General features: G+C 43.6%; 2 protein-coding genes across 5 annotated transcripts; both read right to left on the bottom strand.

Moving 5' to 3' along the window:
- Nucleotides 1-5,280: 5,280 nt before the first annotated feature.
- Nucleotides 5,281-57,796, bottom strand: LOC307127347 (uncharacterized protein). 3 transcript variants are annotated; one of them, XM_079818501.1, is made up of 8 exons: nucleotides 57,732-57,796; nucleotides 8,236-8,259; nucleotides 7,837-8,154; nucleotides 7,270-7,587; nucleotides 6,859-7,146; nucleotides 6,392-6,709; nucleotides 6,165-6,302; nucleotides 5,281-6,064 (listed from the first exon to the last, which is right to left on the bottom strand). In XM_079818501.1, exons 1-8 carry the CDS (start codon nucleotides 57,763-57,765, stop codon nucleotides 5,811-5,813), a joined length of 1,692 nt encoding a protein of 563 aa, XP_079674627.1. In that variant the 5' UTR covers nucleotides 57,766-57,796; the 3' UTR covers nucleotides 5,281-5,810. The 3 variants fall into 3 exon arrangements, with proteins under 3 accessions (XP_079674627.1, XP_079674629.1, XP_079674628.1); XM_079818502.1 differs by having other exon boundaries at nucleotides 5,282-6,058; XM_079818503.1 differs by lacking the exon at nucleotides 7,837-8,154 and having other exon boundaries at nucleotides 57,732-57,778.
- A 17,502-nt stretch (nucleotides 57,797-75,298) lies between these two features.
- LOC307127627 (uncharacterized protein) lies at nucleotides 75,299-96,181 on the bottom strand. Of its 2 annotated transcripts, none has more exons than XM_079819004.1 (7): nucleotides 96,091-96,181; nucleotides 78,022-78,045; nucleotides 77,269-77,586; nucleotides 76,852-77,139; nucleotides 76,308-76,628; nucleotides 76,081-76,218; nucleotides 75,299-75,981 (listed from the first exon to the last, which is right to left on the bottom strand). In XM_079819004.1, exons 1-7 carry the CDS (start codon nucleotides 96,164-96,166, stop codon nucleotides 75,725-75,727), a joined length of 1,422 nt encoding a protein of 473 aa, XP_079675130.1. In that variant the 5' UTR covers nucleotides 96,167-96,181; the 3' UTR covers nucleotides 75,299-75,724. The 2 variants fall into 2 exon arrangements, with proteins under 2 accessions (XP_079675130.1, XP_079675131.1); XM_079819005.1 differs by lacking the exon at nucleotides 96,091-96,181 and adding an exon at nucleotides 94,701-94,888.
- Between the last annotated feature and the right edge of the window lie 39,402 nt (nucleotides 96,182-135,583).

The following is a 135,583-nucleotide window of genomic DNA, read 5'->3' on the forward strand; positions in this document are numbered from 1 at the left end:
GTCACAACATACAGCGACATGTTCCGCGACTCAATGTCACTGTCAGTGTTTCTCAACAGTGTCAGTGACACATGCCACTATTCACTGACATATGCCAACGAGAACTGGAAGTGTCACTAAGCATAGCGACATGTAACATTGGCTTCTGTGCGTCAGATGCCATGTCCCTTAATGTTAATACCGCCTCTCAACATTTTGGTGAGTATTGTAGCCTTTTTTGTGCCCTATATAACTGTTGGGTTTTGATAGAGGCCTGCTAGTGCTAGGTATGTTTGCGTACTCGTGCGTGGCTTGATTTACCCTTCACTGCTGTGTGCAGTCTGTGGGATTGAGTGTGGCCTTACCAGTGCTGCGTTCCACTCCAGTTTTAGACACACACTTGCGAACTTCCCTAAGCACTTCCACTCGGGGGAATCCCGCGCCAATTTAAAGTGCATTCCACTTCGTGAAGTGGACAAGGAAAGTTTATACAGACCCTCGCCCCCTCGATCTTGACCAAGGGAGCGAGTCAACTTCATATGTACACTTCAGGCAGCTTCATATACCACAATGCAACACGAATGTGATGTCACCGCATATCACGTTAAATTGACCCCACCACAAACCCGCCTCTCCATTCATTCGATTGGACAATAGAAAAAAAACCTGATTACGTCGGTTTTGAGAGGCGGTTAAAGCGCAAGGCGCCCGGGGCGCATAAGCAGCGCGTAACGCTCTCTGCCAACAGAAATCTAGTTTACAGGCAATTTGTTTGTTTATGTGTAAATTCATAATGGTGCTCAACGATTGTCTTAAGGGAGAAGTTGTGCACCTCTGACATCGAAATTTTGTCCGTGTCTTTGCGCCCTTTTGATCTGCCCAGGGAATTTCCACAGCTTTTTTTAAATTTTGGTTTATATTCATCCAAGAGCAAATGCGACCATAGCCATAGAGCATTTTAAGAACACCATGGACAGACTGGGATTAATATCTCCAGATTTTTCCGAAATTCATTCTGGGCGACTGTTTCGCAGAAAAATAATTGAAAGGTTTTCAGGTCACATGTGCTACCCGTCTGGAGAAAACATTGGATAAATGCTATGGCTCAATCCCAGGTGCATATAGATCTATCGCTCTCCCACCACTTGGTTCTGCTGATCACCATACTGTATTGCTTGCACCAGCATATTTACTGGTTATAAGGAGGACAAAGTAAAGGTTGTTAAACAATGGACTAATGACAGCATTGATAGGATACAGGGATGCTTTGAAACAACTGACTGGAATACGCTCATAGCGCCATCCATCGATATTAATGAGCAAGTAGATACAGTAACATCGTATATCTCCTTTTGTGTGGACAACATCATTCCTACCAAAAATATTACCATCTTTCCTAACAACAAGCCCTGGGTGACCAAGGAACTCAAAGACGTTTTAAATAAGAAAAAGAGAGTTCCCTTTCAGTCGGTCACGTTCGATGTACGTCACAGACGAATTGGGATCACTTCAGAGAGCCCCTATCAGCTTCGAGATGTAGAGAACAGGCCAATGGGCCATTGGCGTGCGAGATTTGCATCTCACGCTCCGCCCCGCACCACGGGTATAAACAGGAAGCGAGAGCAGCGCACTATTGTCATTCACTTCGGAGCCGAACAGGCGTTTGTACAGAGAGCAACACAAATTATATATATACCTTTTCCAGCAAGAGAGAGAGACTCACTCAAAGAGTGACCGCGTGCTCACCGCTGCAAGCAGCAAAAACTGCTGTTCTCACAGCACAGAATTTCTGTTTGTTATTTTCTGTTGGTTCGGTGAGAGCATTCCGTGAACACAGTGAGTACAGATACAGGCTGCACTTCCCCCTGTATTCTGTCACGGTCATCCTCTGTGTGCTTCAGCACAAAAAGAGCGTTTCGTCACAAAAAGAGCAACACGGGTGTGACACTGCGTCTTTTTCAAGATGTCATTCCTCCGTATGTTTCTGGATGCGGTCGTTCCCTGTCGCCTGCTGACGGTCACAATCGCTGCATCATGTGTCTGGGCATCCTGTACGCTGAGGCAGCGTTTGGGGATAGTTTGTGTTCCCACTGCGGGAACATGACTATCTCGGCGCTTAGATCTAGACTCACCACCTTCAGGAAGACGGAGTCCCCCTCCCCATACCTCGAGCTAGTGCTATTCCTGCCCCACAGAATAGACCTACTTCGACGGATGGCCGGGGTGACCTGAGGATTACGTTCAGGGCAAACCCGCCGAGCCAGTCTCCACGAGCCCCTGATCCCTCACAAGCGCCGCAACCGGTAGAGCTTCCGGAGGACTTTTGGGTCTCCAGCGGACGACCAGATGTCGATCGCTGCATCTGAGGGGGAGTTCGAGTCCTCTGGGGATGAAGGTTCGGCTGTACTGCCTCCCACTGGGAGAGTGGCAACGGTCGAATCGGACCTGGAGTTGACGGCTATGCTTTCCCGGGTCGCTGAAAGGTCAGGCTTGAGTGGTACAGCTGTGTCCGGCGACCGCTTCCAACTGGCGTGGTGACCCGCGTCTCCCGTCCAAGGCCTGTAAGTTCTCTTCCGGTCTGACCACGAAGGCCTACAGGTCCTGTGGACAGGCCGTGTCTGCCTTGCATGCCATGTCACTGCTTCATGAGTGCTTGGGCTTGGTGCACCTGGACATGCACGAGGGTAGGCCTGACCCAGAGCTCCTCCGGGAGCTCCGGACGGCGACGGACCTCGCCCTACGGGAGACGAAAGTCACCGCCCGTTCCCTCGGTCAGGCGATGTCCAATCTGGTGGTCCAGGAGCGTCATCTCTGGCTCAACCTGGCCGACATGAGGGAGACCGATAAATATCAGTTCCTGGACTCCCCATCTCCACAGCTGGGTTGTTCGGCGACGTGGTCAAGAGCTTTGCCCAGCAGTTCTCGGCCACCCAGAAGCAGACGGAGGTGATCAAACACATCCTGCCCCGGCAGCCCGCTGCTGCCTCCGGCTGCTCATCGCCAAGGATGTCCGCCTGCCGCCGCCTCCACTCCCGCCAAAGCCCAGCAGCAGCCTCCACCCGGGCGTCGGCGTGGAGTCGGCCGTGGGAAGGACGTCCAGCCCGCTCAGGCCACTGCCAAGCCAGGTGGCAAGAGCCATCGCAAGCGACCCTGAGACGGGCCGCCCAGAGATGGAGGAAACTGCTCTTCAGGAGATGGCTGCAGCTCCACTTCTTGACCCGGAGGAGGGCCGGGGGAAAATCCTTGTTTAACCTTTGATTTCTTTTCCGAAAACCCCCCAAATTTTCAATAAAAGAGCAGTTTCCAATATCTCTGGGCCGCAAGAGAGCGTGCTTGGCGGTGTTCGACGCTCTCATGCCTGGTCACCCTCAAGCACCTCTCCGATCGCCAGCAGGGGGTGCCGGCTGTGGGGACGCACGCAAGCGGCCTTCCCACACTCGCACACCCCCTCAGCTGAAGCAGGTAAGTGTTGCACAGCACACTCAGACCCCACTTCGGGCCGCTCCCATGCCGTCCGAGTCGGGTCCCTGCATGCCACTACGCTGCCCCGCCCCGGGTACGTCGGCTTGCGCGGTTGCTGGGGGCCTGGCTAGCGCTCCCCAGCCCGCCTCGCTGGCTCATCCGCACCATCAGACTCGGCTATGCGATTCAGTTTGCCCGGCGTCCCCCAAGTTCAGGGGTATTCACTTCCCCTCCGGGGTGAAGGCGGACGCCCCTGAAAGGGGACGCCCCTTTCACGAAAGTCGCGGAGGCGGCCATTGCTCCCATGAGAGAGCGTGGTGTTCGCATCCTCAACTATCTCGACGACTGGCTGATCCTTGCCCAGTCGCAAGAGCAGTTGTGCGAACGCAGGGACATGGTGCTCAGACACCTCGGCCAGTTGCAGAGCAAACTCTGTACTTATGGTGAGAGCAGAGTCACCAGATTTTAAAGTATAAAAAGAATTGAGGTAATTTGTGCTAAGGACATTGTTTCAGAACTCTCTGGCCAGTGGTGTTGTCCCTCAGCTGTGGAAAGATTCCACTGTCATTCCGATACCAAAAAAGAGTTCCATCAACGCCTTAAATGACCTGAGGCCCATTGCTCTCACATCTCTTGTGATGAAGGCAACGGAGAGGATTATTAAAAACTACATCATTAAGTAACTGAGTTGCAGTTGGACCCACTTCAGTTTGCCTATTGCACAGGCAGAAGGGTTGAATTATGCAAAAGTGTTTATCACAGATATTGTCCATAAGCATCTTGAGTCTCCTAAAACTTCAGCTAGATTTTTGTTCGCTGATTTGATTTTTGTTCGGCATTCAATACGCTACAGCCACATATTCTTGCTGAGAAGCTTATCATTCGTTTTCATCTGGAGGACCAGCTGATTCTCTGGATAATGGACTTTCTGACCAAAAGGTCTCAGAGAGTGCTGGTCAACAGCATCTTTTCTGACCTCCTTTATACTTCAACTGGCTCTCCACAGGGCTGTGTCCTTTCTCCGCTGCTCTTCATTCAGTATACTGATGATTGTAGGCCCACCCAATCTAATTGTAGTCTAATCAAGTTTGCTGATGACACCGTCTTACTGTCTCTGCTATCAGGCCCTCAACAGCATCACGCCTCAGCTCTTCAGGAATTTGTGGAGTGGTGTGACAACTCTTGTTTGGAACTTAACGTAAATAAAACTAAAGAGATGGTGGTAACCTTTTCTAACAAGCAGAGGCAGATGGCTATGGCAGTCACCACTGTTATTCACAGAAAGCCCATAGAGATTGTCGAAGAATACAAGTACCTGGGCACAATTTTTGACAATATGCTGAAATTCACCTCTAACCAGAGGAGATATTGAGAAAATGCCATCATTGGCAATATCTTTTAAGTTAGCTCAATTCCTTTGGGGTTCGTAAGAACATCCTTGCTATGTTCTTCTACTCATACATCGAAAGTGTCATTACATTTTCTATCGTCTGCTGGTTTCATTCCATCAGCCTTCAAAATAGAAATCGTCTGGAGCGCGCAGTTAAAGTCTGTTCAAAAATTATCGGACTTCCTATTAGGGCTCTTTCCATCATAAGTGACCAGCAAATGCTGAGGTTGTCTGGCAGGATTCTACAAGATCCATCACATGTCCTTTTTTCTGTTTTTGAGTGGCTCCCTCGGGGCGATGTCTTCGTTGTCCGGGCTGTATTTGTTTACTGTATGATGCTTGTATGCATAGCTATTTTTAGTTACTCTACGTGGCCTTGTTAATTGCCCCTCTGGGACAAATAAAGTGTTGAATGAATGAATGAATGAACTTTCAGGACACAAGATTTTTAAAAAGCAGTTTTATTCACTTTCTTTAACAGTAGCCATATCACAATCTTTATATTTCAACATTAAATATAAACTTGACAATAATTTTAAATACCTCCATGACTCACAATACTGTATCTCCTTATTTCTTCTTATATTAAAATGTATCTTAATCTTACCATTAAAAGAGCTGTGAGTTTTTGCTAATATTTTAATTTCAAAACAATCCTTATTAATAAAAATACATTGATACAGTGAGACTAAATATGTTCTGTTAAGCTCCCTTTCACCTGTTTTTAGATGTGATCATAAGACAGCCTGATATCACTGGGAAATCACTTGCATCATTGGATACAATAAACAAAATATTGTCCTATCAGTTGGAACATGTGCAGTAGACTGTGATGAACACTAAAGCCCCAGAATGGATGGACTGTATTAGCATCACTCATATTTAGCACAAAAGCTTTGCAAGATTGTAGTCCTCTGTTGTCTTGCTGTTCAATCATCTGTTTGGAGCCTCATTAATTATAGTATTTTGGGTTCACTCATTATTCATCACTTTCATAAATGTTATCATTAGATTTGCCTACCACACTTTTATTCTCCATAACATTCACATTGACATAGTCCTCTTCAGAGTCATCCGTGTCCACATTGACATGGTCAGAGTCTATATTAATATAGTCCTGCTCAGAATCATCATGATCCATGTTTTCATCAAATTGTACATTTTCATAATCAGCCCCATCATCATCTTCATTTTTGTTGTCATGAGATCCACCTGCATATGTATTAGCTGCACCTAGAGACATTTCCGAGATGAAGGGACAAACATTAATAATTAAAGGAATTGATAATAAAGATGGTGGGGGTGGGGCTGTTTTTATGAAATGCTACAATACCTTTTTTAAAAGAGCACTTAAGATGAGTTTCCTTATTCCTTTGCTTTTGTCTTCTCTTGACCAGGAGGATGATTACGAGGACAGACGATAAGAGCAGCACAGCTGACACCGAAGCACCAATGACAGGAAGAAGGGAGGCTGAGACAGACACATGTTTTTGAGTTAAACTTTCATTACCAACAGTCCAGCTTGTTTTTAGACTCATTAGATTCATTACACGTGAATACCTGTGATAGTAATGACCAGCAATTCAGAGGCAGATGAACGGAAGGTGCGTGAGGACAAACTGACTTCATAAACACAGCTGTAGTTTCCCTCGTGTGAATGATCTGCCTCAGGAAAGGAGAAGGAGGCAGAGAGATCAACAGCTGGTTGACTCTTGCTATTTGATTCCCTAAACAGGTAGAAGGATCCTCCAGCATACTGAGATTCAGTGGAACAGATGATAGTGAAACTGTGGCCCCTGGTGATCAATGGCCCCTGAGGCCCCACGTCAAACCCTCCATCAGGAGCAATGCGGGGAATGTTGGGCTGCTGCAAGTGCACTAGAAAACAAAAATAATACATGAAGCATTAAATTCAAGCAGCTTTAAACAAATAAAAATGGCTTCAAAAACTGAATTCGGAACGGAATTCACTTTCATGCAATGCATTTATATGATGTAGGCAATGAGACCAGATTAAACACACTCACCCACAGTGACTTTAACAGTATTACTCGAAGGCGACTTTATAGTGCCGGTTTGGTAGGAGTAATCACAGCTGTAGATGCCCTGATGAGAGACGTCTACTTTAACAAGGTTGAAAGTCACACTAGATACATGTGTCTGGGAGGATATAGATGGTCCGTTTATGAAGAGGTGGAATTCAGCATTTGCATTGCATCTTGGTTTAGGTGTTGTGCATCTGAACTGAATGTTTTCTCCAGGAGAAACGACTGCATGTGTGGAGATCAGGGAAAGAGTGGGCTTCTGCAGGTCACCTGCAAAATACACATTAATCTATTTATAATGGCATAAGATGTGATGAAATACATAAAGCTTCATGTCATTCCTATTGCTCACTTCTCCCAAAATAATGTCAAGATTCAAAAGATTTGACTTACCTGAACAAACAACACCAGCATCTTCACCATGATTACAGTTGTTAGTTCCCAGTCCACTGTGTGAACATTGTGTGAGGGCTCCTTCACCTCCTGAACATCCAACATCATCCAGCCAGATCGATCCACTGCCTTGACCAAAGGAGGCACTTTGAGGTGCACTGATGGCTGAGCCACACTGTAACTGTCTGCACACCACAGCAGCATCATTCATGTCCCAGTTATCATCACACACGGTTCCCCACGTGCCATTATGACGGATCTCCACTCTTCCACAGCATGAATCAGACCCACTGACCAATCTTATGTCTGGTAGCTTGTCTAAAAAATGTAAGTACAATGTAATTAAAAACTATGTAAATATTTGTATATATTCCATGTGTTTGACATTGTTATGAGCGAAGAAACAAACTTGCATAGAACGTTTGCTTTATCTATTTTTTTTAATAATTATTTGGGGCCAAACACCGTTTAAGTTGTTTTTAATCACTTTGGTATTCTTTTCATCACAAGCAAAACAGCAGATATATAATGCCATCTTGGATCTGGGGAAACCATATATACTTTTACCCTTTAAACAGACGACACCTGCATCTTCTGAATGACTACAGTCATGTTTTCCAAAACCACGGTGTGAGCACTTTGTGAGGGATGATTCACTTCCTGAACATTTCACATCATCCAACCAGATCCGATCACTTCCCTGGCCAAACTTAGCCCCTGAGTTTGCACTATCAGCTCCTCCACATCCCAACTGTCTGCACACCACAGCAGCATCTTTAATGTCCCAGGAATCATCACACACTGTTCCCCACGTGCCATTATAAAGGATCTCAACTCTCCCAGAGCAGTCATTATTACCATTCACCAGCCTGATACTATATCCACCTAAAAAAAAAATAGGATCAATTCACATCTTACAACATGCTAAACTTGCAAACTAGCAAAAACGTACAGTTTGTTACTTACCAGTTCCAGAAGTTAGAGCACTGGCTGTTGAGATGAAAAACAGCAACATTTAAAAACATTGTAGACTTACAATATTATGATTTACATTAACATCACCATCACTAAACTTCCAACAGTTCTTTCAATCTTTATGTAAAAAACATTTTAGTTTGCAAGAGCGTGATTATAAACACACAAGGCTGTGAAAATAATGACATGAACCTAATGACATGAGATTTTCTGTTTGGCTGATGACACAATTAAAAAAATCTATTGACTTCAGAACGATGGAACCAGAAATGCTAAAATGCTAATGCAATTTCTGAGGTTTGGCCCACAAAAATACATCATCTTGCCATAGATATGTATACGTAGATGCAACATATGACTGCTCCAGACATGTCGATGCATTCGCCAGCTGTGCTGAGGAGTTTTATCCAAGTATTGCGCAGCCTCTGGTTGTAAAAGCACCGAAATTTCAATTCCCAAAAAATGGGATAACCTTTCACACGTTTTGGTTTGTTTTTATAGGTATTAACTCAATATTACAGGTTTTTAAACTATGGTAACTTTTTAATGTAGTGTTAGCTAACACCTTCGTCTTACCTAACATTAATGATAAGCTAAATCCTATGAAAATCATCTGCTGAAGTCTATTGCAAACATAGATATGCATAACTACGTATGCAGATGCAAAGTGTTTACGGACCAGCTTTACCCGCTCCAGTATGGCGGATGGCTTATATGCTAATGCAGAATCTATGAATATATTCTATGATCCCTGCCTCATTCTATATTGTAACACCAGAAAAGGTGACGTGCAATGTCAGACTTAACAAACGTATTGGTTTGAGGTGTTCGGACGCTTTTCACATTTCCAGGGTTCTCAGAAGCTAAAGTCGTCTAGGGGCCATTTTAATGCAAATATATAGTGCTCTGACACTATATATAAAGGGCACCTGGGTAATGAGCAGGGTTGCCAGGTTTTCACAACAAAACCTGCCCAATTGCTACTCAAAACTAGCCCAAAACAAGCCCAATCGCGTTTTGCGGGATGTGTCTTTTTTGCAGGGTTGCCTGCTAAAGTTCGCATTCCTGGTGCTAAATATCACATAATTGGGGTCGCTTCAACCCGCGGACACAGTGTTGAAGTAGCCCAATTGCGCGGGAATCCACAGACTTGGCAACATTGGTAATGAGACAAGAGGTGTGTATTGGTAATGGGGAAGCACACTGTTTTTGAACATGCAAGACTGTATAGGATCGTGCTAATATGTGTTAATTATACTTCACTGGTAAAGAGTAATGTTCAAGGACAATGTTCGTGCTATATATGAGTCTGCTACAGCTGCAAGAGACTTGTGCTTCCCCTGTATGTGTTATGTTCTGGTTAGTTGTTGCTGTGTTCTTATTGGCTCATGGGTTGAATGTTCACAGGTGTTCCTTGTTTAGTGATTAGTCCTTGTGTATAAATAGCCCTAATGTTAACATTGTATCTGGTCAAGCTTTGTTCCCTGTTACTGCTGTTGGTGAGGTGTTCTGTTTTATGTTCATAGTTAAAGGGGTGGTAAACCACAATTTCACTATTCTAACTTTAGCTAGCGTGTAATGTTGCTGCTTGAGCATAAACAACATCTGCAAAGTTACAACATTCAAAGTTTAAAGCAAAGGGAGATATCTGCTTTTAAAGAAATACATTTCTAAAGCCCCGTTCACACCGCCAGCGATGATGTCGCTGCATGTCGCCAGTGCCAGAGATTCATGTCGCTAGTGGGCGTTCCCACTACGAGTTGCCTATAAACTTCATTAGCAGATCACCCTCGTCCTTCCATGCATCATTTTTTTTTAAATGTGTCTCTGTATGTACACAGAGACATATAGTAAAGAACAGGGAAATTGCTAACATCTAAAATCAACATCTCCATCTTAACACGACACCGCAGTAGCAGTACAACAGACGGATCACGTGCACTCCACTGACTTCACTCCTATAGGTTGTCGCTCGCGAAAATCGCTTCTCATTTGCATAAAGTTGAAATTTCTTAACTTTTGTCGCTTGTCGCGTGTCGCTGGACACGCCCACATTCTGTCGCCAACGGTCACTGTCGCTCGTGTCGCCGGAAGTCGCCAGCACTCCATTGAAATGAATGGGATCGTGTCGCTTTGTCACTGCGTGTCGCTGGCGGTGTGAACGGGGCTGAAGGACTACAGAAAACGGCCGGTAGGCGACTACAGACATTCCTCCAGGGTTGGTGACATCACCAGCCCCAATATTTACATAAACCCCTCCTCCGAGAATATTAAATAAGGGGGGGCGAGGCCATTTTGTTTCGCTGCGTTGTTGTGTTTAGTAGGCTGGAGTGGTGTTGCTGCAATGCCGACGAAACGCTGTTATTTTCACCCGGATTGCAGGTCTGGGGTACTTGCTTTGTTCAGCCTTGCTAGGGACAGGGGTGCGTTGCAGTGCGTTTTAACAAACAGCATGTTATATGCATGTGTGTATGAGACAGAGGGGAACAGGTCGCAGATATATGCTGCCCATCATAAATCAAAGCAGGAGACAGACAGGAATCGGAGGAGAAGACTGGAAAATGTGACAATGGACAATATTCGTCTGTATTTGCAAGTCATGAGCCGCGGTTCAGCTGCACGAGACAAACACTGCCAGTGTGAATCATTCACGACGGGCACGCGCGGCTCCCGCTGCACATTTCACGGAGGAAAGCTACCACAATCTCCGAGTTCAATGGTGGATTTGCACAATTTTTTAAATATATTTATTTATTATTTTTTATTTTTTATATATATATATATATATTATATATACAATAAAAAAAATATATATATAAATAATAATAAAAAAAATAAATAAAAATAAATAAATATATATATTATTTTTTATATATATATATATATATATATATATATAATTTTTTATATATATATATATATATATTTTTTTTTTTTTTTTTTTATATATATATATATTTTTTTTTATATATATTTATTTATTTATGTTTATATATATATATTTTTTTTATTTAAAAAATGTATATATAAAAATAATAAATAAATATAATAAATATATATATATATAATATATATATATTTTTTCTTATTTATTTTTATTTATATATATATATATATTTATTTATTTTTATATATATATATATTTATTTATTTATACATTTATTTATATGTAAAAGTTGAAAATAATGATTTAATGATAGAACTTCAGTAATTTGAGTTGATAAGATAATAATACCACAAATTCTTCTACTAATAAAAATAAACTGCACTTAGGAATAATGAGCTTCTGGGTTCATGAATATTAATCACGTTGTCAGCGCTCATTCAAACTGATTTGCTGGTGCACGCCAGCCAATGAGATTCCCGTTTGTGCATTCGTTTCTTCCTGTTCATGAAAGGCTGAATAATTCCAAATAAACGCCATTATTTTGCAGGAAAATACAACAAAGGATATTGTTTAACGTTACATGTAGCACGTCAATTCTGTGTGGTATAAGACTCTCTTGCTTTCTCTTTGAGTGTGTGTGAAACACTGAGCGCTCTCAGTAGCGCGCCTCACACTAGTGTTTACTGTGCGTCAAATACATTGTTTACAAATACATTGTTTACTGTGCGTCAAATACAAATACAGCAGTTTATATTTTTTACACAAAGTCTGGTTTTACACGGTGAATCTGGTATGCAGTTCCTGACTCTGATGTTTTCGCTTGCAAATCGATTTTCACAGTCGTGCAATGATTTTGGCCGTATCTTGGCGAAAGAAACATGTCAAAAGTCTTAGCACTGAAAAATGGAAGTCAGAAGAATACAGAGCATGTTTATTTTGCGTTAACATGAAGCTGCAGTTTCACAATACATGAATTACACTTACGAATAACAGTAAAATGCTGCAAATATTTTTTTCTTACAATTGAAAGGCAATTTACACCTTTACAAAACTTATCTTGCGCATACAAATTTAATTTACGCTTGCAATCTTATGTACACTTTCACAAATCTTACCCTGCACTTGCCATTCTTTAAGGCATCAATTTACCTTCATAATCGAGTGCTGCGGGGGGCACCACAAGAAAATTATCTCTCCAACCCCCGTTCAGCTATACAAATTGATGAACGCGGCCATCATAAAGTATAACGCTTAGGGCATCAAGAGACCGCCAGAGGCGGCACTGTGCGGATTGGTCGCGCCATCAACTAGGCTTTATCGTTATTATCGCGGGAAGACACATTTTTACCGGTATATCGCAAACGATAAGATATCGCCCATCCCTATTATGAATATGATTTATGACGTTCCAGTAAATTGAAAAAATCATCCAGCTAAGTTAAAAAAAACAAATTATATTATTAATTATAATAAATTTAGACATTCAGATTTCATCATGGAGTTCATACAATCAAAACAATTATCACAGAATAATGGTTTCTATAGGCCTACTGTAATAAAGGATATGGCAATTAACACTGTTTTATGTGTGTTTTTCAAGCCATCTTGGGGTATTTCCATATTTATATGAATAATGCAATCACATCATGTGTTAGTTGTCCTCATGTTTCATAAGTCAAAAGATTTCTGCTTTTTATTGAACTTAGCTGGATGATTTTTTTCCATTTTGCCTACTGAAACGTCATAAATCTACTTCTACGAGCACGTTTTTGGCGTTGTGTGTGAGCGTGCCCAGCGGCTTCAACCCTCGAAGTTACACTATAAATAAGGCTCACATGATCATCTCATTTTGGATAGTAATAATCCAAATCCGTCAGGTCACGCGCTGTTCTCTCTGAATTTAAATCTAGATTTATCCATATTGACATTGACCCATAGAAATCTTTACGTGAACACACGTTAATTAGATTTTGCTCTCAGAGCAGATATTAATGTAGCCTATAAGATAATAGTGATAAAAGGGTTTATTTAATTATATTCACAATCACAGTTTTGGCCTAAACCAATCATTCTTCTTGAGCAGGCGCTCACAGTAAAACTCCTGTTGGCATTTCTGTTTCGTGAACGTTAAGATAACCTGAACACAACGTTTTATATTTCTATTTTATCTCTTGTTTAGTGATATTTACTGTACGTTAAGGGCAATTAGGCTACCTGATGGATGTTGAAAGTTTTCAGCCCCTTGTTCAAATACACCAGCGGCTGCAGCGCTATATGTGTGTGTGTGTGTTCCGTCAATTAGGCTGCATTTGTAATTTTGACTATAATATCGAAATATTTCGACTTTACTCTCGAAATTCTAGGGCTGCGTCCGAAATCGCGTACTTCCATACTATATAGTATGCGAAAAACAGTACGCGAGCAGAGTAGTATGTCCGAATTCATAGAATTCGAAAAACAGTACGCGAAAAGTACCCGGATGGCCTACTACTTCCGGCGAGATTCTGAAGTGCGCATACGATGGACACTTTACTATCCCATGATGCCACGGGAGAGCGGAGTTTTCGTCATATTTGAAAATGGCTGAAAACGGAGATGCGGCTGTTTTCAAGTGTAAGTTCTTTAGAAACAATTTTTTGTTTATTTGTTGTTAAATTGTATTTGTTTAACATCATATAAGTAAACTATTGATTGTTAAAAGTTTAAATAATGTAAATTGAGGGTGTCCTTTTCCAGAAAAATGATAGTTTTATCATTATTAGACCGAGCTAATAATGTTATAGTTATATAACAATAACTATAACGTCCTTCCCTAATCAGAAACCGTGGGTGGACAGTTCAATTCGCACTGCAGTAAACTCGCGCACTACCGCTTACAATGCCGGTCTCCTAACGGGGGATATGAGGGAGTACAAAGCTTCATGTTACGCCCTCCGGCGCGCCGTTAAAGCCGCAAAACTCCGCTATAAAGACCGAGTGGAATCTCATTTCCAACTCAACGACTCCCGGCGGATGTGGCAGGGACTGAGGACCATCTGTGCTTTTGGAACTAAATCCTCTGCAGAGGTGAGAGCTGATCCGTTGCTGGTGAACGAGTTAAACTCTTTCTACGCTCGCTTTGATGGTAATCGCGGCAGCGCGACTCCGGCGAGTGACGCGTCAGAGAGAGTCCCTCAGAGCAGCAACGGTCACGTGATCTCTGTCTCGGAGGACGAGGTTCGGAGGGCACTCAAACGTGTGGATGTCAGGAAAGCTGCTGGGCCGGATGGTATTTCAGGTCGTGTTCTGCGGTCCTGTGCTGATCAGCTCGCAGGGCTCTTTACATCCATATTTAACGAGTCCCTTGCTACATCTGTTGTCCCCACCTCCTTCAAACGATCCTCCATCATCCCTGTACCTAAGATCAGTAAACCCTCTTGCTTAAATGACTATCGTCCAGTGGCTCTCACATCTTTAGTCATGAAGGTCTTTGAGAGACTCATTAAAAACAACATTTGCTCCTCCATTCCTGACACTTTGGACCCTCTTCAGTTTGCCTATCGTCCCAATAGATCGACTGAAGATGCCATTTCTCACGTCCTTCACTCCTGCCTCACTCACATCGACAGCAAAAGTGGGAACTATGTCAGGCTGCTATTTATTGACTATAGCTCAGCCTTTAACACCATAGTTTCCATTAAGCTAACACACAAACTCCTGGATCTAGGCCTGAATTCTTCTCTCTGCCTCTGGATTGAAGATTTCCTCACTGGCAGACCCCAGGCGGTGAGAGTAGGCCAGTTCACCTCCACCTCCATCACCCTGAGTGTTGGAGCTCCACAGGGCTGTGTGCTGAGTCCCCTGCTCTACTCTCTCTACACCCATGACTGTTTGTCCACACACAGCTCCACCTCGATCATCAAGTTTGCTGATGATACTGTTGTCCTGGGTCTCATCTCCAACAACAATGAGACGGCATACTTGGACGAAGTGGAGCAACTGACATCATGGTGCCAGGACAACTGTCTCTCTCTGAATGTTAACAAGACCAAAGAACTGATTGTGGACTTCAGGAAGAGACAGCATCGGTCATACTCCCCTCTCATGATCAGCGGGTCACCGGTAGAGAGAGTGAGCAGCTTCAAATACCTGGGTGTGAACATCTCCGAGGATCTGACCTGGACTACACACATCCAGACACAGGTGAAAAAAGCCAGGCAAAGACTGTACCACCTGCGCCAGCTGAGGAAATTCAGGGTTTCACCAGCCATCCTGAAAACTTTCTATCGAGGGGCGATAGAAAGTGTCCTGACTCAGTGCATCACAGCGTGGTACGGGAACAGCACCAGTCACGATTGCAAAGCCCTGCAAAGAGTGGTGCGCTTATCCGGGCGCATCTCAGGCTCAGCTCTCCCGTCTCTGCAGGACATCTACACCAAACGCTGCAGAGGTAGAGCTACCAAAATCATCAGAGACATAAATCACCCTGCAAACTCTCACTTCACCCTGCTGCCATCTGGTAAGCGCTTCCGTAGCCTGATGGCAAAGACTGAAAGACTCAGGAGGAGTTTCTTCCCCCAGGCCATCAGACTCCTGAACTCAGTCACGTGACTTCACTTCACCCCGCACACGCATAAACATCCAGTTTAAACATTAACATTCACATACTGCCATTGCACTGCACTTTACGTTCCTATTGTTACTGTGTAACAACCTGTAATAAACCTGTTTGCACATCATACTCCTGTTTGCACATTATACTCCGATTTGCAATTATACCTATTGCATGCACATCATACTTCTCTATATATAAATATATATATATATTTTATGTTAACCACTTATTTTTAAGTCTACAGTTTATCTCACTTATCATATCCACTTACTTTATATTTTATATTTTTATTTTATTTTATTTTTTTATTTTTATCTTATTTCCTATTTTTATCTTACTTGATTTATTTATAACTCTACTTATGTTAATACTTTTTATTCTAATTTTATTCTATTTCTATTTTAATTTCCCTTGTGTTCTTGTAACTGTTATTTGCACTGTCCATGGAGCGGACCTGTTTACATTTCACTGCCAGTTGTATATTGTGTATATAACTGTGTATGTGACAAATAAAACTCTTGAATCTTGAATCTTGAAGCTAATGTAAATCAGCTAGCTAATACTGTTTTCATTAAACAACGACGTTCGTTGTTTAGCAGTTTAATGAGATAGTTACACAACTTCAGTAAATTAAAACGATTTTATTTCTCCTTTAACAGTGTTGATATTATCAAATATTTGTTGGCTACATAGCAAACTACTGTTAACAAGTGTAAGTTACCTCAGCTTGTCCATGTAACATTAATAGATTGACCATGGTTGTTCATCACATGTTAAAATCTGTGTTGGTTTTGCTGGGGAGAAGTGAGAGAGAGAGAGAAAGGGAGACAAAAGAGAGAGGAAAGATTCCTTCAGCTACTAGAAATAATTGCTAAAAAATAACGTTAATAAAGAAATCAAATGATACACTCTCTTTCCATTTATTTGTTTGTAAGTTCAGTGTCATGCTGTTTTAGCAAGTTATATTACAAAACACTTAATTCCCAGGGATTTACAGTATCTAGATTGTCAGTTTTAAAGTGCTTAATATGTGGCATTGAGTAATTCATAATTTTTAAAGTGTTTTGTGTATGTCCTTATTTTGTTGCAGATTCCAGATGGTTTTATAACTGAAAAATATGCTGTCTGACTCTGAATATGAGCGCTGCACTGTAGAGAAAAATCCAGACACCATTCAAATCTATTTGCTTTATTTTTGTGTATTTAAATTTCAAATGGATGCAGGATACAAAGCTTAAAACAAAATCACATAACTTTGGCATAAAGTAGTATAATCGAGCTTACAACACCACCAAAAGAAAAAGTATTAAAACTTTTTATTATAGTGTCATCATGAGGAAAGAAAATGAACTTCAACAGTTTCAGTAAGGTAACTTTCACAGAATGCTGCATGGGCCAGCCAGTTAAGAAACACCAGCACCTCGATGTCCTTTTCCCTGCCGTGGTCACAATCAGGGACTGGATGGACTGCCGTGAAAGTCGGAGGTTGGGGCGGAGGTCAGCTCCATCTTCAAAATACAGCCAAAGAATTGGCACAGCAGCATTCAGGTGGCAGTCGGTTGTAGGGCCCACAATCTGTAAATGTGTATATACTTTTATTTAAGAATACAGTTTTAATACACTTGAAGACACTTGTTTCCTGTGTTGGTTTATTTATAAATATAATTTATATGTATATGATACAATTTCTTATGTATATTTGTGTATTATATATATATATATATGTGTGTGTGTGTGTGTGTGTGTGTGTGTGTATATGTGTATATATGTATATGTGTATGTATATATATATATATATATATATATATATATATATATATATATATATATATATATATATATATATGTATGTATATCTGTATATAAAAAAATGAAGACTTTAGATGTCTTCCGAAGTGCCATCTGAAATTCTCATAGAATTATCATTTTTATTGAGCTTGTATATTTCCGTTCAGTTATTTCACTGTAATGACAAATATATATTTCTAACTTCATCCTCTAAATAAAAACAGTTATATAATAAAAGAGTTATGAGGATTCGCTTTACCTGAAGATATCATGTTCATATCATGTAATGACAGTGAAAAGGACATATTGCCATTAAAATTAAATTACTGAACCTAAACATACGTGCTTGATAAAATTGTCATTTTAGAAGGAAATTTCAGACGGCATTTAGAGGCTTTTACATCTGAAGTCTTCATATGTACACATTTATACATGTGTATTGTACCTGACAGGCTGAATGAATCAATAGAGACACGCACACATATATTTATCTCTATTGATTAATTCATGTTTATTCATTGATGATAATATCACAAGCAAATAAAGTACGTTTTACTTGCCAAAAATCAACATCTGTCATTGTTCACATGTTTGTGTGTGTGTGTGTGTGTGTGTGTTTTCTGAGGTAAAATTTGATAGCTAAATAAATTATAATACTTACGTTATTTGAGAAATTCCTCAAAAGCTCTCGATGTAGGCATGATCTGCGAGTAGCTGACCGACGCTTCCTCTGGATTGTAAGCTCGAACGACGTAAAAAAAGGTTAATGAAAGCGGAAAGCAGAACTAAAAACATCGCTCGAAGTTGATTCAGTCAGTGGAATAGATGACAGCGTCTGTCACGTGACATGCGCTGTTATGACACGTGACCATTCCATCATGGCGCATGTAGTACGTCCGGAATCCATTCATACTACCCGTATTCATACTATATAGAACGTACTTTTTTAACGGTCGTGAAGTACGTTCTAATTCAAATGCAGTACATACTCACATAGTACGCGATTTCGGACGCACCCTCGATTTATTTGTTTTACAGAATTTTTATTTTTACTTTGTGGTTCAGGGCTTCCGTACGCGTGGAACAGGGCTCAGTGGAAATGTTTCCAACCTTGGAGAATGTTTTGGAGAATGCAGGACTGGCCGTTGCCACTGCGCATTTGAAGGGGTTGCACGAGCAGTGTCGGGATTATTTTGGAGAGGACACCATGGCGAATCAATGGGTTATAAATCCATTCAGTTTCTCGGCAGTTTTCAGTTTCCCTACTTGACCTGAGCTCTAATATGGAGTTGCAGAAGATGCGTGAAGTGTCGCTTGCACACTTTTGGCTGTCTGTGGAGACATAGTTCCCGTCCCTCTCCATAAGGGCTATAAAGTACTTATCCCATTCACGTCCACTTACTTGTGTGAGTGTGGGTTCCCTTTCGTTCAGTCACTACGACGTACGTTAGTGACTAACGAATGGGGGTTTCGCTTAGAAGCCAATCATCTTCATCGTATTCAACAGCGCCCAATGGCAGTGCCAATGCCATGGGCATGCGGAATTTGCATGCGTAACTCCGCCCCACCTCGTGGGTATATAAGGAAGTACGCTGCGAACATCGCATTATGTTTCTGCTTTGGAGCCAAGAGGATCTCTTCACTCCTACAAGCCTGATCTGAGTCATCGACAGCTTTCGAGACGAGCAGCTTTCCAGAGGCGTTGGTGTTACGGCGCGTTCCAGTGATCATCATACTGCCTGCCTGCTGATCTGCGCAGTGGTCCGCTAGACAGCTGGTGTGTGGTCCCTGGGCGCTTCGGCGTTCTCTGCGAGGCTTCCTCTCATAAAAGAGCTTACACGTGACGCGTCCTTTTCAGGATGTCTCGTCCGTGTACTTCTGGGTGTGGTCGGTTGCTTTCCTCTTCTGATGGGCACGAACACTGTCTGATATGTTTGGGCTTTCAGCATGCTCAGACAGCGTTCGCGGATGAGTCATGTTCTCACTGCGGGAACATGACCATCGCAATGTTGCGGTCAAGACTCCATGACCTTCGTACTGAAGTGAGAGTCCCCTCTACCACACCCCGATCTACTGAGTCCCAGAGGCCCAGTACTTCGGCTGGTGGTCAGGGTGACTTGACGGTTACGGTGTGGAACAAAGCCCCGACGCTCATGCCTCGGGCGTCACGCGGTCCTGGAAGTCCCCGTTGTCTTCCCGTGACCGTTCGGTGACTTCCTCCGCCTTCTCCGTCCTCGATGGGGCGGCAGCTAAAGGGTACACTGGGGTCCCTCCAGTTGAACGTTCTGTTGCGATGCAACTGTGTCCTCAGAGCGCTTCAACCTGGCGTGGTGATCCTAAGCACCCCTCCAAAGCCTGTCGATTCACATCAACCTTGGTGTCGAAATCGCACAGAGCCGCGGGGCAGGCTGCCGCTTCGCTGCATGCCATGGCGATCCTCCAGGTCTACCAGGCCAGGATCCTCAAGGACATGCACGAGGGTGGAGTTGATCCGGGGCTCTTAAATGAGCTGCGTGCCGCCACCGACCTCGCTCTCCGGGCGACGAAGGTGACCGCACGCTCCCTGGGTCAAGTGATGTCCACAAATGTGGTCCAGGAGCGTCACCTGTGGCTGAACCTGGCCGATATGCGGGACACCGAGCGAACCCGGTTCCTCGATGCCCCCATATCCCAGGCCGGCCTCTTCGGCGGGGCGGTTGAGGACTTCGCCCAACAGTTCTCAATCGCCCAGAAGCAGACTGAGGCTATTAAGCACGTACTGCCCCGGCGGCCAGCTGCTGCCTCCACCCCGCCGCCGGCGCAGTCAACTCAGTCTGCTCCACGCCGAGGACGCCCTCCTAAGGCTCCCGCCCCTCCCACCCGGTCCAAGCAGCAGCCTTCACCCGGGCCGGGTCGCGGAGGAAGCCGTAGGAAGGCGTCCAAGTCCCCTCAGGCCGCCCCGCGCCCCGCTAAACGCCAGGCCAAGCGGCGCTCCTGAGACGGACGGCTCAGGGATGGGAAATTCTTTCGAGGAGATGGTAGCAGGACCACTCCTTCCCCCGGTGGAGGGCCGGGGAGAATCCTTTGTTCAGCTGCTGGCCCCCGGGTCAGCAGCACCCTATGTTGGTCAAAGAAAGAATTAACACTCCCATCCCTGAGCCCACAGAGTCCGGTGATGACGGTGCGCGCCACCCACGGGTCCCGCCACTCGCATCCCACTCTGTCGCCAGCCTCCTGGCAGAGCAGACCCCAGTGGAACGCTGGTCCTTCCCTGGTCTCCTCTGTCAGGACGCAGCTGTCAACCGTGCCCCCGCACCGGGACGCCCCACAGCCTCCCATGTCCGGGCCGGTGACGCTGCATCGCTGCAAGCCCACACCGGGTACGTCTGTACACCGTATGACCCCGCTGGTGCAGTTTCTGGATGTCTGGCTTCAGCTTCCAGGGCTGTCCCGCTGGGTCGAGCGGACCGTCAGGCGCGGCTATGCGATTCAGTTCGCACGGGTTCCTCCCTGCTTCCAGGGAGTCCGTTCCACCATGATCGGGGCCAACGCCCCCGTCATGCGAGCGGAGATTGCCACCCTACTGGCGAAGGGTGCGATCGAACCTGTCCCTCCAGCCGAGATGAATTGCGGGTTTTACAGCCCGTACTTCATTGTACCCAAAAAGACCGGTGGGCTACGGCCAATCCTGGACCTGCGCATCCTGAACCGTTACCTTCACCGGTTTCCGTTCAAGATGTTGACAGCGAAACGCCTTTTCGAATGCGTTCGTCCACACGATTGGTTTGCAGCGATCGACCTGAAGGACGCCTACTTCCATGTCTCCATTTTGCCTCGACACAGACCGTTCCTACGGTTTGCTTTCGAGGGGCGGGCATATCAGTACGCAGTTCTACCATTCGGGCTATCTCTGTCCCCTCGCGTCTTTACGAAGATTGCCGAGGCAGCCCTTGCGCCCCTTCGGCAGCACGGGGTCCGCATCCTGAACTACCTCGACGACTGGCTCATACTGGGTCCCTCTCGAGAGCAGGTTTGCGGACACAGAGATCTGGTGCTCCATCACCTAGCCCGTCTGGGCCTTCGGGTCAACTGGGAGAAGAGCAAACTTTGCCCCGCGCAGAGGATCTCTTTTCTCGGTATGGATATCGACTCGGTCGCCATGTGCGCGCAGCTTTCGAGCGAGCGCGCGCAGTCTCTGCTGACTGCCCTTCGACAAGTCGAGGGCCAGAGTGCGGTTCCACTGAAACATTTTCAGAGGCTCCTGGGGCATATGGCATCTGCAGCCGCGGTAACGCCGCTCGGATTGCTTCATATGAGACCGCTTCAGCACTGGCTACGCGATCGAGTCCCGAGATGGGCATGGCGGTCTGGCACGCTCCGGGTACTAGTGACTCGGGCCTGCTTACAGACACTCACCCCGTGGTCGAACCTCAAGTTTCTACGGACCGGAGTGTCCTTAGAACGAGCTTCCAGGCATGTTGTTGTGACAACAGATGCATCATCAACGGGCTGGGGTGCCATGTGCAATGGACAAGCAGCCGCGGGCTCCTGGACAGGACCCCAGCGCCTTCTGCATGTCAATTGCCTCGAGTTACTGGCTGTACGGTTCGCCCTGCACCGCTTCCGAGCGTTGCTGAAGGGTCAACATGTGCTAGTCAGGACAGACAACACGGCCGTAGTAGCGTACATCAACCACCAGGGCGGTCTACGCTCCCACCGTATGTCTCAACTCGCCCGCCATCTCGTTTTGTGGAGTCAGAAGCGCCTGAGGTCCCTTCGTGCTGTCCACATCCCTGGAGACCTGAACTGTGCAGCCGACGAGCTGTCACGGTTTCAGCCTCTCCCCGGAGAGTGGAGACTCCACCCCCAGACGATCCAGCTGATATGGGAACGGTTCGGCGACGCACAGGTAGATCTGTTTGCCTCCCAGGACTCTTCCCATTGCTCCCTGTATTATTCCCTGACCGAGGGCACCCTCGGCACGGATGCACTGGCGCACAGCTGGCCGTCCGGGCTACGCAAGTATGCGTTTCCCCCAGTGAGCCTTCTTGCACGGGTACTGTGCAAGATCAGGGAGGACAAGGAGCAGGTCGTCTTGGTCGCCCCGCTTTGGCACGGCCAGACCTGGTTCCCAGAACTCTTACTCCTTGCGACAGCCCCTCCCTGGCCTATCCCTCTGAGACCAGACCTTCTGACTCAGAGACGGGGCACCTTTTGGCACCCGCGTCCAGCGTTCTGGAAGCTCCACGTGTGGCTTCTGGACGGGACACGGCAGGTTTGAGTAGCCTTCCACCTGCGGTGGTCGCTACCATCACTTCCGCTAGAGCTGAGTCTACACGACGTCTCTACGCGTTGAAGTGGAACCTCTTCGTCACATGGTGCTCTTCCCGCCAAGAAGACCCCTGGAAATGCCCGATCGGGTCCGTGCTATCGTTTCTCCAGGAGGGGGTGGAGCGAAGGCTGTCTCCCTCCACCCTGAAAGTGTACGTGGCCGCAATATCTGCCTACCACGATCTCCTGGGAGACAAAAAGGTAAGTCAGCACGACCTGGTCATCAGGTTCCTGAGGGGAGCGAGGAGACTGAATCCTCCTCGCTCTCCTCTCGTTCCCTCTTGGGACCTCTCAGTAGTCTTAAGTGCTCTGCAGAGGCCTCCCTTTGAGCCTTTGCGGTCGGCCGAGATTAAGTTCTTGTCTATGAAGACGGCTCTGCTGACCGCATTGGCCTCGCTTAAGAGGGTCGGGGACCTGCAAGCATTTTCGGTTGACGAAGCGTGCCTTGAGTTCGGGCCGGCTAACTCTCACGTGATCCTGAGACCCCGGCCCGGATATGTGCCCAAGGTTCCTACCACTCCGTTCCGAGATCAGGTGGTGAACCTGCAAGCGCTGCCTTTGGAGGAGGCAGACCCAGCCTTGGCATTGCTCTGTCCAGTACGCGCTCTCCGCGCCTACGTAGACATGACGCAGTGTTTCAGGACCTCAGACCAGCTCTTTGTCTGTTATGGTGGAGAGCGGAAGGGAAGTGCTCTCTCAAAGCAGAGGTTGTCTCACTGGGTGGTGGACACCATTGTTTTGGCTTACCAGCAGCAAGGTCGACCATGTCCCCTTGGTGTGAGGGCACACTCCACCCGGAGTGTGGCCTCCTCTTGGGCTCTAGCGCATGGCGCCTCGCTAACAGACATCTGCAGAGCTGCAGGCTGGGCGACACCCAACACATTCGCCAGATTCTACAATCTCCGAGTGGAGCCAGTGTCCGACTTTGTACTCGCCCCCCCGAGGGGCCGGTAATGGACCACGCTCAGGTGTCTTCGCTTGCTCGCCATTCCACTCCCATGACTGGATACGTGCGATATTTCCTCAGGTGAGCTCCCCGAGAGCCCTGAGCTCCTCCAGCACTGTCGACGCCGACATCAGTTCAGTCTGCCCTTTCGAGCCCAGACCCTCATGTCCGGCCAGGTGCTCCGTGTGCATGGTTCCCCTCTGGCGACCCCCACACGAGTATTCCCACCGTAAGCCTCCTCAGTGAGCAGGTGTCTTTCCCTTGGCAAGTCCCTGCCACCCCTAGGGTTAAAAATCCACCTTCGGCTGGTACCCTAGAGATCTTCCATATGCAACCCTCAGCGGGTCATATGTGTATTCTCTAAGTCCTCCCTACGGTAGGCACCTTGGCATTCCCTCACTGGGATATGCTTCCCAGTGTACCTTGGTAATCCTGTGATAAGTGGGAGTCCTAGGGCCTTAAGTGGCGGGATCTCACACTTACGCAGGGCACTGGATGACAGCTGAGTGGCGCTGTTTTACAGGTTCCCCCATTCGTTAGTCACTAACGTACGTCGTAGTGACTGAACGAAAGGGAACGTCCGGTTACGTATGTAACCCTCGTTCCCTGAGGAGGGAACGGAGACGTACGTTTCCTTAGCCACGTCAGCTGTGCTGCCTGGAACGCGAGGAGTTCAGTCTTGGCTCCTGCAGCAGTAACATAATGCGATGTTCGCAGCGTACTTCCTTATATACCCACGAGGTGGGGCGGAGTTACGCATGCAAATTCCGCATGCCCATGGCATTGGCACTGCCATTGGGCGCTGTTGAATACGATGAAGATGATTGGCTTCTAAGCGAAACCCCCATTCGTTAGTCACTAACGTACGTCTCCGTTCCCTCCTCAGGGAACGAGGGTTACATACGTAACCGGACGTTTTCTGCCTTGACCCTGATTAAAAGCAAGTAGCCTACCGTTACAAATTAACTATCAACCATATTTTTTATTAAAATGAGAGAGATCGAATTAGGACTGGTTCAAAATGCATTTATTTTAAACTTCTCCTTGTTATTATTGTTGTTATTATTATTAATGATATTAATATTGTGTCTTTTATTCAAATGGAGAGGCCCTGGTGAATTGATGTTCTCTGAAGGGAGGCTCACAAGCTGTTTCTATTATCCCTTCAAATTGCACAAATTGAAAATACGCACAATAGAAACACGTCAATTTCGCAAAAAGTCTCTATCGCAAAAAAGTTTTTGCATGAGGTGGTTTTTCAGGCAATTCGAAAAGGAATATTTAGCAAAACTGCAATGGAGACAGTTTTTGCGCATTTACAGTCTGACTTAGAAGATGCGGTGTGTTTGGGGTCCGTGTACGCAAATAATAATAATAATTAGCTATCATCATTATTAACTATAACATTTATTAGGCTACATATTTAGAAGATGCTTTTATACCAAAAAAGGAACAAATCAATTCGTCAAATGTCATTCATAATACATGTTAGACAATAATAATATAGGGATTATTACAAATAAACAAAAGATTTTGACGAATATCCAAGCGTTTGTGCAGTGTGGAGTGCGCACTGCATGGCAGGGAGGCGCGGGCGCGAACACTTGCATTTTCCTATCAACAGTGGAAACATCTTAAAATACTCATAATGCCTGGTCATACAGAAAATACTAATACACTATTCGCAACTAATTTTATTTGTGTAAACTCACAATAACAAAACGTGCTTTTGTAAATTAAAATAAAACAATCAGGCGCAGCGCAGTTTCATGATCTAGTGAACTGGAGCGCGAACTGAAACAAAATATAGCCTTAAAGCTTCAAATGTCCACTTTAAAACAAACAAATTCGAATCGAAAGCTAACTTCTGATGTAATCCGTATTAGGGATGGGCATTTTTGTCAATTTCTCATTTCGATCATCAATAGGTCTCAAAAACGAGTACTCGAGTACTCGGGGGCGGGGCATGTGCAGGGGGCGGGGCATGTCCGTCATTGAGATAATGAAAATACTGTTATGAAAATGGTTGTTGACAAATACAAACGTGACATGAAAACGGGTATATGAAAACATGAACATATAAAGCAAAAAATAACTAGATTATTTTAGATTATTAGATTAGATTATTGCTAGATTATGATGCATAAATGTAATTGAAAAAGAAACATCTTTATAAAATGACCGTCTCAAATAACCAAGTCAATAATATCGAGCATTGCCTTTGAGCTGAAACTGTGAAATAACACCACCCTGCAGAGCTTGCTAGCTGGTTAATAAACTCAAAACGCACCCTATATCAATATTAATATGAAGATTAATAGGAACCTATTACAACTTAAATCAACACAAAAGGACGTGAATGCGCACGTGAACTTCAGCGTGCTAGATTTTACAGGCTGGTTTGAAACATTTTGAATGCGCTCTTCCCTTAACAACGCTGATACACGGACAACGAAAGCACACAGAAACAGCATTTTATTAAAATTGTGTTCTCATTATAATGCTTTGACAGATGGACTCTGCACATCATGCACTTCATTTTATTATTCATGATCGAAGCGTTTACAGACATCACTGCACGTTTTCAAACTCATAACGAAAAACAACTTTAAATAAACTAGGTCTACTGTTAAAAAATATGAGAACAGTATAGCACTGCTGCATTACTAATATCAATGATTCTGAGAAATAAATAGCCTATATCTAAAAAGAATATGACCATCTCTAAACCATAATGTCGAGCATTAATGCATTTGAGCTGAAACTGAAGAGAATGAACAACAGCCGGTATAAAGGCAGCGCTTTGCTAGCTTATTAAGCTCAACCAAACGCGTTTTAGCCTATATTAGATTAATCAGATATAGACAACATAAAAGTAATCTTACAACGTGCATCTGCAGAAAAGGATGCGAATGCGCACATGAACGCACTAGTCTGAGTGTTCTCGCTATAGTTTCTCTGTGGATCAGCTGATACACGGGGAACTAAGCACAGAGAATTTACAGCATTCTATTTCCATCGTGTTCTCATTATAATGCTATGTAGGCTATGACAGATTGGCATCTTGCACTAAACATTTAATGATCAGTGATTCCAGACATCACTGCAGTGCGCGCCGCAGTTTCACTTTATTTCGCCGCGGTCTGGAGGCGTGCTGTATAATGCTAACCAATCAGACCTCCGGTACCGCGCAAAATGACGCAATAACCAATAAAAAAGAGACAAATAAAAAAATGTAAAGTCAGGGCGATCATCGTTCTCATGATCGATGAACGCTGTCACGTTTGAGTACTCGATTACTTGACCACTGTTGCCCATCGCTAATCCGTATGAAAGGTGCATTTCTCTCTAAAGTTTTTAGCCAACACTGATTTAGAAAACAATAGTTTATTAATAAACAATTACATTAAAATGCCTCGTTATTTTAGGTCGATGCGCCCCATCAGAATTGGATGCGAGTTATTTTATTCAATCTGATTGGTTCTCGTCACCTGTCATTCAACTTTACACTCTTGGCCACTAAAGCGAAATTGCGCAACACAGTCACTCCGACTCCGCCAAAACCTTATTAGGATGATCACTTTTGTAGAAATGACAGCAGTTAAACCAAATTCTTTCACAAGGCGTTCGTTGGAAGAAAAAAAAATGATAAAGGATCCCGAACCAGACCAACGTGATTTACAAATCCAGCAGCAGGCCAGTGACAGGACGCAGCTGCACTCGGAGCTTCACGCGCTTGTTATGAGAAATGTAGGTGGCTGGCTGGATGTGTTGTTAGCAATGCCCTTTATTGCTTTCCCTGTCTTTTATTTCTAAGTGTCGGTACTGAAGTTTTGTGGACAACAACGGGGGTAAGAGACCTCAAATATCTAACTGAAAAATGCAAACGTCATGACACTACTGAGATGACTGACTTTAATCAGAGAGTCATTGAGAAACTTGCTGGCCAGAAAGAAAGGAGAGCAAAATGTATGTTCAAGTAGTCAACATGCTTTTTTATTCTTTTGTTTTTCCTTCCCTCGTTCAATTATATGTGGGAAATGAATGTGTAAAAAGATAAAAGTGAAGACACTGTTTTCTCTTTAATGCTTGAATTTAGTCAACATGCATCTTGATACTACCCCCCCCCCCACTCCTTTTTTTCCCGCAGCATTTGGTGTAGCCTACAGTTCAAATTAAAATGTTGGTGTTGAACTTTACGTTTTAACAATAGGCTACAACAACCGGTCATTTTTTGTTTCGCAATTACGGGTTAAAAAAGTAAAAACGAATGGACACAAAAGTACACTAACCGTTTGGACAGAATACGAGACAGAGTTCTTTATTAAATTCATAAAAGAAACAATAATTACAGGAATACTGGATTCTAAACCTCAAAGAAATGCCATCAAGACCTTGAAGCAGAAATTAGTGAGTAGGCTAGCCTACCCAGAAACTCCTTAGGCTATATATATGCTAGTATAAGGGTCTATAAATTATAATATGTTGTGTAAATCCACATGCCATGTCTAAACAGACTGTGTAAATCCAAAAATTTATTTTATTGATACCGACTTCCTTTTATTTGGTCATAATAGCCATACACCGTGTCTGGCTATTAGAGGACAGATAGCTATGACAATGATTTTAAAAATGCAGTTTTATGGCTTTATTATTAGAGTTTTGATCTTCTCTCAACCGAGTGACCACATCCTGCATTATATTGTATTATAATGACGATGTAATATTAGCCTACCACCAAACTTTGACTAAAGGCATGTTGCATATTACTTGTTCTAGGAAACTGAAAGCATATTAAAATGTGTAAATTGTGCTACTCCATCATGATGTTTGTAGCGCAAGTAGGGCCCAAACATAAACTCAAGCCTTTATATTATATTAATTTAATAAAAAAATATATTATTCATAATAATTTAAGTTAATAAAAACATCTAAAACAAAGAATAAATGTATTATTTACATTTGTATGATGACAACTGTCAATGCGTGTACATGTTTAGGCAATTTCAATAGTTTTTTTCAGTCAGCGAAGCCAAATAATTGGGAGACAAATAGCATGCATATAGACTATTAATTTTACAGGCTAACAAATACAGTGTTGGGAAAACTCTTATTTTGAAAAACAATGAATGCATATCCTGCCAATCAGATTTCCGTGCAAGAACGGAAAACCAATGCTGCGTCCCAATTCGCATACTATCCGTACTAAATAGTATTCGAAAAAAGAATTAGTATGTCCCAAATCGTAGTATGTTGAAAAAAGTATTCCAAAGATTCCCGGATGGTTTACTATTTCCGGTCAGAATCCGAAGTGCAGATCGATGCGCACTCTAACGGCTGATATTGCCCACAACCCATTGCGAGATGGACGAGGATTCGATTAGAACTACAAACGCGGATAAAAAGTGTTTAAAAAACTACAAACATGAAGGTTACGCGAGTCTGACGGTTAAGTGGAGTGGTGATAAAGTGGTTTGAGTGAGCAATTATCAGTATTTAACCTGACGAAAAGATATTTATTCAATATTATCAACATTATATTTCACCTGCAGCAGCATTGAGAACTTTTGTAATGATACGTTTGGCCATTAACTTTGCAAACACATGAGAGGAGTCTAAAGACCCACGAAAGGCAGATCAACGAGCGACTACATTTCTCTCCGATACGGTAGGAAATTAAATTTAAAGTGGGGGATTTGAACTGTGGGGCAGTTTAAACGGTGACGGGACTCACGTAAGAGTGACGAAGTAGTATGTCCCAAAGCTTGCATACTCTTCTGCTACACACTCAAAAGTATGTACTTTTTCTTCACAAAAAGAGTACATACTTTTAGGACGTAGTATAAGTAGGCGAATTGGGACGCAGCCCAAAAATCTAGCCATAGACAAGTACAGTTCAAATCCCCGGATGTGTCCTTGATCCGCCCCTTTTATCGAGGATGCATAGAGTGCCGAAGTAATGACGTCACTTTGTAGGCCAAAACGCGGAAGTGAGTTAGCATTTTAGCCCTATGGGTTCCCTCGCCCGAAAGTCTATGGGTTTTTTGAATGGGTTTTTGCTAAATCGCCTGAAATAAGGTCTGTGGTTAACAAAGCCTCTATATATTTTCACGTTTTAATCTATGACATAAAACACACTAGTTATAACTTGCTTGTGATTTTTTAAGACTTTATTGTGTCTTAAAAACGATGGTTGCTAACAAGTTGCTAAAAGGGACTACATCCTTTGGCGGGGACTTTAGACGTCATCGTGACAAACAGGCAATCTCTCACTAGCCCGCGTTTCAGATGAAGAACTTATCTGGCGTGAATAAATCGCGCTATTCGTGCAAAGTTGGATGCTTGAACATTTGGAGTTTACTCTCTTCACATGTTGGTCTCGTTGAGAAATGGCTGACATGGGCTGTGTTTACACGTCTTTTTGTGTTAAAATCTACTGTTAATGTGTGACAACTTAGTTTTAAGACTTTTTCAGTCGATAATGTAGTTGTTTAAAGCTCAAATCTGTTGTTTATTTATAAGAAGAGTGCCTATTTAAACATTTTATCTGGTGTTATCGGAGTTGTGAGCTCCAGTGAGTCAGCGGCGGTCAGCGCTTGTTTAGCCGGCGAGAGTTGACTTTCCTCGGCTAGTCCTTCTGCCGTCTGCCGCTGGCTCTGATGTCTCTGTGGCGTCTCCAGCTATAATTAGTCTTGTGGAGATTTAACGGCCCATATTTGCTCTCATGGATCTACAATTTGTTCCCTGGCAAATCGTTTAGGCTGAGTGCAAAGATAAGTTTCATTACTTGTTTATTTTTAGGCTATAACTGTACCGTTGTAAGTTAGCCGACTAGAACTGACTTTGAATGTTTGACTGAATTGTTTGCTTTATTTCATGTGTAGCTTATTATACGTTTTGTATTATTGATCATACATAAACTTGCATTTAACAAAAAGAGACTGGGTTGTTTCATGTCATTTAATGTTATCACAGTGATAATCAAATTGTCTGAAAAAACATTAACAAAAGATAAATCTCAGAGAGGCACGCATAAACAAAATTAGTTTCTAACATTTTTGGAAAAAACGAATGGGCAATATTTCTCATGAAAAAGTGGATAAGTGTTCATACACAGCGCAGATCATAATGAGCGAGCGTGCTTTTAAATAAAGTTTGAGGAAGCTTGATGATGACGTTGATCCGCGACCATGGTGTGCTGTAGTCCGTTTATAGCCTACCGTTAGCATTTTATATCTGACGGCTTTATTTGGGCTTCAAAATGTATACATTTTGGATTAACTTGTAAAGATTATCTTAGTAGACAAAACGTGTAAGGGTCGTTACTCTTTGTTGAACACAGATCTTATTTTTTGCGATTTTCCAAAAGTCTATGGGGAAAATGAATGGCTTTTTGATCGAGGGAACCCATGCGGCGCTAACTTCCGGTTTTGGCCTACAAAGTGACGTCATTACTTCGGCACTCTGTTGAGAGGAGACTTCAGACAGACCGGTATCCCAGAATGCATCTCGCACCAACGGACGGAACGATCAGTAATGCCCCCCAACACCCCCGCGTGATAAGCTGAACTTGGTTGTGCGCGAGCCTCTACTCTTGAACGAACCGAGAGCAGAGTGACATTATCATCAATTAAATTAATACTGCTTGCATGTGCTTTATAACAGTCTCAATGGGGAACGGCATTGTTTTGTCACTTGCAACACATCCAGAATACACATCATTTCTGCTTAAAATAAGCCTAAAATGCAAAACAAGACCAATTTAGGATAGTTATTTTTAAGCACAAGCCTAATAAAACATTTGAAGTAAAAAAAAATCTTTTTTTATTTATTACTTATATAGTAGTATAAACTTGTGAAAATTAAAATATTAAATACAATTATAAAATGTTAAAATATTTATTATTAGTTTTGTTTATCATATTTATGTTTTATTTTTGTAATGTGTTTTTGTTAAGTCATGTTATAATATTGTTTTGAACTGCTTGTTATTTACAATGGCAACTATTAACTGTTTAAATTTTTTTTTTTTTACAGGTGCGTTGAATTGTATTAAATCCACATAAAAATCCTAATAATCAAACTAAATCATAATAATTATTCATGTTAATAATATAGAGAGCCCACAACAACAACAAATAAACAAACAAAAACATTTAAAAATATATTGTCCCGTTTTTTAATTAAAAGATCATAAATTAGATTTTAGTGATATTTTTACCACTCAAATAGGAAATGTCCCCGATTTTTCTAAAAAAAAAAACGAAAAAAGGAGTTGTTTTTTCATTTTTATATGTGAAAGCAAAAACAACCTAATTCCTCATAGTTCACAGTTAGTTAATCCGTCTTCACCTCGTTGTTTGTGAGAGGAGAGAGATTTTGTGATAGCAGTCATTTCCCTCTTTTGTATGCAAGTTACTTGCTAAAACTTGCATTTGTGCATGCCAGCAACAAGTGTCACTTGTGAGAGGATTTTTTCAAAGACTGGAGAAATTATATGTAAACAAAAAAAAAAAGGACGGCCAAGTCCTTCAACAGCAAATAATATTTTTGAATAAAAAGTTATGTAACAAATCATTAATCATTTTTCATGACCAAAAAAACCTATAGTTATTCACAATGAGCAGGCTACAGGTTAAAAAACCAAGATCATGTAGTTGTCAGACAGATGTTAAAAGCTTTTTTTTTTACATGGATCGTCAAGGTTATTTCAGAGCAACACATGTAATTGACCGCTAGATGTCGCCGTAGAGGCAGATGTCAAATTGGCACATTTGCTTCAACTGCTTCAACCTTGGTCTGCCCATCACTAAGTTTCAGTTGAACACGTGCAGTTTATTAAACAAAATACGTTAACAACACAAAAAAGGACTTGGCTTGGCTTAACTTAAAGGGGTGGTAAAACACATTCTTTCGAAGGCTTGATTGTGTTTGTGGGGTGCACTGTAACGTGTTCATGCTTTGTTTTTAAAAAATTGCATTATTTTTCATATATGTGACCTTTATTCTACACTGCTCTGTCCCTCGTAAAAACGTACAACGTAAAAACGGTCTGATGGTTTCCGGGTTGTATGAAGCCAGTCCCTCAAAAATACGCAATGGGCTCAGATTGGTTGGCTGGCCCAGTGTGTTGTGATTCGCTAACCGCCTAGTGCACGTTTGTCGGAAACGCCACGCCCCTTACCTGGAGGCTGTGCTTTGGTCAGTAGAAACAACGGCGTCAATAAAACCATACGAATCTGAGCCCGATTCAGACCCAGAACATTTTAGTGAAGATGATCGAGCAGAACCTGTTTAGTCCTCAGAAGTAAAGACTGCGGATCTATAGTGATCGCTACTGAATGGCACTGTTACTTTTGTATTTTTAGAATGATTATAGCCAAATATCTGTCGCAAGAACTATTAACCCAAAACGAACAATAAACATTGGCTTTACTAGTAGCCAAATCAAACACAGAACCATGTTTAGCATGCCTGTAGATAAACAATACATAAAAGCTCTAATCAAAGAATCATTTACACTAATGCCAAGTTCGCTGTTGAGATTTTAACGTTCGTGTTTGTAACGTTAGGTGTTCGTCGGATAACGTTAAGTATGAATGAGCATTTAACAGACTGGTGTTATGGGAAAATTTAATCATAGCTATACATTAAACATTGCGCATGAAATGTTTATTGATTTGCATATTTTCATACAGAACCAGCTTACTAGGTAAAAGGTCATGTATAGATTTGAGCAAGTGCTGCTTTTCTTGTCATGTGTGGAAATTTACAGGAGGAGTGACTTTGTTTGAGGAACTGATAAAAAGCTGAGTGCTGTTATGTCTAGTTAGTGTGCACTCTGCAGACATTGAAGATGGCTGTATGACTGTGACTCATTTCTTGCAAGAAATTAAATCTTTATAAAGACAATTGGGCAGGTTTTGTCTCTTATTCAGTAATGCGGTGATAGTTTGAAATTTTGCCACGACAGTTGGTGTCAGAAGCGGAGATTCCATGGATGTGCCTTCTGGACCCCGGGAGCGGATGGTGACTGATCATCCTGGACTTTAGAGTCACAGCTCTACCCCGACATATTGAGGGAGAGAGGCCAACCGCTCAGGGGGTCCGGAGGGTCCGACCACTGGAACAAACGAACCCGAGGTGGCAACAGGACGCTTCGGGTAAGAGACAAACTTAAAATTCGGGGAAGAATTTTTGAAATTGAAAATTGAGTAAATTGAAAATTGAAATTGGGGTGGATAAACCATAGTGGGGTCTGACTCTGTGGCAAATGCAACGTGGTTGATTCGTTTATGGGATAGAAACTGAAACCATGTGGGCGAATGCAACGTGATTAAAATTGAGAGAATTTTGAGATATCACGTGGGCGAGGAGACCGTGCTGTGAGCCGGTTTTGGGCTATTGGGAGCCAATAAGAGAGGACACCATTGGGAGTGTCCGCCCGCCCGCATCATGGGTTTAACACCCTTGTATAAATTCAACAGAGGGTCGGAGTTTAAATAATGTCAATTGATTAAGAATGGCAAATGTAAATTTTATAGACTGGACGGCAGAGACAAGGAGACAAATGAACTAAAGTCACACTATCTAATTATCCAGAGACTCCCTAATATTTATGAAAGGCCAGAGGGCGAACAAAGGGAGAACTTATAAAAAGAAAGAGTTTTATTTTATGTTTCCTCTGAACGGAGGCATGACATTAGATGTCTAAGAGAGCTTCTATTTGTGTATTAAGGGCTGAAGGAGCAGGCAGAGAAGTCTTTCTGTGTGACTGGAATTGAGATAAGAGGAATATAATATTTTGGTTTCTGCAGAGCAGTAGAGATAAGAAACAATAATGATCACATGGTGCATCTGCAGACGAGCTCTTTGATAGAGGAATAATGTGACAAGTTAAAACAGAAGAGAAATAGCCCAAAAAGATTGATTTTTTGGTGGAAAATTGATTTTCGGACAGAATTATGAAAAATTGATGAACACCTGTAAAGTTAAATAGATTTAATATACATATATGGAGTTGAAAAATCATTTTGAAACGGCTTTAAAGAAATTGATGGTACTTGTAGTACAAATTTGAATACTTTATACAGTGATATGGGAGATTATGAAAATTTGCAAGTTCTTGGTAAAGTTATAACAATTTTGGGTTTAAGTGGCAAGGTGAGGATTCGATGATAAGGTTAAGATTTTGGGCCAATTGGAGCATATGTCTAAAGAGTTTTAATGTACAGGGCATGGAGAAAAGGGTACTTTAAAAGAAAGCCCTGATGAATGGATTTTGGATGGTTTACTGATAACAGGAACTGTAAAGACTATAATAAAATAAATAAAAATTGGATATTGATTATGATTAAGTATGATGTCACAAGATAAAGATAAGTGAACAAGCTGATTGAATGTAATACGAATTGATAACTATGGCATTTTGATGAAGTGTATTTAAAATTAGCAAATTTAGATTTATGTTCATTAGTGGTTAAATATGGTGTGGGCTATGGTGAGTTAGAATGGGTCTGCTGGAAATAGTATGTTTAACAAAAACATGGTGGTTTGTGAAGAATGGTGTTGAAACAACTGACTAGAGGAAGGTTGATTGTGAAGCACAGTAAGAAACTGTAGGCATTTAGATAAGAATGTAGCATGAAATTGAAGTAGAGGGCGAAGTGACCCCATTGACAGACACACAAAAGAGAATCGGTGCATGACAGACATTTGTGCTTTGAACATACGCCCTGCATGGGCAGAGGTGTCCTCTGAACTGTGAGCAAAGCACAAAATGTAAACTGAAGGATGTTTTATGTAGAGACTTAAAGTGCTAAGATGGATTATTATCTATCTTACTTATTTTTATCGTTAGTTTGAGTTGGACCACTATTATGTTTTGGACCCCAAAAAGGTCTGTTATGATTTTGATTAATTAAGAGAGCAACTGATTGTTTGTTTCTTCATATGTGTTTTCTAAAGTGTGTATTGGGTCTCTGAGGAGTGACTGAGGGTCTGGCCTAGGGATGTGTGATGTGTCACTAAACGCTTGATAGCAATAAGGTGTCGTGTGTTTGGATTTTGTAGGTATCACACACCCCTAACATGCCGGAAGTGCAGTAACAGTGCTTGCTCACTTAGCCCGGCTTCCAGAGATGAAATATGGATTTGTCTTTCGTTTTATAGAATATTTTCAGTATGTTTTGGGGAAAACCTTCTGGTCAAGACTGCAGTTCGTAGCTTGGCAGAAGCATGCAAGCTGATGGAGGGTAAGAGTGTAACAAAGTACACAGACTAGCGTTATGCGTTCGGAGTTGAGCACGATTTTGGGGCGCTGTGGAAACGCAAGAAAATGTTAAAGTCTGATGGGCGCACAATTATGAATGCTGCTTTTGTGTCTAATCTGCTAGACACAATTTTCTTGCCTGGCTAGGTTGCTATCTGTAGAATGCGCAGCGAAACTAACAACAAAGAGTTTATTTCAACAGGAAACTGTGAGAGCAGACGCAGATGCGAAGGCCGTGGAGGTGCAACAGACGACACAGCCAGAATGTTTTTATTATCTGAAATAACCACAAATGTTTTGCCTTCCTTATAGACTATGCAGTCTTTCAACTCAGGGCCAGAGAAAAGCAGCGATGGGAACAGTGCGACCGCACTGTGCAAAATGGCGTCTGGACGAGTAGTGATGGCAAGCCTTGTTTACCCCAAAAATATTTTCGATGATTATGATTAATGGCTGCATGGGTGATCACGCAGCCAAAGGGGGAATGATACTGAAATGATGGAGGTTTATGAGGGGGTTTTAATATTTGCTGAAAATTTTCGCATCTTGATGCATATTGATATACACGAAAACGAGAAAAGGCCTTGAGTAAATCAGAGCCCGTTTGAGACCACCATTCATGGGAATGGAAGGGGGTAAACAATAGCTTACATCAATAGAATTGTGAATTATTGCAAAGAGATGTCTTTTCTGTTGTCTAAGGTCTGTGTGCAGGTAAAATTTGGGGAAACCAGCTGGGACTCCTTTACATGACATCAAACCAGGTGATTTCGGGTTGATAGAGGGCAACGGGAGGAGGAGCTGGAAGGCGAAAAGGTGGCGGGGGCCTTACCAAATCCTCCTAACAACGCATACTGCCGTAAAAGTGGCTGAGAGGGTCACGTGGGTACACGCAAGCCACTGCAGAAAGTTTTCCACCAGCAGGAAGGGGAGGAGCGAAACCGGAAGTGATGAAAGCCATGACGAGGTGCCAGGGGAACAAAGCCTGTACTTTGGCACGGCTGCAGAAACAACAGCTAGAGATAAAGACGAGCTGCTGGCTTTGTCTGCAAATGTCCCATGACTGCAAAGCAGTACCACTGACTGTTGTAACACTGAATGAAACTGACTGTTTGATCCCGCAGCAAATGACTGAGATAGTGAGAGCTGCGAAGGACATTGAGCATGGGAAAATCCCAACAAAACATCCAACATCTGACTGCGAGAGGACTGAAGTCTGAGTCAGAATTGACACGAATAATGAAACAACCGAGAATTGTACAGTGGTAGTGACTAATTTTACCTGCCCGTTTAGAAGACCAAATTACAATTCACCTGCAACAGTTTGGGTTTATGGTTAAGCTCATCATTTTATGTCGAGTGTTGGCAGGTTGCTGTTACCCAGCTTTGATGAACGTGGGGACATCTGTGTATTTACCGGGTAATGAAAACAAGAAAAAGGATAGACAGAGGATAAAGTTAATTCTGTGATAGGGACTTTACCAGATAGAGCAAATGTGGGTTGGTCTATTTTCCTGGGGGTGGGTACAGCAGAATCGATAAACAAGAAAAATGGGTTAGCATGGACTGTACTAGCTATAGCTAATAGCACGGAGCACACTTTAACAATGGTAGATGAGGAAATGAAGCAAATCCGAGATGCAGATATCCAAAACAGACTAGTTTTAGACATGATAACAGCTGAGGAGGAGAGAGTTTGGAAAATGCTTAGGGTATCATTTTGATTTCATATTCCAGATTATAGTGACAATGTAACCAATATAATTGAGTACCCTACATGAGACAGGCTGTAAGAAAACTGGAGAGGAAAAAAGCTGATGACTGATGATTTGGTTGGATGACAAATCTGAAGGGATGGGAATACTAGTTATGTTTTACTGTATTGCAGGTTTTTTTTTTTTATTATTGTGCTGATTTGTATGTGTTCACAATGTATTTTCAATGCATTTCCAGGATGGTTCAACGAGTAGTGAAGTCCAGTGTATCACAACAGATGGTCAAATTAGACATTTATGACGAGTACGACGAATGGATGAACAAATTTAGTGATAGGAGATAGTGACTAGCAAAGAGAAGAATGAAACAAATTAGGGGATTATGTTTTCGTTGATTTAAATCTGGGCGGCCTTTGGAGGCCTCAGATATCTAAATATTATAACCATGTTTTTATTTGCAGTGAAAGGGGGGCTTTAACCACAAAAATCAGCCTATGCATATTTTCTTTCTTCACAAATTCAAGAGTGTGATGAGAATAGATTATTGAATTGGATTATTACTATAATTTTTCATTCAGTTTAGATTTTCGTTTTAATCATTTAAAACTTTACTATTACATTTATTCATTTTTCATATTTAGCCTTTTTAACCTTACTATTATGTTTACTTATTTTTTGAGTTTTCAGTCATAAATATATATATATATATACAATGATAAAATTTTTCATTATGGTTTATCAATGATGTGATAAAAAGAGGGGATTGTTATGGGAAAATTTAATCATAGCTATACATTAAACATTGCGCATGAAATGTTTATTGATTTGCATATTTTCATACAGAACCAGCTTACTAGGTAAAAGGTCATGTATAGATTTGAGCAAGTGCTGCTTTTCTTGTCATGTGTGGAAATTTACAGGAGGAGTGACTTTGTTTGAGGAACTGATAAAAAGCTGAGTGCTGTTATGTCTAGTTAGTGTGCACTCTGCAGACATTGAAGATGGCTGTATGACTGTGACTCATTTCTTGCAAGAAATTAAATCTTTATAAAGACAATTGGGCAGGTTTTGTCTCTTATTCAGTAATTCGGTGATAGTTTGAAATTTTGCCACGACACTGGTTTGCAGAACAGCGTTGTCATCTGTGTACTTCCTTGCTACAACGTACAATTAACCTATTACAGGAAAACGCATCGACGAAAAATAAATCATACTTACAGGTTGTGGCCCGTGAACAGCTTCTGTTTTTAAATCCATCTTTCAGGACAATTTTTTTATATTTATTTATTATTATTATTATTTATTTTTTTATGTAAAATTCCACACCAGCCTTTTCAGAAATGGAAAAGTTGCAGATATATAAATATGCATGCAGCTCTCACTTGTATCCAAAAACATGGGGAATGATACTACATTTATCGTCATTGATATCGTTATCGCAATAAATACTAGAAAATATCGGGATACATTTTTAAGTCCATATCGCCCATCCCTAATTCATAATCATAAAGCAGATATTAATGTATAAGATGATAGCGATAAAAGGGTTGATTTAATTATATTCACAATCAGAGCAGTTTTGGCCTTAACCAATCATTCTTCTTGAGCAGGCGCTCGCTAGTTTGAAAACTCCTGTAGGCCTATCTGTTTCATGAACGTTAAGATAACCAGAACACTACGTTTTATATTTCAATTTTATCTCTTGTTTATTGATATTTACTGTACAGGGCAAATTAGGTTACCTGATGGATGAGGAAAGTTTGCAGCCCCCTGTTCAAATCAGCGGCTGCAGCGCTATATGTGTGTGTGCGTGTTCCGTCAATGAGGCTGCGTTTGTAATTTTGACTTTAATCTCAAAATATTTCGACTTTATTCACTAAATATTTCGAATTTAATCTTTTTTACAGATTTTTTTGTTTTACTTTGCGGTTCAGGGCTTCCGTACACGCGAGACCAACACAGGTCCAACTTTTTCCTGAATGCCGATGTACCAAAAATACATTTTAATTTTGTATATGTTTTTGCTTTTTTTTCACGCCTACGCAAACATTTTCTTCGAGTCTCTCACTTTTTCCAAAGTGACAGATAAAATCTCTCACTTTTGACCCAAACAGTTATTTATGTGAATGTAAACATTTTTAAATGGTTTCTAAACAAATGTCCTTGGTAAATTTGGCCCAAAGTAATCTGTGATAAACAGTAGGCTATTGGCTACTATGTTTCTGTAACAAGGTATCCACTGGAGGCAAGTTGCTGAACCCATGTGCAGTTCTTTATTTATCCAAACATAAATCTTAACATAAATCAAAACTTGGCAAAACAACAAACAAAACTTGGCTGTGACAAGCTAGACTAAACAAAACAGACTTGACAAGAAACCTCACCACCAACGGGTTACAACGTTAATAACAGACAAAGACACATGGCAAACATGAGGGCTTAAATACACACAGACTAATGACAAGACAAGTGACACCTGTGAACAGTGATGAGACAATTAACCAATGACATGACACAATACATGAGGGCATGGGAATCACATGACAAGACCAGGAAGTGCATGACAAGACTGTGAACATGACAAACTCAAACATAACCATGAACATGATAAACTAAAAACAGAACCAAGAACAATGAACATGAACCAACACCAAACACCCTGTGACAGTTTCATCTGCTTATTTACAATAGTCAAAATAATCCAGCAATGATGTTTTTTAGTAGCCATCTCGATCGAATTCAAGATAAGCTCAGATCAATGAGGATAACTTGTATGCCCGATATCCAGGAATTATTAGCCGTATTTCCACTGGCCATGTGCGAGCGAGGGCTATAATCAGCCCAAAGTATAGTGACTTGAGCGCTTATTAAGGCCTTTGCACACTGAGTCCAAAATTTTCGCATGCGTTTTTCCGTATTCGTGATCCGAAAAATTTGTCACGCACAGAGACCTTGCACACTGAGTCCGATGCGTAATGCGTAATAAATGCGTTACGAAAAAAAAAAAAGTAAAACAATAAAAAAATGCCGTCTTCAAGTAGTGAGGATGATTTTTTTGTCCTCTCTCTTCTTAAAAAGAGAAAAAGGAAGAGGAAATAATGGGTCCATCCACATACTTTTGAGTGTGTAGCAGAAGAGTATGCAAGCTTTGGGACATACTACTTCGTCATCTTTAACGGACTCTGTTGCTTATTTACGTGCGTCCCGTCACCGTTTAAACTGCCCTGTCAATCGTCACAGTTCAAATCCTCCACATTACATTTAATTTCCTACCGTATCGGAGAGAAATGTAGTAGCACGTTGCTCTGCCATTCGTGGGTCTTTAATGCAGAGGCTCCTCTCATGTGTTTGCAAAGTTAATGGCCAAATGTATCATTACAAAAGTTCACAATGCTGCTGCAGGTGAAATATAATGTTGCTAACATTGAATAAATATATTTTTGTCAGGTTAAATACTGATAATTGCTCACTCAAACCCCTTTATCTTATCCTCTCTACTTAACCAACAGACTCGCGTAACCGTCATGTTTGTAGTTTTTTAACACTTTTTATACGCGTTTGTAGTTCTAATCGAATCCTCGTCCATCTCGCAATGGGTTGTGGGCAATATCAGCCGTTAGAGTGCGCATCGATCTGCCAAGGGGGTAATCCAGCCCCCGGAAAGCGTACCCTCCATAGGCGCGGCCATTGCTAACCAAGCCATCACCTGCTATTAGCATCCCATTGACTCCCATTCATTTTGGCCTCACTTTGACAGTGAATATCTTTATATCTGAGGCGTTTAAAGACTCTATTCGTCCATTGTTTATTTCTAAACAAACACGACAATGTATAAAAGGCTCCATTACCTTGTATCTTACACTATCGCCCCGTTGAAGCTGTTTTTGTAAAATATAGGCTAACGATTGCGTCATAACCACACGACTGTCGCGCTGTTGAGCAAATTACCGTATAGACCTGAAGAGAAGCTCAATCTTTTACTGTCTATGAGGCAACCGGGGGGACATGGAGGCATAAACACAGATAGAGATGTTGCAGATCCTGCTTCATTCATCAAAAGTTGCTCCTGCCCACTCTCTCTGTCTCTGCAAGATTCGGTGATTCAGATTTTACGTTGCACAACTACTAGAAGACTTGCCACTGTCCGACAGGCGGATCACGTCACATCTACGTCGTCAAGCTCAGTCTGAGGCTGCGCAGTACGCTCAGCCATCAGGAAGTGAGTGCTTCTAGTGTGACTTCAATTCTCTCCGTGGAAGTCTTCAGGGTCCCATTTCTTTTACTGTCTATGCGATCTGCACTTTGGATTCTGACCGGATATAGTAAACCATCCGGGAATCTTTGGAATACTCTTTTCAACTGAAGGGTCAAGGGTCAAGCCAAACATCACTTGTCTCTTCATCAGACACATATCCTTCAAGAATGATTTTATGTTCAATATTAAAATAAGAATGAATGATAATCAAGTTATAACCATTTCCAACATTTGATAAATCAGTTCTCTATATTCAAGGAGTGATTTTGGATATTGTAGTGTTTTAGTTGCTCTGTGCTTTTGAATCCAGATTATTCAGGAGCTGCTCTGATGTCTGTGTCAAGACGTGCTGACAGGCAACTGTCCTTGGTGTTGTAATACACTCCAGGGAGTAAAACGAGATCAGCATGTGTTAACTATATGTCTTACTGAGGTGACCCCTGGGGTCATCCATGTAACAGCTATGTGACTCTTTTGGGGAGAAATTTACCTCTCTGATACTTTTCTTTCTTAATAGAATAAAGTCACTTCTGTACTAAATGTAGTATCAGCATGTTTTGGAGAAGTGCTTTGTTGATAGTTAGTTAAGATGTCCCGACCTTGATGAAAACTGGTATTCTCTGGAGTATTGTGTGTGTGCGTTGTATGATTTGTGCAGATTCAGTATTGGATATGGGCCTTCCTGCAGGCGATGCCAGACCTATAGACGCTTTTCTGTGACCTCCGAGGTCACTGGAGACTAATCTGGGCCTGGGCGACATCAAGTCTACGCATTTTTAGAGATATATGCTCCTATCTGTCTATGTGTGGAAAGTTGCTTACGTTGCATGTTGTTAGAACCAATCAGAATCATTCCACATGGCAGTAATGACGTGTCTAGACCTTGAAAACAGTATAACTGTTCAGAAAATTGTATGTACGTTAGACGGAGGCGGGGAGACTGTTAGAGGGAGCGCGGCCTACGAACTCCTCTTGAGCTGGCTTCTGCTGATGAAACTGCAAACTATTCTTCAGTAAAATTTTTCTTTAATTAATCTGACTCCTGACTCCTGGTCTTCATTTTTCACTACTGGTCCTGGGTCCTAAGCTGTTACCCCAACACAACATACTACGATTTGGTATTGGTACATACTAATTCTTTTTTCGAATGTTATTTAGTACGGATAGTATGCGAATTGGGACGCAGCGAAAGACAATTTAACGGTCATCATAGGAGAAGTCACACAGGACTGTGCGCCACATCTTTGACTGACAGAATTTTCAAGGTCAAATTTGATCGCAATGGTCATTAATCGTCAACATGTCAAGACCAAAGACTACAGATTTAAACATACAGCCAAAAACATACAGTGTGAACCCGGGTGAAGGAGTGATACAACAGCCTTGTGGTGTGTGTGTGTGTGTGTGTGTGTGTGTGTGTGTGTGTGTGTGTGTGTGTGTGTGTGTGTGTGTGTGTGTGTGTGTGTGTGTGTGTGTGTGTGTGTGTGTGTGTGTGTGTGTGTGTGTGTGTGTGTGTGTGGGAAGTTTGTAATCAGGCACATCTTTCAGGGTTGCTCATCGCAAGCCAATTGTGGACGAGAAGGGACAAAGGAATAGTGTCAGCACAAACTTGTGGATATACAGGGAGTGGTAATGAAAAATGCCTACTGTCAATCATTCCAGTGCAAGTAAAATCAGCCAAAGGAGACAAACTAATTTAAAACATGCTTTTCTGTATCCTGGTAGTTCAGCTATATTTTGCTCAGAGCAGCTGATGAATGAACTGAATATTATATTTATATATTATATAATATTAAATGAATAATATATTTCTGTGCACTATGGGACAAGAGCAGTCAGTGTCTTGTAATGTCGTTACTGGTTTTGGCATAAGAGGAATCAACAACAACTGTTTCTTCCCCTTCCTGAAGTATAGATCAGAAGAATGGAATGATACTGGCACACCTTCTGTTACTGTCAACAGGATCTTTATTGGACAGCTCAAGCAATAGCTCCAAAATGAGCATGATCAGGTCTTCACTGAAACCTCTGTGGATAAAAAGATGTCCAGAGACGGTGTGGATTTTCTTCGGTTACTATGGTGGTCTGATGTAAATCTGAATCAGGAAGTTGTGTCTTCTACGAGTGTCACTTGCTATGTGTCAAGGAAAACTTCAGAAGACAATCTTTTTCCATTGAAAATTAATAGTTCATCAATTCAAGACCACATTGGAGCACTAATGGAAGAGGTTTAGACACAAGGGGAATTGGCTGAAGATGAATACATGCTGGTAAAAAGTCAAATTTGGTTGTTCAAAAGGTCAAGGAAAAAGACAAGCAGAAGGAAGATAAAGGAAAATCATTTGATTCTGATGAAATGGACTTTGAAGCATCATTAGATGCTCTTTTTAGAAACTTTTTAGATCAAGCAAATGAGAACTTTGCTGTTTTAAAGGAAAATACACAAGAATCAAGTGAGGAATATCAAAGTAACGTCAAGGCTAAAGATCAGGCACAAGAGGGTGTGCATCTGGAAAATGCAGATCAGGAAAGGAACGAAAGTTTCAAAAGGAAGGAACTACTAGCGTTGGAAAGAATTGCAAAGCTTTATCCACCACAGACACACAAAGCTGTTTAAAGTAATTCAGGGTAGGCCCGGAATGATTTTATCATTTCTTTGAAGCTGAAATTACTATTTGATCAAGTAGTAAAGAAACTTTGCTAGATAATAAAGTTTAGTACGTACAGTAAAGATTAAAACCAAAAGTGGTGTTCTAATGATTGAGGTGAAAGTGATTACAAGTGTAACACTATCATGAATTTATGATCAAATGTCTGTATATGTTGCTTTAATTGTTATGGCTCCTTAATGTAGATTCTGTGTCATTTGTTTATGTCCTTCTGCCATAAGCAATTGAGGGGCCGGTGTGTAGCCATTGTAATGCAATGATATATTTGTCCATTGGGTGGCGCTCTGACATTATATATTAAGGGCACCTGGGTAATGAGACAAGTAGTGATGGGAGAAATTAAGCTTTTCAAAACTGAATCAATTGAACCAATTGATTCGCAAAATGATTCACTGTTTCGAAGTGTTTGAAACGCCACACACTGGTGACCCCTGCTGGTCAGTGGAACATGGAACAGTGGAAATGCAACAAGACTAAATCGTCTGGCTTTTAGCAATGCTTATTTATAATAAGCTTATAATAAGCACTGTTCCACAGCATGTGATTGGCTGTTCTCTACTACTGTCACATATAAACTCCTTCACTCAAGAAGCCTGAGTTCACAGAGAAAGTTGATGATCAGTGTCATGGTATTAACATGGGTTCAGACCAGTGGCGTAACTTTGCTTTGAAAAGTGGTGGGGACACCGGGACACCGCACAACTCGTTTTGCTATGTGTTTATTTAAAACACACACACGTGTTTATTTAATACGGAGACGCATTTCTGCCACATACATATTATTTTTCCACTCAATTATGTAGTAATAACGAAATCTTATGTCATAAAAACGACATAATTTTCTCGTAATAACGAGATTGTATGTTGTTAAAACGACATATTTTTCTCCTAATAAGGACATGTGTTGAATAGTGATGTGTGTATATATAGCTATGTCTGTATCCATATTAGAGAATTTATTTAGCCCATGCCTTTGTCACACTTGTTTGAAAAGCAGAAGCTCAGCGTAAAATATCTCATCCGCTGCCTGTATCGGTGGCAGTGGCCATAGCATGAAATTGTTAGCCTAATTTATTGATGTAGCCTATAGTTCTTAACAGAGCAGGTGGCCATGGACCGCTCATGTGGCGTAACTTTAACCTTGTAATGACGGACCCCGGTGCAGCCACAAATATCATAACTATCTATAAGGCCTACTGTAATTAAGACATTCTAGAAATGTATTAAAATGAAAGACGCTTTCAGCTTTAGCCTACTCAACGGCCGCGGAAACAGGCCAGTGGGTTCAATGCATTCCCGCCGTTCTTATTTTGCTTCCGATGTATTAAATATAGGCTACAGGCAATTAGTTTATGAAACCTTAAAATACAATTCACTTTTCATCATCAACATATAAAAATTAAATAATAATATAATAGGCTAATATTTAAACATAACTATAAATCTATATAGGCTACGTTTTGCATGTAGCCTACTCTCCAAACGCTTAAAAAATGTATTTTGTTTATTAAACAAAAAGTTTTTAATTTCAAATGTAATTTCTAAATTCAGTTCATATTTCCAGCAAACGAAATTCCGAGCCAAAATAACAAAGTGGTAAAAAAAACTGCAACAATGAAAAATATTAAAGAATTCGCGGGTGCTTTCGTCGGCATGGAGTGGGGTCAGACATGATTTCTATTGAGTGTTGTTTTGCAGAAATAATTTCTTTAAAGTGAATTTCGTTTTCTATAAATTGTATTTTAATTTTGATCAAGGATTCATAAATGAATGGCCTGTATAGGCTATTTAATACATAAGAAGCAAAATAAGAACGGGATTGACGTGCGTAACAAACCCACTGGCCTGTTTCCGCGGCCTTTGAGTAAGGCTGAAAGCGTCTTTCTTTTTAATACATTTCTAGAATATATGTAGCTATTACAGTATAGCATACAATATATTACTGTAGGCCTATTATAGAGTTATGATATATGTGCACCGGTTATGCCACTGATGCTAACATGAGCGGTCCATGGCACCTGTTACCCGTAACGAAGTGTAAAACTTTGAGTTATCATCATGCAATTTCAAACATTGCTCGTCTCTGTATGTGGCAGCAATGCGTCACAATAACCTGGCGTAAAAGTCTATCATTCTTTACAGATTGCGCGGTATGTTTGGAAAGAAGACGAGTTCTTTATTAAACTCATAAAAAAACAATAGAATATAAAATACCACAATTTATCAAGACCTTGAAGCAGATAAGAGAGAGAAACACCTCGTATGTGCCGCTCAAGTATAAGGAGCTTTCCTTGCCATCAGTGCTTGAATAACACACGCGTCTCCTTCCAGTAAAGATAATGGTGTGCGGTGGATGGGATATACATAAACCTAAAAACATACGTGGCATAATTTTTGGAATGACTTATCACGTGAGAAAAAAAAATGTTTTAGTCGCATAACATCAGTTAATGGAAACGCTGTCATTTCGCAATATTTTTTTTATCGACTATTAGGAAATATGGCAAAAGTTTTGCAAAAATCTGTAATGGAAAAAAAAGCTTCTGACCGGCGGAAAAATCTGTTAAATGAATGTATTACGATTTGTAGATTGTGCTTTTGTTTTAATACACACCTTCCGCAATATATTGTTCAATTACTTTTAAAAAGTGGTGGGGACATGTCCCACCCGTCCCACCCGTAAATTACGCCTATGGTTCAGACCTATGGTTTACACAGATCGCCGTCCAGTGGCGAACCATTAAAATTTTGAAAGTTTCAAAAGAGTTATGACGTAACGAAGCCTAGTTTACTGAAATCACATGACTTTGAAACTAAAGGTTTTTCAAAACCCCCTGCATTATGCATGCCAGGCCAGTAGTTAGAATTTGATGAATGTAAATATGTCTCCACTGGATATAGTAGTGGTGCAGTAAATCTACACTTTGCTGAAAAAAAGATAAATTCAGTGTCTTGAGCAGCACAAACAGTCCCATAGTCTAAACACGTAATACGCATGATCATGACGTCAGTTTTCATAAATTCCCGTTTTTTGTAGTTTACGCAGAGACAATAACGGTATTGATTTCTATCAAAGTATAGTGTTATAAATCTGTATTAATAAAAAAAAAAAAATAATAATAATATATATATCACAGTCCACGGTCCAAAAAGTGAAACACGTCTTTATAACACTTTATTACTCGCAGAATAATAATAAAATAACTGTGTTTGCCTAAGCTGGTAACCTTAAAGCTGGGGACACACTTAACGACTATCTGAAACATTCTAAGATTGAACTCAACACACTTGAAGATTGTTTCCATCGACTGGAGCAGATTTTAGTCAATGACAGTCAGAGATGAGCACAAACCTAATGACTCAGTCCACGATAAGTGAGTCACGACGGGACATTCTGCCGAACTCAACTGAGCGAGATTTTGTACCGAAACAAACATGGATGTCAACAGACAGCCACCGCTACTTATTTGTGCTACTTATAACGGTGTACTAAAACCGGGAAAGTTTTTTCTTTGTTTTTCGCATAGGCTACAAACGACAACATTGTCAAAAGGATCCCGTTCACACGGATCCGCGAAAACGTCTAAAAACACTATTCTGCTGCCATGCTATAGGCTAGATGACATCAATATGTAAAGAAACACTACGAACATGTAAAAGCTACGCTTGCGCATGACCTCCCGATTTTGCGCTTTTATAGTTTACACTGAGACAATTATGGTATGTTTTCAAAAACTTGTGGTATGTTTAGCCTACACACTGTTTTCAACTGAAAACTTTTCAATGCATTTTGACTGTTCATTTACACAACAACTGCGTTTTGGGGGTCTTAAAACCCAAGCTTTTGAAAATGGGTTTCAAAGTGCAAGGTTTTAAAAAACGATGCCTCCATCTCCATGTAAGCAACACAGACAGACCAAAAATAGATGTGTGCGAACTGCATGGGCGTAGCCAGCTTTTCAAAAGTGCGGGGGGTGGATGTGGTTTGTTTGTTAACAATAAAAACGATGAATACAATGACAGAAGGGTACGAAAGGTATAACATAGCCTACAAGATATTGAAAAGCTTCCCATTTAAATGAGTGATAGCCTACTAGAAAAGTATAAACACACTCGGAACACACAGAAAATAAGTCAAAACTCTGTTGTGAAAATACACAACAGTAGACTTGCTAAATAATCAGAAATACTTGAATAATCCCAGGGGGAAATTATTTTTGTTACAAACTCCAGATATACAAACAACATTATAAATATAAATATAAATATATAAATATAAATATAAATCAACTAAATGCATATAAATTATTAGGGCTGGGCAGGGCTGGACTGGTAATCTGGCATACCGGGCATTTTCCCGGTGGGCCGACGCACTTTGGGGCCGATACAAGGTTATTTATTTATTTAATTTTTTTGCCACGGACTGGCCCATCATGCAGGGACAGCGGCCCATTGGTTTGTCTTCTGAATTTACAGGCCAAAGCGAGAGAGACCTTCCCTCCTCCATAGACTGTGTCCATATTAGGCGCTGTTTAAAAATTTGGGCGCATGAAACTGCAAAAGGCGAATATCCGCGCAACAGCGCTGCCGCCGACGAACGTGCGCTGCGTTTGTGCTGCTCTATGAAGTGATGAACCAGCACGTCGTGTGATATGGGAACATTAAAGGTTCTGTGGTGAATCAGCTGAAAACAGCCGCGATGTAAATACATCACGAGGTAAATTGGAAAACAGCAATACACTACAAACTTGTCACTCTAGCACAACCAAATTCAATAGTTTATTATTATTTATTTATTTATTTATTTTCGAAACCATATACCTATGGTAATGAGGAGCATGATTTTACCTGTGACTACCATGCCCATACAGTTAAATGAAACTGACCTACAGTTAAACTCAGTTAAAATGTCATTACACTCTAAAAAAAAGGTTCTATATGGCACCAAAAATGGTTCTTGGCTCGTAATCATAGGGGAACCTTTTTTAGTGCTATATAGCACCAATTTTGGTGCTTCAGTGGTTCTTCAGAAGTTCTTCATCGGTTCTTTGACTAAGGTGCTATATAGCACTAAAAAAGGTTCCCCTATCATTACGAGCCAAGAACCATTTTTGGTGCCATATAGAACCCTTTTTTTTTTTTAGAGTGTAGGGTAATTAAATTATAATTCAACAAAACAGCTTAAAAGCCTGGATCCAATGCATTAATAATAATAATTAATTACATTTATATAGCGCTTTTCGAGGCACTCACTCAAAGCGCTTTTTACATAGAAGGGGGGAATCTCCAAGCAGATAGAGCAACTATTGACTACCATAGTAGGAAAAAAAATACTATGGTAGTCAATAGTTGCTTTATCTGCTTTGTTACAAACATTCTTCAAAATATCTTCTTTTGTGTTCAGCAGAACAAAGAAACTCATACAGGTTTGGAACAACTTGAGGGTGAGTAAATGATGACACAATTTTCATTTTTGGGTGAACTATCCTTCATTTTTGGATGGTTGGAACTCAACTGGCCTAATTATTCGGCTAGAAAGAACTGCAGCTAATCCAGAGTGAACTTTGATGATAGTAATGTTTATTCAGTCATCCAATTGCAAGGCATAAACAGGTTTGCGTGGATATGTACATAAATGTGGTTTCTGTGAGATAACAAATAAGGATGGTAAATATACATACACAGTTAAGAACTGTATAACTACTTATAAGTTACATTTGTATAATGTAACCGTAAACCAGAGCTTATTGTACCATATATAGGCGCTAAATGCAGCTGCATTAAAAGGAGCGGAGCTGCCGCTGCTAACAAGCGGTGTCGGGTTACAAAAGTGTGTGCGCCACTTTAACGTTAGCACTGCAGTGCGCTCTGTATAACAATTGTTACTATGCCGATCAGACCTGATACATATTTCCATCAACATACATTACAAGCAAATATTTTCTATAAACGAATAAACATTGTTGATAACAAAATAACTGAATGATTATTCAAATAGGTGAGCATTACGCTATTGTATGTTGACACAAAAATACTTCTGAGGTGACATCAACTGAATTACGCGATGACACACTCTGAAACACATCTACAATGACAATAACTATTATTACTTACGGAGTTATTAACGCACAGAAATACCACACAAGGAAAAACAGACTTTTGAAGAATAAACAAGCCAGGAAAACGCCGTATAACTCTGTTACTGGACGCTGCTGAGATGAAAACTATCTGCACATGCACCAGACAAGTCTGAACAAGTTGACGCGCACATGCGGCAGAGAATTTTGTACAGTGCCATCAGTATTAAAACAACGCGAAAGGCGAAGCTTGAATTTACGGGTATGTCCCTCTTTGGCTAATGTACTTTCAAGATGGAGGGGCAACATGGCGACCACCGTTAGATCCCATTACCTTATGTATTTTCAATGGCATATTATAAACTTACGAGAATACTTTATTACTTGAAAGAAGTAAATATACATTAATGAGCACATATATTTTTGAAAGAACTAAGTGTTTTTAGCTAAGAACAGACAAAAAAAGTTACACAGTGTAGCTTTAAGGACAAAGCTTTTTTCTCTGTAAATGTTTTATGAACTTTTTAATAGATCTAATGAAATTTAACAAAATGTTATTTCAATGAGAACCTCATGAAAGATAGATATCATATCAGTGTGTTACATAAATTAGGTGTTAACTCTCGAACATTTTTTATTGTTTTTAAAGGGGTAGTTCAACCAAAACATGTGAACGTTTACTCACGCTAATGTCATTCCAAACCTCAATGAATTTCTGTCTGTGTAACATAAAAGAAAATCATTTGAGTCTTTTTTTGTCCATACAATAGGCTATTCAATGGTATAGCCTATGGTTTGGTTGCCAAAATTCTTCAAAATATCTTCTTTTATGTTTCACGGAAGAGAGAAAGTCATACAGGTTTGGAACGACATGAGTGAGTAAACGATGACAGATTTTAAAAGCAGTAAATTCACTTTAATGTATCCTAGCTCAAAATCAGTGGGTTACTGTCAAGTGCATTTCTGTGTGTCAAAAGTGCAATATTACGTTTGTTATCTGCATTTGCAGTAAATTCGATAATATCCATCATTAGTTGTCCCTGTCCTAGATTTATTTATTTACTCCAATTTAAGGCCCTAACCCCAGTTAAAACATTCAAGAGGAACTCATGGGCCGGATGGACTGGATTTGCCTGGGCTGAATTTTAGCCCCAGTCCAGCCCTGGGGCTGGGTATCGATCCAGATGTTCGAATCGATTTCGATTCACAAGCTCTCAAATCGATTCGATTTCAATTCTCGATTCAACTCAATGAATATAGATTTAATACAAACACTATAGGTATTTATAAAAAAGAAGGGTGAACATAAGTTTACAAGTGGGTAATTAAAAAGAAATGAAGAGCCACACATTTAATATTATTTATTTTAGGTACACTCAGGGTAGGCTACATTAAAACAGAACCCATCTCTATATTTCAAATGCATACAATTATGTTAAATACAACACAATTTTTATTTAAAAAAATGTGTCTGAGAAGTATTTTATAAAAAAAATTGTATGTATATTTTGATTATATATATATATATATATATATATATATATATATATATATATATATATATATATATATATATATATATATATATATATATATATATATATATATATATTCTAAAACATAAAAAGGATATGTCAGCCAATCATCAGCCGATCACACTCAAAGCTGGTGTCATGTTTGAGAGGGAGGGGAGAGGAGGCAGCCGCAGCGAGTAAGGCGTTTGTGCAAAACTGCAGAAAAAGTGTGGGTGTTGAACCCTCTCACCGGGAAAAGTGCCCACGAGTGCGACGCCCCTGTTAATTCTGGAGCACGTGTGCGAAATAAATAAAAAAATCAGTTTTCTTAAATGTAAGATCATAAGTCTTGAATATCTTAAATGGTATAACAAAGATCGTAATGATCATTTTAAGGCATCTTATATTTTCGGGGTGGAAAAACATAAATCGCGATACTGCCTAATACGATTATTAAAGGGTAACTTCAGTAATTTAGCAGCTTTGTGTCAGTAGAAACCCCGTAGTATATTTGAATTAAGGTACTTTCCCCCCTCATGTCCCCCTGAGACGAGAGAATTATGCATTTTATTTCTGGAAAAAAACATCATTTTGCGTCATCTGAGGATTTTTTGGCCAGAGGCTAAAGACTACAGCCACTAGATGGAGCTGTTCTGCATGTTTTCAACCCACCCACAGGGGAGAGATCTCACGCACAGAATGTAAATGCGCTTGGCTCGGCTTGGCCTCTGGCATTCATAACGGAGCAATGCAGAGCAAAGTGAGCGTCTCAACTTTTCAATTAATTCCTATGAAAGTTTAGCTTCCATTATGCAATCAGAAAACGCACCAGACTGGACACGCGCTGAGAATAGGCTCGTTTGAGATGAGCAAAATCTGCGCAGAACCGATCACCGGTGATCACTGCGAGATGCGTCCGACTTGCTCTGATGTCATGTTGACATGTACCGGCGGCAAGGCGGCTGTTTCATATTGCGCAGTCGAGCGCAGCTGCTCTCCACCGACTGCTCTGATCAAAAGCATGATGGGAAACGACTTGCTGACTACACAGCTTATTGGTTTAAACATCCATGATGTATGGTTCTTTTTTTAAATGTTTGATTTTAAAACTCTGATATAATGTTTTTATGTGTGAATATTCTCCATTGTCTACATTGACTTTGCACTGCGTGAGGCTGCATCCTTGTCAGTTCGGACTTATAACAAAAAACAGAACAATGTCTAAAAGCTGATATGTGACAAAGTGTACAGCAAACAAGCTAAAAAACACAGAAATAAGTTTTTATAAGCTGTCGACCCAAAAAAACGACCATTTAAGGAGACAAAAGTGGATAAAGGCAGTAAAACGTGACGCTTCAGCAGGAAGAATGGGTACATTTTGGGATCCTGACACTCAGTATGCGTATGTGTGCAGTAAACATTTGGTCACTGTTAAGTCAAATATCCAAATGTCAGTTTTATATATTATAGGCTATTTCCTGTCGCTGATTACGTTCCCCTGTAGTGGGTGTAATTCTCAGTGTAATATAACTTGTCGCGCTCTGTCTATCCACTTTTTTGTCCATAAATGCTCGTTTTTTTGGGTCAACAGTTTATAAAAACTTCTGGGTTTTTGGTTGTGGGTTTTGTTTAGCTTGTTTGCTGTACACTTTGTCACATATCCACTTTTAGATATTGTTCTGTTTTTTGTTACAAGTCCTAAATGACAAGGAGGCCGCTTCACGCAATGCAAAGTAAAGGAGAGCGTTCGATTGCCCCCCCCCCCCCTTCCCCTCTTTTTGAAAGTTTTGAAATCACTACTGTGGCGTTTTTCTTTTGCTATGTGAGCAAATGGGCACACGAAAAATATTTAATGTATTCTCTCATTCACAGCTATAATATTTAACCCAACTATGACGACTTCCGCTCTGAGACCCGGAAATGTGAAAAGGGTCTATTGTAATATGTTGTATACAGTTGTAAGCATAGATATCCATAATAAAGGCCAGATGTCTTACGGCGGAGTCTCTAGCATCATCACCGGTGGCCATCTTGTCACAGGCAGGGCTCTGTGGTACCTCATGTAAGGCGAGTGATCTGCATGAACACAAATACTCTTATCTCGCTGAAATCCTGACGGATTTACAAATGGTTTGGTTTCTTACAAACGTTATTAACGTGGCTATAATTATGGATGCTTGAACCAATTATGAATAATTTTTCATAAGTATGTAGTGTCATAACTACATCTCTGACGTTTATAACAAACCAAGCAGTTTGAAAATCGGTAGAAAATTTAGCAAGTTATGGTTATTTAAAAAGTGCAAGCACCCATGAAAACAATATATGTGTTGTGTCTGTGTCTCATTTCGCAAGGTTGCGTCCTCCAGAGGTCGCATTTGAAGGCTGCATGCGTCATCAAGGCTGTCTCATTTCAGAAAAGTAAGTAGGACACAATCTGAATGCGACCTTCAAATGCGCCCTTCTTTTCAGGAATTCGGAGTGTGCATGAGGTGTATCCTTCGCTGCTGCAGATAACCCACAATTCTTTGCGTCGCCATTAACAACCGTCATGTTTTTTTTAAATATTATTTTAAAAAATTGTGCCGCCGGCAGATATACATGCAAGTGAAGATGTGGTGTTTAAATGTAAGTAGTTTCAAGCTTGTTTTTGTTTTTTAAGCTGTATCACCTCAAATAGATAGTTGTGGAACAGTAGCCTACTTTGCTGTCAAGGCAAGAAACATTTCATAGTCATTTTCAAGTTATAAATAATTTTCATTCATAACTGGTGTGAGCGCAATGCCACTGTGAACGTGTTGGCATAGCAACGTGATACTTCCTGCCTGTGTCCTACGAAGGACATCTCATTTAATTCTGACTAAGGACACTCTGTAAACCGCAACCTTCACAGGACGTGTCCTCCAGAGGACGCAGCCTTCAAAATGAAATGAGACACAGCTATAGTTACGAGTGAGCGAGCTGCCTGTGACAAGATGGCCGCCAGGTGCGGACATCAACCTCCATTGGCCAGCAGCGCACACGAGACATCTAGCCTTTATTATGGATATCTATGGTTGTAAGAATCTCCCTCATCTGAATTTGAATGAGCATCCTGCAATTATAAAGCATATACATTTCAAAATAAGAGTCCCGGTGTATTTTAAATGGACTGCATTTAAATGGACTGCATTTACATAGCGCTTTTAACAGACCTACGGCCCTCCAAAGCGCTTTACATTTGCCTCACATTCACCCATTCACACACCGACGGCGGTGTCAGCCATGCAAGGCGCCATCCAGCTCATCGGGAGCAGCTGGGGTTAGGTGTCTTGCTCATGGACACCTCGACACTTGGTCAGGTGGAACCGGGGATCGAACCACCAACCTTCCAGTTTGTAGACAACCTACATGAACCACTGAGCCCCGTTTTGCACTTGTTTATTAAATAAAAGTCACACAGTGTGTCCAATTTCCACTCTGGTTATTATTTGGTTACACAAACCGTATGTAATTTAATTAATTTCCATTTAATTTAATGTAAACTATTTTAGCTTCTGTCTGGGATGCCCCGCCACTGGAAGGAAAGACTAAGAACATTATTTGACACATATTATTAAATATATGGCATATGTTACTATTGTCAGTGTTATTATAGTTAACAAAAACAAAAACTATTAAAAATGTCTTTACTTGAAATAAATAAATGTTAACTGACATAAATTATAATAATAAACTTAAACGTTCTTGTTTTCATTTACTTGAAATTAACCTGTTATTTAGATTCATTTATTGAACTATTTAGATTGTTTGTTATTTAGATGCTCCTTGGAGGAAAAAATATGCGTCAAGCCCTGCAACAAAAACGTGAAAACGCATGTTCTGGAATTGCGGATTTTTGATATCTCAAACGATTTGGCTGTGGTGAGTTCTGGAAACAGGGAGTGTGTTATAACTGTGCAAACATTGACTGATTCTGATAACTTCAGCTGTGTGTTTGGTGTAGGAGGCCGATCACATGGGTGTCACTATCATCGATATACATAATAAAGGCTAGATATCTCGTCCGCGCTGCTGGCCAATGGAGGTCGACGTCCGCACCTTGCGGCCATCTTGTCAAAGGTAGCTCGCTCACTCGTAACATTGTTTTCATGGTGCTTGCACTTTTTAAATAACCATAACTTGCTCAATTTTCTACCGATTTTCAAACTGTTTGGTTTGTTATAAACGTCAGAGATGTAGTTATGACACTGCATACTTATGAAAAATTATTCATAATTGGTTCAAGCATCCATAATTATAGCCACGTTAATAACGTTTGTAAGAAACCAAACCATTTGTAAATCCGTCAAGATTTCAGCGAGATAAGAGTATTTGTGTTCATGCAGATCACTCGCCTTACATCAGGTACCACAGAGCCCTGCCTGTGACAAGATGGCCGCCGGTGATGACGTTAGAGACTCTGCCGTAAGACATCTAGCCTTTATTATGGATATCTATGGTCACTATTGTGAGTCAAAGTTATAGCGCCACTAAATGGCAACAGGAAGTGTGTAACTTTTCAAAATGCTTTGAAATCACACTCTTATTTTTACACGATTTGCTTCAAACTTCATCAGTACAATGTAAAAACATGGCAGATGTAGGCCTGTGAAAGCATTCTTGATATCTAAAACACAGTTTTCATGGTAACACGTCGTCAAACTTTAATAATATTCTTGGGTGTTTTTGAAGCTCAAGCTTCAAATTGCATGACACTCTACAAACACATTAGAGTAGACATGGGCAAAGCCTTAGAAACGGGCGTGGAGGATGTATATATATACAATTTTATCAGGCTCTGAATTTACTACTACTCCTAGCGAGTTTATATTCACACCAACCATTTTTTTAACATTATGACAATATATTAAAGATGCTAAATTGTGAATGGATATTGGATATACATTATTATGTTTTAATCTGGACTACATCATGCCCCAGATATTGACTGAATGTGTTCTGATTCTTTATTATTCAGTCACATGTTAAATAATGGATCCTTATTGTAAAGTAAGTTAATTCATTAGCTTACATAAACTGACAATGAAAAATACTTCTAAAGCATTTATTAATCTTAGTTCATGTTCATGTGAACAGATAATTTTCATGAAGCATTTACAAGTTATTTAGAGCAGTTAAGTTGTTGATGAATGTCTTTTCAAAATCAATCATGTCAACTCAAATGTAACTATAATCAGCTGTTTTCAAGTAACTTTCTGGTATTAGCCACGAGCTTCAGTTCAGTTAAAAACAAGTGAAAAGTTCAGAAAAATATGAGTTGGCTATTGAGTAATAACCTATTGCAAGACTTATAATCTTTAAGTAGACCGATTTATTAAGGATGAAATATTACATTGTGACATGCAGTAAGCCTACTATAAGAAGAATATTTAAATTTATAATAAAAAAAGTAAAAATTGTAATTTTAAATTGTATTTACCCAATATCAAAATGAGAAGATAAGGTCTTGGCATTGCAGTCCTTGTGTTGTTTCAAAGTGCCTATGAATTTAAGAGGTTATTTCCTGGCTTATGAGAAGCGCTGATGGTACTATGATAAGAACTGAAACTAACATTCTGTGTGTATTATGGTGCATTCACACCATAATTCCACAGAACATTCAAGTTCTGTGAACACCACATTAGGAAGTGATTTGTCTGTAACGCCTCTCTAGCGTGCTTGACTATAATGAGAGGTGGCTATCCTGAGTTCTTTAAATACTTATATAATCAAATAAGTGAGGTTTCACATCTGTGTTTTACTTGTGTGTGTGACAGTAACTAACTTATTATATGAAATGCTTTTTTTCCCTTTAAAATCACTAATTAAGCAGTAATATTTACACTTTCACAGGAAATGAAATGTCTTGGAATTACTTTTATTCAAGAAACACTTTCCCATTTAAAATCACAATTTTACTCTTTTTCTTAAAGGTCCCATGGCATTGCATTTTTCTATTATTTTATAATGTTTCCTGAGGTGTACTTATATTGTTAGTATGATTTTTACATCATAAAATGTTATAATATAGAAATAAAAGGCATTTTTTCAATACTGATGTTTGCCCTGTGGCTGAATGCCCTGTTTCAAGAGGCGTGTCTGCTGTGAGACTTCAGTAAAAACGCCCACTGTTGTGATTGGCTGACATCTTTGCATTTGAAATGAGCGGAGGGGGCGTGGTTTAACGAGGTCTACGAGGCACGAGCTGCTGCCAGAGAGACGGATGGACCGGAGTTCACTTCACATCAGTTCTGTCAGTCTCAGTTCAGTGAACTGTTGTAGTTACAGCATATACTTCAGGTTATTAGTCTATTTTTAGTCGGAGGGACTGTCACTCATGTCAGAAAGTTAGTAACTTTAGTAAATTATGGATCAGCGCTGACTCGAGACGCGAACCGTTTAGAACGATTCAGTCCGATTTGTTGAACTGATTCGGTTCACTAAAAAGAACCGGTTCAAAAGAAAGATCGTTCGCGAACCGGACATCACTAATGTACCAGAGACGGAGCTCAGTGATTGCTAACAAAGTTATTTATAGTAACTACTGAGTTATGAGAGCGCTGTCTGTCAGCGCGAGTTTATTGTGTTTGTATCTGAAAGTTCTGAATAAACACGAAGTCCCAGTCACACCGAGTCCGTCTTCATCATTATTACCAACTTTGTAACACATGCAAAGTACCATTACAGCTGTCGAGATGAACGAGTTACGAGTAAGTGTTGATAATAGCATTATTTTTAGATATGTTCCTATCATATGAAAAGCGTCAGTGACGCGCATTGAGTACACAGCGCAAACAAAGACACAACAGCAGTAATCGAATGTAATCCAGTTTATTGTGGGGAAAGCTGGCTAGCCCGGATATGCTCACGCTTACCCCCCTTCTGCTTAATCTCACGCCGCGTTTGGTGCCTCCGCTGTGGGCCAGATGCAGTTCTGGGGGTCGGGATGTTGAAGGCCACCGGCCAGTGCAGCCCGAGCTTCGGCGTGCGTGAGGTTTAATTCTAAATATGTTACTCTGCTGATGTTGAGCAGAAACGACTGTATGCACATTGTAGAACAGATAGACGCGACAAAGACGTACAAAAACACTGTCTCACAAGATATAAAACACAAAAACACCATTCTGTTGGGAGAGAGAGAAGCTGCAGCGTGTGCACGAATAATAAATAATTAGCTACACATCAGAAATCACTGATCACAGATCAGAAGGAACTGAAAAAAGACTTCTGTTTTCATTTGTACATCCAAACACTGAGAAACTGCCAGCGTTCACTCGTTCACAAGCAATGATCTCTATTCTCTCGAGCGTTTGCATGGGCGTGCCAGATTCTCTGGGTGGAGGAAAGGGAGGTAACCGTTCCTGTGTGGACGTCATAACAGGAGACTTCAGGATTGGCTAGTCTGGCCTGTCATTTTCTCAAAGGCAGAGAAAGACAGCCAGAACTCGGGTTTACACCGATCAACATTTCTATCCACTTGGGGATAATATTCAGGCTAGGGGAACTCATATTAATGTTGAAAAACCTCATAAAATGAAAATTTCATGCCATGGGACCTTTAATTAACTTCAAATATCAAAAGAGTCAGTAACCACAACTGTTTTATAAAAAAGTATACCAGATTTACTCAGAAAAAGGTCAGAAATTAAATATATCTGGTTAAACTCACTTTTCAAATCACAAATGTATTCCAATTCACATATCAAACATAAGGGCCCAAGAAAATAAAATAGCCGTCAAAAAACCCTAGCTTAATATGAAATACCCTTTAAATATTCAGCTGATACAGTCCTGAATGTAGCCCGGGTGCGTTGTAGCCTTAAACCAAATGGCTGCTTCACCACACAGGCCAAACAAAAAATGGTACCTTTACTCAATGTGAATGTAACCTCACGTGCACAAGATCAAAGGCGTCATCAGCAGAAGACAGGAGGAGAGGATTCGCATTGAAGAAAAGACAGGAAGAGAACCAGTGGCGTAACTTAGTAATGATGGGCCCCAGTGCAGGTTATTTCGACGGGCCCCCTGGTCTGCACATTTATGAAGCACATACAAACACACATACACACACACACACACTGCGTTCTAGAAGGGAATATATGCAAATTTGTGTGCCTAACGTACTTCATTTAGACCAACACTTATCAGTTTCTTATATTTAGTTGAACAGTTCTCTTTGCGTACACCTCTCTCCAACACACGCTACAGTGGCTGTGCTGTTTGCGCCTGGCCAGATGTCAGAAGCCAGATGTACCAAATCAGCACTATGGTTTTGAAATTACCGCAACCTTTTTGGTATTTTTAACACAGTAACCCCAGGAAACGCAGCAACTGCATTCCTCTACGAGAGGCAAGAGACTAAATGAGACAAAAGAGGTCAGAAAAACGTATTAACACCAAATAAGTCCCAAATGATGTCCCAAAATCTGGCTAGCTTTATAAGTAACTTTATTGTGTCATCCCTGACAGGAAATTTGTACAGCTGTGTATTACTTTATGTGTTAAATAAACTTAAACACACACACACAATTTAAAATCATACACACATATATACACAATGAAACAGCCCTAAAACAAGAACAGCCTTTTAAATGGGGGCATGGCAGCTAATAAGATACGCCAAATCCTTTAAAAAAGCATCTGTACTGTAGGCTACTGTACTGTCACCTATTTGAGTTGCGTCCGACGAGCCTTTCGCTGAGCAAAATCATCAACAAAATCAGATTTCAAAGGAAGCAAAGGTGAAGTCCGTATAATTTATATAGGTAGCTTACCTACTGTGTTATTTATTTTATCAGTCAATCGTGAAAAATCTGGTGGTCTAAAGTTTCTGGCAACATTAAATCCAGGATAGAAGAAAATTCTAGAGAAAGAGCAATAGATTCACGAGTGCACAGAACACAGTTTGAGCACGCACACGTAATATGCGAGCAAGAGCAGAGCCATGAGACATTTGAGAGCGCACGTCGATTTTCTGCTAGAGAGCGGAGAGATTCGTAATATGGATGCGCGTTAATGCCCTCGCATTTGTCATTAAAATAACGCAATAGAAACGGCCTCAAATTAACTATACAAGGAGATGAAAGTCGTGTCTGAAAGCTGCAATCGTTTTCATTATTGGTTAAAATGAATGGAGAATATTTAGCCTTTTTTCCCGAGGGTGCTCGAGCCCCCGCGAACCCAATGTATTGGCGCATCCTGTCACACTGACACTTCATCGCCAGGGCCCCGCTTGCGATGTGGGCCCGCGTTCGTCACGGGCCCCACCAGCCGCACGGGCCCCAGTGCGGCTGCACTGCCTGCACTGTCTGTAGTTACGCCCCTGGCTGCATCGGAGAGAGGGCTGTTATGTGTTGAAAATGAAGATGATGCTGAGATTCCCACTATAATAGTGGGCGCTCGTGCTGAATCTGATTCATACTCGACAGCCATGCTTTCCCGGGTGGCTGAGGCATAGTGCAACGCATAAATCGCCTTGCCTGCCCCTTGCCTTTCCCGGATGTGCGTTGGAAGGCTTTTGCATTATGGAACTATTGGTGCCAAAATATGGAACACCAATAGGGCCATAATCTGTATAAAGTTTTCCTCTCTCTCACTACCCTCATCGGTGGGGTGGCAGTGCCACTGGCAGGCCACCTCCGCCCTGCTTAGGGCATGAGGGTAGTTCTCAGCCGAGGTTGAGCTGCGCACAGCGCTGGCCCTTGGCTAGACGATGTCCAGAAACACCATTGACCCGGATTTGGTTCGGGACTGTTCTTCCCCCAGAGGGCCGGGTAAAAACCATTAGTAATTCTGTTCCGCCACTGGGGTTAAAAACAACCAGTGGTACCCAAAAAAAAAAAAAAAAAAAAAAAAAAAAAAAATATATATATATATATATATATATATATATATATATATATATATATATATATATATATATATATATATATATAAAAAAAAAAGAAGAACAGTTCCAATATCTCTGGGTCTCGGGAGTTCAGGAATGGCAGCGTGTGACGCTACAAGCCTCGCCGCCCTCATTCCCCTCCCCACAAGAGGGCGAGAATGGCAGTGTGTGATGCTACAAGCCTCGCCACTCTCATTCCCCTCTTCTCAGCGGTGTGTGGACGACAGTGCGCGACGCTATACCTCGCCGCTCTTGTTCCCCGCTGAGGAAGGAGGTTAGGCAGACCGTGTGCAACGCCACAAAGCCTTGCCACGCTCAGCCCCTCCTTCATTTGGAGAGCGCGCTGGGCGGTGTACAACGCTCCCATGCCTTGTCAGCCTCTGGTGCCTCTCCAAATCGCCAGCAGGGGGTGCCGGCTGTGGGAACGCACTCAAGCGGCCTTCCCACACTCGCGCACCCCCTCAGCTGATGCAAGTCGTGTGTCAGACCCAGACCCCTACACGGACCACTCCCATGTCGTCCTGGGGTCCCTGCATTCCGCCTCGCTGCCCTGCTGCGGGTACGTCTGTGGTACCGATGACCCTGCTTGTTCGGTCTCTGGGGGCCTGGCTAGCGCTCCCCAGCCCGTCTCGCTGGGTCATCTGTACCATCAGACTCGGCTTGCGATTCAGTTCGCCCGGCGTCCGCCCAAGTTCGGGGGCGTTCACTTCACGTCTATTGCGTGGGTGGATGCCCCCGTGCTTCAGGCGGAGATCGCTGTCCTACTGGCGAAGGACGCGATAAAGCCGGTCCCTCCAGCCGATATGAAGTCCGGGTTCTACAGCCCGTACTTCATTGTACCCAAGAAAGGCGGCGGGTTACGGCCAATCTTGGACCTGCCTTACTTGAACCGTTCCCTCCATAGGATGCCGTTCAGAATGTTAACGCAGAAACGCATCTTCATGTGCGTCCGTCCCCAGGATTGGTTTGCAGCGATCGACCTGAAGGACGCGTACTTTCATGTCTCGATTCTCCCTCGACACAGACCGTTTTCTACGCTTTGCTTTCGACGGACGGGCATGTCAGTACAAAATCCTGCCATTCGGGCTGTCCCTGTCGCCCCGTGACTTCACGAAAGTCGCGGAGGCGGCCATTGCTCCCATGAGAGAGCGTGGTGTTCGTCTTCTCAACTATCTCGACGACTGGCTGATTCTTGCCCAGTCGCGGGAACAGTTGTGCGAACACAGGGACATGGTGCTTCGGCACCTCAGCCGGTTGAGTCTTCGGGTCAACTGGGAGAAGAGCAAACTCTGTCCCGTACAGAGGATCTCTTTTCTCGGGATGGAGATCGACTCGGTCGCCATGACAGCACGCCTCACCGAGGAGCGCGTCCAGTCGGTGTTGAGCTGCTTGAATACGTTCAAACGCAGTACAGCGGTTCCATTGAAATAATTTCAGAGGCTCCTGGGGCATATGGCAGCAGCAGCCGCAGTAACGCCACTAGGGCTGCTCCATATGAGACCGCTTCAACACTGGCTACACGACCGAGTCCCGAGATGGGCGTGGCACAGCGGGTCCCTCCGTGTCCAAGTGATGCCGAGATGCCGCCAAACCTTCAGCCCGTGGTTGGACCCTTCATTTCTACGGGCAGGAGTGCCTCTAGAACAAGTGTCCAGGCATTCTGTTGTCTCCACGGATGCCTCATCCACGGGCTGGGGTGCCACGTACAACGGGCTTGCAGTATCTGGTCTGTGGACGGGGCCCCAACTGCAATGGCATATCAATTGCCTGGAGTTGCTGGCGGTTCGTCTTGCTCTCAGCCACCTCAAAGGGTCGCTCAAAGACAAGCACGTTCTGATCCGGACGGACAGCACTGCGGCCGTTGCGTACATCATCAAACAGGGTGGTCTAGGCTCCCGCCGCATGTCCCAACTCGCCCGCCATCTCCTTCTGTGGAGTCCGAAGCATCTGAGGTCCCTTCGTGCCATCCACATTCCGGGCCCGCTCAATCGTGCGGCCGACGAGCTGTCACGGTTGCCCGTGCTGCCCGGGGAGTGGAGACTCCACCCAACAGGACTTGGTTTCCGGAACTAGTGCTCCTCGCGACAGCACCTCCTTGGCCCATTCCTCTGAGGAAGGACCTCCTGACTCAGAGACGCGGCACCCTGTGGCACCCGCGTCCGGACCTCTGGAAACTCCATGTCTGGTCCCTGGACGGGATGCGGAGGTTCTAGGTGACCTACCACAAGCGGTAGTTGACACCATCACTTCTGCCAGAGCCCCCTCTACGAGACGGCTATATGCGTTGAAGTGGAACCTGTTCGTCGACTGGTGCTCTTCTCACCAAGAAGACCCCCGAAAGTGTTCGGTCAGATCTGTGCTCTCTTTTCTTCAAAACGGGTTGGAGCGAAAGCTGTCTCCCTCCACCCTCAAGGTGTATGTTGCCGCTATAGCGCAATCATGACCTGGTTAATGGTTAATTCATTAGGCAAGCACGATCTGATCGTCAGGTTCCTGGGGGGGGTGAGGAGATTAAATCCGCCTCGTCCTCCCTTTATACCCTCTTGGGACTTGACTCTGGTGCTGACGCACTTCAGAGGGCGCCCTTTGAGCCTTTACAGTCAGCGGAGCTTAAGATCTTGTCTCTAAAGACAATACTCCTGATTGCATTGGCCTCAGTTAAGAGGGTAGGGGACCTGCAGGCATTTTCGGTCGACGAATCGTGCCTGGGATTCGGGCCAGGTGACTCTCAGGTAACCCTGAGACCCCGGCCTGGATATGTGCCAAGGTTCCCACTACTCCCTTCCGGGACCAAGTGGTGAGCCTGCAAGCGCTGCCTTCGGAGGAGGCAGACCCAGCCCTTGCTTTTCTCTTTCCAGTTCGCGCCCTATGTTCACAGAACGCAAAGCTTAGGACCTCAGAGCAGCTCTTCATCTGTTACGGAGGACAGCAGAAGGGAAAGGCTGTCTCCAAGCTGAGGATGGCCCACTGGATAGTGGTCGCCATCGTCTTGGCTTATGAAGCCCAAGACGTGCCCTGCCCGCTCGGGTTAAGAGCCCACTCCACTAGGGGTGTTGCTTCTTCCTGGGCGCTGGCTCGTGGCGCCTCGCTGACAGATATTTGTAGAGCTGCGGGCTGGGCGACACCTAACACGTTCGCTAGGTTTTATAGCCTACGTGTAGAACTGGTGGCTTCTCGTGTGCTCGCTTCCCATAGTCAGCAGCTGAAGTGCCCGTTCTAAGTGTCGGCTTGCTGCGCCATTCCCTTCCCCATGGAACTGATACGTGCGCTTATTTTCTCCAGTCGAGTTCCCCAGGATTGGCGAACCCTGTTGAGTCCTCCGCACCCCTCGGCAGTCGGATGTGGCGGAGCGTCTGACGCCAGGTCTGGCACTTGTATGCATTGGTGGAACTTGTGTCGGTCTGGGGTCCGTATGTCGTGACCCCTACAGCGGTCCCATACGTGTATTCTCCACGGTACAGCTCCCTACAGTGAGCTCGTGTCTTTCCCTTGGCAGAGTTCCTCTGCTGTCTCAGTTCGGTGTCGTCCCCCGCCTGTATAGGCCGGGGCCACCTCTGGGACTTCCGTATGTTGTGCTGCCCACGGCCAGCCCATACGTGTTCTCTCCACATGGTAACTCCCTCCGGGCATGATGTGGCTCCCGCAGCGTCCTTCGGGCACGCTTTCCCAGCGTTATCCAATAAGTCTGCTGAATGGGTCTCGCGGAACAGCAGTGTGACTCTCCCTGCGTGAATTTCCCCGCCCGCATCAGAACGGGGTCTGAGGGGCTCTCGCTGGGCGCTGGAAGTGGTAGAAACTGTGGCGTTTTCCATAGGGATCCCAATTCGTCGGTAATACCGACGTACGTCGTAGTGACCGAATGAAAGGGATTGTCTCGGTTACGTATGGTTACCCTCGTTCCCTGAAGGAGGGAACGGAGACGTACGTCCCGTCGCCACAGTTCCTTACCATCACTGCATGCATCGGCTCCTCAGTGAAAAACGTCAGTGCGATGCTCTCACTTCCTGTTTATACCTGCGGCGCGGGGCGGAGCGCGAGATGCAAATCTCGCACGCCAATGGCCCATTGGCCTGTTCTCTAAATCTCGAAGCTGATAGGGGCTCTCAAAAGTGATCCCAATTCGTCGGTAATACCGACGTACGTCTCCGTTCCCTCCTTCAGGGAACGAGGGTTACCATACGTAACCGAGACGTTTACTATTCATATAGGCTATTACATAGCCTAAATACTGCAGTGTTTAATGCGTTTGAGATGTGGTGTTTTCCTCAGTGTATAACTTACATTTTACAGGTATATTCTCGATCTGTAAATGTTAGAAAGTCATGCAAATATACATATTGCTGTCCGGAGGACGAGCCTTCTGCAAGTGAATCTCCGCTAAAATTCAGGCTTCCGTGAATGAGCACCGCAACGTGCATTCGCGCCAGGGTTTGTTTGGAATTATGGAAGGTGTGTGACTATTTGTGCCAGAAGACTCCAGGATTGTTCAGATGAGAAGATTCATTCTGGATTTATGGCTGATCTGAAATCAACATTTGACAGAACAGAGCATTTCAAATAATTGTTTTATTTCTCCACAACATTCAGATAACAGGACTCTGTTTTGTACTGATTTTACATTTGCTTTTAAATAAATAATGTATTTTCTGTATCACAAAATATGCTCATGTCTTTGAACTCCGTTTCCAACACTTTATCTTTAATAAACATTCTCAGCTCATGACTCCTGGGGCCTGTACCATGATTGTAGTTTAACATACTCAGGGTTACAGGATTAGTTTCGAGTTGACAAAACCAAACAAATCTTTTCAGGCTTTTTTGGTCCCATGATGCTGATCATCAGCTTTCTCTGTCAACTCAGGCTTTGATCCTGAGTTTAGGAGTTTAGCTGTGACATCAGAATCAGAATCAGAATCAGAATCAGAATCAGAATGAGCTTTATTGCCAGGTGTGCTTACACACACGAGGAATTTGTTTTGGTTACAGAAGCTTCCAGTACACAATGTAAATTGACAAGACAAGAGACAAGTAACATAAATTTTTTTTTTTAAATATGTAAGTTAAACACACAATGGTGGAAATGCAATGTGACAGAAGCGCTTCGGATGGAATAGAATATGTACAGATGTTTTATAAATATAGGTACTATATATAAGTTATAAGGTGCTATATGTGAAATGTCTGAGGTAAAGTATTGCACACATTTATTGCACAGTAGGGTGTATAATATGTATATACGGGTGCTCTAGGATCTACAGGTGTTTTAAATATACAAATTTACACATTTTTAAGGTGCTATATACGCAGAGTCTGACGGAAGTTGTTTATTGCACACATTTATTGCTCAAGGTGAACATTTAACTGTTCATGAGGTAGATGGCCTGAGGAAAGAAGCTTTTTCTATGTCTGGATGTTTTTGTTCTCGGTGCTCTGTAGCGCCGACCAGACGGTAACAGTTCAAACATAGAGTGTCCTGGGTGTGAGGGGTCCAGAGTGATTTTGCGTGCCCTTTTACTCACTCTGGATGAGTACAGTTCTAGAAGTGTGGGAAGAGTAGTGCAAGTGATTCGCTCAGCAGTCCGGACTATTCGCTGTAGTCTTCGGAGGTCAGTTTTGGAGGCTGAGCCAAACCAGACGGTGATGGAAGTGCAGAGGATGGATTCTATGACAGCGGAGTAGAACTGTACGAGCAGCTCCTGTGGCAGGTTGAACATCCTCAGCTGTCGGAGGAAGTAAAGTCTCTGCTGGGCTTTTTTCACAATAGAGTCAATGTGCGCGTCCCACTTCAGATCCTGAGAGATGGTGGTGCCCAGGAACCTGAATGACTCTACTGCAGCCACAGTGCTGTTCATGATGGTGAGTGGGGGGAGTACAGGGGGGTTTCTCCTAAAGTCCACTATCATCTCCACTGTTTTGAGCATGTTCAGCTCCAGGTTGTTGTACCTGCACCATAGAACCAGCTGCTCCACCTCCTGTCTGTACGCAGACTCATCACCATTCCGGATGAGGCCGATAACAGTAGTGTCGTCTGCAAACTTCAGGAGCTTGGTGGAGGGGTCTTTAGAGGTGCAGTCGTTAGTGTACAGGGAGAATAGCAGTGGGGAGAGAACACATCCTTGTGGGGCACCAGTGCTGATGATGCGGCTGTCGGACATGATTTTGCCCATTCTGACTAGCTGTTGTCTGTCTGTCAGAAAGCTGGTGATCCATTGACAGACAGAGCTAGGGACAGAGAGCTCGGTCAGTTTGGTCTGAAGCAGTGATGGGATGATGGTGTTGAAGGCAGAGCTGAAGTCCACGAACAGAATCCTCGCATAGTTCCCTGGTTTGTCCAGATGTTGTAGGGTATAATGCAGTCCCATGTTGACTGCATCATCCACAGACCGGTTTGCTCTGTAGGCAAACTGCAGGGGGTCAAGCAAGGGGTCAGTGATGTCCTTCAAATATGCCAACACCAGTCTTTCGAATGACTTCATGGCTACAGATGTTAAAGCCACAGGTCTGTAGTCATTGAGTCCTGTGATCTTTGTTTTTTTGGGGATTGGGATGATGGTGGAGCGTTTAAAGCATGATGGGACTTTGCACAGCTCCAGTGATCTGTTGAAGATCAGTGAGAAGATAGAAGCCAGCTGGTCAGCGCAGGTTTTCAGACAGGCTGGTGAAACACCGTCTGGGCCTGGTGCTTTCCTTCTCTTTTGTTTTCTAAAGATCTGGCGCACATTATCCTCACTGATCTGAAGTGCAGGGTGGGAGGAGAGGGGGATGGCTGGAGGTGTTGATGGCTGTGAATAGAGATGTTCAGGGCGGGTGTGAAGTGTCATATCTTGGGTCTCAAATCTACAATAGAATTGATTTAGGTCTTCAACAAGCTGTTTATTGCTCTCGATGCTGGGGGGTGGTGTCTTGTAGTTGGTAATGTCTTTCAGGCCTTTCCACACTGATGCAGGGTCGTTGGCAGAAAACTGGTTTTCCAGCTTTTTGGCGTAGCTCTTCTTAGCCACTCCAATCTCCTTTGTCAGTGTGTTCCTGGCCTGATTAAACAAGATCCTGTCCCCGCTCCTGTAGGCATCCTCTTTGGCCTGACGCAGCTGTCTGAGTTTTGGTGTGAACCACGGTTTATCGTTGTTAAATGATAAATAAGTCCTGGTAGGGATGCATAAATCCTCACAGAAACTGATGTATGATGTTACAGTTTCTGTGAGCTCGTCCAGATCGGTGGCAGCAGCTTCAAAAACACTCCAGTCAGTGCTTTCAAAACAGGCTTGTAAGACCTGCTCTGTGTCATTGGTCCATCTCTTTACAGTCCTTATTTCTGGCTTAGCAGTTTTAAGTTTTTGTCTGTAAGTTGGTAAAAGATGGACCAGGCAGTGATCAGAGAGTCCTAGAGCTGCTCGGGCGACAGAGCGATATGCATCTTTTATTGTAGTGTAGCAATGGTCCAAAATATTATTGTCTCTGGTGGGGCATGTGACGTGTTGTTTGAATTTAGGCAGCTCACGTGTGAGTTGTGCCTGATTAAAGTCTCCTAGAATAATAAAAACAGAATCCGGGTGTTGTTGTTCTGTGTCTGTTATCAGATCAGCCAGCAGTTGCAGTGCAGTAGTCACGTGTGCTTGTGGTGGAATGTAAACACTTCCGAGTATGAATGAGGAAAACTCCCGCGGTGAGTAAAACGGCTTACAGTTAATGAACATCACTTCCACATCGGGACAGCACATCTTCTTTAACACAGTTACATCCGTACACCACCTTCTGTTGATGTAAAAGCATGTCCCACCGCCGCGCGTTTTCCCTGTTAACTCCGTATCGCGATCCGCTCTGAACAGCTGAAAGTCCGGTAGATGTAACGCGCTGTCCGGAATGGCTTCGTTCAGCCAGGTTTCCGTGAAACACAGAGCAGTAGAGTTTGTAAAGTCCTTGTTTTTGCTTGAAAGCAGGAGAAGTTCGTCCATTTTGTTTGGTAGAGAGCGGAGATTCGCCAGATGAATGCTTGGTAACGGCGCTCTGAAGCCGCGCTGTCTAAGCTTAACGAGCGCACCGGCTCGCTTCCCACGCTTGCGTTTCTTACAGTACCCAAACAACGCTGCTGCTCCGCTGACTACAATATCCAGCAAAACGTCAGAAAAATCAAAAACAGGTTGCAAATTAGGTGGTGTGCACTGCCGAATGTTCAGCAGTTCGTCTCTTGTGAAACTTACAGTTTCTGACAGACATAAAACAGGACAAACTAACAAAAACAGCAAAACAACTGGAGAGCTCCACACCGAGGCAGCCATCCGCGGCGCCATCTTGGATTCGCCATCAGTAGTGAACAGCCAATCACATGCTGTGGATCAGTGAAACTGAGATTCACTTCTCGCGAGATAAGCAGCGAGATTCATTTCTCTCTACTGCAGAATATTACATGATTGAAAAATATTAAGAATTTAAACAAATTTACACAGCAAGAAGAAAAGTGCTGTGAAAGAGGACAACTTAAAGAAAAATCTTACTACGTCAATGCAAGTAAAAGTTACGAAGTTAGTTTAGTTGATATAGAGAGAATTGAACATTTAAGCTCTCATGTAGTAATTCAGAGCTTTATTTATTGATTTTAAAGCTTATTTGTTTAACCTGTATATAGTCTATTTATATTCATTTTAACTAAGTGCCTAGGCTATTAATGATTGATTAACTAAAATTATACATGTGTAATTTATTATGGGTATAATAATTACAGAAATTATATCAAAATCATTCAAAATTATTATTATTATAAATAAGTGCTGTTAAAAGCCAGACACTTTAGTCTTTAAAAAACATTTGCTCTGTAGTGACCTTTAATTTGGAGTAGAAACAGGGGGAGTGACCTTATTGCATCAGAAGTGTGTCACTTTGCTCTCAGCTGATTGGTCTAATTTCAGTTTGAGATCTCTTATCCAGAACATAACCTGCTCTGGAGCAGGTTAGCCGTGGAGCGTGAGTTACTATGGAGATGAAGACTGCTAAAAGCCAAACTACTTTAATGGTACCTAAAACCCAGGATTGGCACAAAATAAGCTTAAACATCTGGTTGGCCAGCTAAACCGGCTTCATGGGCCCCTTGTGTTCTTTGCCATAATACCATATCGTCGCTGCCCGATGAAACTCACGTATGTCCAAAACGATTACTTTTCAGGAAGTGAAAAAAACACTGTATTTCAAAAGCAGTTGAATGTAGCGTTGTCATACTTGGTACGGCAGTACGGCTTGACACTTGCCAGTGTAATGATATAATCCAAATTTGACCAAAATTGAGTTTAAATGGACATACGTTTTTTTACAGTTTATATTTTACAGTAACGGTGGTCGATACGCGTTCTTCCGATCATTAATTAGAATGGCCAAGTCGCGTTTCATATTGACAGAGGAATACGTGCTGGACATTCTCAACCTCTGGCAAGCGGTGATAGCAGTATGAGTGAGGCATGTTCTAGTGACAATCATGACAGTAGCATTACAGGCTATAATTTGATCAGTTTGGCTAAGAAAAAAAAGTTTGAATCTTATCAATGAGACCGAGTTTATTTACATACTAGCAAGCAAACTAATCTGTGAAGAACTAGATTAGAACTAAACTGTGGAGAGCTTCAATATCGTGCTTTCGGCTATCCAGTGCTGAGCTTTGATGAAACTTCACGAGACCGGCGAGACCGGCGAGACCGGCGAGATGCTTCCACAGGGCGGGGAGATACGCGGCGTGATTGACAGCTTTGACACCAAATGGATATACGTGAAAATCAGATGTCATGATTTCACAACTTTTCATTGGCTATTTAGATATGTGAAGCATACTGTATACGGAAATTAACCTGGACATTCAATCCGTCGAAAAATCTCAAAATCGGCAAAATGGACATACGTGGTTTTCATCGGACAGCGACGATATGCTGATCTCTCTTCAAATTAGCTGTGTTTCCAACAGTAGAAAATGTGATGGGTAATCCAGGATTCAAAGAGAAGTTGTGCACCTCTGACATCAAACTTTTGGCCGTGTCTTTGCACCCTTTTTATCTGCCCAGGGAATTTCCACAGCTTTTTTAAAATTTTGGTTTATATTCATCCGAGTGCAAATGCGACCATAGCCATTGAGCATATTAAGAACACCATAGACAGACTGGGATTAATATCTCCAGATTCTCCTAAATTAATTCTGGAAAATCAATTGAAAGATTTTCAGCAGTATGTCACATGTGCTACCCGTCTGGGGAAAACATTGGATAAATGCTATGGCTCAATCCCAGGTGCATATAGATCTATCGCTCTCCCACCACTTGGTTCTGCTGATCACCATTCTGTATTGCTTGCATCAGCATATTTACTGGTTATAAGGAGGACAAAGTAAAGGTTGTTAAACAATGGACTAACGACAGCTTTGATAGGCTACAGGGATGCTTTGAAACAAAAATATTAATATCTTTCCTAACTACTGGGTGACCAAGGAACTCAAAGACATTTTAAATAAGAAAAAGAGAGTTTTCTACACCGGCTCTGAGTATGAAAAAAAAGGAGGTTAATAAAGAGGTTAAGCGTGCTATTAAACATGCTAAACTGAAATATAGTATAAGAACAAGATTGAGCAAACATTTCCTCAGGGGAAACTCCATCGTCCCAGCGTGGCAGGGTCTTAAGAACATGGCAGCAGTCAATATTGCTCCCACTGCTCGCAAGCACATTCAGGTCGCAGGTAGCAGTTCAACATCTCTTCCAAATGACCTCAATTCTTTTTACACCAGATTTGAGACAGATAATAGCATTCAAGGAGGAACAATACTTTCTACTTTAAAATCTGGTGAGGTTGTGCAAGCTCTCAAGAAGACCAAAGTTAAATCTGCTCCTGGGCCGGTTACTGTCTGTGGCCAAACCTTAAAACACTGTGCGGAGCAGTTAGCGGGTGTTTCAGAACTCTCTGGCCAGTGGTGTTGTCCCTCAGCTATGGAAAGATTCCACTGTCATTCCGATACCAAAAAAGAGTTCCATCAATGCCTTAAATGACCTAAGGCTCATTACTCTCACCTCTCTTGTGATGAAGGCAACGAAGAGGATTATTAAAAGCTACATCACTAAAGTAACTGAGTTGAAGTTGGACCCACTTCAGTTTGCCTATCGCACAGGCAGAGGGGTGGATGATGCAAAAGTGTTTATCACAGATATTATTATTATATTATATTATATATTATTGTCCATAAGCATCTTGAGTCTCCTAATGTGTGCGGCAGTCGTCCGTGAGGGGCTGCCGCTTTTACTTTCACTTTGTTTGTATTATTTAATTAAAAGTATGTTTATTGTTCGCCGGTTCCCGCCTCCTTCTTCCCACACGAACAAACATCGTTACATTGGTGCCGAAGCCCGGGAGGAAGGAGAGACATGCTGTCGAAGAGCCCTCGCTGCTGAGGGGGATCGCGGTGCTGAGGAGGTCGGGCAGCGCGGATGGGTGAAGACCGCGAGGAGCTGCCCGAGGCGATGGTGCTGGAGCGAATGAAGATCCGGTGGGACGGAGAGCTCGCTGCCGTGCCCCTGGGTCGAGGTGGGGTGGCTGCCGTCCTAGAGGGAGCGGAGGAGTTGCCGGCGCTCGCCGTGGGCCGGAGCCTGCGTCCATTCGCCATGTTGGGGAGGAGCAGGGAGCGCGCGGGACTCGCTGCCGGCTGCCCTCGACAGGAGGAGCCACCGCCGGCCGCCAGGGGGCGGAGGAGGATCGAGCCGTCCACCGAGCGTCCAGTGCCATCGCATGGCACCGCGAGGAAGAGCCTCTCGGCGGGCTGAGGACCGAGCAGCAGTGTGTCAGGGAACCGGACTCATTTTTTTTTTTTTTTTTTCCTCTCTTCACTCTCTCGTCCGGTCGCTCTGGGGGTCTCCGTCTCCCGTTCTCTCGGCTCGCCGGCCCATATCCCCGGACGCCGAGATTGGGCTCCCCGGGGGGGGAGTAGGCGTAGACGCAGGGTAGTCCCCGGCCTACGAGGGGTGTTGGGGGTATGTGGCGAGGTGGACGAGCGAGAGACATGGGAGGAGCGAGCGAGATCGGTGTGCGTGATTGAGAATGAACGTCACCTGCGAGGCACACCAGTCTCGAGTCCTCTCATGAGGGAGCACGGAGACATAAAAGGATGAGCGACTCAAATGATGGATGAGAGAGGACCAGGCCTGGATTTTAATTTGTGTTTTATTTATGTTTTGTTATGTGTGTGCGGCAGTCGTCCGTGAGGGGCTGCCGCTTTTACTTTCACTTTGTTTGTATTATTTAATTAAAAGTATGTTTATTGTTCGCCGGTTCCCGCCTCCTTCTTCCCACACGAACAAACATCATTACAACTATATAAAGAGAAAGAAATCAGGAGGGAACAGGTGAGAGAAATCAAACACTAATCAGATAACAAGGGGGAGGGATCAGACAGAGACACGAGCACATTGCCCAAAACAACAATGTTCAGGCGGCACGGGCAGAGCAGGGCACCAGGGTGGCGCGGGCAGAGCAGGGACCACCAGAACAGTCACGGAGGAAGCATTCCTTCTCCTCCTCCGCTTCGAGAATACCGGAACAGGGTCCACCAGAACAGGGACCACCGGAACAGGGACCACCGGAACAGGGACCACCGGAACAGGGACCACCGGAACAGTCACGGATGGCCCCTTCCTTCTCCTCCTCCGCTTAGAGACCACCGGAGTTGGGTCCACCAGAACTGGGACCATCGGAACTGGGACCACCTCCCTGGCAGCTCGCTCCTGCTGGCGAGCGAGACCCTCCACCATCGCCTCAAAGGTACCCCCATCATATATACTCCTGAGCAGCCAGTCCATGGGCTCATCGGGTGCATAATTAAAAAGGTCCATAAGAGGCCCTTCCTTGAGCTTTAGGCCCTCCGCCGCTCTAATGAATTTAGCCGCAAACCTCCTCAAATCAGCCCCTTGTTGACGGAGGGAAACTAAGGCCTAAAAATGAAAAATTATCTCATAGTGGGGGCAGGAGACAGTGGAGGCTGGCGGGTGAGGCGAAATCTTCTGCTGAGTCCTCGGCATGGTTAATGTAGGCGTCTCTCATCAGGGCAGCTACAGCTGTGATTACTCCTACCAAACCGGGACTATAAAGTCGCCTTCAAGTAATACTGTTAAAGTCACTGTGGGTGAGTGTGTTTAATCTGGTCTCATTGCCTACATCATATAAATGCATTGCATGAAAGTGCATTGTTTTTTCAAAACAATCCTTATTAATAAAAATACATTGTTACAGTAAGACTAAATATGTTCTATTAAGTTCCCTTTCACCTTTTATTATACAGTATGTGATCATAAGACAGCCTGATATCACTGGGAAATCACTTGCACCACTGGGTACAATAAACAAAATATAGTCCTATCAGTTGGAACATGTGCAGCAGGCTGTGATGAACACTAAAGCCCCAGAATGGATGGACTGTATTAGCATCACTCATATTTAGCACAAAAGCTTTGCAAGATTGTAGTCCTCTGTTGTCTCGCTGTTCAATCATCTGTTTGGAGCCTCATTAATTATAGTATTTTGGGTTCACTCATTATTCATCACTTTCATAAATGTTATCATCAAATTTGTCTACCACAGTTTTATTCTCCATAACATTCATATTGACATAGTCCTCTTCATCCGTGTCCACAATGACATGTTCAGAATGGTCAGAGTCTATATTAATATAGTCCTGCTCAGAATCATCATGATCCATGTTTTCATCAAATTGTGCATTTTCATAATCAGCCTCATCATCATCTTCATTTTTGTTGTCATGAGATCCACCTGCATACGCATTAGCTGCACCTAGAGACATTGCCGAGATGAAGGGACATACATTAATAATTAAAGGAATTGATAATAAAGATGGGTAACTATAACTATTTTTATGAAATGCTTCAATACCTTTTTTAAAAGAGCACTTAAAATGAGTTTCCTTATTCCTTTGCTTTTGTCTTCTCTTGACCAGGAGGATGATTAGGAGGACAGACGATAAGAGCAGCACAGCTGACACCAAAGCACCAATGACAGGAAGCAGGGAGGCTGAGACAGACACATGTTTTTGAGTTAAACTTACATTACCAGAAGTCCAGCTTGTTTTTAGACTCACTAGATTCATTACACATGAATACCTGTGATAGTAATGACCAGCAATTCAGAGGCAGATGAACGGAAGGTGCGTGAGGACAAACTGACTTCATAAACACAGCTGTAGTTTCCCTCGTGTGAATAATCTGCCTCAGGAAAAGAGAAGGAGGCAGAGAGATTGTCAGCTGACTGAATGCGGGTAATATTTGATTCCCTAAACAGGTAGAAGGATCCTCCAGGATACTGAGATTCAGTGGAACAGATGATAGTGAAACTGTGGCCCCTGGTGATCAATGGCCCTTGAGGCCCCAAGTCAAACCCTCCATCAGGAGCAATGCGGGGAATGTTGGGCTGCTGCAAGTGCACTAGAAAACAAAAATAATACACAAAGCATTAAATTCAAGCAGTTTTAAACAAATAAAAAAGTCTTCAAAAACTGCATCTTCTCAGGATAAAAATTTAATTCACAGTTGATTTACAAATCAACAGCAAAAAAACAAAACAAAAAAAAATCAATGCAGATGGAATTCACTTTCATGCAATGCATTTATATGATGTAGGCAATGAGACCAGATTAAACACACTCACCCACAGTGACTTTAACAGTATTACTTGAAGGCGACTTTATAGTGCCGGTTTGGTAGGAGTAATCACAGCTGTAGATGCCCTGATGAGAGACGCCTACATTATCAAGGTTGAAAGTCACACTTGATCCATGTGTCTGGGAGGATATAGCTGGTCTGTTTATGAAGAGGTGGAATTCAGCATTAGCATTGCATCTTGATTTAGGTGTTGTGCATCTGAACTGAATGTTTTCTCCAGGAGAAACGACTGCATGTGTGGAGATCAGGGAAAGAGTGGGCTTCTGCAGGTCACCTGCAAAATACACATTAATCTATTTAAAATGGCATAAGATGTGATGAAAATCATGAAATACATGAATCTTGTAATTTCTATTGCTCACTTCTCCCAAAATAATGTCAAGATTCAAAAGATTTGACTTACCTGAACAAACAACACCAGCATCTTTACCATGATTACAGTTGTTAGTTCCCAGTCCACTGTGTGAACATTGTGTGAGGGCTCCTTCACCTCCTGAACATCCAACATCATCCAGCCAGATCGATCCACTGCCTCGACCAAAGGAGGCACTTTGAGGTCCACTGATGGCTGAGCCACACTGTAACTGTCTGCACACCACAGCAGCATCCTTCATGTCCCAGTCATCATCACACACGGTTCCCCACGTGCCATTATGACGGATCTCCACTCTTCCACAGCATGAATCAGACCCACTGACCAATCTTATGTCTGGTAGCTTGTCTTAAAAATGTAAGTACAATGTAATTAAAAACAAATTTGTATTTGTATATATTCCATGTGTTTGACATTGTTATGAGCGAAGCAACCAACTTTGACCAATCTTATGCCTGATAAAATATAAAAATGTAAGTATGTGATTAAATATATGTTGTAAGTATTTGTATATTGGATGTGTTTGACATTGTTATGAGCCAAGAACCAAATGTGCATAGCCCCTTTGCTTTCTCTCGTTTTTTGAAAAATATAATTATCATGTGGGGCCAAACACCATAGGTTTACATTGTTTTTAATCACTTTGGTATTCTTTTCATCACAAGCAAAACTGCAAATACAATGCCATTTTGGATCTGGGGAAATATATATATTATGGATCAATTCACATCTTACAACATGCTAAACTTGCAAACTTGCAAAAACTTACAGCCTGTTACTTACCAGTTCCAGAAGTTAGAGCACTGGCTGTTGAGATGAAAAACAGCAACTTTTAAAAACATTGTAGACTTACAATATTATGATTTACATTAACATCACCATCACTAAACTTCCGACAGTTCTTTCAATCTTTATGTAAAAAACATTTTAGTTTGTAAGAGCGTGATTATATACACAACAAGGCTGTGAAAATAATGACATGACACTGATAACATGAGTTTTTCTTCGTGTTTGGGGGTTAAAATATGTCTTTTTTGCAGGGTTGCCTGCTAAAATTTGCATTCCCGGTGCTAAATATCACATAATTGGGGTTGCTTCAACCCGGAGTGTGCATGAGGTGTATCCTTCGCTGCTGCAGATAACCCACAATTCTTTGTGTCGCCATTAACAACCGTCATGTTTTTTAAATATTATTTGAAAAAATGGCGCCGCCGGCAGATATACTTGCAAGCGAAGATGTGGTGTTTAAACTTAAGTAGTTTCAAGCTTGTTTTTGTTTTTAAGCTGTATTACCTCAAATAGATAGTTGTGGTAAACAGGATTATAAGTTTAGTGATTTTTAAACGTTCAGAACAGTAGCCTACTTTGCTGTCAAGGCAAGAAACATTTCATAGTCATTTTCAAGTTATAAATAATTTCATTCATATAACTGGTGTGAGAGCGCAACTCCACTGTGAACGTGTTGGCATAGCAATGTGATACTTTACCTGCCTGTGTGTCTCGTTTAATTCTGATTAAGGACACTCCGTATACCCCATCCTTCACAGGATGTGTCCTCCAGAGGATGCAGTCTTCAAAATTAAATGAAATGAGACACAGCTAATGTGTGTGCTATATATGAGTCTGCTACAGCTGCAAGAGACTTGTGCTTCCCCTGTATGTGTTATGCTCTGGTTAGTTGTTGCGTGTTCTTATTGGCTCATGGTTTGATTGTTCACAGGTGTTCCTTGTTTAGTGATTAGTCCTTGTGTATAAATAGCAGAGATGTATAAAGTACTAGAGACACATACTTGAGTAAAAGAAAAAGTTCCTTATCAAAAAAGTGACTTGAGTAGAAGTTGAAGTGCTCTTTAAAGGTGGGGTAGGTAAGTCTGATGTAAAACACTTTTGTCCAAATTTCTTTATATTATGTCTTTATATGTCAATACATAATTAAAATTTAAGTACTCTGAAAAAGAGAGTATAAAAATCGAGTGACTCTAGACTTTTTACTCTGCAATAAACACCGCTCATTATTTTCGTTCGGGCCGAATCAAGTGATTGGCTTGGGCGACTGTCACTCTCTCTCGCTACCATGGCTACCGCCGCTTTTGCTCCAGGATCTGCCCACATGCGTGCGCCCCACTGTTGCCAAGTCGGGCTACTTCAAACACTGTTGCCGCGGGCTGTTTTTCATGTCCGCGGGTTGAAGCGACCCCAATTATGTGATGTTTTGCCCCGGGATTTGCGAATTTTAGCAGGCATCCCTACCAAAAAAAACACATATTTACCCCCCAAATTCGATTTTTACCGGAGAAACACGATCGGGCTTGTTTTGGGCTAGTTTTGAGTAGCAATTGGGCGGATTTTGTTGTGAAAACCTGGCAACCCTGGCGCACCCGTTTGAGTTCAAGAGGCTGTATTTCAGCTGGACAGGTAATCTTTCATTTTGATTATACATTTTTTTGGTTTATGTTTTCATGAAGCATGTCTCACTAGCACACGTAGCTGCCTAATATAGCTAACATAACATTACTTAGCATAAAGTTACAATGTTATACACTTAGCGAGCCATTAGTAGAGATGATAAATACTCAGTATGCTTAGCTCAAGTTGATCGCTGTCGTGTTGAATTTCGCAAAATGTAACTTTAGATAACAAAATGCATGTGTAAAAGCTAGTACACCGCATCCAGGAACTTTTTTTAGAACTAAGTTAGCTTTAGCTACTACCCTCTGTCTAAACTCTTTTACCATGTTCACCGGGAACTTTACCTGCACGTTTATTTCGGCCCTTGGTTTGTTTTTATATACTCTACCAATGTTTTTATCTTGTATCTGTGTGTGTCATAGACAGTGTTGTGTGTGTGTATTTTAAACTTTGCCAGTATCGTTATTCTAGCTTGAGAGTGAGTACTAAAATACATCTTATTTGTTTATATTCATAATGATAAAGTTAGATTTTTTTATTACATGTGATTCTGACATGATGTCACTACATGCACTTCTATGGAAGGATATCGCGGACAATTTTCAAAAGGAATTGCAAATGGTATTTGCAATTGCGTTTTCAATTTGTGGACGCATAATATGTGACACAATCCAAACGCAATTGCAAATCGCGCATTACCATTTGCATTTTCGTTTAGGCAAACGCACAACGACTGCCAAATTTCAAATGGAAAAGCAAAGTCTGTTTGCAATTGCATTTCCAATGTCTTGCAAGTTATGACCCTGCCATTTTGGAATAGCAATAGAAAATCACCTATTTGCTCTTTCATTTCCTTCGTGTCCTGCCACAACCTGCACAAAATTCAAATGGAATCGCAATCCCCTTTGCGTTTGCATTTCCGATGCCTAACACAGTCAACTGTCAATCAGGCTTGAGGGCGGGGTTTATTGATGTAGTCGGAAAGTAGGCCACGCCCTCAAGTGGTAGAAAACCAAGGACTTTTTCATCATTATTCATTCCTAAGAACATGGGGAGAAATATCCAATGTGTCTATTTAGCAAAAACAACAAAAAAGTCATAAAACTACTGTGTAGTTTTTTGCACTTCAAACAAAGCCAAATACCTGGAAATAGACTATTTATCACCTGCCAACCAAACAAAAAGAAACCAAAAGAAGACTGCTCTGGTTGCAAGCAAATTGTCAAGAAGCAATTAAGATAGGGATGCTTTAACCGTTGACCAAAAGTAAGAATTTTGACAGATTAATATACAGTTAAACGGTTTAAAATGTGTATATATATTTATTTATTTATTTTTTTAAGGTTTTTATTTTTATTTAATTTTTTTGCTGCATGGTTAAAGCAAAATATGCAAAATTCGGTTTAAAAATCAGTTCAATATATAATATAGGCCTATAATCTTTTAAAATAGGCCTATCCTTTTATTGAACCTGGGGCAAAAAGAAATTTTGAAAGATTTCACCAGCTGGTACTTTCGGTTTTGCCGCGGAGATCCTTGTGATAAATAAATGTGTTGTATTTATGATAATCCGTGTAGATTTCAGTTGACGAAAATAAATAATAAAAGCGTGATAAGTCACGAAAGACAACTGAATTACTGACAGGATTCTGTGCGCGTGTTCCGAGCGCAACACGGACAAGCGTGCCCAAACGGCCAAATAAACACAGAAATAGGCTATATCAAAATGCCAAGTCGAGTATTCACATAAACACAGTAGATGTGCACTGTGTGCGTGCACTGCACACACACAAATTTATAACCGGACCTCAAAGTGAAAAATTTTAAATTAATCTGATGAGAAAAAAATGCCGGTTCTTTAGATTCAATCTGATTTAGTAGTTTTTCGTTTTGTCATCTTAATGTATTAATTATTTAGAATAAGTGAGAAATAGGCTATTTAGTATTTATTTATTTTATGCTTTTTATTTATATTACTTTATTATATATTATTTCAGTTTTTCTCTGTTGTCAGAAACGCTGCAGGTGCGTGAAAATTTGTGTGAATCCAGGTTCTGTTGTTGAGCTGTTCTGTCAAATCTGTTAAATGTCAAAATAAAGATACAAATATAGTTCAATGAATAGGAATAGGCTACATATGATGAAAATAATAATGTTGAATAAAATGAAATGAAGAAGAAAATCAGATCATCAGAGGAGGTAGGCTACGAAACGAACATGAACTGCGATTGAATGTCACTAATGTAGTTTTCTTTTCTTTTTTGATCGCTTGGCTCTTGAGCACAGAATCGTATGGACAACACACAACTCACATCATGTCAAGTTTCTATAGATTTTCTGATTTTAACTCATCATGATAATTTACTGTGTCGGGTGCAATATGATGATATTCGTCTGATATAGGCTATAGCCTACCGAATGCATTTCTGGTTGCAGGTGAACATACAATCAGTTCTGCATTTTGACTTTGTTTGAACTAAAGAGTTTAAACTTGTTTTTTATTACAAAAATAGCCAAATCCCCCGTTTTCCACCACTTGAGGGCGTGGCCTACTTTCTGACTACATCAATACCCCAAAACCCCGCCCTCAAGCCTGATTGACAGTTGACTGTGTTAGGCATCGGAAATGCAAACGCAAAGGGGATTGCGATTCCATTTGAATTTTGTGCAGGTTGTGGCAGGACACGAAGGAAATGAAAGAGCAAATAGGTGATTTTCTATTGCTATTCCAAAATGGCAGGGTCATAACTTGCAAGACATTGGAAATGCAATTGCAAACAGACTTTGCTTTTCCATTTGAAATTTGGCAGTCGTTGTGCGTTTGCCTAAACGAAAATGCAAATGGTAATGCGCGATTTGCAATTGCGTTTGGATTGTGTCACATATTATGCGTCCACAAATTGAAAACGCAATTGCAAATACCATTTGCAATTCCTTTTGAAAATTGTCCGCGATATCCTTCCATACACTTCTTCTCCGCTCGTCTCAGGAAAATAATGCGTCTTTCAGCTGAGCTGATCGTGGTCGGCGTGGCGCGTTCATGTGTTTTGGGGGCGTGGCTTTGGAAAGAGCCCAGAAGGGAGAAGGTGGAGTGAATGGAAATATTTTTTAAACAAATTTGGATTTTTTTTTTTTAACCAAATCCTACCTACCCTACCTTTAAGCACCACACTTAAGTAGAAATACTAAAGTATTCAACATTTTTTGTACTTAAGTATTGCAAGTAGTTTATTTTAAAATGTACTACTCAAGTACTGAAAGTAAAAGTACAAGTATTGTTATGTAGTTATTAAAGAAAGTAGTCAAAAGTTTGAACATCATATTGTTTTTATTATTTCAAATGATTAAGCTAAAGGACAATCACAATGTTGGTAGGTAATTTTTCTACATATTGTCATATAAATAACCTGAAAATACTGTAGTTCATTAAGATTAAATCTTACTATAACCACTCTTACTAAAAAAAAAATGGGGTAAGCACACTTATATTCTCATTTCAAGAGGTGTTCTGAGTAAATGATTTGTTTGTAACACTTTACAATATGGTTTGATTTGTTAACATTACATTAGTTAATGTATTAGACTAATAACTAACATGAACTAACCATGATCAATACATTTGTTACTGTATTTGTTAATCTTAGTTAATAAAAATACAGCTGTTCATTGTTTGTATATGTTACTTCACAGTGCACATTAACTATGTAAACAAATAGAGAGCAATTTGAGCGCAAGACGCTCGTGTTGTTTTAGAGACAGTGAATGCGCGCTCTGTCTCTCTCTCGCACTCTTGCGCGCGCTCTCTCTCTCTCTCTCTCTCTCATGCGCGGTAATGTGGGTTTGGAATGGAATGATTCGTAACATTTTTATAATTGTAACGAGTAACGATGCAGCACATACAAAAAATGTCGGAGTAAAAGTATTAAACTCATCGAAAATAGGTACTGAAGTAAAAGTGGAAGTAGGAGAAAAAAATAATACTCTAGTAAAGTACAGATACTGCCTTTTAGTACTTAAGTACAGTAGTGAAGTAGTTCTACTTCGTTACTATACATCTCTGATAAATAGCCCTCATGTTAACATTGTATCTTGTCTAGCTGTGTTCCCTGTTACTGCTGTTCTGTTTTATGGTCATAGTCAAGTCAAGTTAAGTTAAGCTTAGCCAAGTCTAGGGCTGCAGCTATCGATTCTTTTTGTAATCGATTAATCTAGCACTTAATCGATCGATTAATCGGATAAAAAAAAATCTGTGTTTTTAAACAACCAAAACAAATAATGCATAACGAAAATGAAGAGGAAAAGCAATTTAATTTATTAATATGCACAACAGGTTTCATGCTGTAATCTAGCCCTGACATCAAAGTAAATATATTTTATGTAGATTTCTACACCTGCAGCATTTACCATTAGGCTACTAACAAATAATATATTATTTCTGGGTTGAGCCTATTTGCTATGGTAACATAGCAACCTGTGTGTGTGTGTGTGTGCGCGTGAGGCTTCATTGCAGTTTGGTACGGCATACATACATTAATTTTCAATAGAACGCTGCATTTGGCTTGCATCACTTGCATAGCGGTGCATTTTAGGTGAAGCATCCGTTCGAAAAATCGCGTCACAAAATCCCGGTGTATACAGTGAATGCTGAAATTATTGTTGCGTGGCAACATAAAAGTTTAAGCATATGTGATGCATTGCCACGATTGGTCTGACTGACGCGAGAGGAGGGTGCATGCGTGTGTGTGTGTGTTACTGATTTTCTACTATTACAGTTGGAATTTTTCATTTCTTTGTGATTTTAAAATACTTGAAGGAAACGGTTCACTTTCAGCAGTTATTGTCTATGGGGCAGATTTATGTTTGTTGTACATCAGATATAGATCATAGACCGTAAAAAAATATGGACGACGCGACTTCATTGACTTCCGTTGACCATAGTTGAAGCTTTCATAGGCCCGCTCACGGCGCTGACATCTTGGGACCGAGTCTGCGCAGTAGCGATCTCGGGACCGGAGTTGCGCAGTAGAGAACAGGAAGTAGAGGCGCGATTATCAAAAGCCCGCCCACACTCTCGCAGATGCAGAATAATTAATTGTGTTGGTGTGAAATAAAAAGTTATGGGAATGTAGAAATTAAAGCTTAAGCTCCAATCTCCTCCCAAAAATCCCGAAAAAAGTCCGTTAGTGCCTCAGTGACAACTTCACTCAAAGCCGTCAATCTCAGCTGTCAATCATGACGTCACACCCCCCGTTTTTATAGCATCAAATAACTCTCTAAAACTAAACTTATTTAAAAAACGAACACTTGAAACGAAATTATCGTATTATAAAAACTGCCTAAAATGACAGAAACCATCTTTAGGAAACAATTATTTGAAGTGTAATTTAATTGTTTAGTGTGTCTCGCTCTCCATTCAAATACATGGAGAGGCGGGGTTTAGGAGCTATACTGGGACCGGCCACCGGGGGGCGATCGAGGCGCGGAAGCTTCAATTTCTGACAGGAGCACTACAGGCTTGATACAGATACATTAACACAGTAGTAGACCTACATTACATTTATTTGGATGCATTAATGAGAGAGTGATTGTGTGTGTGGATTACTCATTCCGTCTCTATTCATTATGAAGCTGTCGTTTGTAATTACTTCAAAGGTATTCAAATATATGCCTATAACGGTTGAGTTGAGTTTCTAAGCTACTTTAGTGACTTTACTTTAGTCACAGGACGGTTGACACTGCGTTTCTGCGCTGCTCTCCGCGCGCGATCTTCACGCGAAAAGAGGTCTGCCTTCAGGGCGCGCGCTCGTTGTCAAAGACCCGACACGGCTCAACTCTCCGTGTCACAGAAAAAAGCTGAGCACTGAACGGATAAGTTTTCCGTATTGTTGTTTTTGAATAGTGCACAATCGCTTCAATGTTCAAACTGGCAAGGCTTTAAAAGCATTTACTTGACAAATTTTATGAGGACGAAAGTGAAAGCGATCTGGCTTCGGGGCTTGCGCGCGCCGTGTGTGTGTGTGTGTGTGGCAGCTATAAGAACGGTAATCAACTTACAGAAACTGTGTAAAACATGCAGTTACTATAGTGATTCTGGGCATCTAGAATCTAAACTAAATTCAAAATGTATCACGTGCTATGGTGTGCTTCCTGAACATTGAACAGCGGTCCCTGTGAATCAGATCCCTGCGCATATGGTGCGCGTCATAGGAATTTAACGAGGCTTCGAGGCAGAATTTTTGCCTCAAGGAATTTTTGTAATCGAGTTAATCGAGTAACAGCCAAGTCCTTTTTTGTTTTGTTAACATATTTTGTTTAATAAACTGCACATGGGTTCAACTGAAACTCGCCTTCAATAGACTTCATGACAGGTGACTGTGAGCTGCATTACACGCAGGACTAAAATGGTTGCTAACAAAGATATCTCTTGCGTTCATTTTGTTTTGTCTTGAAAAACAAAGACAATTTAATGGTCGTCATAGGAGAAGTCACACAGAACTGTGCGCCACATCTTTGACTGACAGAGTTTTGTCTGAGGTCAAATTTTATTGCAAGAGGTCATTAATCATCAACATGTCAAACGACCAAAGACTACAGATTTTAGGATCAGAATCTTTTAGGATTTTCAAATTTAGTCTCTAAACATACAGCCAAAAACATACAGTGTGAACCCGGGTTATGGAGTGAGACAACTGCCTTGTGTTGTGTGTGTGAAGTTTGTAGTCAGGAGGCACATCTTTCAGGGTTGCTCATCGCATGCCAATAGTGGACGAGAAGGGACAAAGGAATAGTGTCTGCACAAACTTGTGGACATACAGGGGGTGGTAATGAAAAATGCCTACTGTCAATCATTCCAGTGCAAGTAAAATCAGCCAAAGGAGACAAACTAATTTAAAACATGCTTTTCTGGATCCTGGTAGTTCAGCTATATTTTGCTCAGAGCAGCTGATGAATGAACTGAATATTAGAGGGAAACATATTTTTTTTTTCTTTCTGCGCGCTATGGGACAAGAGCAGTCTGTGTCGTGTAATGTTGTTACTGGTTTAGGCCAATGCTATCTCACGACCAATTCGTACCTATTTTACGAGGTGGCTAATTCGTACAAATTTGTACGTTTTGTCTAAACCGCAGTGACGGGTAGGTTTAGGGGCGGGGTTTGAGGTAGGTCATTCGTACGAATTCATACGAATTCAACATTATGAAGCTGCAGACTCGGACCCTGCTGCATCTACAGTCCCGCACCCAGAGTCCCGCATTTTCGAGACAGCGCCTCCTGCTGTTCGGAAGATAGTATAACACCTGCACACAGAGTCCTGCATTCTCAGACTCCGGATGCAATATAACGGTCTCGCTTCTTTTAAAGTTTTCCAAATAAATTCACACAAAATAATAACAAAATAACATTTGCGTTCCCTGCTCAGTGCATGTGCCAAAAAACACACTGTGTTCTCTGACTAACAAATTACCCAGTAGTTATTTTTTGAGTGTGGGTGGTAGGGTAGCCTAATTGAAAGAAAATTACTGATGGAAGAGATACAATTACAGATTGAACTATCTTATTATTAATATTAATATTGTGTGATTATTATATTGCCTCAATGTTTTTTTAATTCAAATTCCAATGTTTCTTTCAATTCAACCTATGCTAATGGTCTAATTAACATACTATGCTAACATTACAAACGTCTCGGTTACGTATGGTAACCCTCGTTCCCTGAAGGAGGGAACGGAGATGTACGTCGGTAATACCGACGAATTGGGATCACTTCAGAGAGCCCCTATCAGCTTCGAGAACTTAAGAACAGGCCAATGAACAATTGGCGTGCGAGATTTGCATCTCGCGCTCCGCCCCGCGCCGCGGGTATAAACAGGAAGCGAGAGCACCGCACTGACGTCATTCACTTCGGAGCCGAACCGGCGTTTGAAGTTTACAGACTGCTTCCTGTTTATTCAGCGAAGAGAATTCTACAAGAACAAAAGAGAGAAGAGGATCGTGTGCTGGTGTGACGGCGCTTTCCAGCGGGACCGCGAACTCAAAGCTGCGAGGAACAACTGCTGTTATCACAGCAAGAGAGCTTGTTGGTATCGGTGGGCGTTCCTTCTGAGTGCAAACACAGGCTGCACTATCCCCTGTGTGTTGCCGTGGTTTCCCTGGGTGCTTCAGCACTCTCTTAAAAGAGCGTTTCCTCACAAAAAGAGCAACACGGGTGTGACACTGCGTCTTTTTCAAGATGTCATTCCACCCGTGCGTTTCTGGATGCGGTCGTTCCCTCTCGCCCGCTGACGGCCACACTCACTGCATCACGTGCCTGGGCTTCCAGCACGCTGAGGCAGCGTTTGTGAATAGCTCGTGTTCTCACTGCGGGAACATGACTATTGCGGTGCTTAGGTCGAGACTCACCTACCTCCGGGAAGGCGGAGTCCCCCTCCCCATACCTCGATCTAGAGCTATCCCTAACCAGGATAGACCTACTTCGACGGATGGCCGGGGTGACCTGAGGATAACGTTCAGGACAAACCCGCCTAGTGTCCCTACGCAGGTCCCTGAACCCTCTCAAGCACCGCTGCCGGTGGCGCCACCGGAAGAGATCGCTGGTCCCGCCCACGGGCGCCCAGTCATCTCTTTCGGAGCGCCCGCGGACGAGCAGATGTCGATCGCAGCATCGGAGGGGGAGTTCCAGTCCTCAGAGGATGAGGATTCAGCTGTACTGCCTCCCTCTGGGAGAGTGGCAACGGTTGAGTCGGACCCTGAGTTGACGGCTATGCTTTCCCGGGCCGCCGAAAAGGTCGGGCTTGTGTGGAACCCTCCACCACGTCCCGAACCTTCTAGGTTGGATGATTGGTTCCTGGGGGGGGGTCGCGCTGGTTCTCAGCGTCCCGCCCCAGTGCCATTCTTCCCGGAGGTGCATGAGGAGCTTTCCAGGTCGTGGACGACACCCTTCAGTGCCAGAAACAGACCTGGAGGCTCCTCCCTCCTCACTACCCTTGACGGTGGACAGGCCAAGGGTTACGAGAGGATCCCGCCAGTCGGACGCGCCGTCGCGATGCAGCTGCGTCCGGCGACCGCCTCCGAGTGGCGTGGTGATCCTCGTCTCCCGTCCAAAGCCTGTAGGTTTTCGTCCAGTCTAACTGCGAAGGCCTACAGGTCCTGCGGACAGACCGCGTCTGCCTTGCATGCCATGGCGTTGCTTCAGGTGCACCAAGCCCAGGCACTCATGGACATGCACGAGGGTAGGTCTGACCCAGAGCTCCTCCGGGAGCTCCGGGCGGCGACGGACCTCGCCCTCCGGGCGACGAAAGTTACCGCCCGTTCCGTGGGTCAGGCGATGTCCACCTTAGTGGTCCAGGAACGGCATCTCTGGCTCAACCTGGCCGACATGAGGGAGACTGACAAGAACCGGTTCCTGGACTCCCCCATATCGTCGGCCGGGTTGTTCGGCGACGCGGTCGAAAATTTCGCCCAGCAATTCTCGGCCGCCCAGAAGCAGACGGAGGCCATCAAACACATCCTGCACCGGCGGCCCGCTGCTGCCTCCACCCAGCCGCCGGCTGCAGCACCTCCGCCTGCCCGTCGCCGAGGACGTCCTCCTGCGGCCGCCCCCGCTCCCGCCCCAGCCCAGAGGCAGCCTTCCACCGGCCGTGGGCGTGGAGCCGGTCGCGGGAAGAACGTCCAGCCCGCTCAGGCCGCTGCCAAGCCAGGTGGCAAGCGCCGTCGGAAGAGACCCTGAGACGGGCCGCCCAGAGATGGAGGAAACTGCTCTTCAGGAGATGGCTGCAGCACCACTCCTTCCCCCGGTGGAGGGCCGGGGGAACCCCATTTTTCTTTCTGTTCCGCCACTGGCCCCAGTGCCAGTGGCACCCAAATTCTCAATAAAAGAGCAGTTTCTAACATCTCTGGGTGCCAAGAGAGCGCGTCTGGCGGTATGCGACGCTACCATGCCTCGTACCCCTCAGACACCTCTCTCCTCGCCAACAGGGGGCGTCGGTTGTGCGGACGCACACAAAGTGCCTCCCCACGCTCGCCCGTCCCCTCAGCGGATGCAGGTCGTGTGTCAGACCCAGACCCCTGCACGGACCACTCCCATGTCGTCCTGGGGCCCCTGCGTTCCGCTGCGCTGCCCCGCTCCGGGTACGTCCGTCATGCCGATGATCCTGCTTGCTCGGTCTCTGGGGGCCTGGCTAGCGCTCCCCAGCCCGTCTCGCTGGATCATCCGCACCATCAGACTCGGCTATGCGATTCAGTTCGCCCGCCGTCCCCAGAAGTTCAGGGGTGTCCACTTCACTTCTATACCGAAGGAGGGCGCCCCCGTGCTTCAGGCGGAGATCGCTGTCCTATTGGCGAAGGACGCGATAGAGCCGGTCCCTCCAGCCGATATGAAGTCCGGGTTCTACAGCCCGTACTTCATTGTACCCAAGAAAGGTGGCGGGTTACGACCGATCCTGGACCTGCGTTACCTGAACTGCTCCCTCCACAGGATGCCGTTCCGAATGATAACCCAGAAACGCATCTTCAGATGCATCCGTCCCCAGGATTGGTTTGCAGCGATCGACCTGAAGGACGCATACTTTCATGTCTCGATTCTCCCTCGACACAGACCGTTTCTACGCTTTGCTTTCGACGGACGGGCATACCAGTACAAAGTCCTACCCTTCGGGTTGTCCCTGTCGCCCCGTGTCTTCACGAAAGTCGCGGAGGCGGCCATTGCTCCAATGAGAGAGCGTGGTGTTCGCATCCTCAACTATCTCGACGACTGGCTGATTCTTGCCCAGTCGCGGGAGCAGTTGTGCGAACACAGGGACATGGTGCTCCGGCACCTCAGCCAGTTGGGTCTTCGGGTCAACTGGGAAAAGAGCAAACTCTGTCCCGTACAGAGGATCTCTTTTCTCGGGATGGAGATCGACTCGGTCGCCATGACTGCGCGCCTCACAGAGGAGCGCGTCCAGTCGGTGCTGAGCTGCTTGAGTACGCTCAAACGCAGTACAGCGGTTCCACTGAAACATTTTCAGAGGCTCCTGGGGCATATGGCAGCAGCAGCCGCAGTAACGCCGCTAGGGCTGCTCCATATGAGACCGCTTCAGCACTGGCTACACGACCGAGTCCCGAGATGGGCGTGGCACAGCGGGTCCCTCCGTGTCCAAGTGACGCCGAGATGCCGCCAAACCCTCACCCCGTGGTCGGACCCTTCGTTTCTACGGGCAGGAGTGCCTCTAGAACAAGTGTCCAGGCATCATGTTGTCTCCACGGATGCCTCACCCACGGGTTGGGGTGCCACGTACAACGGGCTTGCAGTATCGGGTCTGTGGACGGGGCCCCAACTGCAATGGCATATCAATTGCCTAGAGTTGCTGGCAGTTCGTCTTGCTCTCAGCCGCCTCAAAGGGTCGCTCAAAGACAAGCACGTTCTGGTCCGGACGGACAGCACGACGGCCGTTGCGTACATCAACAAACAACGTGGTCTACGCTCCCGCCGTTTGTCCCAACTCGCCCGCCATCTCCTCCTGTGGAGTCAGAAGCATCTGAGGTCCCTTCGTGCTATCCACATTCCGGGCCTGCTCAACCGTGCGGCCGACGAGCTGTCGCGTTTGCCAGTGCTTCCCGGAGAGTGGCGACTCCACCCCCAGGTGGTCCAGCTGATTTGGAGTCGTTTTGGGGCCGCACAGATCGATCTGTTTGCCGCCCACGACACGACCCACTGCCAGTTGTTCTATTCCCTGTCCGAGGGGACCCTCGGCACGGATGCACTGGCACACAGCTGGCCCCGACTCTGTGCAAGGTCAGGGAGGACGAGGAGCAACTCCTCTTGGTAGCTCCGTACTGGCCCAACAGGACGTGGTTCCCGGAACTAGTGCTCCTCGCGACAGCACCTCCTTGGCCCATTCCTCTGAGGCAGGACCTTCTGTCTCAGAGACGGGGCACCCTATGGCACCCGCGTCCAGACCTCTGGAAACTCCATGTCTGGTCCCTGGACGGGACGCGGAGCTTCTAGGTGACCTACCGCAAGCGGTAGTCGACACCATCGCTTCCGCCAGAGCCCCCTCTACGAGACGGCTTTATGCGTTGAAGTGGAACCTGTTCGTCGACTGGTGCTCTTCTCACCAAGAAGACCCCCGGAAATGTTCGATCGGATCTGTGCTATCTTTTCTTGGGACAATCTTTTTATCTCATTAATGGTGAGTCCTTAGGCAAGCATGATCTGATCGTCAGGTTCCTAAGGGGAGCGAGGAGACTAAATCCTCCTCGCCCTTCTTCTATACCCTCTTGGGACTTGACTCTGGTGCTGACCGCACTTCAGAGGGCGCCCTTTGAGCCTTTACAGTCAGTAGAGCTTAAGATCTTGTCTCTAAAGACAATACTCCTGATTGCATTGGCCTCAGTTAAGAGGGTAGGGGACCTGCAGGCATTTTCGGTTGACGAATCGTGCCTGGAATTCGGGCCGGGTGATTCTCAGGTGATCCTGAGACCCCGGCCTGGATATGTGCCCCAGGTTCCCACTACTCCCTTCCGGGACCAAGTGGTGAGCCTGCAAGCGCTGCCTTCGGAGGAGGCAGACCCAGCCCTAGCTTTGCTCTGTCCCGTCCGTGCTCTCCGGACTTACGTGGACAGAACGCAAAGCTTCAGGACCTCAGAGCAGCTCTTCGTCTGTTACGGAGGACAGCAGAAGGGAAAGGCTGTCTCCAAGCAGAGGATGGCCCACTGGATAGTGGATGCCATCGTCTTGGCGTATGAATCCCAAGACGTGCCCTGCCCGCTCGGGGTTAGAGCGCACTCCACCAGGGGTGTTGCTTCTTCCTGGGCGCTGGCTCGTGGCGCCTCGCTGACAGACATTTGTAGAGCTGCGGGCTGGGCGACACCCAACACGTTCGCTAGATTTTATAGCCTGCGTGTAGAGCCGGTGGCTTCTCGTGTGCTCGCTTCCCATAGTCAGCTTCACTGAAGTACCCGTTCTAGTGTCGGCTTGCTGCGCCATTCCCTTTCCCTGAAACGGATACGTGCGCTTATTTCTCCAGTCGAGTTCCCCAGGATTGGCGAACCCTGTTGAGTCCTCCGCACCCCTCGGCAGTCGGATGTTGCGGAGCGTCCGACGCCAGGTCTGGCACTCGTATGCATTGGTGGAACTTGTGTCAGGCTGGGTTCCGTATGTCGTGACCCCTACGGCGGTCCCATACGTGTATCTTCCACGGTACAGCTCCCTACGGCGAGCTTGTGTCTTTCCCTTGGCAGAGTTCTCTGCCGTCTCAGTACGGTGTCGTCCCCCGCCTGCATTAGGCCGGGGCCTCCCCTGGGACTCCGTATGATGTGCTGCCCACGGCCAGCCCATACGTGTTTCTCCACATGGTAACTCCCTCCGGGCATGATGTGGCTCCCGCAGCGTCCTTCGGGCACGCTTTCCCAGCGTTATCCAATCAAGTCTGCTGAATGGGTCTTGCAGAACAGCAGTATGACTCTTCTAGCGTGAATCTTCCCGCCCGCTTCAGAACGGGGTCTGAGGGGCTCTCGCTGGGCGCTGGAAGTGGTAGTAACTGTGGCGTTTTCCATAGGGATCCCAATTCGTCGGTTATTACCGACGTACGTCGTAGTGACCGACTGAAAGGGAACGTCTCGGTTACGTATGGTAACCCTCGTTCCCTGAAGGAGGGAACGGAGACGTACGTCCCGTCGCCACAGTTCCTTCCATCACTGCTTGGCCGGTCTCTGGTTCGGCTCCTCAGTGAAAAACGTCAGTGCGGTGCTCTCGCTTCCTGTTTATACCCGCGGGCGCGGGGCGGAGTGCGAGATGCAAATCTCGCACGCCAATTGTTCATTGGCCTGTTCTCGAAGCTGATAGGGGCTCTCTGAAGTGATCCCAATTCGTCGGTTATTACCGACGTACGTCTCCGTTCCCTCCTTCAGGGAACGAGGGTTACCATACGTAACCGAGACGTTTTATTTAGAGACACCATTGTTAGTTCCCAACATGCTTTGCATATGGCTGGAAATAGAGAGTTAATATTGAAATTAAGTGTTATTTTATGTGTTTTTGAGTGAAGGGAAACATCTGTAAATATTTAATGTTTGGTTATGTTTGACATTTGAAAGAGTTTCTGTTATGTTGAAGTTTTGACCGTTACCATTGTGCAGAAGAGTAGAGCTTATGGTAAGGTTGTGATGTAAATACCTGCAAGTATTATTATTATTATGAAGCATGTTTCTTTGTTCAATGAGAAATAACTTTTCTAATGCTCGTGCAATAACAAGTTTGTTTCTGCTTGCGCTAGCAGTAAACAGTCTATGTATAAACAGGTCATTTCCATTTAATATAATTTATAACCTATTTTTTAAAGTCAACTTAAATTAAAAAAGCACTTTCCACTAATAATATTAAATTCATCATGTGCCATAGACTAAATAATTTAGGAATTTTTACTTAATTTATTTGGGTAAATTTCACTAAAAAAAACCAACCTTAAAATCTACTCAAATATAATGCGTGTAATATTGTTACCATAATTTTTTTAAGCAGATAGCATGTGATATTTTTTACAGTGTATGTTTTAATCTGGACTACAACATGCCCCAGATATTGACTTACTATGTTCTGATTCTTTATTATTCAGTCACTTCACAATAAGGCTCCATTATTTAACATAAGTTAATTAATTAGCTAATATAAACTGACAATGAAAAATACTTCTAAAGCATTTATTAATCTTAGTTCATGTGGACAGATAATTGTCATGAAGCATTTACAAGTTATTTAGAGCAGTTAAGTTGTGGATGAATGTCTTTTCAAAATCAATCATGTCAACTCAAATGTAACTATAATCAGTTGTTTTCAAGTTACTTTCTATTATTAGCCACGAGTTTCAGTTCAGTTAAAAAAAAGTGAAAAGTTCAGAAAAATATGAGTTGGCAGAGCAACTAAAAAGATGTAATTTATTGCAAGACTTATAATCTTTAAGTAGACCGATTTATTAAGGATGAAATATTACATTGTGACATGCAGTAAGCCTACTATAAGAAGAATATTTTAATCTATGATTTAAAAAAAGTGCAAAAATTTTAATTTGTATTTACCCAATATCAAAATGAGAAGATAAGGTCTTGGCATTGCTGTCCTTGTGTTGTTTCAAAGTGCCAATGAATTTAAGAGGTTATTTCCTGGCTCATGAGAAGTGCTGATGGTGCTATGATAAGAACTGAAACTAACAGTCCATGTGTGTTAGGAAGTGATCTGTCCATCAGGAACTGGTATGTCTGTGCCCCTAAAGGAGACGCAACACAAATAATATTGGTAATTGGTGTTTAAAGTTTAAAGTTTAAAATATATAGGCCCATATATTGATAATATTGGTGTGACCGTTGCAGTTCCCTTTCAGTCCAAGTATAGGTCAATCAGTCACTCCCGCAGTGTTGCCAGATTGGGTTGACGATTTTCAGCCCCAAAAGCTCATCAAAACCCGCCCACTCCAAGAAAAAACTGCCAAAATACTGTAATATAACTTTTCCATGTCAACCAAGGTTGATAAGCAAAATTTGAATCTCTTTCAAACTAAATAATGATGACAAAATAAAAAAGAAACCAATTTACCAAGAAAACGGATCAAATGCATTAAAGAGAATTAAGAGAATTTGACTAAAATGTCCAGGCGGAAACTTTCAAAATTGCAATCAAGAAATGAAACAACGACTTTAACCCTCAGAAAAACACATGCATCATTTCTAATGTCAGTAAGAATAAGCACTGTAAGGGAAAAAAGTGCCCAATATAAGTGATCAGAATAAGCAACGTGATTAGCAGACATTTCACACACGTTAATGCACACACCACATCCAAAAATGTGTAATTAATTAATACTGTATGATAATCCAACAACAACGCGCCTACCTTTGTGTTGCGCTTTAACTTCATAGAGAACTACAGTACGTCTTTCGTGAAGTAACGCACTTAGCAAAGTCAAAACTGATTAGCTGTTGATTCAAACCTCTTTCAGCAGCTACCGGCAGAGTGCAGTCTAGATGGTTTAAAAGTTGCAGATGTCCTGATCAGTGCACATGATGTTGGACAGGAGTCAGATCATCGATTTTAATTCATTAGTAATCCAACTCTCCCACTCTTTACTGTAGTCAAATGTCGCTGTAGATTTAGCAGCACATTACTGTAAAAACCTACAGAACAATACTGCATTTTTATATTACAGTAAAATACTGTAATCTGCATTGCATTCTGGGTAATGTTGTATGAGTGGGAACATTTTACTGTATATTTTAGTGTGAATACTATCATTAAAATACTAGTAACGCATTAAAGCAATGTAAAGTCAGACTAATAGATTAATAGACAATTTGTAGCAAAATAGTTTTGAAATTACAATTATTGGTAAATGACTTTAAAATGAACACGCAAACTTTTTGGAACTTTGGCTTATTAACTGTATTCCCCAGAGTTAGATAAGTCCATACATACCATTCTCATCTCCGTGCGTGCCATAACTATGTCTGACGTTTTTTTTTTTTAAAAGTTTAAGCATTAAGTTTAGCATTCTGTGTGACCAAATAACACTGAATTGGCAGTAAACTTTCAGAGAATAGTTCTGTTCTCAGAAGACAAAGTTAACACATAAAGCTGTGAAGCAGATTTGAGGAAGTAAGCTGAAACTTAAACCATCATTATGCAGAGTACAAGCAAATAATGCAAATTTTTGTTTAAGCTATATGTTATTTTAAATGAAGTCAGAGTCAAGTTGATCTTCATGATCATCATCCATATCTACAATCTCATAGTCATCATCAGCATTCTCTTCACTTTGGTCTCTATGGAGCACATCTGCATATAAACTGCAGGATACAATGTACGTTGCTTTACTATGGTGGTAAGATGTTTAACCACTGACATTTGCAGGACATCATATAAATCCTCACCTTTTGAACAGGGACATATTTATACAATTATATGTTATAAATATAGAATTAGCAGTATAGAAATATGAACAGTACACTGTAAAAAAATTCCAGGATTTCACAATATGTAACTGAAATATTTCACAGTAAATTACATTATTATCACTTCACAGGCTTTAAGTGTGATATTCACAATATAATGGCGTAATGATAAAATACTGTGAAAATAATGCAGGGCCGTTACAGGAAACTAATTTTCGCGCTGCGTCATTTGAGCTCTCTCGTTTCCTCCGTGGTCTCATACAGATTCAGCAGCAGCAATTTTTTTAATTTTTATTAAGCATAAAGAAACTGAACAGTGAACGGAATTCGAGGTCTAATTCTGGTTGGGAAATAATCCTTTTGGGACTATTTGCAAACAATATTTGCATTCATTTAGATTAGATTAGATTAGATTAGATTCAACTTTATTGTCATTACACAAGTACAAGTACAAGGCAACGAAATGCAGTTTAGGTCTAACCAGAAGTGCAATAGCAGCAAGTGCAGGATATATACAATGGTTGCGTAAGTGCAGGACATAAAAATGTTCTGAATATATATAAATATGTATAAGTAGAGAGATGGTTATTACTATAAGTAGAACTGAATTTACAGATGAATATATACAGTGAATAAATATACAGATGGCTATTACTATAAACAGAATTTACAGGTGAATATGTACTATGAATAAATATACAGATGGCTATTACTATAAACAGAATTTACAGGTGAATATGTACTATGAATAAATATACAGACGGTTATTACTTGAACAGAATTTTACAGTTAGAGGTATACAATAATATGTTAGGCTAATATGAGGAATATAGCAGTGGATTAAGTTAGTACAATAAATTATGGACAGAGCTATCCGAAAGAAAGTGTAAAAGTGCAGTGGAAGTGGTTGCATATTCCAGTTAGAAGTACGGTGCAAAATGCAAATGTAAACATTGTTACTGTAAATACAGTCGGCAGTGCAGATGAGCATAATCCAGTTACGGTATGGTGGTGCAGAATGCATAAGTAAACAGTTGTTACTGTAATAAACAGTCGGTAGTGCAAATAACAAAGTGAAGGAAGATGTGAGGTAGGAGAGTTATCAGTTTATGAGGGAAGTGGATCAACGGGGGTTTGAGTTCAATAAAGAGACAGCTCTGGGGAAAAAACTGTTCTTTAGTCTGCTGGTCCTGGTCCGGTGGATCCTGAAACGCCTGCCGGAGGGCAGGAGAGAAAACAGTCTGTGGGCTGGGTGAGAGGAGTCCTTGAGGATGCTGCGAGCTCGATGCAGACAGCGTTTCCTCTGGATGTGTTCGATGGCAGGCAGTGGAGTCCCTGTGATGCGCTGGGCAGTTTTCACCACCCGCTGCAGTGCCTTGCGCTCCGCAACAGAGCAGCTCCCATACCATACTGCCACACAGTTGGTCAGGATGCTTTCTATTGCGCAGCGGTAGAAGTTCACCAGGATAGCCGAGGAGAGCTGATTCTTCCTCAGTGTCCTCAGGAAGAAGAGGCACTGGTGAGCCTTCTTGACCAGGCTGGAGGTGTTGGTCGTCCACGACATGTCCGCCGAGATGTGGATCCCCAGGAACTTGAAACTGGAGACACGCTCAACAGCCATTCCATTGATGTGGATGGTGTCGTGTGTGCCTCTTGACTCCTTCCTGAAGTCCACGATGAGCTCCTTCGTTTTGGTGGTGTTGAGGAGCAGGTTATTATCAGCGCACCATGTGGCCAGGTTCTGGATCTCCTCCCTATAGGCAGTCTCATCGTTGTTGTTGATGAGACCAATCACCGTAGTGTCGTCCGCAAACTTGACGATGGAATTAGTTCCATACACAGGCTTGCAGTCGGAGGTGAAGAGGGAGTAGAGAAACGGACTTAGCACACAGCCCTGTGGTACACCAGTGTTAAGAGTGATGGATGTGGAGCAGGTGGATCCTGATCGAACATTCTGGGGTCTGTCAGTTAGGAAGTCCAAAATCCAGTTGCACATTGAAGTGTTGATGCCCAGGTCTCCAAGTTTGGCAATTAACTTGGATGGGATGACAGTGTTGAATGCGGAGCTGAAGTCAACAAACAGCATGCGTGCATAAGTGTTTTTACTGTCCAGATGGGTGAGCACAGAGTGCAGTGCCATGGAAACGGCATCCTCTGTGCTCCTATTGCTGCGGTAGGCAAACGTTCTAAGGTTACGTATGTAACCTCTGTTCCCTGAGAACAGGGAACGAACGCTGCGTCTAGCTGACGCTATGGGGGAACGCCTCCAGCGTCACAGGTGTCTGAAGCTACTATCGAATCACGTCAATCCTATTGACCGACGACAACCCATGACGTCATCACTATGCGACCCGGAAGTATATAAGGGCGCTGTGCCAACACATACACATCTTCTCGTCTGAAGGGACTGTGTGGCAGATAGGCCCTGAAGCATGGCAAAGCGACGCAGCGTTCGTTCCCTGTTCTCAGGGAACAGAGGTTACATACGTAACCTTAGAACGTTCCCTTTCGAAAGGGAACTCTCGCTGCGTCTAGCTGACGCTATGGGGAACGATATACCAACGCCGCCATGCTGAGGGGAGTGTCTGCCTAGTGGCAGTGACCACTGTCAACACAAGTAAATTCAACTGAACAAAAACCTGAGACACTCCCTCAGGTCACACTGGGCTGTCAGCGACAGCATTCCCTACGGTCATAGCCCAAGCTATACATCTAAACGGAACCTTAACGCAACTGCGTGAGGTTCTTATCCAGACTGCTCAAAGGCCCGAGACCACTACTTCAACAGAAGGGGTTACTTAAAGGGAATGTGGCTAGGGGACCCGAAGGAACCCTGGCCAGTCACTATTCGGGAAACAAGTTCTCCCGAATGCCACCAGGGAGGCCTGACCTGGTGCCCTAAGAGTTATGGACACTTCGGTTTAGCCAACCCTGTCTGTTCAGAGACAGAGCCTCTGGATGGTGCCCAGGAGGCATCCAAACTAAGGGACTGAAAAAGTGGCAGTCCTACTCAGCCCGGAACTCAGAGACGGGTTATCCAAGAGAGCAATACTCAGCATAACGCTTTACAACCCTTGCTAGCGAGGGGAGTCTGCCTGCTCAATCAAGGATCTATCAGGTGCTTGTGTTTCAAAGCAATAAGGAGGCCGGAAAGGCCTACGGACTGATCTAACAAGGAGGCCTCACGAGAGGCCTACAACCGTCTGACCAGGCTCAGGCGGCTGTGAGCTCATAGACGACCCTCAGTGAGGGGAGCAGCTGAGCCTGCCTGGCGGGTAACCTCCAGCTGTAGGCCAACTATGACCAGTTCTAAGACAGAGAACTGGTAACTAAGAAGTACCTACCTCAGGAACTTCGCCTTCAAGGAGGCCCGGTGGGCCTACTACCTGATAAAAGGTTTATCCCCCAGGGAGGCCTATAAAGGCCTACTACCTAACAGCACGCCATGCTGGCAACTTACAGAGCGTTCAAGCTCACCTTCAGGGAGGCCTAGAGAGGCCTACTACCTGACAGCAATATATGCCAATTTATAGAGCGTTCGAGCTCACCTTCAGGGAGGCCTAAAGAGGCCTACCACCTGCCAGCGAAGCATGCTTACTGCTGAGGTTACATCTAGGGAGGTCCCGTGGGCCACCTGATAACAGTTGAAGCTGTCTGTCAAGGCTGGAAAACTGAACTTGTTTTCTCAAGGAGGCCAAATGAAGGCCTGCTACCTGACAGTCAAGCTACGCAGGCTAGCCGAGCATCCTGATTCAGGAACTCGCCCTCAAGGGAGGCCTATTGAGGCCTACAACCTGATAGCCAGTCTTTAGGGAGGCCTGGAGAGGCCTACTACCTGTTTGTTTTTCGTTCCTAACTGTTTCTCAAGTGAGTGGGCCCCAAGAACGCCTTAGGGAGGCCTAATAAGGCCTACTACCGGCCTCTGGGATAAGCCCGGTACAGGCCTACTGTCAGATAGCAATATATACTACTGATCTAGTGACCATGACCTGGGAACTCCTTTTCAGGGAAGCTTTTGTAAAGCCTTCCACCCATTTTAGCCTGCTTCCACTACAACAGGCCTTTAGGGAGGCCTGATGAGGCCTGCAACCTGCTAGCCGGCAGGCCAGTTGTCCCGATGTGATTATCGGTACTTCCTCCAGTGAGGCCTGCTTTTTTAGCGAGGCCTTCCAACTGATAATATGCCTGATCAAGAGGCCTATAGAGGCCTACTTGGCAGCCGACCCTCAGGGGAGCGTAATGGCTCTTTACACCCTGATAGCCAGCTAGGCTGGTTCTTCTGCCTTCAGGGAGGCCTGATAAGGCCTACCACCCGAGTAGCCTGCCAGGCTAAAATACTCCCGATGCCCACACATCGGTACTTGCCTCCCGGGAGGCCTGACTGAGGCCTTCCACCTAACAGCCGACCATCAAGGAGGCTTATTGTAGCCTATACCCTGAAAAGCCAGCCGGGCTATTTTTCACGATGCCCTGCATCGATACTTGCCTTCCCAGGAGGCCTGGTGAGGCCTACCTAGATAGCAAGCTATGCTAGCTGCCCGGGAACTTCTACCGGAAGCTCACCCTCAAAAGAGAGGCCTAAAGAGGCCTTCTATCTGAGAGCAAGCCTACTAGGGAGGCCTAGTGAGGCCTACCACCTGCTAGCACTACCTCAGCCGTGCTAGCTGTCAAGCGACTGAGACTCAGAGCGCTCCTCCAGCGAGGCCTAGCTTCAAAGGCCTGCCAACTGATATCAAACACATTGCACAATGTGAGAGTAACAAAAAAGACCCTAGGGGCTCGTCTCCACGGAGGCCTGATGAGGCCTACCGCTTGATAGCCATCAGGCTAGCCATATCAAATTCACGCCTTATTTTCGGCTCTCGCCCTCAAGGAGGCCTGAAGGGGCCTACTACCTGATAGCAAGCAATGCTAGCTCCCCGAGTATCCAACTCAGGAACTCGCCTCCAAGGAGGCCTGGTGAGGCCTACCACCTGGTAGCAAGTTTAACTGACTGCTATGAAACCCTTGACAGTTAGATCCACTGGCTGACTAATACTATTATTGCTTTGACAAAAACGACTCTCAATTGAGAGGAGGCTACCACAGGGATGGTACAAGAAGGCTCAAAATCACGAAGTGACGACCAGAGGTGACAGTGCCTCAGCAATGCAGCTCCCTCATCCACATAGCCTAAGCCAAATGCCCAACTGAAGCTCCGGCATCAGTCTCTAACAAACACTCTGAAGGAGACAAACTATTCTAACCTGCGGTGGCTTACCGAAGGTATATAGTAAAAAACCCTAAGCGGTAGAAAGACAACACTCCATTCTCCCAGAAGGGTGTGCTACCGCTTAGTATCCCGCAAACATTTCAATAGAAAAGATCGGCGGCCTAAACACCACTCTCACACTGAGAGGAGGCCTTAATACAAAACTATGATACCATGAGCGGTGGCCAGCCCCGCAATAACTCAATCGCAGAAGGGAAGGCCAACACATACTCAAGCAGCACCTGATGCTGACATAAGCCACCTACAGGGAGAAAACTTCAGTTAGCTCCGTCTCAGAAAAATCCCGTACTGCAACAGGGAATGGTGTCTCTGTAAGAAGCACATTTTTTAGTGTTTCAACACAAAAAATTACCACTCTCACCTGCGGCACGTAGAGCGAAGACTCACCAAGCAGCTATCACCGCGATGTTCTACCGCCCTTGCATGCCTGAAAGTGGCGCTCTCACTAACCAAGCTACGGCGGGCCGTCAGAACCACTGTTCTAATCATCATAGGCCCGCCTCAGGCCTGATGTAAGAGGCGCCTGGGATTTAAAAGACATAGAATGTTAAAATGTTGCATTAAAAAGGCATTATTAAAAAGGAAAAGGGAGAGGGTAGGATTGAAATCCCCTCAAAGGAGGTGACCCATTACCAACGCCGGGAGCGCTTGTCTTGGATCACCTCCCTAAGATCCCTTTTCCTGCGGGACTGGCGTCTCCTCTGTGTCCTACTCCTCAACGGAGGAGGGGCACGGGAAGAGACGCTCACTCTCTGGTCCATTCTACGGCCCTCGAGCCGCGATGGACCAGGTCCCGCCTGCCTGGGTGCGGACGCAGACCTCAGCGGTATACAGTTTTTGAATGCGGCTGAGCGCGCCTTCGCCTCTCTGAACTTCCCAACCACCGTCTCTACGGAGGTGCCAAAAAGTTCAGAGGGCGAAACTGGTGAATCGAGGAGAAAGCTCTTTTCTTTCTCCCCGATGTCAGCCAAGCTCAACCACAGGTGCCTCTCCGTGGCCACCATCGCCGCCATCGACCGCCCGATCGCGGCAGCGGTTTGTTTAGTGGCCCGGAGAGCCAGGTCTGTGGTGCGGCGCAACTCAGCCACCGCCTCAGGGGACAGCCCCGCCCCCTGGTCGAGGTCTTCCAGCAGATCCGCCTGGTACGCCTGCAACACAGCCATCGTGTGCAGGGTCGCACCAGCCTGACCTGCTGCCGCGTACGCTCTGCCATTCAACCGCGCAGTCGCCCTCAGCGGTCGGGATGGCAGAGTTGGAGCTCTCAGTGTCGATGCACGCCCTGAGACGAGATAGTTCGCGAACGTCTCGTCCATGGGGGGCATCGACACATACCCGTGCTCCGCCATCCCCTCGACATCAGCGAAACTAGCTCGCTGATGCCGGTGGATGCGGGCGGAGTACGGGTTCCTCCATGCCGCCCGGACCTCATCATGGAGGTCCGGGAGGAATGGAAGGCTCGCCTGAGGTACTGGGCTGTGGCCGGGGAGAAACCGATCGTCGAGTCTACCACGTGCGATCTCTCCCCTAGCGCGCCGCCAAGGCAGCCTCAGCCTGCCCGCGGCGCGCTCCACAGTGTCCAGCAGCTCAGCGTACGCGGGACAGGGTGGCTGAGAGGATCCAGGCTGATCCTGGTTGTTGTTACCACCCTCCTCAGCCATCTCCTGCCCGTCCAGAAGAGCACTCGCTGCAGAGCTTCGCGGAGAACTGCCATTCTCCACGTCGACCTGCAGCTCACTCTCGTCAGCCGCTGGATCGTCTGAGAGAACAACGCCTCTCTCCAGACGATCGGCGAGCTCCATCTGGGAGCCCCACGATGTGCGTAGCCGCTCCGCCTCAGCGGGAGTGGAACCCACATCGGTTGCGCCAGATGAAGCGCCCCCTTCCCTCGAGAAGAGGGCCAAACGAGAGCGGAGAGTTCGCAGCGGAAACCTCTCACAATTTGCACAAGCAGAACCCTCAAGAACTGCTTGTGCATGCTCTTCTCCCAAGCAGAAAACACACAGAGTGTGTGTGTCTTCCGGTGTCAGAAATCTCTGACACGGGTCGGCACACTTCCTGAAGCAGTTCTGCCTCTTCTCAGTGCGTTTCATAATGTTACAAAAGTCTTTTACCAGGATCCGTAGAATTTACCGCTTTACAGACAGTCCCTGAAGACGAGAAAGATGTGTATGTGTTGGCACAGCGCCCTTATATACTTCCGGGTCGCATAGTGATGACGTCATGGGTTGTCGTCGGTCAATAGGATTGACGTGATTCGATAGTAGCTTCAGACACCTGTGACGCTGGAGGCGTTCCCCCATAGCGTCAGCTAGACGCAGCGAGAGTTCCCTTTCGAAAGGGAACTGGTGTGAGTCCAATGTGGATGGTATAGAGTCTTTTAGGTGTTCCAGGACCAGCCGCTCAAAGCACTTCATAATGATGGGTGTGAGTGCTACAGGGCGGTAGTCATTAGGGCACCTCGGGCTGGAATGTTTCGGCACTGGCACAATGGAAGTGCGTTTAAAGCATGATGGTACAGCTGCTTGGGCGAGAGACAGGTTGAAAATGTCTGTAAAAACCCCAGCGAGCTGCTCCGCACATGCCCTGAGCACACGTCCAGGGATGTTGTCTGGTCCAGCAGCCTTGTGTGCGCTGATCCGGCTCAGTGCCTTGCAGACATCTGTGGAGGAGAGTGTGATTGGTGAGTGGTCAGCTGAGGGTTTGAGCTTGGTGGCAGTTTCTCTGTTGTCTCTTTCAAAACGAGCATAAAAGTAATTTAGCTCATTCAGGAAGTTGACATCAGTGGCTGCGGGGGTGGAGTGGGTGGGTTTGTAGTCACTGATGGCCTGGATGCCCTGCCACATGCGTCGAGGGTCAGAGTTGGAAAAGTGACCCTCTATCTTTAGCTTGTAGCAGTGCTTGGCCTTTTTGATGCCCCTCTTCAGGTTTGCCCTGGATGCGCTGTAGGCTTGTGCATCTCCTGATCTGAAGGCAGTATTGCGTGACTTCAGCAGGAGTCGTACTTCCCTGTTCATCCATGGCTTCTGATTTGGGTATGTGGTGATCTGTTTCTGGGTTGTAACACTGTCGATGGTGGTATTGATATGATCCAATACTGAGGAGGTGTAGAAGTCAATGTCCGTGTGAGCGCCACTGGTGGCTTGAGAAGCAAACATACTCCAGTCTGTGTTTAGAAACCTTTCCTGGAGTGTGGAGTCTGCCCCCGCAGGCCACACCTTGATGGTTTTCATTGATGGCTTCACGCGGTTGATGAGGGGTGAATATTTGGGTCTGAGAAACAAAGAGAGGTGATCTGACTGTCCTAGGTGGGGGAGGGGTGTAGCAACGTAAGCTCCGGCCATGTTTGTGTAAACATGGTCTAAGGTTTTGTTTCCTCTGGTGTGGCAGGAAACATGCTGGTGAAACTTGGGTAGCACTGACTTTAAGTTTGAGTGATTAAAGTCACCTGCAACAATAAACGCAGCTTCCGGGTGATCAGTCTGTTGTTTACTGATGGCTGCGTGAAGTTCTTTGTGTCAAATATATTATTAGTCCTGAGATTATTTGCATTAGTGAATAAATACATAGATCTGCTCGTGACTTTTGAATTGCCTAGTGGTCTGGTGGTAGAATATTTGCAAACCATGTCAAAGATTCTGGGTTCTAATCCGCTCTCATATAGTTATTTTTTCTTTTTCATTAAAATCAAAGATGTTCATCAAGGATTGTATATTAAGAGCAGGGACACGTTTGTGTGCATTATGTTTTGTGATTTTACCGGAAAGAATAGAGTCTCTCTCCACAACGGCATTAAATGATAGATTGACGCGCCCATCTGTGTGTGAAGACCATAGACTGTATTCTGACTTTATAACACGTAATTACTAGATATAGGCCTAAAGTCAGAGTTTATATCTCACAATTCCGACGTTGTATCACACAATTCTGACTTTATTCAGAATTGCGAGATGTAAAAGTTTTTTTTAAATTATCTTTTACAATGTTTTTTTTTATCAGCCTGCAAAGCCGCATCTGAACATTTCCCTCTTTTCTGTATCAAAATGTCTGCAACAATCATTCCTCAAATTTGTTTAATTAGGGTACTTAATGAATTTAGAATATTAGTTTGTGTATCAATACTAGTCATAAATGTACCAAGGTCAGCTGTAATTTTGCAGAAAGATGCAGCTCAATACACAAAGGTTCCAAAAGAAAAAAATGTTTTCCAGTATAAAAAAAATTGTGCGCATTAAAAAGGTTCCATAGATGTTAAAGGTTCTTTATGGAACCATTAATGCCAATAAAGAACCATTATTTTTAAAGGAACTTTTTTTGTTGAAAAAAAGCTTATTTTCCAACTCCCCTAGAGTTTAAACAGTTGACTTTTACCATTTTCGAATCCGGTAGAACTTTTAGCATAGCTTAGCATACATCATTGAATCTTATTAGATCGTTAGCATATCGCTAAAATGTGACCAAAGACTTTCGATATTTTTCCTATTTAAAACTTGACTCTTCTGTAGTTACATCGTGTACCAAGACCAACAGAAAATGAAACGTTGTGATTTTCTAGGCCGATATGACTAGGAACTATTCTCTCATTCCTGCGTAATAATCAAGGAACTTTGCTGCCGCAATGATATTACGCAGCGCCTGAAAATAAGCTAACTTCCGTGATGAGAGAATAGTTCCTAGCCATATTGGCCTAGAAAATCACAACTTTTAATTTTCCGTTGGTCTTAGTATACGATGTAACTACAGAAGAGTCAAGTTTTAAATACGAAAAATATCGAAAGTCTTTGAGCGAGATGCTTAAGGTCTAATCAGATTCAATGATCTATGCTTAAGCTATGCTAAAAGATCTACCGCCAGATCCAGAGATCAACTGAATGGATTCGAATGTAATGCAATATGAAAAAAAATCTCCAATTTTAGAGTGTGACATCTTAACACTCAAACGATGTTGATGGTCACAATGTTACCAATATTTCAACAAGGAAACGGCAGCTTTGTAATTCCCCACAAAAAAACAAATAGAATGTTAATGTAATGTTGTACATGTTAAAATGACTAATTATGTTTTCTGCCGATGCATTGGACATTGGTTTTATAGTTGTTTTGAGACAGACAAATGTCACCAGATCGATTTTAAACAGATTCATCAAAGTCTTTAGAAAGGGACTATTTGACTATAGTGCTGAAGTTGCTAGATATCTAACATTAGCTGGTGTCAGTATCATATTACAGCGGTATTTCACTGTTAGCTAGCAAATGCATAGCAGCCCTATCCACCTAGGAAAAAACTAAACAGTTAGCTATTTATTTATGCAAACAGTATAAAACTTACCAGTAAATTCTGAGGGCAGTATCTTCATCTTTTCGCGTTTGCTTCGATTAAATGTAGCTTTGAAAAGCTTGGCTCTGATTGGTCAAATTGAATGTACATTAACGTTAGCTGAAAACGAAAAAGAAGTGCTGTTACAGTTACATTTTGTGTCAAAAATATCACTGGCACAGAAAGTAACGTTAATTAAATACAAATCTTACCTGGAGTCACAAAATAATGAGAGATTTATAACCCTCCAAAGAAAGACAAGTCGCCAAAACTGTTCACATTTCACAACAAAAAACCATTGCCAAAGTAATCCATATTAATCACATGGTTTCCTCCAAGTCCTCTGAAGAGACCCGATCGCTCTATATGATTTACAGTTTAAATTTAGATTTATGATCGCAGTCAAGCAACATATACACGCACAGCATCAGATCAAGCCACCAAAAGCCACTGCCCAGGCGATCGGGAAATCCATGGCCAGCCTGACAGTGCTCGAACGCCATCTCTGGCTGAATCTCACCGAAATGAAAGAGTCGGATAAAGCCTCCTTTGTCGACGCTCCCATCACGACCGCTGGTCTGTTTGGTCCCGCAGTGGTAGGATTCGTGGAACGCTTCACAGAGGCGCAGAAAGCTTTGCAGGCCGTGAAACATTTCCTGCCCAAATGATCAAGCTCTGCTCTGCTCCGCCTTCACAGCAGCCGAAGACAGCGCCCGCGAGTACACAGCCTCGCTCTGCCTCCAGGCCAAGACAGCGATCACGCTCTGCGAGGCGTAACAGGCAGCCAGAGCGTCTGGGACCTCGGCCCAAGATTGTGCTGAACCCAGAGCCGCCAAAGCCATCCTAACAGCGGTGAGAAGGAGAGGGTGGTTAAGTCTCGCCATGGCCGGACCACCACCATTCTCTCACAATCTGCACCTCTCAGTCCCCCACAGGCAGGTGACTGGAGACCCCATTCACAGCCAACGAGCCCGTGACCAAACGCGCTCGCCTGTTCCCAAACGTTGTTTCTACGGCGACCCATATATATCACGAAAAGAGCTTTTCCTATGTAGGCGTAAGCACTTTCCACACACAGCATCAGCTGTCTCGCGCCTCGAGTACTATGAATGTAAAGCGTGCGCCCACTACACAGTGCACGCCGCTAAACACTCCTACCACAATGCCACAAACACAAAACAGCCGGGTAACTGGGCCCCTTTCACAAAGAAGCCCGCCCCAAAACTGTATCAAGCCCCTAGCGATATCAGCCCAGGCGTGGCAGGCCATCCCAGGCATATTGACATGGGTAATGAACACTATAAAACGAGGCTATTCATTGCAGTCCGTTCTCAGACCCCCGCGCTTTCGCGCTGTGGTCAAGACCTCGGTGCGAAGCAGCATGAGTCACGTGCTCCGCGCCGAAGTTATGAAACTGTAAGAGAAGGTAGTGATAGAAGCCGTATATCCGCCGCAAAGTGAATCAGAATTCTACAGCCGCTACTTCCTCATTCCACAATATGGAGAAGAGCAATCTATCTCCTACCCAGAATATTTCCTTTCTGGGAGTATGCATAGACTCCATACGAATGAACGCGCGGCTTACACTAGAGTGCGCGCACGCCATCCAGTACCGGGCGGCATCATTCAAAGCGGGCACTTACTCTCCTCTCAGAGAGTTTCAGAGGATGCTGGGTCACATGGCCTCAGCATCAGCCGTGCTCGATCTGGGTCTACTGTGCTTGCGCCCCCTCCAAAGCTGGTTAAAAGTGAACCACGGCTGTGTCAGAGCTCTGGCCCCTTGGAAAGCGACCGCATGGGCACAATCATTAGATGGAAAGTAGTTTCCACAGATGCATCCAACCTGGATTGGGGTGCCCTGCATCAGGGCATGCTGATCTCCGGCCTTTGGGCGTTATCGGAGAAAAGGCTGCATATAAACTGCCTGGAGTTGAAAGCGGTCATTCTGGCACTGAGAGCTTTCCTCCCGTATTTAAAGGGACACCACGTCCTGGTCCGTACGGACAACATGGCAGTATGTCGTACATAAATCGCCAGGGCGGCCTAAAATCACGCAGCCTGCATTCCATGGCGAAGTACCTCCTTTTATGGGCAAGGCGCAATCTGAGCTTGCTAAGAGCAGCTCATGTGCCAGGAGTCCTGAATCAGGGTCCGGATATGTTATCCAGTGGCAATATTTCCCCAGGGGAGTGGTTGCTGCACCCACAAACGATTCAGTTGATTTGGAGGGTCTTCAGAGAAGCGAAAGTAGACCTGTTCGCCTCAGAAGACAATACTCACTGCCCAATATACTTTTCCAAACACAGGGATGCGCTGGCCCACGATTGGCCCAGGCTCCCTCTGTATGCATTCAGATTCGCAGAGCTGTCCAAGATGCTGAACTCAGGCCCATGGCCAACACCACTGAGGAAGGACCTCCTCACGAAGGTGAAAGGGAAGATCTGGCATCCCAGACCCGATCTATGGGCCCTGCATGCATGGCCCATCAGTGGGTACCAAGGGACCTTCCTGAAAAGGTGAAAAACACTATTTCTTAGGCTAGAGCCCCCACGACCAGGCGGCTCTATGCTATGAAATGGACAGTCTTCTCAGACTGGTGTAAGGCACGTAATCTGAACCCGCAGTCATGTGAGGTGACAGGCGTGCTTAATTTCCTCCAAGAACTAATGGACGCGGGTCATTCCCCCTCCACGTTCAAAGTATATGTGGCTGCTATAACAGCGCACCATGCACAAGTGGCTGAAAAGCCCCTGGGGAAATGTGACCTGATATTACGATTTCTTAAAGGGGCCAGGAGGCTTTGGGACCTTTCCATAGTCTTACAGGCTATGAAAAGAGCACTGTTTGAACCATTACAGTCAGTGAGCTTAAAGCACCTTTCACTTAACTTTTCTGCTGGCTTTAGCATCAGTCAAAGGGGTGGGTGACCTGCATGCACTGTCTGTGAATAAATCCTGTTTAGAGTTTGGGCCTAGCGACTCCAGGGTCGTCCTCAAACCTAGACACGGGTACGTGCCTAAAGTGCTATGCCCAGTCAGAGCTCTGAGGTTATATATAGAATGCTCCGCTGCAGTGGGAACAGGTCTTTGTCTGCTTCGGGGGCCGCACTAAAGGAAGTGCGGTCACAAAGCAGAGACTGTCCCGATGGATAGTAGATGCCATTGCACTGGCCTATCAGTCCAAAAGCCTCACCTGCCCTATAGGCGTCAAGGCTCACTCCATGAGAGGCATGGCCTCGTCATGGGCCTGGTCTAGTGACATACCAATAGATGATATCTGTGCGGCGGCAGGCTGGGCCTCACCGTCCACTTTTATCAGATTCTATAATTTGGATGTTCCTGCCTTACAAGCAGGTATTCTCTCCATATGAGTGTGTGTAAACACCTATGTGAACACAAGCATTGCTTCATTTTGTATATAAAGGCCGACCTCATCCGGCTATACTTCATATCCTACAAGGCCCGATGATATCCGGCCTACTTGGGGTGCCCTCATTACCTTCTTGGGGCCCACCACGGTTGGCTCCAGAGGTTCATTCTCTTTTTGCTAAGGGCTGTAGCCTATACAGTCCCTGGTGCTGGAGATCTAGCACGCACAGCGTTTTACATGGGTTCCCCTAGCGTACTGCTACGCAATACGAGTAATTCTCTCGAAAGGGAACGACTCGGTTATCTAACATAACCTCGGTTCCCTGAGAGAAGGGAAACGAGTATTGCGTAGCATGCTGTGCTTGTGCTTGGCTCAGTGTGTCACTTCAGTCGATTTTAAACCTGAGTCCCTATGACATGACAGGGTCCTTTATAGACTCGATATGCAAATAGCGTACTGCTACGCAATACTCATTTCCCTTCTCTCAGGGAACCAAGGTTATGTTAAATAACCGAGTCATTTTCCCCCCGGGTGTGGGCGTGGCCTAGATACGCTCCGTCTTTATTGATGTGTGTGTGAGATGTGTATCTTCGCTGCTCTTCACATGTAAGAGTCTATGAGTCACACAGACACTAGTTCAGTTTTTCACTGCTACAACTCTTCAGCTTCTGAGAAAGTAAATCAGAAGAAATGGCTTAGTATAATTTTGTTTATTTAGAAATAATCCTCAGTATGTAACCACTGAGAGCTGAAATACCTGATACTCTCCTGTACCAAATGCGCAGGACTTGCCCACAGAGTTCTGCCCACTGACGTGAACTTTAACATGCTAGTCAGTGTGCACTAGACTTATGTTTTTTTTGCAAATAATTAATTCTGTCAGCTTATTTTGTTTATCTTTATAATACTAACACAACTTGTTTCCTCAAATGTGAGTGCTTGAAATGTCTTTGAGGATTTGTGCTCTTAATGGGTTGTTGCACTTTGACATCTGCACATGGTTCACACATTTAGAGTTTCTAAAACTTGTGGTTAAATGTGTATAAATGTGTTGAATGTCTACAGGCCTGTTAAAAAAAAAAACACACCACACTGGCACTAAAGACTATTAGAAACCATCAGAAAGTACACCCTATTTTACACTTTATGTTCAGCAGAAATGTATTGTCAGTCCAACTCAGTCTACTTTTAAAGGGATAGTTCACCCAAAAATGAAAATTAGCCCATGATTTACTCACCCTCAAGTCATCCTAGGTGTATATGACTAGGTTATATTAAAAAAGTCCAGGCTAATCCAAGCATTATAATTGCGGCTCTGGGGTGTTAATAAAGGCCTTCTGAAGCGAATCGATGCATTTGTGTAAGAAAAACTTAAAACTTTATAAAGTAAAGTTTCGGCCGACCACCTTCCATGTTCAATTTATGGAAAAAGTGTTGAAAGTGCCAAACGCGACCAGGTACGCTCGTCATGACGTCACTTACGCATCTTGAATTGCGAGATGGCACTTTCAACACTTTTCCACGGAAGGCGATCGGCTGGAAATTTACTTTATAAAGTTTTAAATATGGATGTTATTCGACGGACAGATGCATTTTTTATGGACTTCAAAAACAGAGTAACTATTACTGCTATAATAATGCTTGGATTAGCCAGGACTTTTTTTAATATAACTCTGATTGTATTCGTCTGCCAATGGCAATTGCACATGTTGCTATGCTTAGTGACACGCCCGGTGACACTTCCGGTTCTTGTTGGCATATGTCAGTGGATAGTGGCATGTGTCACTGATACTGTCGCGAAACACTGACACTGAGTCGCGGAACATGTCGCTGTATGTTGTGACACTCAGCAGTGACTGACAGATGAGCTGAGCAGCTATTCTGACATAGTTGTCCCACAAAAGTCTAAATAAATATCCTATTTTCGAGATGTTTTAAATAAATGTCAATTAAACGTGTTAAAGTTAGTAATATATGACGTGTCAGTTTGTGACAATCTGTATCTGAGGAACATCAACGGGTGGTGTATTTGACATTTTGTTCGCGAGTTAGACGGTAGCAAAAAACATGTAGCCTATGCAGTATGCAAAGTCTGATATATAAATAGGCTAATTTGTAAATACTTTATCTGATTTAAATTATATATAAAATGTTATGTAGGCCTATATATAATTTATATTATATAAATGATTTACTAATTATTTATATTAATATCAGTCTCTGATTACTTGTTTATTGTTGCATACTTAGGCTACCTACTCATGGCTTTAATATTTCACAACTAATTTTATGGAATTATGTAATAAGAAATAAACGCGTTTTTACAAATGTGAACGCATTCCTTCAGGAGATGCCTGCATGTCACAGACAGCAGCATGTGTAGACTAGTGGACGTGACAACATACAGCGACATGTTCCGCGACAGTGTCTGGCACATGCCACTATCCACTGACAAATGTCACAAGTTTTAGTGGCACATGCTACTATCCACTGACAAATGTCACAAGTTTTAGTGGCACATGCCACTATCCACTGACACATGCCATTGAAAAACAAATGCGTCAGTAGACTGCGTCATGTCCCACTGACATTTATGGGGAGCATGTCGCTGTATGAGGTGGCCTAGTGACATATGCCGCTGTCTGCCCATTTTGTAGATGATGTGGCATACGCACTTACCTAAGGACTAATAACTAATAATACGCTGATTTCAAACATTACATCAAAGTATTATTTTTTTTGTTTAATATCATACATACCATTGTTTGCATTTTTTATTTTGACAGTGTATTTAACTACATATTGTTTTGAGAACACTTTTTTTTTCTATTTGCATATAGGACAGACACTTCAGCTTGGAACTATAAAAGAATATAGAAACTATTTAGCCTCAAATAAAAAGTGAAACGTTCTAATTAAAGTGGTACCAACCAGCATGGGTGGCATGTGCCACCACAAATTTACATTTACCAATCGGGTATTTCATATAATTTTAAACTTGCATCAGAGAAAATGACACACACAAACCATTGTAATGTGAACTTGTGTTATGAAAACTGGCACTAACTGTTCAGAAGTGTGCTGGACCTTGACACTGTCACTGTTCTGCTTGACTCGGCTACTATCTTAAACTGGATATCTATTATAATGTGGCTTCAGCAAGTCAAACATTTTAACAAAACTCCAGAAGGAATGCATATTCACATTGTAAAAAAATTGGTTTATTTCTTATTATATAATTCCTTAAAGTTAGTTGTGAAATATTAAAGCCATAGATGAGAACCACTTACCACATATTAAATTATATATATTTTTTAAAATAATATGTGGTTATTGTAGACTAATCCCCAATGTTAAGTCAATCGTAGCATATAAAATGTTTACACTTTTTTCAGAAAAGCAGAGACAGAAAAGAGACTCAACAAATATGCAAGTTAAAGCAACAGCTTTTTTCTTTTAATAGACGGATGCATACTTCAAATTAGTCAAACTTGACTATGCCAGAGATACACATGGTATAATAAGTGTGTTCACCTAAAGAATATAAAGTAAAAACAAACAAGGCCTACCCATCGTCCACTTTTTGAAAACAGCACACACGCAAGTCACCTGCCATGCACTCCATTGGTTTTTCTGTTTTTTTCATTGAATGCTACAATGAAAAATAATAATAATAATGTTCTGTTCCGGTAAATTACTAGTTTGGAACATTTTCAAGTTAAAACAATAATATCTATATCTAAGACAACCAACCTCTAACAACATCTTTTACTAAGACTGTTGCATGATACTCTCTTAGATATTGTGCTTGTGATAGACCAATGGTCTCTTTGCTCAACCTGTTGCCCTTCAGCTCCATCTCTGCCATAGTGAACAAATTTAACAAAATTAAAGTTGACAATTTGGTGGTGTATTTCTTTTTAATCAGTCACACCATAACATTCTACCTAGGGCTGCTCGATTATGGAAAAAATCATAATCACGATTATTTTGGTCAATATTGAAATCACGATTATGTAACGATTATTTCACATGACTTTGGGAATGTGTTGTATTTATTAAAAATACACCTTTCAACAATTCAATTGAAATTGTAACATTTGTTGTACTTTTTGAACTATTAAAATAAATAATATAACATATTCAAATCAAAGTATAAAAGTATTGACGTAAAAATGATAACCACAAATAAATAAGATCAACAATATGGTTCCGCTATGCTTTTCATGTACGTCTAACATTAGTTTTCAGGTACAGAAATGTATCAAATGTAAAATAACATTGCATATTTGAGTGCATAAATTAAAGATTAATCCTATTAAACTTACAAAAGCTATTCAATCAAGAGCGGTGAGTGATGTCCTTGTCTTTTGTTGTTTGACATTAAACAGACAGCAGTAAAGGCTACTGCCCCTTTAAGACCTCGCGTCTTCTTTATCGACTGTATAAAGTTCACTTAAGGCATATACAGACTATGTCTGCTAGGATACTCATCAAGATGGACATGTTGACATACGTTTTGTGTGAGTTTGTCCGTTTAAGAGCAAGACTTGAAAGAGAACTCAATATTTGCGCGCTGAGACACGTGTGCGCGCTCTCGGATGACACAGAGACACATTTTCTCACAGCGCGCGCGGCTTCTCATTCTAAACCTAAACCCTAAAGCACTAAACCCGGGTGATGACGGTGAAAACGACTGGTCATATTCGAAAATATGGCAGCACTCGCAATCTCGCATGTATTGAACAAAGTTTACAAAGAGAGAATTATTTGAAAAATATGAAGGAAAAAAAGGACGTTTACACGGCTCCCCTGCTCTCGTCAGTTTTTGTTTCTTTATTAGATTGTCATAGGTCACTCTGTTTAATTTTCAAGTGGTTAAACAAATTCGTGGTGTTCCCTTGCGTTGCAGCCACTACCATGTAGCAAATCTTAGCATGTTTCTGCTCGTCATCTGATTCCTCGAAGCCAAACTGTTCCCAGACAACGGAGTTGGTTTTGCCTTTTTTGCTCACCAAACGCTGCTGTAACTGCCCTCCTTCTGCCATCTTTACTCGCGCCGAGTTTTTAAATTCCAGCGGATGATATGCACACGAGACTCACGACCTGAGAGAGATTTGTGGGTTCGAGAGGGGCGGATGTGCGCGTGCGCGTTTCATTCAGAACGCAAGGCAAAATAATCGTTTTTTCTCGATTGTACTATTTTGGTGATCGTTGGGAGGCAAAATCGAAATCGAAATCGAAATTCGATTAATTGCACAGCCCTAATTCTACCACTCTTTTTCTGATTAAATAAAAACATGTTCTTAAAAGCTAGCTGAAAATGTTGGAACTACGAATATAAAATATATGTATTAATGTCTTACAGTGCATACAAACACTCCACAATTGTTTGCATCACCCTTGCTCTGAAGCTGTCACAATTCACCAGTGTGAGTGCCTGTGATCACCACCAGAGGGCACTCCAACCCGGACTGTCATTCTATCATAGACTACATTACCCATAATCCTTTGCCCGGACTCATTAGCACTCATTGTTTGCACATGTGAAATATAATAGTCATTTATGACTAAGAAATGATGCATGGTTACTTTACAGTAGACTAAAATAGATCAATGTGACTGGTCAATGTGCTTTAATTCATTCAGTAAGTATTCTCTTAAAAATAATATATGTACTTACATTGGGTGTTGTAGATGCAAGCTGTGCTACTCTAGTATTGACAGTCTATTACAAATAAATATGTGTTAATATGTTATGCAATTTCTTAAACACACACTCACACTCGGTTTACATTGTAATGCACATGTCTTTGTAAACCATATATATAAAAACACATTAACACACACAAAGAAATACAAACTTCATCAGCCAGCCATGGTTGGTTGGGTAGGATGTCTTCTGAATCAGGTAAAATGGATTGTGCTGGATAGAGAGTCTGTAGGCCTTTAACTGTTGCCATACAGTTGTCAATTCGCACAAGGACTGAATTATGATTTTGTACAGTGTAGTACAATTCAGAAAGCTTGTCCTACAAGTAAATAATGACACGTAATATAATAACGCAATTATTATGATGATATTTCCAACATGGCATGGTTTCGTATTTGATAAACAATTTGTGCTAAACCAAATGTAAATATGTCCATTTACACCTTGTTTTCCTTCAAGATGGGGAAAAGTGATGTGCTAAAGTGTAGTCCTCCCAGAGACCAATCCTTTCTTCTTTTCTGTGACATGCTCAGGAATTTGCAATCTTGAGTCAGTGTCTCTATCTGTAAAAATTCACTGTGATTAGATCAACTTTTTGCAAGGCAGTTATAAGGTTAAATGCACAAATTAAGATAAGATTTATATCAATCTCACACGTGAAGAGACTCAGTCTGCCATCCAGGCCAACTTCAGCGCCCCCTTGTGTCTGTCTCAGCATTTTGTCCATGAATGATTTGTTCACTCTGCTGTTATGCAAATGGGACACCAAGCGAAGTGCCTTTTTAAGCTGACAAAGAAAGTACCAAGAGTTGGCTGAAGAGTTGATAAGACCAATGAGATCTGGGACAAGATCAAGGCTTCTCAGTCTCTCTTTTTCCTGTTTTTGATTACGTTGATGAAAGCAGTCATACAGTGAAAATCTATCTGAAATTCCTAGGGTGAGGCTTGTCAAGTGCTTCAATGGCTTCATTAATTTTACGTTGGACACGTCCACCTTCTGTCATGGTTTTAACCCAGGGTAAATGAACACAAAGATCCTTGGCTGAGGCCTTGGCCACATTTTCAGCCGTGGGATCACACAGTCTGCCATCAAAAGGCCTGAAAAATGCCTGTCGAGTTCTATTGTTGGCATGTCGTGCTACACGTCCTGCTACATCTGAAATGTAGAGAGTCGGTTGAGTTTTTAAACTCCAAAGTGCATCAACGTGGTCCCTTGCTGACTCTTGCCACCAAAGAGGAGAACAAACGTAAACAATGGCATGTGGACAGCCAGTATTTCAATTATTCATAATTCATAGGATCACATAAATCAATGTTTGTGAGTATAGTTTTTATAGTTTTCAGAAACCAACACAAATGAGCTTCTTTTCTAATGATGACCATCTCTCAACATCAACTCTAAGGTCACTTTGTTGGACAGTACATGGTCTCTTCAGGAGATTGACTAGTGGAAAAAATAATGTCAAATTGAACAATTAGCTACAACAATTATCATAAATATAATGCCTATATAATTAGATTAGATTACATTAGATTCAACTTTATTGTCATTACACAAGTAAAAGTACAAGGCAACGAAATGCAGTTTAGGTCTAACCAGAAGTGCAATAGCAGCAAGTGCAGGATATACAACGGTTGCATAAGTGCAGGACATGGATATGTACTGAATATATATAAATATGTATAAATAGAGAGATGGTTATTCCTATAAACAGAACTGAATTTACAGGTGAATATGTACAGTGTTAGGGTTAAGTTGTGTTGGTTGGTGTTTTGGTTTTCTCTTTTCGTTGCAGGTCTTGTGATTGGGAATTGAGTGCACCTGTTGCTCGTCACAGGATCTGTTTTAAGCATGGAGCAAGAGGCTGTCTGGGCGGCTGCTCAGCGCTCGTTCAGGAGCAGTTTGCCATGCGCTCTTATCCTTTGTTCCCTTTCAGTCGGTCACGTTCGACGTACGTCGGAACTGACCGACGAATTGGGATCTGATCTCAGAGACCAATCTACTTCGAGTGTATTAAAAACGAGCCAATGGAGATTGGCATGCGATCCACGCATTCCACGCACCGCCCCGCAGCGCGGGTATAAATAAGGAAGTGGAATGCTTGATCATTGCTTTCTACTTCGGAGCCGAACAGCGAATGTTTTCCTGTTTCTACGAAGAGTGTTTCAAGACGAGTCTCGTGAGAGGAACGACTGCTTCCAGTGCGGGTGTGACGGCGCATCTCAGCGGGAGCCGCTTCAAACGGAGATCACCTGTTGGTTCGCTGGGCGTTTCCTTTTTGAGTGCACACACAGGCTTGCACCTTTATACTGTGTGGTGCCGCGGTCATCTCCCTGAGTGCTTCAGCACGTAAAAGAGCAGTTTCCTTTCTAAAAGAGCAACACGGTTTGACCCTGCGTCTTTTTCAAAATGTCATTCAAACCGTGTGTTTCTGGATGTGGTCTATTTCTGTCACCGGTTGACGGTCACGCTCGTTGTCTCTCGTGTTTGGGCGTTCAGCACGCTGAGGCAGCGTTCGTGAATGACTCATGTTCCCACTGCGGGAACATGACCATCGCAGTTCTACGGTCCAGACTCCAATACCTCGAAAGGGGTGGAGCACCATTGCGCATCCCCCGATCTAGTGGTCCTCCCGCTGCAAAGCAGAGGGCTGCTACTTTGGCTGATGGCCTTGGTGGGGACCTGAGGGTTACTGTGAGGGCTTCCCCGACGGGGGGTTCCAGTCGTTTCTTTTGGGGCTCCGGCTGAGGACATGATGTCGGTTGCAGCATCGGGGGACGAGCTAATGGGCTCTGAGGATGAAGATTTGGCTGCGCTGCCCCCTTCGGGTGTGACAGCGTTGCCCGAGTCCGACCCAGAGCTTACGGCTATGCTTTCCCGGGCCGCCGCGAGTGTCGGGCTCGAGTGGAACCCTCCACCGTGTCCCGAACCCTCGCGGTTGGACGATTGGTTTCTCGGGACGGCCCGTGCTGGTTCTCAGCGCCCCGCCCCGGTTCCTTTCTTCCCGGAAGTGCATCAGGAGATCACGAAGTCGTGGGTAGCGCCTTACAACGCTCGCTCACGGTCGACTGACTCCTCCGTCCTCACTACCCTCGATGGTGGTGCGGCTAAGGGCTACGTGGGAATCCCCCCAGTCGAGCGGTCTGTGGCGATGCAGCTGTGTCCCAAGACCGCTGCAGACTGGCGGGGGCTCCGCCTGCTCGTCGCCGAGGGCGTCCCCCTGCGTCCGCCTCCGCCCCTGCGAAACCCAAGCAGCAGCCTACATTGGGAAAGCAGGGTGCCGGACGTAAGGGAGGCGCCCAACCCGCTCAGGGCCCCGCTAAACCGGCCGGCAAGCGCAAGGGGAAGCGGCCCTGAGACAGGCAGCCCAGGGAAGACGGGACCTGCTCTGAGGGAGATTATCTCCGCATCCCTCCCCCACCCCCCGGAGGAGGACCGGGGGGCCCTCACTGGTACAACATCTCTGCCGCTGGCTCTCCAGAGTCCAGCGGTACCCACATTTTCAATAAAAGAGCAGTTTCCATTTTCCCTGGGCCCCAAGAGGGCCAGGTTGGCAGTGTGCGACGCCCCCGGGCCTTGCCACTCCTTTCCTCCCCTCTCCCCCTTGCCAGGGGGCAGCAGCGTGGGCACCGAGAACGCCCCCGGGCCTTCTCACCCACACTCTGCTCCACCCTGGAATGTGCAGACAACACTCCGGGCCGCCTCCAGGCCTCCCGAGTCGGGTCTGTCTATTCCTCCTCGCTGCCCCACCCCGGGTACGTCTGTGGTGCCGTTGGTCCCGCTTGTACGGTCTCTGGGGGCTTGGCTTCAGCTCCCCAGGCCGTCTCGCTGGCTCATCCGTACCATCAGACTCGGCTACGCGATTCAGTTCGCTCACCGGCCTCCAGGTCTTGCGGTCAGAGATCGATGTCCTACTGGCGAAGGACGCGGTCGAGCCGGTTCCTCCAGCCGATATGAATTTATCATATATATATCATTGTACCCAAGAAAGGGGGTGGGTTACGGCCAATCTTGGACCTGCGTATCCTGAATCGGGCCCTGCACAAGCTCCCGTTCCGGATGCTAACGCAGAAACGCATTTTCGAATGCATCCGTCCCCAAGATTGGTTCGCAGCGATCGACCTGAAGGATGCGTAATTTCATGTCTCTATCCTTCCTCGACACAGACCGTTCCTACGTTTTGCGTTCGAGGGGAAGGCATATCAGTACAAAGTCCTGCCCTTCGGGCTGTCCCTGTCGCCTCGCGTCTTCACGAAAGTCGCGGAGGCAGCCATTGTTCCGCTCAGAGAACGCGCCGTTCGCATCCTCAACTATCTCGACGACTGGCTCATACTCGCCCAGTCTCGGGAGCAGTTGTGCGAACACAGGGACATGGTGCTCAGTCACCTCAGCCTGTTGGGCCTTCGGGTCAACCGGGAGAACCCCACACAGAGGATCTCTTATCTCGGTATGGAGTTGGATTCGGTCAGCCAGACTGCGCGCCTCACGGAAGAGCGGGTCCGGTCGGTGTTGAACTGCTTGAATTCGTTCAAGAGCAGGACAGCGGTTCCACTGAAATTTTTCAGAGGCTCCTGGGGCATATGGCATCTGCAGCCGCGGTAACGCCGCTCGGATTGCTTCATATGGGACCGCTTCAACACTGGCTTCATGGCCGAGTCCCGAGGTGGGCGTGGCAGAGCGGTCAGTACCGGGTCCCAGTGACTCCTTACTGCCGCCAAACTTTCAGCCCATGGTCCGACGCTTCGTTTCTCCGGGCCGGGGTGCCCTTAGAACAAGTGTCCAGGCATGCTGTGCTCTTCACGGATGCCTCCTCCACGGGCTGGGGGGCCACGTACAACGGGCATGCGGTTTCAGGTCTGTGGACGGGACCTCAATTGCATTGGCATATCAATTGCCTCGAGTTGTTAGCGGTACACTTGGCACTGCGCCGCCTTAAGGGGCCGCTACGTGGCAAGCATGTACTGGTCCGTACGGACAGCACTGCGGCCGTTGCGTACATCAACCGTCAGGGTGGTCTATGCTCCCGTTGCATGTTCCAACTCGCCCGCCACCTCCTCCTTTGGAGTCTGAAGCATCTGAGGTCGCTTCGTGCCATTCACATCCCAGGTGCGCTGAACCAGACAGCCAACGAGCTCTCTCGCCAGTCGACACCTCCGGGGGAGTGGCGACTCCATCCCCAGGCAGTCCAGCTGATATGGGACCTCTTCGGAGCCGCACAGGTAGACCTGTTTGCCTCTCCGGACTCGACCCATTGCCAGTGGTACTATTCCCTGACCGAGGGCACCCTCGGCACGGATGCACTGGCGCACAGCTGGCCCCGGGACCTGCGCAAATATGCGTTTCCCCCAGTGAGCCTTCTTGCACAGACCCTGTGCAAGGTCAGGGAGGACGAGGAGCAGGTCTTGTTAGTTGCGCCCTACTGGCCCAACCGGACCTGGTTCCCAGAACTAACTCTCCTCGCGACAGCCCCTCCTTGGCCGATTCCCCTGAGGAGGGACCTTCTTTCTCAGGGACGGGGCACTCTATGGCACCCGCGTCCAGACCTCTGGAAACTCCATGTCTGGTCAATGGACGGGACGCGGAGGTTCTATGTGGTCTACCACAGGCAGTGGTGGACACCATCTCTTCTGCTAGAGCCCCCTCTACGAGGCGCCTCTACGCTTTGAAGTGGAACCTGTTCGTTGAATGGTGCTCTTCCCACCGGGAAGACCCCCGAAGGTGTTCGGTTAGTGTCGTGCTTTCTTTCCTGCAAGATGGGCTGGAGCGAAGGCTGTCTCCCTCCACCCTCAAAGTGTACGTCGCAGCAATAGCGGCGTATCACAACGCAGTCGAAGGTAAGTCCTTGGGAAAGCACGACCTAATCGTCAGGTTCCTCAGAGGTGCGAGGAGGCTAAATCCTCCTCGTCCAAACTCGTTACCCTCTTGGGACTTGGCTCTAGTGCTCAGAGCACTTCAGAGCCCTCCCTTTGAGCCTTTGCAGTCTGTGGAGCTTAAAATCCTGTCAATGAAGACAGTGCTTCTGACGGCATTGGCCTCCATCAAGAGGGTAGGGGACCTGCATGCACTTTCGGTCAACGAATCGTGCCTAGAATTCGGGCCGGCCAACTCTCACGTTGTCCTGAGACCCCGGCCTGGATACGTGCCCAAGGTTCCTACCACTCCCTTCCGGGACCAGGTAGTGAACCTGCAAGCGCTGCCTTCGGAGGAGGCAGACCCAGCCCAGGCTTTGCTATGTCCCGTCCGCGCTCTTCGCGCTTACGTCGACCGGACTCAAAGCTTTCGGACCTCAGAGCAACTCTTCGTCTGTTACGGAGGCCAGCAGAAGGGAAAGGCTGTCTCCAAGCAGAGGATAGCCCACTGGATAGTGGATGCTATCGTCTTGGCTTACCAGTCCCAAGACGTGCCTTGCCCGTTCGGGTTGCGAGCACACTCAACAAGGAGTGTTGCTTCTTCCTGGGCGCTGGCTCAAGGCGCCTCGCTGACAGATATATGTAGAGCTGCGGGCTGGGCGACACCTAACACGTTCGCTAGATTCTATAGCCTCCGTGTAGAGCCGTTATCTTCCCGCATCCTCGCCCCCAGTGGCCAGTAGCGCTAAGTGCCCGTTCTAAGTGTCGGCTTGCAACGCTACTCCTGCCCTCTGGGCCGGATACGTGTGTCTATTTTCTCCAGTTGTGTTCCCCGGAAACGGCTAACCCTGTCGAGCTCCTCCGTCACCCCTGCGGTGTCAGACGTTGCGGCCGTCTGACGCCAGGCCTGCACCCGTATGCTTGTGAAACGTGTGTGTAGGCTGGGTTCCATATGTAGCGTCCCCTCACGGCTACCCCATATGTGTATTCTTCCACGGTACCAGCTACCCTACTCGGCTAGCCCCGTGTCTTTCCCTTGACAGAGCCCGCTCTGTCGTCTCTGGGCGTGTTCTTTCCCCCCTGGAACCAGGTTGGAACCACCCCAGAGACTGCCATATGTTGCACTACCCTGCCAGGTTAGTCCTTATGCGTATTCTGCCACCAATCCTTCCACTGAGACGGGCACGCTTTCCCAGCGTTATCCAATAGTCACACTGGGTGGGTCTTGCAGAAACAGCAGTGACTGACCTCCCTGCTTGGAGCCCTGACTTCCGTACCATCTAAGACGGTCCAGTGCGCTCAAGCACGACGCTGGAAGGGCCAGTGCCCTGGCGTTTAGGTAGGGATCCCAATTCGTCGGTCAGTTCCGACGTACGCCGAACGTGACCGACTGAAAGGGAACGTCTCGGTTACGTATGTAACCCTCGTTCCCTGAAGGAGGGAACGGAGACATACGTCCCGTCGCCAGGTGCTGTGCTTCCGCTAGGGGGCTGAGTCATTTGTTCGGCTCCTCAGCAGAAAAAAGCAATGATCAAGCATTCCACTTCCTTATTTATACCCGCACTGCGGGGCGGTGCATGGAATGCGTGGATCGCATGCCAATCTCCATTGGCTCGTTTTTAATACACGCGAAGTAGATTGGTCTCTGAGATCAGATCCCAATTCGTCGGTCAGTTCCGACGTACGTCTCCGTTCCCTCCTTCAGGGAACGAGGGTTACATACGTAACCGAGACGTTTTGTTGTATTGTACAGTTCATTCTTGGTCATAGCTTTATTTGTTGCATCCATTCACGCGCACCTCATACTGATTGTCTTACTGATAGTAACTTTTTATTATGTTATTCTGTTTAATAAATACTTTGTTTTGAAAAGTTCCGCTTTGTCGTCTCCCTTTATGTTGCACCGTTGAGCCGGGTGTAACAACAGTGAATAAATATACAGATGGCTATTACTATAAACAGAATTTACAGGTGAATATGTACTATGAATATAATATACAGATGGCTATTACTATAAACAGATTTTTACAGATAGAGGTATACAATGATTTGTTAGGCTAAAATGAGGAATATAGCATTGGATTAAGGTAGTGCAATAATTTATGGACAGAAGCTATCCGAAAAAGTGTAAAAGTGCAGTGGAAAGTGGTTGCATATTACAGTTAAAAGTACGGTGCAAAATGCAAATGTAAACAGTAGGTACTGTAAATAACAGTCTGCAGTGCAAATTAGCATAATCCAGTTAAGGTATGGTAGTGCAAAATGCATAAGTAAACAGTTGTTACTGTAATAAACAGTCAGTAGTGCAAATAACAAAGTGAAGGTAGATGTGAGGTAGGAGAGTTAGCAGTATATGAGGGAAGTGGATCAACGGGGGCTTGAGTTCAGTAAAGAGACAGCTCTGGGGAAAAAACTGTTCTTTAGTCTGCTGGTCCTGGTCCGGAGGCACCTGAAACGCCTGCCGGAGGGCAGGAGAGAAAACAGTCTGTGGGCTGGGTGAGAGGAGTCACTGAGGATGCTACGAGCTCGATGCAGACAGCGTTTCCTCTGGATGTGCTCGATGGCAGGTAGTGGAGTCCCTGTAATGCGCTGGGCAGTTTTCACCACCCGCTGCAGTGCCTTGCACTCCACAAACAGAGCAGGTCCCATACCATACTGCCACACAGTTGGTCAGGATGCTTTCTATTGCACAGCGATAGAAGTTCACCAGGAAAGCCGAGGAGAGCCGAGGAGAGCTGATTCTTCCTCAGTGTCCTCAGGAAGAAGAGGCGCTGGTGAGCCTTCTTGACCAGGCTGGAGGTGTTGGTCGTCCACGACATGTCCGCTGAGATGTGGATCCCCAGGAACTTGAAACTGGAGACACGTTCAACAGCCATTCCATTGATGTGGATGGTGTCGTGTGTGCCTCTTGACTCCTTCCTGAAGTCCACGATGAGCTCCTTCGTTTTGGTGGTGTTGAGGAGCAGGTTATTTTCAGTGCACCATGTGGCAAGGTGCTGGATCTCCTCCCTATAGGCAGTCTCGTCGTTGTTGCTGATGAGACCAATCACCGTAGTGTTGTCCGCAAACTTGACGATGGAATTAGATCCATAAACAGGCTTGCAGTCGGAGGTGAAGAGGGAGTAGAGAAACGGGCTTAGCACACAGCCCTGTGGTACACCAGTGTTGAGTGTGATGGATGTGGAGCAGGTGAGTCCTGATCGAACATTCTGGGGTCTGTCAGTTAGGAAGTCCAAAATCCAGTTACATATTGAAGTGTTGATGCCCAGGTCTCCAAGTTTGGCTATTAACTTGGTTGGGATGACAGTGTTGAATGCTAAGCTGAAGTCAACAAACAGCATACGTGCGTAAGTGTTCTTATTGTCCAGGTGAGTGAGCACAGAGTGCAGTGCCATGGAAACGGCATCCTCTGTGCTCATATTGCTGCGGTAGGCAAACTGGTGTGAGTCCAATGTGGATGGTAGAGTCTTTTAGGTGTTCCAGGACCAGCCGCTCAAAGCACTTATTAACGATGGGTGTGAGTGCTACAGGGCGGTAGTAATTAGGGCACCTCGGGCTAGAGTGTTTTGGCACTGGCACAATGGAAGTGCATTTAAAGCATGATGGTACAGCTGCTTGGGCAAGAGACAGGTTGAAAATGTCTGTAAAAACCCCTTCTCAGCACATGCCCTGAGAACACGACCAGGAATGTTGTCTGGTCCAGCAGCCTTGTGCACGCTGATCCGGCTCAGTGCCTTGCAGACATCTGTGGAGGAGAGTGTGATTGGTGGGTGGTCATCTGAGGGTTTGAGCTTGGTGGCAGTTTCTCTGTTGTCTCTTTCAAAGTGAGCAAAAAAGTAATTTAGCTTGTTCAGGAAGTTGACATCAGTGGCTGCGGGGGTGGAGTGGGTGGGTTTGTAATCACTGATGGCCTAAATGCCCTGCCACATGCGTCGAGGGTCAGAGTTGGAAAAGTGTCCCTCTATCTTTAGCTTGTAGCAGTGCTTGGCCTTTTTGATCCCCCTCTTCAGGTTTGCTCTGGATGTGTTGTAGGCTTGTGCATCTCCTGATCTGAAGGCAGTATTGCGTGATCCAATACAGAGGAGGTGTAGGAGTCAATGTCTGTGTGAGCGCCACTGGTGGCTTGAGAAGCAAACACACTCCAGTCTGTGTGTAGAAACCTTTCCTGGAGTGTGGAATCTGCTCCGGCAGGCCACACCTTGATGGTCTTCACTGATGGCTTCACACGGTTGATGAGGGGTGCATATTTGGGGGTGAGGAATAAAGACAGGTGATCTGACTGTCCCAGGTGGGGGAGGGGTGTCGCAGCGTAAGCGCCAGCCATGTTTGTATAAACATGGTCTAAGGTTTTGTTTCCTTTGGTGTGGCAGGAAACATGCTGGTGAAACTTGGGTAGCACTGACTTTAAGTTTGAATGATTAAAGTCACCTGCAACAATAAAAGCAGCTTCCGGGTGATCAGTCTGTTGTTTACTGATGGCTGCGTGAAGTTCTTTCATAGCAAGCTTGGCATCAGCATCCGGGGGAATATAGGCTGCAGTTATAATGGTGGAAGTGAACTCCCGCAGTAGATAAAACGGTCTACATTTAACCATGAGAAAACTCAAGGTTAGCTGAACAATGACTCCCAACAATAGCAGAGTTTGTGCACCAAGCTTTGTTAATGTAAATGCACAATCCACCACCTCTGGTCTTACCGGAGCCATCTAATGTTCTATCCGCCCGGAGCGTGTGGCATCCCGCTAGCTCAATAGCGGTGTCCGGTATTCCGCTGTTTAACCAGGTTTCCGTGAAGATTAGGACGTTACAGTTCAAAAGTTTCTTGCTGTGTGTGATGCTGATGCTGGTGAAAATGCTGTGTAAAGAGAGCCGATGTGGTGTTAGCCTTAGCTTGGCGCTCAGTCCTCCGCGCTTCTCCCGCCTTTGTTTACGGTCTCGAAGCCGCCTGCGAGCACTTCCGCCCGGCCGGGTAGAGTGCATAGCCTCGGGTGTCCTAGCGATCTCAGGAAGGAGTCGAAGATTGTCCATAAAACTGTCGGAAATTTGCAAACCAATATCCAAAATCTCACCACGGGTGTACGATGTTAAGGCACAACTGTTCTGCACGAACAGACCCGAGATGAGCAAGAAAAATACAGCAAAATTGCAGAATCTGGAGAGACCCAGAGCCTCGCGAACTACTCGCGCCGCCATCTTGGGTGCATAATGTAATAAACAATGGACTTATCATTCTAAGTTATTTATATTTTCGGTTATTCTACTTTTGCCATGGAATTTTTATTTCGATGTTTAACATAAACTACATTGAATCCTCATTAGCGACGACAAAGAAATCATTTTACTTACCATTCACGTTTGACCGAAAGTAGTACAACAGTTCATTATCTGTAGTTTAATAGGGCTCGGGCGTTGCGTTGCATTCTGGGACGTGGCGGCCATGTTGATGGCCTCGCGAATGTAAACAAACAGCAAATCGAACGAGGAGAAGAAGCAGAGTAGGGAGAAAGAAAAGATTGAAAAAATATGTTAAAATCTCGAAAAGGATGTGCAATTTACCGGGACACATTAAACCGGGAGGCCAGGGACCAGTATATGGAAAAAATCGGAACTATTAACGGTTTGGATCCATATGAAATTCCCAACAAAGAGTGGAGCACCGACGACGACTTGCTGCCACAGTTTTGCATAACAGACATCTTCGGCTACCTTGTTTGTGGTGTGAGCGCCTACACTTCAGAACAGAAATTGCACTACCTCCATTTTTTTTTGTATCCGTTATTGCAATGTTATTGTCTACTATATTTACTACTTGAAAATAAACACTGAAAAAAATCTGATTGTGTGACACTTCTTGCTTGTGCACATCATACTGTTATCGTGGGTATGGATGCAACAGACACTTATGGCTGTATTTAATGCACATTTATTTCAGCACAACACTAGGGCTCATGTTTGTCAGAGCACAACATACAGACACAACCTTATCAAGAAATGTCATGTCTTCATCCTTGCATGGCAACACCATATGAATCGGTACTTTATCTGACAAAATAGTGTACTTGTTGCGGACGGTTCCAATCACCCTTTCCACATGAATTCGGAGGTGGGCAATTTTTCTTGTGCTCTCCACATCTCTTGCATCCAGCTGACAGCGTCCTTTTGTGAAAGCAGGGATCTTTACCTCGGCACACATAAGTCCCACACTGTCCTTTATGTCAAAGCCGCGTTCAGCCAACACCATATCCCCAGGTAACAGTTTGTCGTCTTACAGCCGCGATCCAAGCGAGCCGACGACTCTTTGTTACCTCGGATACTTGGTCTCCGTGGTTGCGTCTCCAAGCAGGAAAGCGGTGGAAAGTTAATCCATTTTAGACCTTTTTCCCATGGCGATTATGTGATGCAGTTTTACACCCCACAATGCAGCAACGGTTTACCATGGTTTCCAATAATAACGCCAAATTAAGACACACGACTGAGAGGGAGCACGTCTATAAACAGTGCGCAGTAGTCCGAGTAGCAGCAAATGAGGCCATCAACATGGCCGCCACGCAAAGTAATGACGTCAGACGCCCGAGCCCTATATCAATCATATTTATTAATCAAGATCAGACTCCGGATAATGTTTTTTGCTACCGTTTAACTCGCAAACAAAATGTCAAATACACCACCCGTTGATGTTCCTCAACTGTTGTAAGTTATGGTGTATCTTTGCGCTGGATAATTTGTATACTGACACCTATAGGCGAGCGTGCAGCATCATGCAAAATTAAAGGTTTACAGTAATGGATGCGACTGTTAATGCGGTATTCGTAGTGACTTATGATTAATGGTTTACCGTAAATCCTTTAATATTGGCCTGTATTCCATTAGCGGCCGGGTCTCCAACATTGGCCGGTCTCGCTGTCACCGAAGGTAAATAAAGGCCGGTCTCTAATAGCGGCCGGGGCTATTATTAGAACCAACGTTTTTCTGGGCAGGCCTCAACATTATGCTTGCTTGTGATAGTAACATGCAAGTACCACAGGGTACTGGTCATGTCAATCACCCAGACATCCCAAGTCTCCCGCATATTTATAGCGGCTCCCTGATGCCCGCAAATTATTAAAATTCTCCCGCAATCTAGAGCGAGCGAGCAAGAGCGCGCATGCGAGACACAAACTGTGCACGCGCGCACGGCAGAGAGGGAGAGAGAGCGAGAAACATTACGTGTGTGTGCTAGTGTGCACCTAATTATCGAAAGCCAACAGGGCCAAAAACACGTGAATTTTAACACGTATTTAACACGTATTTCACGTGTTAAATACACGTGAAATACGTGTTAAATACGTGTGACGAATCAGCGCATATTTCACGTGTATTTCACGCGTATTAAACACGTGAAATACGCGTAAAATACACGTAAAATACACGTTAAAATTCAGTTTGAACGGGTCAGTGTCATTGGCTGCTGAAGACTTGGGTCTAACCATTTCTGTGAGCTTAGAGGGGTGTCCCATTCATAGACTAGGCTACCACCATTTAACATGCTATAGATCAGCTTATTTATTTTGTCCTTTTTTTTGTTTCTTTGTTGATATGGAAAATGTAGCCTAGATAAAAAATAAAATTGCTATAATATATATAAAAATAAAAATCATGCCTTTTTGTGATTAAACACAGTGACATTCTAGCTTTAACATCAAAGCATTAACATTTGTGTGGGGAAATCAGTTAGAGATTGGACACTCATCAGACAAACAGTAGGTACACAGGATGTACACATATTATCCATTTAAATGATTTTTTTAAAGACTTATAGGGTGCCAAACTTTAAACCTTGTTTAAAAATAAGCAGGTTTACATTTAAACCATCATTTTGAACATGGATTTAATTTATATTTAAAATGGATTAACTTTAATCATATTGCTCCATAACTTTAAACTCAGATTTAAATCTCAATTATGGATTAATTTAAAAGATTAAAAATGTGAGGAGGTTTAAATAAAATAAGTGCACCTATAATTAAACTATGCAGATGATTGAACAGAGATAGAAACAGTGTGTGTCGTCAGGTCTCATGGTGTTACTAATAAAATTGTTCGAACGACGGTTTCGGGAAACACTGACTGGTTGAACTATGTTGATAATGCCGGAACTTGCGACCATAGTTGGCTAACGATGCTTTTGGGAAACGCACCCCAGAGCTGTATACTTATGTCAGAGAAAGAGTTGCTGGTGGTCAATAAAGAAGGAAATTGAATATTAGTATTGTTGCTGTCAATGTAGAATCCATCATGGCGGCGAAAATTAATCGTAAAAGGTTTTAATCGCAGGTTAAATTCTAACCCCCGCTAAAATAAATTTATCATCATACTGATGAGTAGGACATCATAATAATCATCGTAAAATGTATACTTTTATTTGTGCACATTCAAAATGACTACAATATGTCATGCCTTTGAAAAATAAAGAAAACACCAGGATGCGCTGCGTGCGTCTCGGTCTCCTTGGCTGCATTTCCCGATAAGGTTGTCTCTTAGCGCGCTACGAAGACTCTAAAGGTATAACTTAACTAAAGGTATCCCATTTCTAGGCGTGTTCCCCGAACTATACCTTAGGAGGTTGCTTAAGGTATACCTTCTTAAGTGCGACGTTTGCAGGTGCTGTCCGTGGCGGCGATGCTGAATTTGTTTATCAATGGCTCAAAAATCGATTACACAGGGGCTGTTTAACTGCGTTATGTCAGTCCCTCCAGAAAAACGCGATTATGCGATCGCATGATTTAATGCATAATCAGCCAAAGTCTGCATATTTATGCGGGGGCCGCATTTTTTCAAATACGCCGCACTTTCGTTGCGTAAATTGCCTATTTCCGTGTGCAAAATATGCGGGGCTAGCATGATTTCATAATCCCCACATTTTCGTTGCATATATTTAGGTCATATATAATAGCAGAAAGTTGAAAAATTTTCGTTTACTTCACACACATTTCCCCCTATTGCCATGAGAACGTTTTGAAGTGACGTAATTACCCAACGTGAACGTCATCGAAAAGCTGCAAACCCTGTGGTGAAACCATAGATATCGGTGAAACGGAAAATGGTTTGTCTCTTATTAGTGATGTCAATGAATTAATTTTTGCCATAACAGTAATTTATGATGATAAACCACTGTCATGATTGGCGGAGTGACTATCTCCGCTCTTGACAGCGCAGCCTTGGTCGCTTGATCCCTGACCATTCCGTTTGATCGAGTGGAGCGGTCATTTCTGGTGCTCACCTCATCATCCACGCTGCCGTTAAATGCTAAATATAGGCTACTCCTGAGCTGGCTCAATTTGTTTTATTTTTCATTTTTATTAGTAACACCATGAGACCTGACGACACACACTGTTTCTATCTCCGTTCAATCATCTGCATAGTTTAATTATAGGTGCACTTATTTTATTTAAACCTCCTCACATTTTTAATCTTTTAAATTAATCCATAATTGAGATTTAAATCTGAGTTTAAAGTTATGGAGCAATATGATTAAAGTTAATCCATTTTAAATATATATTAAATCCATGTTCAAAATGATGGTTTAAATGTAAACCTGCTTATTTTTAAACAAGGTTTAAAGTTTGGCACCCTATAAGTCTTTAAAAAAAATCATTTAAATGGATAATATGTGTACATCCTGTGTACCTACTGTTTGTCTGATGAATGTCCAATCTCTAACTGATTTCCCCACACAAATGTTAATGCTTTGATGTTAAAGCTAGAATGTCACTGTGTTTATTCACAAAAAGGCATGATTTTTATTTTTATATATATATTATAGCAATTTTATTTTTTATCTAGGCTACATTTTCCATACCAACAAAGAAACAAAAAAAAGGACAATAAATAAGCTGATCTATAGCATGTTAAATGGTGGTAGCCTAGTCTATGAATGGGACACCCCTCTAAGCTCACAGAAATGGTTAGACCCAAGTCTTCAGCAGCCAATGACACTGACCCGTTCAAACTGAATTTTAACGCGTATTTTACGTGTATTTTACGCGTATTTCACGTGTTAAATACGCGTGAAATACGTGCTGATTCGTCACACGTATTTAACACGTATTTCACGTGTATTTAACACGTGAAATACGTGTTAAATACACGTAAAATACGTGTTAGATACGTATTAAAATTCACGTGTTTTTGGCCCTGTTGGCTTTCGATACCTAATAGAGTGCCGAAGTAATGACGTCACTTTGTAGGCCAAAACGCGGAAGTGAGTTAGCATTTTAGCCCTATGGGTTCCCTCTCCCTAAAGTCTATGGGTTTTTTGAATGGGTTTTTGCTAAATCGCCGGAAATAAGGTCTGTGGTTAACAAAGCCTCTATATATTTTCACGTTTTAATCTATGACATAAAACACACTAGTTATAACCTGCTTGTGATTTTTTAAGACTTTATTGTGTCTTAAAAACGATGGTTGCTAACAAGTTGCTAAAAGGGACTACATCCTTTGGCGGGGACTTTAGACGTCATCGTGACAAACAGGAAATCTCTCACTAGCCCGCGTTTCAGCCTTATGAAGAACTTATATGGCTTATATAAATCGCGCTATTCGCGCAAAGTTGGATGCTTGAACATTTGGAGTTTACTCTCTTCACATGTTCGTCTCGTTGAGAAATGGCTGACATGGGCTGTGTTTACACGTCTTTTTGTGTTAAAATCTACTGTTAATGTGTGACAACTTAGTTTTAAGACTTTTTCAGTCGATAATGTAGTTGTTTAAAGCTCAAATCTGTGGTTTATTTATAAGAAGAGTGCCTATTTAAACATTTTATCTGGTGTTATCGGAGTTGTGAGCTCCAGTGAGTCAGCGGCGGTCAGCGCTTGTTTAGCCAGCGAGAGTTGACTTTCCTCGGCTAGTCCTTCTGCCGTCTGCCGCTGGCTCTGATGTCTCTGTGGCGTCTCCAGCTATAATAAGTCTTGTGGAGATTTAACGGCCCATGTTTGCTCTCATGGATCTATAATTTGTTCCCTGGCAAATCGTTTAGGCTGAGTGCAAAGATAAGTTTCATTACTTGTTTATTTTTAGGCTATAACTGTACGTTACCGTTGTAAGTTTGCCGACTAGCACTGACTTTGAATGTTTGACTGAATTGTTTGCTTTATTTCATGTGTAGCTTATTATACGTTTTGTATTATTGATCATACATAAACTTGCATTTAACAAAAAGAGACTGGGTTGTGTTTCATGTCATTTAATGTTATCACAGTGATAATCATATTGTCTGAAAAAACATTAACAAAAGATAAATCTCAGAGAGGCACGCATAAACAAAATTAGTTTCTAACATTTTTGGAAAAAACGAATGGGCAATATTTCTCATGAAAAAGTGGATAAGTGTTCATACACAGCGCAGATCATAATGAGCGAGCGTGCTTTTAAATAAAGTTTGAGGAAGCTTGATGATGACGTTGATCCGCGACCATGGTGTGCTGTAGTCCGTTTATAGCCTACCGTTAGCATTTTATATCTGACGGCTTTATTTGGGCTTCAAAATGTATACATTTTGGATTAACTTGTAAAGATTATCTTGGTAGACAAAACGTGTAAGGGTCATTACTCTTTGTTGAACACAGATCTTATTTTTTGCGATTTTCCAAAAGTCTATGGGGAAAATGTATGGCTTTTTGATCGAGGGAACCCATGCGCCGCTAACTTCCGGGTTGGCCTACAAAGTGACATCATTAATTCGGCACTCTATGAAGCGCATGTAAGACAGAGAGCGTCCTGATTGGCTTGTTTCGGTAAGTCAACCAATCAATTGTCAGTGTGGGCGGGCTTTTATCTCTTCTCCCGAACCGAATTAATCAGTTCAGTGTATTTAGAAACTGGAGCGCCATGGCAAAGGGAGAGTGCCCCAAAAAACGAAAGTATAAAGTATAAACATAATGACAATCTTGCACGCTCTACAGTTTGTAACTAACATGTTATGGTTGAGTTAAACAAGTTTCATTTCATGTGCATATTTTTCAGGTCGGCTAGTTGCCAAGGCTAACGTTACATGAAAACAACAAACTCCTTAGACCAGGGGCCTATACCATGAAGCCGGTTTAGCTGGCTAGCCAGATATGTTTAAGCTTAGTTTGTGCCAATCCTGGGTTTAAGGTACCATTAAAGTGGTTTGGCTTTTAGCAGTGTTCATCTCCATAGTAACTTACGCTCCACAGCTAACCTGCTCCAGGGCAAGTTATGTTCTGGATAAGAGATCTCCAACTGAAATTGGACCAATCAGCTGTGAGCAAAGTGACACATATCTGATGCAATAAAGTCACTCCCCCTTTTTCTACTCCAAATTAAAGGTCACTACATAGCAAATGGCTATTAAAGACTTAAACCTCTGGCTTTTAACAATGCTTATTTATAATAATAATAATTTTGAATTATTTAAAAATAATTTATGTAATTATTATACCCTTAATCAATTACACATGTATAATTTTAGTAAATCAATCATTAATATGCATTTTGTTAATATTAAAATAAATAGCCTATATTAAGGTCATAAAAATAAGCTTTAAATTCAATAACTAAATCTATAAAAAAATACATGTGAGCATAAATGTTCAATTCTCTCTATATATCAACTAAACTAACTTCATCAATTTTACTTGCATTGACGTATAAGATTTTTCTTAAAGTTGTCCTCGACAGCTCTTTTCTTCTGTGTAAATTTGTTTAAATTCTTAATATTTTTCAATCATGTATATTCTGCAGAAGAGTGAAGTGAATCACACTGCTTCTCTCGTGAGAAGTGAATCTCAGTTTTACTGATCCACAGCATGTGATTGGCTGTTCACTGCTGATGTCACAGCTAAAATCCTAAACTCAGGATCAAAGCCTGAGTTGACAGAGAAAGTTGATGATCAGCATCATGGACCAACAAAGCCTGAATAGATTGGTTTGGTTTTGTCAACTCGAAACTAATCCTGTAACCCTGAGTTTGTTAAACTACCATCATGGTACAGGCCCCTGTTTAAAGTTGCAATGAAATATAAATAAAAGCAGTTTACATAAATAGTATAAGCAGCTTATGTAAATAGTAAAAGTGATCTACATAATTTTAGGAGAGATACCTCCCTGAAATGACTTTTTACAGGTTGGGATGTCTGATCACCTCACTCTTGACTCGCACGTGAGACTTCAGTCACCGGGTCCGGTAGGCTAACGTTTACGGCGCGAGGATGAGAACAGACGCGCAGCGGTCAGCGGAACATGAGGAGGACGAAGAGGGAGAAGGGGCTGCAGCCTGCAGTGGATGTCCAACCCGGCCCACATCCAAGTGTGACGTCAGAGGCCAGGCCAATGCCGCCCTGCAGCCGATTTTTAAGATTTTATTGGTCATATCAATCACAGTAGAGACTGCCTCTACACCAAACACTGATCCCTAAACCTACCCATCACTGTAACGAATTAAGTACTGATTGCCTACACCAAACTCTTTTCCCTAAACCTAACCGTCACTGTAACGAATTA

This window comes from Gobio gobio, assembly GCF_949357685.1.
Source record: "Gobio gobio genome assembly, chromosome: 1".
Lineage (NCBI taxonomy): Eukaryota > Metazoa > Chordata > Actinopteri > Cypriniformes > Gobionidae > Gobio > Gobio gobio.

Excerpts from the sequence above, each read along its gene's own strand:
- LOC307127347 (XM_079818501.1), bottom strand. The coding sequence starts at position 57,765 with ATGCCAAGACCTTATCTTCTCATTTTGATATTGG. Across the intron at positions 8,155-8,235 it reads TGCTCTAACTTCTGGAACTG|GTGGATATAGTATCAGGCTG; the intron begins GTAAGTAACAAA and ends TTTTTTTTTTAG. Across the intron at positions 7,588-7,836 it reads AGGTGTCGTCTGTTTAAAGG|ACAAGCTACCAGACATAAGA; the intron begins GTAAAAGTATAT and ends TACATTTTTTAG.
- LOC307127627 (XM_079819004.1), bottom strand. The coding sequence starts at position 96,166 with ATGCTAAACTTAATGCTTAAACTTTTAAAAAAAAAAAACGTCAGACAT. Across the intron at positions 76,629-76,851 it reads TACTGTTAAAGTCACTGTGG|TGCACTTGCAGCAGCCCAAC; the intron begins GTGAGTGTGTTT and ends TTTGTTTTCTAG. Across the intron at positions 76,219-76,307 it reads GCTGGTCATTACTATCACAG|CCTCCCTGCTTCCTGTCATT; the intron begins GTATTCATGTGT and ends TGTCTGTCTCAG.